General features: G+C 39.6%; 9 protein-coding genes and 1 long non-coding RNA gene across 17 annotated transcripts in view; 5 read left to right on the top strand and 5 right to left on the bottom strand.

Moving 5' to 3' along the window:
- Positions 1-12,330, top strand: part of LOC147134820 (histone acetyltransferase KAT7-like) — a 17,822-nt gene extending 5,492 nt beyond the window's left edge. For 3 of the 5 annotated variants that reach the window (XM_086055078.1, XM_086055079.1, XM_086055081.1), the window contains 11 exons: positions 56-138; positions 1,571-1,657; positions 3,380-3,478; positions 3,563-3,673; positions 6,248-6,439; positions 6,863-6,952; positions 7,443-7,583; positions 7,908-8,001; positions 8,096-8,242; positions 8,995-9,101; positions 9,588-12,330. In XM_086055078.1, the coding sequence (XP_085911204.1) occupies positions 56-138; positions 1,571-1,657; positions 3,380-3,478; positions 3,563-3,673; positions 6,248-6,439; positions 6,863-6,952; positions 7,443-7,583; positions 7,908-8,001; positions 8,096-8,242; positions 8,995-9,101; positions 9,588-9,686 (1,250 nt within the window). In that variant the 3' untranslated portion in view covers positions 9,687-12,330. Of the gene's footprint in view, positions 1-55; positions 139-1,570; positions 1,658-3,379; positions 3,479-3,562; positions 3,674-3,789; positions 3,838-6,247; positions 6,440-6,862; positions 6,953-7,442; positions 7,584-7,907; positions 8,002-8,095; positions 8,243-8,994; positions 9,102-9,587 lie in introns of all 5 variants that reach the window. The other 2 variants (XM_086055083.1, XM_086055080.1) reach the window with 2 other exon arrangements.
- Positions 12,331-14,177: 1,847 nt separating this feature from the next.
- tac4 (tachykinin precursor 4) lies at positions 14,178-16,133 on the bottom strand. The gene is made up of 5 exons (XM_086056127.1): positions 15,950-16,133; positions 14,954-15,050; positions 14,764-14,796; positions 14,633-14,686; positions 14,178-14,478 (listed from the first exon to the last, which is right to left on the bottom strand). Exons 1-5 carry the CDS (start codon positions 16,070-16,072, stop codon positions 14,447-14,449), a joined length of 339 nt encoding a protein of 112 aa, XP_085912253.1. The 5' UTR covers positions 16,073-16,133; the 3' UTR covers positions 14,178-14,446.
- Positions 16,134-24,863: 8,730 nt separating this feature from the next.
- Positions 24,864-29,054, bottom strand: LOC147134822 (growth hormone secretagogue receptor type 1-like). The gene is made up of 6 exons (XM_086056169.1): positions 28,919-29,054; positions 27,802-27,977; positions 26,450-26,811; positions 25,998-26,395; positions 24,955-25,094; positions 24,864-24,884 (listed from the first exon to the last, which is right to left on the bottom strand). The coding sequence occupies exons 1-6, from the start codon at positions 29,052-29,054 to the stop codon at positions 24,864-24,866; spliced, it is 1,233 nt and encodes a 410-aa protein (XP_085912295.1).
- Positions 29,055-31,585: 2,531 nt separating this feature from the next.
- On the top strand, positions 31,586-35,836 carry eci1 (enoyl-CoA delta isomerase 1). The gene is made up of 7 exons (XM_086056414.1): positions 31,586-31,730; positions 32,328-32,453; positions 33,028-33,155; positions 33,506-33,652; positions 33,765-33,886; positions 33,980-34,158; positions 35,080-35,836. The coding sequence occupies exons 1-7, from the start codon at positions 31,688-31,690 to the stop codon at positions 35,244-35,246; spliced, it is 912 nt and encodes a 303-aa protein (XP_085912540.1). The 5' UTR covers positions 31,586-31,687; the 3' UTR covers positions 35,247-35,836.
- A 207-nt stretch (positions 35,837-36,043) lies between these two features.
- dnase1 (deoxyribonuclease I) lies at positions 36,044-42,710 on the bottom strand. Its single transcript, XM_086056415.1, has 9 exons — positions 42,654-42,710; positions 41,006-41,144; positions 40,560-40,648; positions 40,347-40,433; positions 39,033-39,148; positions 37,846-37,958; positions 37,608-37,762; positions 36,540-36,633; positions 36,044-36,208 (listed from the first exon to the last, which is right to left on the bottom strand). Exons 2-9 carry the CDS (start codon positions 41,141-41,143, stop codon positions 36,158-36,160), a joined length of 843 nt encoding a protein of 280 aa, XP_085912541.1. The 5' UTR covers position 41,144; positions 42,654-42,710; the 3' UTR covers positions 36,044-36,157.
- A 1,424-nt stretch (positions 42,711-44,134) lies between these two features.
- On the top strand, positions 44,135-49,468 carry naa60 (N-alpha-acetyltransferase 60, NatF catalytic subunit). The gene is made up of 7 exons (XM_086056763.1): positions 44,135-44,319; positions 45,064-45,179; positions 45,304-45,433; positions 46,299-46,395; positions 46,566-46,800; positions 46,965-47,134; positions 47,211-49,468. The coding sequence occupies exons 2-6, from the start codon at positions 45,070-45,072 to the stop codon at positions 47,119-47,121; spliced, it is 729 nt and encodes a 242-aa protein (XP_085912889.1). The 5' UTR covers positions 44,135-44,319; positions 45,064-45,069; the 3' UTR covers positions 47,122-47,134; positions 47,211-49,468.
- Positions 49,469-50,446: 978 nt separating this feature from the next.
- On the top strand, positions 50,447-65,041 carry carhsp1 (calcium regulated heat stable protein 1). The gene is made up of 5 exons (XM_086056520.1): positions 50,447-50,656; positions 61,621-61,736; positions 61,902-62,010; positions 63,097-63,219; positions 64,313-65,041. Exons 2-5 carry the CDS (start codon positions 61,667-61,669, stop codon positions 64,473-64,475), a joined length of 465 nt encoding a protein of 154 aa, XP_085912646.1. The 5' UTR covers positions 50,447-50,656; positions 61,621-61,666; the 3' UTR covers positions 64,476-65,041.
- A 1,438-nt stretch (positions 65,042-66,479) lies between these two features.
- LOC147134827 (neurabin-2-like) lies at positions 66,480-102,422 on the top strand. Of its 4 annotated transcripts, XM_086055418.1 has the most exons (16): positions 66,480-66,645; positions 75,667-76,050; positions 76,148-76,356; positions 77,388-77,762; positions 79,923-80,239; positions 80,327-80,585; positions 86,544-86,676; positions 88,689-88,809; positions 89,597-89,701; positions 89,941-90,076; positions 93,071-93,214; positions 94,545-94,598; positions 94,714-94,845; positions 95,650-95,747; positions 95,849-95,945; positions 98,095-102,422. In XM_086055418.1, exons 2-16 carry the CDS (start codon positions 75,744-75,746, stop codon positions 98,146-98,148), a joined length of 2,541 nt encoding a protein of 846 aa, XP_085911544.1. In that variant the 5' UTR covers positions 66,480-66,645; positions 75,667-75,743; the 3' UTR covers positions 98,149-102,422. The 4 variants fall into 4 exon arrangements, with proteins under 4 accessions (XP_085911544.1, XP_085911542.1, XP_085911545.1 ...); XM_086055416.1 differs by having other exon boundaries at positions 79,923-80,585; XM_086055417.1 differs by lacking the exon at positions 66,480-66,645 and adding an exon at positions 66,721-66,841 and having other exon boundaries at positions 79,923-80,585.
- On the bottom strand, positions 84,299-85,222 carry LOC147134828 (uncharacterized). The gene is made up of 2 exons (XR_015090107.1): positions 85,157-85,222; positions 84,299-84,819 (listed from the first exon to the last, which is right to left on the bottom strand). It is a non-coding gene; the product is annotated as an uncharacterized LOC147134828 (long non-coding RNA).
- An 802-nt stretch (positions 102,423-103,224) lies between the features above and the next one.
- On the bottom strand, positions 103,225-121,069 carry LOC147134829 (phosphoribosyl pyrophosphate synthase-associated protein 2). The gene is made up of 11 exons (XM_086056064.1): positions 120,904-121,069; positions 114,491-114,651; positions 111,202-111,254; positions 110,742-110,808; positions 110,451-110,623; positions 108,261-108,376; positions 106,443-106,498; positions 105,946-106,094; positions 105,161-105,231; positions 104,939-105,085; positions 103,225-104,840 (listed from the first exon to the last, which is right to left on the bottom strand). Exons 2-11 carry the CDS (start codon positions 114,571-114,573, stop codon positions 104,682-104,684), a joined length of 1,074 nt encoding a protein of 357 aa, XP_085912190.1. The 5' UTR covers positions 114,574-114,651; positions 120,904-121,069; the 3' UTR covers positions 103,225-104,681.
- Positions 121,070-121,896: the final 827 nt, after the last annotated feature.

A 121,896-nucleotide genomic window follows, 5' to 3' on the forward strand; every position in this document is an offset into this window, starting at 1 on the left:
GTGCTCCTGTGCAACAATGACAAGGTCTTTTACCTCTTCCTTTGAACTTGCGTAGGCCACCTGACAGGGAGACACGAGAGACACTTCTCCATATCTGGGTGTCCTCTATATCACAACCTATCAGCTGATGAATGCAAGGTACACGTGCACACATGCAGATGTATTACCAAGAGAGTGAAGCTCTGCTGGTGCAAAGGTCACTTTGCTACATTTTTCTGACAACTGGCTAAGTCACAGTAAGCTTTTTTCCCTCCACCAGACAGCATGTTGTCTTGTCGAATTATGTCACTTTTCCACTGCATAGCCACATATCACCTGTTTCGCTCGGCTCATCGCTACTCACCGGTTTGGCTTGGCCACTTCAAAATAAGAACACTGGAAACTGCCAAAACAAAAACAATGCCACACTTACCACACCAGTTGGAATGAGACAAACAATGTAGGCTAACAAGGGTCCCCTGTATTTATTTCTTAGCACCTGGCTGTTGGCCACAGTATGGAGGCATTTTATGGCATAATATTGCTAAGTAAACTAGCCGAAAAAATTTGGTACATTGTCATGGTCTATGTATGAGATCAACACAGGGCTCTCGTAAAACACAGCGCAACATGAATCAAACAAATGTGTTAAATATGACACATTCAACTGCTGGTCATACAAACGCACATATGACAAGGATTCATGTCCTTATAACTGTAATACACTCAACCTTTGTGGTTCAAACGGATAGGGTCATAACGAGAACATTACATTGAACACGGACGTCTCACATTGGGTGAGACATGAGGTGCATTCAAATACAGTTGGACATTTCAAACTCAAACATAAAAAAAACTCCCTCAATTCAGTCAACGTTAATAGCTACAAATATTTAAATAATGTGGGCTTTCAATGAATCCCTAAAAGCTGACATAACAAGAAGAAAGAATACGTTGGTCACCCCAGTGCAATCAGTGCAAAAAGTTAGTTTAGAACTCTGCAGTATCCAGTAGGCATGGATCATTTGGCACATACTGTATGCTTTTACATTTTATTGACTTTTAGAGTCTGTTGAGTCTTGTTTTTTGCAAAATGACCACATTAAAGCCCATAACTTCCTTTTTTACCACTTCCCCATGGTGAGTAAATGAAGCCCATGCTGAAAGGAGCTCCCCCAAAAAAGGAAATTGCAAAGCTCTTTTGAATGCTAATGGAAGAAGACTCTTGATTATGACAACTGCTTTACGACATGCAAACAATTTCAGAGCTCCCACTGGTTCTGCGCAAGTAGTATTTGTATGCACTTTATTATACTGCTACTATTGTGCAGGTGGTAGCTGGTCCATGCCATGTGAAAATGCGCAGACTGTCGCATTGCGTTAAAAGGGTTACAGATCATCGCTATTGGTAACCATATAGCTGTGATTAGTCAAACCAACCAGCCACTGGCGAGCATGTCAACTGTGGAGGAAAAACTGAGAGGACCCAACAGGGTCACATTGAAATTGTCAGGTTGCAATGTCTTTCTGAACACAGAAGGGGGATAGTGCTAGGTTTTGTGCTGCAGGGCTGACTGTCACTTGTTGTCAGGGCAAGGTGTCAACTCGAGAGAAACAGGCCGATGAAAGGACGCTGTCTAACCGTCATGATGAGAATAGACATTCCACGAGAAACCAGGTAAGGTGTTGTTTAAAAGTAATCTACTGATTCGTCGGTCACATTCATTTTTAGGTCTGATATGTTTTTATGCTGGAATGTGATGTGATATGAGCAAGCATTAAATAATCATGAAGTCCTAAAGTCAAATTTAATAAAGGCTGGAGATAATATGGAGCGTTAGGTTATTGTGTATTCCGCTGGACACTCTACCCAGAAGCAGCTGCTCATACTCCCAACATCAGAAGCCTTATAAAATCTGTAGTTGAACTTTTTCAATTTTTTTCCTTCCTGAGGCAAGAGCAGACATTAACTGTTGTCCTGTCAGGCACATTACTACGTTGAGCAGTGATAAACTAATGAACTGAGCTACTCACCTCATTAGATATTTAAGGAAGTAGACTTTCATTTTGTGGTGTAGTATAGAGATGACAAGCGTATGTTTTCTGGTTAAATCACCGCTAAGAAAGTGTGTAATCATTGTTTTGTTTTTCCTGATTTCCCTTCGCAGTCAAAGTACATTGGTTAATACACATCAACAGAGGTGAACCTTGTTTTTACATTTGTAACCATTAAGGACTTAGAAGTGTTTGGACAGCATATGATGATTTTTAGCCTAGACTTTTAATCACACTTGTGAGTGAATTACACATATGTGTAATGTAATATTTCTGACTGCCAGGCAATTGCAAAATGAAGGTAACCTGTCATTCAAAACAAAGCATGTTAATTTTTACAAGCAATGCTTAGGTGAGCAATGCAATTTACTTGGATGCCACTATTTTGCACACAGCCTGAAGTCACAGTTTGTTTTAAAACATGAACAATCATAAAATTAAAACATAGTGCAACATAAATCACACAAATGTGTTAAATATGACACATTCAACTGCTAGTTATACAAACACACATATGCTAAGGATTAATGTCCTTATAACTTCATTGATTAAATGTATTGCACCCAGCAATGCAGTCTGGGAACCCAAAAGTAATTTTTTGAACAATGTATTGATAGTTGAACCCCACTATTTGTGGGGAAAAGGGACTATGCCAATCCGTGAATAATGAAAATCCATGAATGACTGATGCACATTAAAATGCATTTAAGGGATTTTTAAAAATGTATTTTATGCATTGTATTTTTTTAATGATTCAGTCAATTAATCGGTAATCAGTATTTTTTTCCTGCCAAAAATGGCAGCCGAAAAAAAAATCTGCATGATTGGGCCGTAGATCTGAGCATCCTGGACAAGTTAATACCTGAGGCCCTATTTTGGTAGGCTAATGCCCGTGCGCTCGGTGTAAAATGGATGTAACTTCACTTTTTTCTATGGACTAATTCAGTGTGTTGGTGAATTTGGTAGACGCGCTAAGCCTCACTAGGCGTTTCTGCCTCGCCCCCCAGCGCATCTGAAAATTTGGTCACAAAAAGTAAACAACATTTTAGACTTCTTAAAAGCAGGTTTATTTTGCAGCGCAGATAGTCTGACGTGATTGTAGTGTATTTAATCGAGGCGGATGTGTGTGGCGCACGTCACCGGATTTCATTCATAAATACGACACCAGCGTGGAACATTCCCTCTGAATCATTGTAGAAATCAATTCCTTGAACGAATTATAATCATTATCATCTTGAAAATATTTGAATAGCGCCACATCACCCGTCACTATTGCGGGTGTGTGCGTGGTGTTGGGGAGGGCGAGGGCATCCTCAGCGCCCGCTCACCGTCAGTGATGTGTCAGACCCCAACAGAACGTCAGCTGCGCTACAAGGAGAAGGTGACTGACCTGAGAAAGAAGAGGAACTCTGGCCTCAATAAGGAGGATAAGGACAAGTACAAGGTTTGTGCATGAGAAATGTGTCCTAGCCCATTTGAACAATCATGCACGTTTTTTGGTCATCCTAATGCCTGCCCTAATGGCTAGGATCATCGTCAGAGCCACGGGATGAGTCGGGAGCCCCTGCTGGAGAACATCACCAGCGACTATGACCTGGACTTGTTCAGGAAAGCGCAGGCACGTGCCTCGGAGGACCTTGTAAGAGAGAAAACTCATCATCACCCTCCTCTTTCACTCCTCTCTTTGTGTTTGTTATTTGCTTCCCCCTCCTCGTCCGCCCCTTCCTGCCTTCTTCCTCTTCTTCTCTCTTCCAGTCCGCACACCCTCCTCTGCAGCCTCAGGAGGAGTCTGAAATATACTTGGTAGATGGAACAATCCCTTTCAGTTATTCTGTGTCTGTTGTTTCTCCCTCTGTTCTGTTCCATCGAGAGCCATTCAGAAGTCACGTTATTTTGTTTTGACCCCTATTTCCGAAGGCAAACAGACATTAAATATGAATGTCTCAATTGGGGCCTCAGTGGACACCTTCTAGTGGCCTTCTAGTATTGCGTCATTATGATAATAGCTTTAATTAGCTTTTCATTCATGTTGCGTAATCAAATCCAGAACATAAAACTCGGTTCACCACACATACAGTATGTTATTAAAAATGATTACAAATATTGTAGCACACCTTGGATCTTGTTTGCCTCCATATAATTGATCTTTTTCTGGCATTTTCTTGTGATTAATGATTAATTACAGCGGTAAGAAGACTGAAGTGCACAATGTTTCATGATAAAGCAGTTCATACATTTCTATTAGCAAACCAAGCACTGAGTAGACCAGGAGTCGTCAACCTTACTGAACATGAGAAACATTTCTTGGGTACTGATTACGTAATGTGAAGGGCTTCCAGTTTGATCCACACTTCTGAAACAACTCCTGTAAAATTATGTGAATAACACTACATTTTGGGGAAAAAAAAAAAAAAACAGATCTCAAATCAGTGGGTGGGATGGGATGGCATATTATACAAGGGCACCTATCCTGAATGTTTTCCATCCCTCCCTGCTGCAAGGATCGTTATCAGACTGCTGAAGAGCTTGCTAATGAGTTGATCATTTGAATCAGGTGTGTTGCAGCTGGGACAGGTGGAAGACATGCAGGATAGGTGCCCTCGAGGACCGGTCCTTATTTACACTTTATTGGTACTGTATGTTTTGAAACTTGCCCTGCGACTGGCTGGCGACCAGTTCGGGGTGTAGTCTGCCTTCGCCCATTGACGGCTGGGATAGGCTCCAGCAACTCCCCGCGACCCTATATAGGATAAGCGGTTTGGAAGATGACATGACATGACATGTTTTGAAACTTTTTTTCATTCATATTATTCACTTTGATAATAAAGGATATCAGAAAATCAGGGGGCCACAATTATACACAAGTACAAAGAAAAAACTGCTTGTAATAGTGATTTTTGGGGGGCGTATTATACACGGGTGCGAGCTATTCATGGGATTGTATGGTAATTTGCAGAGGTGGGCAATTTACAAAAAAATTGAGGTCCGTTTATCGCCTTCTGTTTACAGCCGGAGTCCTCTTCCGCCGTCCGTTTATCCGCCATTTTGTCCGGCCGGACCAAATAATAATCGCCTATAGGCCGGTCCGTCAATCATTTTAAATGGGCTTCCGTTAGCGTTTCCGACTACCAACTTCGACCAACTAACACTAGCGCCCACCCGCTCCCGTGAGCGAGATTTTAAACCAACGACTCAACGCAGCATGGAAGCCTCACCGTGGCTAGACTGAATGCGTCTCCTTTTAGGACCTTTATGGACCTTTGAGGACCTTGACCGCGGCTAACGGGAAACGGGAGCCTCGCCGCGGCCATTGAAGCCTCGCATAGGCGGAGAAAATGGGATTCCAACTATGCTTAGTCAGATTATTGTTTATCGCCTACAAAATGGGTGTCCGTCATAGGCGTATAGATGGACCGGTCCGTCACATAGGTGGAATCTCCAGCTCTGGTAATTTGTTCAAATGACCTATAATTGTATGCTGATATTAATCTTTGAAAACACTGATCATATGAATTATTTCTCATAATAATTATCAGCAATGATTTGACAAGGAAGGAAACATAAATATCAATATGCAACACTTCATAACTATAAATCACTACAAGTGTTTAGATTTTCAAATCATCACTTCTACAACTTTCCTAGGAAATTACAATGGCCCATCACTGGCGAGCTATTTTTAGAGCAGGCCCGCGGGCTACTCAAAGTTTTTGGGGCCACCACCATGTTGGTAACAACTGAAATAAACCCTTGAAATTTTTGTATATTTGTTTACCTGTGCTCCAGTCTTCCTCCCCTCACCCAAACACTTGTATTTTGTTAATATAGCTAATTGAAAATATGAAAGAAAAGTCCATATTTTATGATTTGAGTTCTATTCTGTAATGTATTCTTTTCCTGCTAGAGGGCATCTATTAGGTTTCCCGACATTTGTTTGCGAATTTCTGCTTGTCTCATCTTGACTAGACAATTCCAGCAGGAAGCATTTTAAAGTACAGTACATATTTTAAAACTGTACTCATCTACATCATTCCTCATTGTATTGCTGGGTGTTATTTATGCCTGAACCTTTCTCATCTTCCCTGACTAACAGAGTTCTTTTCCATTATCCCTTTTCTTATTCCTCTTTTGTCACGGCAACCCCGTTCTCTCCTCTTATCATTTCCTTTCACTACCCATCTTCATCATCACCCTCTTACCCTGGTCATTACAGGAGAAGCTTCGCCTGGCTGGCCAGGTGTCGGAGGGGAGCAACATGATTAAAATCATTGTGTTCGGACGCTACGAACTGGACACGTGGTACCACTCACCGTACCCGGAGGAATACGCCCGCCTTGGGAGGCTGTACATGTGTGAATTCTGCCTTAAGTATATGAAGAGCCAGACCATTTTGCGCAGACATATGGTAAGACTGTTTTTATCTGGTTTTTGGATCGACCTCATTTCGTACGTCTTATATTTAGAATTTGTTGTGAACATCATGGCCACTAGAAAGCAGCTTTTTGAATGGTAAACTGAATCGTGGAATTTCTCACACCGGCATAATATGACGATCTTGAGACATAATTCTCAATCGGAAATTGAGCTACCACCCCCCCTATCTGATACTTGGAGTCCCGTGCAAATGGATATAGCTCTTCAATGCAAGCTTGATGTCATCGAAACCAATCAGTATTCAGTATATACACATGAATGGGTTATTGCCTGCTCATCATCACAGGACCAATTTATTATTTCATTTCTAGATTTGGCAGACCTTGGTTATAAATTCGTTTTAGTGTGAAAGACGACAGACTAGACTAGTGATTGTCTGTCATTTTCACATTAGGCCAAATGTGTTTGGAAGCATCCTCCAGGTGATGAAATCTACCGTAAAGGCAACATTTCAGTTTTTGAGGTCGATGGCAAGAAGAACAAGGTAAGAAAGCCTCACACAGCCTTTCAAATGTTCTACCCAACACGTCCAGGAAACGAATCTTGAAAACTTTACCATTATATATTTATATAAAATAAAGAAATATGACAGTTGAGACATAACAACTACCAGTAATTAGGACTCAGTGAAAAATGCTTACCAAATTTATTACACCACCAACAGCATTGGCAATTACCAAATTGATGTTTTTAAGTTTCTGGAGTACATATATAAAAGCTTTCAATGCTCAAATGGAATTATTGTAAACATGACTTTTAAAAATGTTTAGCTTTTCATAAACCATGAAAAAGGCTTGTTCTAATGATGATGATGATAAATAGTAGTAGTAGTTACGAATTTATCAAAATGTTCAACGACATGTAAAAATATTTTCAAAACATTCTTCATTTGCATAATACAATCTTAATCTTAATCATGAATTCTTCGTTTCGGTGAGAAAATAGATTTTATAATAGCACTGTTCTTCCGGCAGATTTTCTGTCAGAACCTGTGTCTGCTGGCCAAACTCTTTCTAGACCACAAGACTTTGTATTATGATGTTGAACCTTTCCTCTTCTACGTGATGACTGAGGTTGACAACACAGGGTGCCATCTAGTAGGATATTTCTCCAAGGTAAAGTCATTTCCTTTCAACAATTTGGGTTTAATTTAAGTTTGGGTGGGGAGTGTATTTTCTTTGCTCCGGAACTCCACTATAGTTAGCTATCATTTATCCTACAGTAAATAAATATCAACTCTTGTTCATGTGCATTAAATATTCCAAAGCTAACCAAGCCACTAAATCTACAAACCAAAGCTAACCCCTCACACAAGAGGAGTCAAAAGTTGGTGAGCCTGGGCTCGGAGACATCAATCTCTCGTTTTAAAATCCAGCGCACTTTTTATCCCACTGTTTCGTATTGTTGCTACATTTCTGTGTATATCTGTCTTTGTATAGGAAAAAAACTCTTTCCTCAATTACAATGTATCCTGCATCCTCACCATGCCACAGTACATGAGGCAAGGCTACGGCAAGATGCTTATAGACTTCAGTAAGTGGAAACACTTGTTTTGTGTGTGTGCATGTGTAGGATTATCTAAACTACAATAACGCACGTTACGCTGTCTTCATATTTGTCCTTTCAGGTTACTTGTTGTCAAAGGTGGAGGAGAAAGTGGGCTCACCAGAGCGACCGCTATCCGACCTGGGTCTTATCAGCTATCGCAGTTACTGGAAGGAGGTGCTGCTGCGCTACCTGAATAACTTCCAGGGGAAAGAGATCTCCATTAAAGGTCAGAACTGGATTGCGTTTTCCAAACCAAAAAAAGCATGGGTTAATTTCGGGGGTGTGCAAAGTCGGTCCTCAAGGGCCGCTGTCCTGCCTGTTTTTGGAATATAATCTCCCGTCATGTGATTGTATCACCAGAAAAGTGTCACATCAGCCATCATATTTCTTTTGAGACCTTCAAACCTTTTCAGGGCAACTATTTGATTGTTTGGGAGTTCGGCTGCATTTTCTTGCCAAGGTGATTTCACTTTGGATCCTTGGATGCTGGGCCTCGTCTACACACATCGCACGACATTTTAGATCGACACAATTTGGCTACGTGCCTTTGTTCAAGGCCTTCCCTTTTTGTGTAGTGTCCGTCGGGAATGTTAGTGCTACTGGTGTGGAGCGCTGTAGCTGATGATAAAAATGGCCTTTTGAATTTTCTACTTCCTATTTCCGGCTTACATTTGCGCTGGTTAGATGGATGGATGCTTTCTTTATTGAGGCTTCCCGCTTTAGTCAAATGCATGGCACGCTCTCTGCCTTCAACTGTTCGCTGTAGAAAGGTTATGCGTCAGTTTCTGCCCCGAACTAATTTCACGCTTACCGGCATCATCTGTAATAATGTGGGGCACAACAAACCACCGTATGGCTCAGAAACTACACTCAGTGACTCCAAGTCGCAAATTTGGACCTCACACTCATCGTAGGGTTGTCTGAATGCAAACATTGCATCACATGCTCACCCTTAATGTTTTGTCGTATTACTGTCAGAGATCAGCCAGGAGACAGCGGTGAACCCAGTGGACATTGTCAGCACGCTGCAGTCCCTCCAGATGCTCAAATATTGGAAGGGGAAACACTTGGTTTTAAAACGACAGGTAGGATTGATCACTCTGGTTAAATATGTTATGGCTCACTTTTTTGTGTGTTTGGTCATGTGACATTCACAAGTTGAGCCCTGATTGGTCATTACCTGAGCCCAGACCAACTGTGATGTCGTTTTTAGTCGACAGCAAGTGGCAAAATGGATGAAAACGAGTGGATTTTGCTGCTTAATTCATATTCCACAAATGCAATATTAATCGGAATATCGTGTTCAGACTAATGGGGCCACATTTTTGCAAAGAAAATGTTTGACTTGTCCTCTTTTAATTAGACCTTACAAACCTAGCCAGGCCACCCTCCTGTACATGCGTGCTATAGATTTATTTTTTGTTCCACATGTCTCATGCTGCAAGGCAGTTTGGGACCAAGCGGTTCCCACTGCCTCCAAATTTTTTTCAGTCTAATTCAGTGTGAAAATTGACTAAATACGAAAATAAATACGAAATACTAACAGCCCCACCCCCTCTCCTCTGTTGTAGGACCTTCTTGATGACTGGAAAGCCAAGGAGCGCAAACGTGGTAACGGCAAGACCATCGACCCCACAGCCTTGAAGTGGACGCCGCCTAAAGGAACGTAGAGGAACATTTTTTTTCCACACTCCCACTGAAAAAAGCAGTCACATCCTCTTCAGCACACTGGCAAGCACACACACAATATATTCTCACCCGACTTGTTAGTTGAAAAACGCTTGCAGCGTCTTTTTACAAAGTCAGATACTGTTCCGGCTCTTGACTCACTCCTAATCACAACAAACAATATATTCGTTGCCTCTTCGGCTTATGTTTATTTTTGTACCATATTAAGGTCTCTGGTGTTTTCCTGATTGAATGATTGTCAGCCTAAATAAGAACGTATGAGAAAATGTAGCAGGCATTAATGTCAGATGTACGAAGAATCACTGCTTATGTGTCAACCTGTTACATGTAATTCCCTGACTTCTCTGGCATGCAACATAACATGCTATTGATGAGCGCTTCTCCAAAACACTGTAAATCTATTTTATATTATATATTGGATGGTTTTGATTTGATGACCCCATTTCGAACATGTTCAACAGAGTAGTACACAATGAATGGCATGGCAAGATTGATCCTTTTCTTTTTCGGGGTATTCTTTGGTTTTGGAAAATAGTGCTTCAGTTACACTGTTGTCAAGACAGCACAAAGCAGGTAGAAATAGATAATGTTGTCAATAGCAGTAACCATAAGCTGAAATCAGCCTGACTGAGCTCTGACCGGAAAATACTTGAAAACAATTGCTGAGAGAAAATTCTGCATTTTATGGGTCTTGTTTGAAAAGACTTTCATGAAAATTGGCCAGATTTATGTTAAAAAGAAAGAAAGAATGAATATGCAGGAGCTATTAAAGTAAATAAAATACTCCCCTTTGCTCTGGAATTGTGTAACAAATGAATGCATGCCAGGTTTTTAAACCAATCACACCTATTAGCTATAGCTGCCATTGGCCTTATTTGGACTTTTGTACGTCTTTAATTTAAGAAGGGACCTGCCTTGATTTGTTTATGTTCCTCTATGTCATCAACAGGTTATATGGGAGGTTTTAATTTTTCCCCCTCAACGTTCTCAATATTTAATCATTTTCTACCTCTTAGGTTACACCACTGTATAACTGTTGGAATATTCCACGTTAACCTTTAATCCTGTTTGTTACTGTGTGAAAATACCTTGTTAAGCATTATTTTATTCGACTTCTTGAAGGAAAAAGTGTTATTTATGTTTTAAGAATGTGTGAAGTGTAGAATAACATAGTAAGAGGATTCTTCCATGTGAATAGAAATATTTATGTAAATATATGTTTAGATTGGGAATTTCTTGAAAGCTACTGTAGGAAAAGTCATTTACATTTGTAGTCATTTTCCTGTAAAACTGGATTTACACTGCAAGTCCAAGTGCCGTATTCCAAAAGAAAGCCTTATCCATTTTTTTTCCCATACATGAATTTTGAGTAAAACGCTCACTTTAACAGGGTATACTGTATTTGATATATGTGTTTACGCTGCACTGTTATGGATAGATGTAAGTCACGTATTTGGATTTTTATCCACAATCAAAAGGGGCCTGATTCCGATCTGAAGATTACATGTTGTTTTTTTTCTATGTATACTGCCATGACGCATATTGTGCCACTCAAGAGCAAAAAAGCGCAACCTCAGTGTAAATCCAGCCTGAAGAGTAGACTTCAATATGTGTCAATATGACACAAATTCAAAGCCTTTTACTGTTCATACAGAGATGGGAGTACAACAACTGTTCTTTTCGACGCTTGTTCAGTAAACATTTTGGGTTTTGATTTGGCTGACACTGCACACAGACTGGCTTTTGGATGAACGTACAGTATATGTTGGGTCATTTTGGAAGGCGTTTTTATTAACACAACCTCCAGATTGCAGTTAGCAGATTATCCTAGTTAGCCTGTTTTAGTTTAGCAAAAGACTTGTTGACGTTCTGGGCTTCTTTGCAAACCTCCTTAGAAATTAATGCTGTAGGGATTTAGCCCGAGGTTAACTAGCAAAATGTTGTACTAATGACACCCACACAAAAAAGTCTAACCTTTTTGCATCATTTACTCAATGATTGTTTCCAATGCTATTGCTAAACTATGTTAACGTTTAGTGGTACCTTCCATTGTCTTAAAATTCTGTATTGCGTCTTCAAATCTTTTTATTTACCGGTATGTTTATTTTTTTTTATTTTTTTATTTTTTAACACCAACAAGCATGTGATGTTGTCACTTATCATGTGCCGTGTGTTTTTCTACAAACATCCTGACTATTAACAAGTGTAAGGCTGAAATGCGTTTATTGGAAAATGCATTTATCAAGAAACTTGACGTTTGACGAACACAACCGGAGTAGTAGGGAAATTTTGTTTTGTTTTATTTTTATTTAGAATTTATTAAAAATGTACCTGTTGGTGGTTTCTGTGCCTCTCAGTTAGAAACAATGAGCATCATTGGTATTGCAGATATGGACCAACAGCTTCGGAAACTCTTTTGCTTTGGGCATTAACAAATCTTGAGTGTACTTTTCCATACAGCACCAGCGATATAATCCCAAATCTCAAAGCACCTTGCTCCGTATTTATAGTAACACAATGCAGCAGCAGTGAGACATAGTTTAGCATCGAATATGTAGCTCTGTTATGCTTTTGTGTTAGCTTCCGCCTTTTGCTTCCTCTTCAATAAACACCTAATGAGGTTTCTATGGCTTGATGTTTGTATTCATTTTCAGGCTACCATGGCAACAATCTCAATACAAGTGCAGATATGACAGAATATTTAATGCAGCTATTATATTTTTCAAAGTGGCTATTGAAAGTAAGTGCACTTTAGAAATTAATGCAAGTTAATGCCACTTGAATTCTAAGTTACGGAACGCTGGTCAACAAATTTGAACAACGCTTCCGAGATGCAGGTAAACTTTTCTAGATTAATTTTTTTGCATTGATTCTGAATCTGACTTGTTTTTTTCTCTAGAAAATCAGGTTTTCATAATATACTGTAATATGTAATACAGTAATATATCTAGTAATATATTTTAATTAAGGATTAGGTCCAGCAACAGTTTTTGTGTTTTTTGTTTTTTTTCTGAAGCGTCACAACTACAAATTACAACAAATTACAACGCATGGTAAAATTAGTATTGCGCAAGCTGTTACACATCAAATTTTTTTTTAAAAATGAAAATGTCTCAAAAACCTGATGTGCTAGAAAAAGTAAAGACTTTTTTTTTTAAATCAGTGTCAAAAATGTTCAGGGACACGTAAAGCCATCTCTGAATGAAATTTGCTGTTGACCAGTATATTTTTGTATAGCTTGGTAGATGAATGCAGTACAAACAGCAAGTATTCACATCGCTTCACTCTACACATTTTTGTACATTTTTTCCCTTAGTCCAAACTGGAATGAATAATATTTTTTTCCTCGAAATGTATACACACAACACCCCATGATGACAAGGTGAAACGTTTTTTTTTAATGTTTGTAATTGTATTGAAGAAAAACTAAGTATTCCAATTACCGAATCCACTCCTTTGATATCTTGGTTGTCGGATTAAGGTCGTTATCATGCTGTAAAATGAACCGTCACTCCAGTCTGAGGTCGAGAGTACTGTAGAGCAAGAATTTTGTTAAGGCTGTTTCTGCATTGCTGCTTTCATCCTTATCTCAATCCTTACTCTAGTCTCACATCCTGCCGCTGAAAAACATCCCCATAGCATGATGTTGCCACCGGCATTCTTCACTGCACGGTATCGCCCTGGTTTCATATCTGGTATTCACGGCATGGAATTCAATCTTCGTCTCATCAGACCCAAGAATTTTGTCTCTCTTGGTCTGAGAATCTTTCATGTCCCTTTTGGTAAACTCCAGGCAGGTTGTCAGGTGCCTTTTACTAAGGAATAGCTTGCATCTAGCCACCCTGTTTGTCTGACTACAGCCAGCTCTAGCAAGAGATGTGGGTGGTTCCAATCTTCTTCAATTTATGGAAAATGGAGACCGTTGTGCTCTTTGGGACCTTCCAAGCAGCAGAGATCTTTCTACCCTCCATCAGATCTTTACAAAGGGACATGCCTATGTGTCAGAGGTCTACTGCGAAGTCATTTAATCTCATGCTTGGTTTGCACGCCAACATGCACCGTCAAGTGTGGAGCATTATATAAGCAATTGTGTGCCTTTCCAAATCATGTTAGCAACTTAATTTAGCGTAGGTGGACTCCAAGCTGTAGAATAGTATCAAAGATGATCAGCGGAAATAGGATACACCTGAACTCAATTTTGAGCTTCATCGTAAAGGATGCGAATACGTACGTTATTTCCTGTACATGTGATGTCTTTGTTTTTTTTCATTTGTAATACATTTAAATATATAATATCATAGGGTGCTGCGTTTATAATTTTGAGGGGGGAAATGAATTTAGTCAATTTTGGGATAATGAAACAGCAAAATTTGGAAAAGGTGAAACTATTTTCTGGATGTTCTGTATGGATCAATTTCCAAGGTCTTGATGGACCAGCACCATTTTAAAAACAAGAACACAGAATAAAGACATTTTTAACAAATAACCTTTAATTAAGATGGAATGAAAACAATGCAATCATGTACAATATTATGGTTAAAGATCAAATCAATGCAGTGTACCACAAGTCATTTATCTTGTTAACACAATGTCCTGCTGATAGACAGCTTACAGTAGGTTCACTGAGACACTAATGGCAATGATACATTACAGAATTGAAACAAAAACCGGTGTCTCTGAATTGAATGTGTTACATACATACACACACACACATACACACTGTATCTCCTCGTTTGCATCTTTAATATGAGTATGATTTCCACTCTTGCATGTCTGGGAAAACACAACAGGAATAAACTGATACTTGTTGTTTTTAATATCAATAGCAGCAGATAATAAGGTAACAACAAATACATCAACAATAACAGGAAAAAAACACACAAGATTTGCAGTTAAAAAACTTAACGGAGAATTCAAATATTTTTACCTTCATCTAAACTTCTTCTCCCCATGAGTCCTACAAACATCTCCCCTTTATTTCCTGGTTAAGAGAAAGAAAGCAATAGTTAGAAGAAAAGCATGAATAGTAAAGAAGATATCGATGAATAATACTATTACTTTTCCTCTCCAGACTCATCGGTTGTGACGCCTCTGGAAGATAGGAAGCATGAAAATAAGAACAGCATAGTGTAAAAGTTGGCTACAGTAAAACAATACACCTAAAAGACACTCAATGTAATCCCCTGGAAGCACAGTTATCCTTTTTTTTTTAACTTTGATTATATTATGTACTTTTATGTTTATTTACCCAAGCTCCTTCCCATCAGGCCATGGAACTGTTGTGCTTTAGAGCGTTTGATGAGGTCTGCCAGACGGATGGTTATCCCCCTTTCTAGTGGGTAGTCCTACACGCATTCACGTGCACATACACACAGTCGGCAATGGATCAATTTATATTTGATTGTGCTGACCAAAGTAGAAGTGAACCTAATACAGTTGCACTGTATATAGAGATAACAGTGGAGCTGTCTAGTTTTGAACTTGGGTAACAATGTGTAGATTGTTAAAGGATTTCAAAAAAGGATTGAAAATTCCTCTAAAGCCAAGTAAATGATCACTGGATTGCAGTGTACACAATGGATCTAAGGGATGAAAAAAGTGTAAAAAGAAAAACCAAACTGTAACATAGTGTGTCTAAGCGCACAATTGTTGCATTACTTCAGTACAGCACTTCATTATAATTAAGATATATTGTATGTCCTATCAAAACATTGTGTAGTAATCGTGTCTACCTGTATTATATTATGCCAACAAACACCTTTTTGGTAATTTGAAGTGTTTGCATTTAAAGGTAAGTGTTTGTTAATTATCCTTCTATGACAGCCATTGATGCCTTATTTTGGAATGTTGGGAGTTTATGACTATTCATTAATTTACAAACGAAAATGATCACTATGGCATCTCATTTATCTGAATGATAATAAATCTATTTATCATCTAATTGTCATTAAACCTAAACAATAACGTAATTCAATTATTTGCTACATGTGTTATTAGTTATATATCAAATTTGGTCTAAATGACAGTAGAATGATCAAATGTACATTCATGGAATGTCAGTGATTTTTATTATTTAAAAAAAAGAAATGCTTGGCTTTCTTGGGCAAATAATAGACCAACAATATAGAGCTATGGACATATGTCCCTATTAATTGAAAATGACATGCAGTGTTGGTAAATGTATCAAAGTAACCAAAAAAATGAAATAAGAACTAGGAATAAAAAAGTTACTGTAAAATGTTACCTGCCAGTTTTCCAGGGTCCACAGCTCTCTTCCATCCTCCCGGCTAGTGAGCGGACTTCCCAGTGGGCAAAGAGATTGTGTCAGCACGACCAACATCACAGTCGCAAACTTTCGAGCATCCATGCTCACTTTAAGGCGCTGGTGGAAAACTCGAGGTAAAAGGGGCCCGAATTATAAGCAAAAAGGTGCTTTTCATGTAAGTTGATCCAGAAGGAGGTTGCACCTTTATAAAGCATTTCTTGCTCCTCCCCACCTCCCTTACCTCACTGAGAGGAATGAATCCTGCTTCTGTTTTTTTTTTTCTGTCTTCTTTGTGTGTCTGTGTGTGTGCGTTTGCATGTGTGTATGTGTGTATGTGTGTGTGTGTGTGTGTGTGTGTGAGTCACTTTACCTACCACCTCTTATGGTCTGATTGACTGCTGATGCTAGCATGACAGGCAACTTTTTAATTCTACCCAATTTTATAGCCATAACCAATAAAATCATAGGATTTATGGAACTATGGAGTAACTATATATATATTTTCTTTAATTAGATGACTGACCTGTTTTCTGAACCTGAGCCGTGATTGGTCGTTACCTGAGCCCTGAGCAGTTGTGATGTAATTTTCAGTCGACAGAAGTGACAAAATGGCTAAAATGGCTAAAAACGGGTGGATTTTGCTGCTTAACTCATATTCCACAAACACAATATTAATCAGAATACCGTGTTCCAACCAGTGGGCCTGCTGGGAACTTATTCTTGAAAAAAAATATGTTTGGGTTAATTTCCTTCTTTAAAGAGATGTTCCAAGTGCTGTCCCACTCAGAAATAAATTAAAGTACAGTGTATTTCCATGCTTTGTGTTTAGATTTATTTTTAGTGCATCTGTATTGTAAATCACCATCTACAATAAATCATCGAATTATTTTATTCCATGTTTTTGACATTTTTTGCCATTGAGTTGATTAAACTTCATTACCAACCACTCGGCAGAGCAACTAATCTCTACAGCTGCTTTCTTCCACGTGTATTGGAATCCAGATGGATTTACCACTTGAAGCAAGGTGAAGATTTTCAAAACCCCGATAGAAAAAAAAAATGTTGCCCGCAAACAACACCGGTGCAAGGTGCAAGGTGCAATGCAATGGGACTGATGAATTCCTGCTTTGTTTGTGCCTGATGTGTGCAGCGATAGGGAGGATTTCGACACTAACATATTCTTGGAACAGCTTCTGACAAGACATCACAAGCCCCTCATCTGTATCTCCAAGCGACAACTAGTGCCAGCATTTTAGAGGTCATTTTCAGTCTTATTGCGCATAAACTTGTGAAGGGGTTCTGTTTCATGCAAATGCAGAATACATTATTTGTTACCATTCGCAGCTGCTCAGTGTGGCAAACGTTCGCTCTCTAGTCCCTTTTTTGCTTTTAATGATGAGCAATAAATCTAGCAACGTGGCATTATTGAAGACTTCTGGATGCTCCGAGACTCCGAGAAGGAGATGTTCACCTCTCTGCGTCCAGATTGCACATGATTCTTGCACTGGCAAATTTTTACCTAAACATTTTGAGCAACTTCCTTCTCAGAAACGGGCGGACAAAAAAAGATTTTCTCTGCTGTTTCATTTAACACGTGATGGTGGCAAGGCACTTGAAAGACCTAAAGCAACTATTTGTATGGAATTAAATCGTTAATTTTCCTTATTATGTCCCCTTGAACTTAACCTGACCTAACCATATTATGTTTGATTTATACCACACATACATATGCACACATGCTCACACACGCGCCTCTATATGTGCGTCACTGCGCATCTAAGAAGCTCTGCTTCTACGTTAGGCATAACAATAACAGTAGAGAAGCATTTGTCATCAGCTTGTCTATTGTTAAATTTACTGTGGATTTCATATATGTTTCATATTGTTCTGTATTTGTATGTCATTTAAATGTGCCGAAAATACTTTGTGAACATGGAGATGTTCACAAAGTCTTTTCGGCACATTGCACTGCTCACACACTATGGATGGTCAACATGATGCTGAGCAGTGATACGCTTCACTGAGTAAGAACAGCAAGTCCATTACCTCTGCTGTGTTTAGTCATTGTACCGAGATGATCGAGCAACATACGCGGACAAATGACATGAAAAGGAATATTCATGTTGATAAGTGATGTCAGATGCATGTCTATAAAACACATACGGTGTGAAGATATATGTAATGACTTTCTTAAATAATGAAAGAACACATCCCACACGTCTTGTAACTAGCATAAAAAAATATACGGTTAATAATTAAAGGAAGAATGGGATCATTTCATTCATTTTCATTTCAACATTCTACATCACTTTGTCCAAATTCTACCAGATTTAAGTGTGTCTATGGTTAAACAAACAGCCTCACCTCTCAACCAAACTTTTAGGTTTTGTAGTTTGTCTGTACAAACTGGATGCCATTCATCCATTTTGTTTATTATAACCAAACATGCATTTGGAATGGTACAGAAGACCATTTTCCCATCATATCTTTTTGCTAATTGCTTGATGTGTTCTTTTCATGCTTCCAATCTTCCATTTTTACAGTATCTCTTGAGAGATAATTCTTCGACGATCATGAAACTTAGACCAAGAGTGTGCATTCATCATCTCAGTATAGATGATCGAGCTAAAAGACAAAGGAAAGTGCGCTTAGAAGAAAATCCTGACCAGGTTTTTGGGGGGCTCTTGTACAGTCATTATTTTAATCTACAATACTTTGTTTTTTATGTAAAAATCACTATTCATGCCTGTGGGATACATTAGTTTTCTATTTTATTTTCAAAGCGTAGACGACAACATTGAGTAGTACTTCATCACCAAACCTCATTTACACTCGTCAATAAGGCGTGTGGATCCATAATGCACTGGAACGAAAGAATGAGAATTCGACGAATAAATAAAGGCATCTTTTGCTCTTCAGTGCACCTTTTGGGGACTGTAGTGATTATAATCATGAGTAAGCTACCTATAATGGAATTCAGACTAACTCAATAGCATACATGTCATCACCAATACAGTTTGTTTTTAACTTAAAGAGGGAGTCAACCCAAAAATGTTCTTTACATGTCCTATGCAGCCCCAGTAGTCTAAACTTGATATTCTGATGAATATTTTGTTTGTGGAATATGAAATAAGCAGAAAAACCCACCTTTTTTTAGCCATCTCAGCGGGCGGCCATTTGTGAGTTGCTGTCGACTGAAAATGACATTACCGTTGCTCAGGGCTCAGGTAACAACCAATCACGGGTCAGCTTCAGAAAACAGGTTAACTGTGATTGGTTGTTACCTGAACCCTGAGCAACGGTGATGTCATTTTCAGTCAACAGCATTGACAAAATGGCCGCCCACTGTGATGGCTAAAAATGGTTAGATTTTGCTTATTAACTCATATTCCACAAACACAATTGTAATCAAAATGCGTTTGGACTAGCAGGGCTGCATACAACATATTATTGTAAAGAACATTTTTGGGTTGAATTCCTCTTTCAGTGTTAACATGATCTAATGACAGACTGTTCACACAAAGCCGTAACATATTTGTTGTTTTCCAGCACTGTTGTAGCAATAAACCAAAAAGCCACAACATTTGCTCGCATGCTATGAAACGTCTCCCTACTGATACAACACTATGTGTTTATTATTTGCGTATGGATATGTCTGTGTGGACCACCGCAGCTTTTAATGCAAGCTACTGTATACCATATTAAATTGGATTCCATGCACATTAAGAGACATCCGTCCAGGTGATTAATGATGCCAGCGAGCAAGACCGGATGCTTTCTTGCACTTAAATTAATTAAAATCACTCAATCATTTGCTGCACGAGACTTTTGTTCTTGCTGAAGCTTTTGTGCACGTGGTATCGCGAGGGCAGAGTGATATAGTGATGTTGGTACTGCACTTGAGTGTGTGAGTCTCATGAGGGATATCTGTGTCAGGCGCTTCAAACATTGTAAGGCCATTAAACAAAATAGGCACTGTCACCGTGAGGCTGTTCAAAAATAGAATTATAATAATATAACAATAGTATATTATGATAGTGTCTGAAAACAGGTGGATGAATTTCTTGCGTATGTAAAGTTCCAAGAATTAGCCCGCGAAGTCCATGCAGGTCTTAAGTCAAAAGAGATTTTGGTTTCACTTTTTTTTTTTTTTTTTTGGCATTCTTTCAATATTGAAAAACAACAGCAGAAGGAACACTAAACCTACTGTTAATTCACCCTGAAGATATGTTGGTTTTTAATTACTTGCTTACTTTACTTACTTGATTTATTTGTATTTATTTACTCTATTCAACTAACGTGTGAATGCATTTACCGGTTATTTTTGTTTACTTGGGTGTTCACCCGGACCTGGTGAACTCTAACAGAAAAAATGAGGTGACGTACTAACCCAAAGTCAGCTGGAAAAGGCTCCTGCTCACCTCTGACCCTAATGAGGACAAACCGGATTGAAAATGGATGGTCCATCTTCGGAAATCTGGATTAAGACATTCTCTCTTGATTTAAAATGAATAAAACCTTTCTCCTGTAGCTTTGATCTGTGTTTCCTTAATCCTTTCTTCATCTGTGATCTTATTGGCACAGTAATTGGGCAGCATCTAAATGCAATAGCCCCCCATTGTCCTTACTGTTCCATAATTAATGCTCATTGGCATTCTCCCTCTCACTGACGAGGCTGCCATGGTGTGCAATTCTCAGCAACTTGCTTGGGGACACAATGAAATCTTCTGTGCATTCTTCCGGAAGGAGAAGAAAGAATGGAATGGTTTCTGGTGATTTGTGCCTCTATGCAGTGTCTTTAAAACATGTGTGCCCACACGTGAGGTATATATAATGTATCGTGTGTATCCAAAGTGCACCCAGGTGATGCTAGATTAATAGAGTTCTTAATTCTATTGAAATACTGTCTTGCTAAATGGTGTTCAGGTCCACTGAAATGCAACAACATTTTATTGAATTTGTATCAGTAGGCCAGAAGCCCATCGCTGATTTCCCCACTGTATCGTGCGCTGTGAAGTGCTGCTTTGTTTTTGCTAATTGCTTGAGCGCCATTATTATGCGATGTTATACGCAACTGGAGAGAGTGCGGAGAATAAATGAAAATGCATATTTCTTCTCAAGTTCTCACAGTTAGTGTAGAGCACCGGGATAGAGCCATCTGATGCACGCATGGATAGCATTTAAGATGAAAGTGGTACCAAATTAGGGTTCCCGGGGCAAATGTTGTGCCGCGAGGAGTACAATTAATTGTATATTAAACATCACAGGCTATTAATTGAATTTAAGTGATTAAATCTTTAAATCTTTATTAGTACATTAGTGTAGTGTGTACCCTCAGTCACAGAAATTATAAAGATAACAACCTACACTTATTAATTAGTCTGAATACTAAGGATGGGAATCAAAAAGTATTTAATTTTCGCGGAATCTTTTGTCTGCTTGCCTGTTGATTCCACTTATCAATCCCTCTTACTAACAAAAGAGTCATGACGTCACCGGTTTACATACATACATACATACATACATACATACATACATACATACATACATACATACATACATACATATGGTTAATGTGTAACCCTTTTTGGGCACTACTGGATGTATGGTAACAAGTAACGACATTGTAGATTACACTGAGATACATAACAACAGTGTATATTCCTTGAAAACGGGTTATATTTTTTCCACTGGATATTTGTGTTTTATTGTAATTTGTATAATGATGTAATAATTTTTCAAAATGAAATCTTTGTTTTATTTAAAAAATGGACGAAAATAGCAATCAATTGCATGTAATTTTAACAAAAAATACTGTATCGAGATTTTGTTTTCGGGATATAAAATAACCTATATTGGGATATAAAATGATAGACACATCGCACAGAACTATGCATAAACAGCTGTATTATCATATCATACAGTATATAATGATAATGACATCAATGATATCGCATTTGTATTATTCCATGCCTCACCCAATGAGAATCAATAAGGGCTCAGATCGATAAGCAGTGTGGAATGGAATTGGAATCCCTAAATTCTTAGGATTTCCCATCCCAAGTAAATATATCATCACCACCACCCGAAAAAAGCCTTTAGTAAAATGTGTTTTCTGAGCGGATATTATCTTTCTTATAATGTTGCCTTTTTAGTTGTACCAAGTATTGTCTCTTAATTGCGCTGTAGTATTCGGAGATTGTTGAGATAAAATTACCTATAAATAAAATTGCCGGAAAGTAACCCAAGTAAGCACTTTTTTGTTTTAGCCATGCCTAAAAAATCCGGACAACTGAAATGGGGGGAAAAGAGTTTCCTAACAGTTCGGTACCACACCCAGTCTGCATGTATCCTCATTACTTTACAGCGACTTTAATTGAAGCTGTGACAATACTATTACTTAACTATTAATAAACACGTTCCAATTTACGTAAACCAAAAAGCTATTTTCAACAGCGTCTATTTTTGCTTGTATGAATACTTTGACCACGGCGTCATCTTGCGGTGTCAAGCGTCAGTTACACCACTCATGTTTGTTGTATTTATTGATTTTACAGTACCAAAACGAAACCATATAAATATTTAGAATTTAAATATTCACATGCAGCCAGTAGTCAGCAAAAGTGAAGTATGATGTGTAAGGTGTGTGTTTTAGCGACAATGCTGGCATTCAATAAAAAATGTATTAATCACATTTACGTGGCACAAAACAAATGGGAAAAAATAAATATAACATACATTGTACCAACAAATAACAAGGAATATGGGAACTCAACATGTAGAAAGCAGTTTGAGCTTTTGTTAAATATCTTTGATATCCATCTTAAGGTCCATGTAAGGACTAACACACTGAAAAAAATGAAATAAAACAAAATAAAATCATCTGAATACAGATAGATTTTTTTAAGCAGACTATACATCTACTTTAAAAATGTATCTGGATACAGATGATTTTATTTTGTGCAACCATGCAAGTGCACTTGACAAAATAAAATTGAGTAAATTCAACCATCATTTTTTTTCAGTGTATTCTCAGTCTAGTAAACTACTTAGATTTCTACTAGTGATCTAGAAGTAATAGCAGCACACCAATGTCAACAAGTGTGCAGTTTTAGTAATATGTAGTTGTCCTACTAGTACGCTTCAGTTGTACGTGTACAGACTTTCTATAGTGGGGGGGAAAAAAGTCACTAATAAGGCATAGTCATTCTACTAGTGTGCTGAAATTGTCTTACTAGTGAGGACGAAGGACGTATGCATAAATGCTTAAAAGCCTTTCCATGTAAGCAGACTCAGAACCAATCCAAAAGGTTGAACTTGATTGGTTGTCACACAACAGAGAGGGCAGGGCTAATGATATTTTGATTTGGTTTGACCTTTAGTTGATGTTTTTAATAAGGTAATATTAGGCGCTATAATCCGTTGTGCGTATTTACCTATAAATGTGTGTGTGTGCGTGTGGGTGTGGGTCCGCTTACAATGCAAAAGGCAAAACAAAATATAATAGCAATATATAAAGCATTTGGAGTGTTTATATGGCACTTAAAGGATTTACTTTGAATCTTCATTAATTTATTCAGCCACAGAACCTATACATGAATGTGGAACATTCAATGCAAAGACAATTGGGGAAAAAAACAATATAGTATGTTATTTTAATAACAGCAACATAAAAAAACAAGTGAGATACTGTACCTGACAGCTTCTGTGTAATAAAATGATGTATTGTATTACATCATGTGACAGCCAACTATAAAGCTGAATGATTTCACTACTCTCCCGAGAAGTCACTCTCAATTTTATAGATTCATATTGTTGCTCTCGAACAAGACATCAACTACTAATGGCAGGAAGAGCCCGGTGTACAAATCCAATCCAATCAATTGTCCTTTAGCCTGAGGCTGCTCTGTTTTCCAAACTTCAGGAAAACCATTTTGAAGCCGTCAACACAAGAACAATGCCATTATTATGGCAGGGAGAATCAAATAAAGAAATTCATCCGGGTGTGGGAAATACAATACAATAAGCAGCAAATCATGTGTGGACATGAAGCGGACCATGTGTCAAATTTGTACATCGAGTACACACACCACATTTAGCACTCTTTAAAAACATCAACACATGCATGATATTTACATACAAGAATTGTGGCAGACATAAAAATGGAGAAATGAAAATCATCAGTTTAAAAAACGTTTCACTGCAGTTCAAAATGAGTCTGCTGCAGTAATTTGGGTCTGGAGGGGAAAAAAGTCATTTATTTCTTAGTCATTGGCTTTATGGATTTGATTAATTCTACATACAAACTGCACTTTAGCAATCTGAGTTTTGTTATTGTTGTTTATGATGGACTGTAAAGTTTCCAAAATATTAAAATAAAAAGTAAAAATATGTCAAATATGATAATAATATATAATGCCAAAATGCGAACAGCATGAAGAAAGGAACTGTTTAAAAAGCAGTTATTATTAAACCAGTAAATGTATTGGTTGATTCAAGGATCAAGAATACAAGCGTTTTATGTTTATCCTGACATCTCATCCAAAAATTGAATATCCATATGTGTGAAGTTTATTTCAAGTAGAAAGCAGGGACATTTTTCAACATGGAGGGCATCAATTAATGTCTTACAAATTCCAAGTTGTGCGCTGTGTCTCAAGTGTCTGCAAATGTTGGTCCTGTCTTTGTGAGTGTGTGTGTATGAGGCTGTATACGGCGTGTCTATATCTGGATGACATAACGTTGTACAGTAAAGGATTGACAGCAGCACTGAGGTAGTAGAGCACAGAGGAGCCCAGGTTCAAATACTGCGACAGATAATATAGAAAATACAAATGCGTGTCAGTGTGTGTGCCATTAATGAAGTGTGTGTCATTGCTTTGGCCTGTTGGTGTCACAGCATGCAAACTGGATCCTGTCATGGAAGATGCGTGGTTACGTGTCTGGTTGGTTGTGCTCTGCAGGGTGTTAGTAGTTGTGTTTACATGTGCACAACTGGGTTTGTTGTTGATAGATTCATCAGTGTTGACAGTCTGTTGGTCACCAGTGCCCAGAGAGAAAACGAATATCGTCCGATCAACATGGAAGGGCAGCCAGCACAGGACAAACGCCATTACGATCACTCCTGAGAGGACAAAAGAGGCAGTGAACGAAGACAACACAGCATAGCAATCATTATTTTTTCAGAGAAACACAGAAATGTATTAGGAAACATGGTCATTAGAGCTGTAAGGGGATTGGGATGGAGCCCTGCAATCAGCGAGTACGGTAATTGGCAGAATTATTGGCTCGAAAAAGTTTACAATTGCCTATAAATCCTACTAGATGGTGGTAAAGCACTACCTTTGTCTAAATTGAGCTCCTCAAGTCACTTCAATGTAGTTCCTCGGCACCAAGATTCCACAAGATGGTGACAAAGCACTACCTTTTTCTAAATGAGGCTTCCTCTCAACCCACTTCAGCAGATGTCCTTGGCATCTTGAGTCCACAAGTTGTTGACAGGGAAACCAACATGCCCAAAAATGGTGCCATAGCAAATACACGTCCACACATTTTATACTGTAATTTGCCGATTTACCTGCTTATTAATATTTTTCAAGAATATGTTCGATGCAGGCTCACCAGTTGAAACACGACATTCTGATTAATATTGTGTTTGTGGAATATGAGTTAAGCGGCAAAATCCACCCATTTTTAGCCATCTCTGGGGGTGGCCAGTCTGTCACTTCTGTCGACTGAAAATGACATCACAGTTGCTCAGGGTTCAGATAACAACCAATCATGGCCCAGCTTCAGATTGGTCATTGAGCACTCACACTGGAATCTGTCTGAAAACAATGTTATTGAAATCTTTAATTTGACATGGGCTTTGGTATGAGCACAAAAATAGCAAATAAGTGGGTGTGGAAAATTGGTGAAAAGGTGATTCAACGAATTGCAAATATGTGGGGCAATGCTATATACAAACAAAACTTGGCCCACATAGGGAGACTTATGAGCTAGTTGAGCAAGTGTGACTTTTCCTCACCGAGCATTTTGACTGTGTGCCGATGACTTTGGTCTCTGCGGCTGCTCTGAGGACGTAGCCAAAGTGTCCTTCCAATCATACCGTAGACCACCGCAAGGATGCAGACCGGTACCAGGAAGTACAGATTGGATAGAATCATCATGGCTGACAGCAGGCCAGAGGAAATGGCGTATTGTGTGCAACGGCACTCTTTTCTGTCAGTCCCGTGTCGAGCAACACTTGCCTCCCCTCCCCCTCCTTCGTCTTCTTTCATCTTGTTTTGCTGACTTCCATAAACTTGCTTGACGTCCTCTCGTTTTTCGTTTTTTATTTTACCTCCGTGTTTATTGTTCTGCTCGCCTATTGCTTCCATTCCTTCTTCTTTCTCATCAAGCAATTTCCACTCTCTGGCTCTATCACTCTGCCTCGTTTTTTCTCCCCATTTTGGCTCATCCACTTCTCCCTCAAATGACGATGACACACGTCTTCCTTCATCCAATGTAAAGCCAACTGGTTCTCCAACCTCGCCCACCCACCTTGCATTCTCCCTCCAACCACTGACCCTGAGATCTTCTTGTCCGACTTCCTCAACCCCAACCATCACCAACACAGGTGCTGCACTGACTGCTGCACCCAACCACAGGCAGCCAATGAGAGTCCTGGTTCTGCGGCGTGTTACCAACGTCTTTGCTACAATTGGCCAGCAGACTGCCACATATCTCTCCAGTGAGAGGAAGGTGATGTGCAGGATGGTGCAGAAGGTGCAACACTCAGAGAGAAACATGGTCATCTTACAGGCAAGGTCTCCTAAGGGCCAGGGTCTGGGCCTCCATAGCTGTGAGAGAAAGTGACACGGTCACTGTTTTTCCCAAATTGCCACCCACGCCCCCCCCAAAAAACATGCTCACAATAAAACGTTTTTTTTTTCCCTTTGTATCCTTTCAGGGCTGCATGATACACATTTTCTATGAATTAAACATGTCCAATTTTAGATATGTTAAATATGTTAAAATGTCTTTAACACCCCAAAAGAATGTTTCTGAACTTTACTGATCATTTACACACCCATGCAAATATAATTAGATGACATTCCAGAGCAAAAGGGCCAAACACATGATGATGAGACAAAATCTGGATGTAATGTTATGAGTTTCCTTTGTTTCATAGACAGTTTACACTCATTTACCAATCAAGGCGAACAAGTTACTCCAGAAATCATGTATGTGTTAACATGCTGAGTGATAGTCACCGTTGCTATCATTTGTCTTGTGCATCATAAAATAATCACTCTGATATCTCTTCACATGTTTGCATGTGTGTCGGTTCTTTGTGTGATATGTTAAGACTAGAGATTTTACTGTAATTAGTTTGAAACTTTTTTTTAAGAAGGTGTTTCAGTAAAAAAAAAAAAAAAAAAAATCCACACCGGCATACAGTACATAGTAGTAAAATCATCATTGACAAAACACATTTTCCAAATTAACTAATTCACTGCCAGACATTTTCAGACCCTCTTTTACTCTAACATTTGAAATTCAAAAAAATATATGTATAAATAAATTCCTGGGATTGAATGACTGGACTGTGAAATGACGAATAAATATGTCAATGGCAGTGAATGAGTTAAATGGTTATTAGCTTCAAATGAACTGTTGTTTAAGATCATAAAGACAAAAACGAAGATTCCTCCAGCACATGGTCAGGCTTTAATGGACTTTCAGGCCAATGTTTTGCATTTGATTGCCTGATGTATGTCTATTTTAACAGTGCAGCTGCTTTCAGGAAAGGAAAACATGTTTAGCTTACATACATGAAGAAGAAGTACCTTATAGAGATCCAGCGGTAGCAGCAGGAGTATCATCAGATCACTGACAGCCATGCTACTCAGGTACAAGTAAGTAGAACTTCTCATGTGTGGACGTAGCCAAACCACTAGAATTGTTAGGACATTTCCTAGGAGACCAAGGAGCAGCACGGGAATGTAGATGATAGTCACGCCCACTATAAATGAAAAGAGAGGCCTCTTTGGGTCAGTTATTTTGGTTCTTATTGTACAGATGGATTCAGACGGTCATGGCCCCTGACTCAGGAGCCCTTCACAATGTTGGATATTTGCAGTCCTGGTTTCCATTGAGCTATTCTCGTATTAGAAAAAAAAAAAAACAGCTAAAAATAAAACACTTTTTTTACACACTCATGACACATCACATCTGTAACTTGTTATCTCACCTTATGTCTTCCAGGGAGGTTTTAATTTTCACATTGGTTGTGCAGCCTACTGGCAGGGATGAGAGATTCCACCTGTGCTCTTGATTGCATTCAACTACTCGAACCAAGAACTGTCTCACTATTTCCGTCTGCGTAGAGTGGCTTTTCATAGAATTTTTTCCTGGCCCACCACGTAATTTTCTGTAGTCCGTGAAGGCAAATCATGTGACTTCATGTTTCTTGCTAAAATGCCAAAATTTGCTAATTGCCTTCATTTTTATTAACACTAACATATTTGGCTACAAATCCCACTTATAAAGTACATTGAAAAATAGTTGACCAAAGAATTGTTTTCTGGCTTTTGATTTCAAAGCTAATTATTCATCAGTTTTTTGTTATACATGACAATAAAAGGTGATCGTATATTGATTTATATGGGCTCACAGTCATAATGCCCCCTGAGAGAAACCATATCAATGATGTGGCCCGCAACAAAAATGACTTTGACACACCTGGCGTAGGTTGATGATAGATTACGGCATGTTCTGACTTGCGTACAAATTTGTGTTTCAGAACTCGGATCACCTGATAAACATTACTTTAACAATATTTTATGGCTGTAGTTTGCACTGATATACCATACAACTGCATCATAATAAAATATGTTTACAATATTTCCAAATAACTTGGACATAATTCCTATGTTTGATTTTTTTACTGGTACAAATACAAACCTAGCTCCGTGAATCCAAACATAGGTTGATTCCAATTGCAATCTTGGTTGGAACAGTCCTCCAGAAAGCCTGATGCAAGGCCACAGCTATCATCTTCGCAGCCACTGCCCATGTCCTCCAACTCCATTAGATCCATTATTTCACAGGGTGATCTTTCAAAGAAAAACAACACAGAGAAAGCAGCAGGGCGTACGTTGATGGATTTCCCGCTCAATCAAATTCAGTGTATGTTGAGGATGGAGAGGTTTTTTTTTGTGTTTTTTTTTAAGTCATGTAACTGACTTTATATATTCTAACACTTCCACTTGAATGAAACAATACTTGATACAAAAATATAGCTAATGTTGTGCAAATGTACATGTCAAAATTATCTTAAAGAGTAAAAAGAAATTCAGAATAGTGAATTGAATAAATAACATGACATTTTACGTACGGATCATATTCTGTAGGAAGGACATCTAATCAGGATATCTAATCTGACCATGGTCAAACTCTGGAAATCATAATTTTAATGAGTTGTTGTTATTGTTGTTTTAATCAGACCCAGCTATTATTAGCATCACCACAACATTATTTGGAACTACCACGCAGTAAAGCTATATACTTTAAAGAAATATTAAATTGCACTTAAAAAGCAATTATAACACAAACAAAGCTCTCGGTCAAATGTGATACTTACTGGTGAAGAGAAGCCTCTGTGTGTGGCACACCTCCAAAGACACACTCGAGCTCTGGCTGTCACTTAGACACCTACAGAATGATCTGCCCACTCTCACACACTCTCATCTTTAATGTTCCAGTATCTGCTGATGTTGTACACACTAGAATAGGATGGATCGATATTAGAATATTGATACTCCAATACCACCTTTCCGATATTGGAATCGATATCCAGGATAACATATCAATGTTTTAATTTCTGTTCTATCTCTGCATGACAAACATGGTGGACATTTTCAGGACAGTGGCTTATTTTATCATGTGTAATCTGATTTGGACCTAAAAGTAACACTCAGTACACCTTTTACAATACCGGATTCAGATGCCGAGGGAGGGGAGCAATTATTCGTCAGTGCACCCAGGGCATAGGACAGCATACTTCTTAACCATATGTATGACAAAAATGCAATTTTAAATTGGGACAAAATATGTGCATATGTTCTTTTTTAAACAAATGGACAGAAGTGTAGTTGAATATATTCTAATGCACACATGCATATAAAAGATCCACTCCACAAATACGTAGGCTTTGAGGCAAACAAAAAATAGCTTCAGCCATCCGTCACAACAGCCACTTGTGCAATTAAGCCACCATATGCGTTTTTAACTCTATTAAGTGTTGAAACATATCCATGTTTTTGGCGGACACAAATTTAGTAACTCCTCATGCGCTCCAAACGAGCTGTCATTGATTCTTGTGGAAAAAATGCTTTTTGTGTACTTTTGAGTTAGTGTTGTAGAGGCAATTTACAGTAGGTTGAAATCTTACATGACTGATATCTGGTCTACAGGCAATCGAGGCAGACAGGTTTATGTTTAAATTCAGCGAACATGTACATAATCTTCTTCCTATTTTACCCAAAGACACTATTTTCTTGACCTGGTCCTGACTTTTTGCCAGACCCACTCTTCTTCTCTGATAAAGGAGTACAGTACACAATGCCTGCCATCTAGTGGTGAATACTGTTATCACAACTTAAAACTGCTGCAGTACAATAAACATTTTAATTTGAAAAATGTATCGATGGCCACACCGAGAGTGTGCTAGGGCCGCATCTAGCCCACGGGCTGCCAGATGCCCTTCCCCGAGTTACAGTGAAAAAAAACCAAACACATTTATGCATTTCTCCTGTTTCTACTTTCTAAACATTTTGTATTACTAATTTCAATGTGTATGAGTGATTACATTGTATACAATATAGTATATTTTATCAACATAATTGTCAATATTTACATCCGTGATGCCGGCCTCTGTTTTACTTTTTTAGTGCAGTATTGCCCATCACTAACATGCATGCAGAATCCTGAAACAACCTTAGACCAGCATAATTTTTTGTTTGTTTGAAAATAAATCAATTAGTCCTGTTTATTCTTACTGTATGAGCCGTGAGGAACCTCCATTCAACAATGGATAGCTATTTAAATATGTATTACTAGCAGGAGAGCAGAGAATTCTATCATTCACAGTGGAAAAGAAACAATATTTTGTTTAGTATCAGTGTCATTGTTGTCGGCCACTAACACTACTCAGAATCGCTTGAATAGTTACATAGAATAACAAAATTATATGAGTCAAGAATTTTATAATTATGCTATATTATATTATGTACCTTAGTTCCATAAAAACACATGAACGCAAATCTTTTATTTACATAAAGATTATCATTCTGCCAATTTACCTGCCAATTTGAGAAAACTTGATAAAAGGCAAAATGTTTTATTCTTATAATGGGGGCCCTCGTTTTATGACTTAGAGTAATTTGAACAGGGTGTTGTCTGTCACTAACCTACACTAAGCTAGCTCTTAATTACAGTAAACATTTGCGAGAAAAAACTTTTTAGGCCACATCTAAAATAATCAATTGAAAAATAAGAACACATGACGTCACCGGTCGTAACTTCGAAACGTCTTTTCGACGGTGCTGACTCGCTTATTCCACGGTGGCATGAACCCGGAAGCTGTAATTACACACACTGGCCACTGTAGATTCAAAGCGCTGAATATTCATTGTCAAGCAGCAGGCAGCAGCTGCACGCGCACAAAAAAAAATGGCGTTGAGAACAGCTTTGAGGAATAAGTGTGCTTTATCAGGTATGTTTTGCATATAGTTTTACTATGCAGGCAACACATTGCATTTTAGTCATCAAATGAAGAATGCCTTAACGTTTAAACTGCTTTTGGTCTGGTAGTGGTGTTATCTGTTGCACAGAATGTGGAGCAAGGGTCACAGAGGGTCTTGTCCTCTGTCAAACGATAGCCTCAACATTATTATCGGTAAACTCCTTACATAATATAATGTACGTTTGTATTTTACTTCTGGTAGGCCCTGTGCATTGTGTCGCTTACACATTTTTCATCAGATGTATTTACAAGTATCTCCTTAATGCTAGTGTTTCGCTGCAATGTTGTCACTGGTGAAGTACAATAAAAGCAATTCAATATGTGTTGATCTTCTGTCATAGCTCGTTTCATTTCCCCCCTGTATGTACTGCACATTGACAAACGCCCTGCACAAGTCAGAGACAAGTTCTGAATATTCTTAACTAAACAAAGCTAAGGTCTCCTCACTTCCTATGGCTTGATTTTATTAAGGAAAGGGGTGCTTGGGCATTCAACAGCAGCTGAGCTGAAGAGATTTCTGTTTGTTTTTTGTTTTTTTGTGTTTAATGTTTCTGCATGTGTATCCAGGCCTTCTTTCCCAGCTGTGCTCCAGCAGCAGTCATGGCAGAGTGTGTGCATCTACCGTGCTTGCTGCACAGCAGAGGAGCAACTCCACATCGTCTAAAATTTCAGTGCATTTGGACCAGAATACAGGTGAATTGCGAGACTGCTTCAAGTGTGACTCAGGTCATGGTGAACTTTATTTGGGGTGTTTATGACTTTGCCAGTAATGCTCAGAATAACTCCAAACACAGCCATTAATGTCTAAACCGCTGGCAACAAGTGAGTAAACAACTAAGTGAAAATGTCCAATGGTGCTACTTGAGAATGAAATTGTCACTTGAACCATATGTGTATAAATCCAACTTTAGAATGGTGACCACTAGTTGAGGTGTGATATTTGTTAGTGAACTGGTTTTCAAAATGAGATACAATTTGTTAATAATAAAGTCAAACAAGGTTCTGATTTTGGTATTAACACATCAGGTTCCTATTCAAACATCAGCAGGATTAGTTGAGAATTAGAATACCTTTGTCCCGAGGGTTGAGCGGTTATGGGGGGAAAAAAAAGTGGTGTTCTGATCAGGGTTTTATGCTGCCGCTTTTTCTCAGATTGTAATGTTTTTGTGGTCATGAGAAGATTAATTGCCAATCTCTAGTTGTCTCTCTGCCTTTTTTTCTATGACTGACTTTCTTTTTTTGTATTTGTATCTGATGTTGTCTGTAGGTGTGGCTGTGATGCGTTTGAAGAGTCCGCCGGTCAATAGCCTCAGTTTGGACTTCCTCACAGAGTTTTGCATTAGCTTGGAGAAGCTTGAGATGGACAAGAGCTGCCGAGGCCTCATCCTCACCTCTGTACAAAACTCCTTTGAACTTTTTTATTTATTTTATTATTTTTAAACACTCTAGGCCAAATTCACAAAAAATGAACTCCAGCTACTGATGGCACCTTCAATTGCACTTCATTTGCTCCGTCTTAATGTCCTATTCACAAAGGATATTACGCTAATGACATACCAGCGCAATCATGCCCACAAAGTTTGAGAGCTGAGTGCAGTTTGTCCCTTTTTTATTTGTCAGCGCATTTAGTGAAGCATTTCACCATCTGCGCGTGCTTTGTGAATTACATGCTGTTTGCTCAATTTTTACCAGTTAGCGCTACACAATACTTTTGTGAATTTGGCCCCTTTGTTTTCGTGTTCTAGAGTCTGCCCAAGGTGTTCTCAGCAGGGCTGGACATCTTGGAGATGTATGGCAAGAGTCCAGAAAGCTGTGGGGAATTTTGGAAAGCTGTTCAGGAGATGTGGCTGAAAATGTACAGCTCCAACATGGTCACCATAGCTGCAATCAATGTATGTGTCGTTTTGAAGCAAAAGACGTTTTCTATCATCACAACCAATACTAAGACATTGACTAAAGCGAGGGGGGAAAAAAAGGTAACTGTAGTTTTCCCTCCTTCCACAGGGCTCCAGTCCTGCCGGTGGCTGCCTAATGTCTTTGACTTGTGACTATAGAATAATGGTGGACAACCCACGATATAGCATCGGCCTGAATGAGACTCAGCTCGGCATAGTAGCACCTTTTTGGTAATAATTCACCTCATGGGAACACAAATGTGGTAGCAATGTTAATGCTCATAAAAGCTCCACTTACCAGTTTATTCCCTGTGCTGCTCACAGGTTTAAGGACACCATGGCTAATACAGTGGGCCACCGGAACACGGAGATGGCCCTGGCTCTGGGGCTGCTTTACAGCCCAACAGAGGCTCTGAAGATAGGACTGGTGGACCAGATAGTACCAGAAGATCAGCTCATGACCACAGCTGAGCAGAAAATGGCCAAGTGGTTGGCTATTCCAGGTGTGTAATAGTGGAAGGAGCACAGGCCAGTATATTTGGCTATTGTCAGTGCTCTCGTCCGTGTTCAATTTTTTTATAGCTTGGGCCCGGCATCATTGGTCATGCACTGTATGTGAATCCCCATTCATCACAGGGATACAGTAAAAATATGCGCTACAAGACCACATGATAAGCTTCCCCACCCCCCTATTTTTTTTTTAAATAGTTTAACATCCATCCATCCATTATCTATACCGCTTATCCTCACAAGGGTCGCGGGGAGTGCTGGAGCCTATCCCAGCAGTCTTCGGGCAGTAGGCGGGGACACCCTGAATCGGTTGCCAGCCAATCGCAGGGCACACAGAGACAAACAAACATTCACACTCACAATCACACCTAGGGGCAATTTAGAGTGTTCAATTAACCTGCCACGCATGTTTTTGGAATGTGGGAGGAAACTGGAGAAAACCCACGCAGGCACGGGGAGAACATGCAAACTCCACACAGGGAGGCCCCGGGATCGAACCCACGACCTCTGAACTGTGAGGCGGACGTAAATAGTTTAACATTCCAACATATTTTAAACACATTTTTACTTATTAAAAAAAATTGAAGTATTATATTCAGGCGTGAAAAGGAGTAAGCCAGCCATGCTATTCGGAATTTTAAAAACCAGAATAAGGGCATATTTGAGTTATGGCTCGCGTTATATGCCTTTTAAAAGCTCGAATACTACCAATATTCGGATTTTAAAAGGATTATTGACTGTATGTAAAGTCTTTGTAAATGTTACTTGAAACTCTGGTTTATACTAATTACATATTTTTTGCACTTTGCTGGATTGAATTGTTGTGCTACGGGATATTTTTAATGGTAGTCAAGCTAAATAATGCCATTAGAACCTTTTCAGAGTCCCGAGCAAAAGCATTTTTTGTTTCACAGCTCACGCCAGACAGATTACCAAATCCATGATGAGGAAGCCGACCATCGACAAGCTGACATCCAAAAGAGAGGCTGATGTCCAAAACTTTGTGAGTTTCATCACCAAAGATGCCATCCAGAATTCACTCCGTATGTATCTTGAGATGCTCAAAAAGAGGAAGGTTTAATGAGGTTATGTAGGAAGTGAAGGCCAGTGATCAGAAGTAATTCCACACAGACTTGACTAGACTTGTCTTTGTCCAGTATTGCCACTTCAGGTTCGGCACGGCTTCACAGCATCAAGGGAATTTACTTCTTTTGCTAAGGAGGACATGTCAGCATATCTAAGGCCAGTTCAGATGTCCATGTAATATAATATTGTGACTTAGTTAAATTTGCTTAATAAAATGAACAAAACTAGCTCACCTCACACCTCAGGAGGTCAGATTATTGTAACATCACCTTCAGAGGCTCATCTTTGAAGTGCCCGACCTAGCTCATACCTTGGTTCATTTCTTCTTTTTTCCCTCTATTTTGTTTTATCTGGTTTGTTCCTGGAACATAGATTTAATAAGAGTTAACATAGTTAAAATCCACTTTTTTTTCTTCTTTTTGGGGGGGATGTTGCAGCCTTAAAGTGTAATGTACTTTAATGCCACTGTTGTACAGTGATCCACATGTATTAGTAGCCTGACAAAATATCAAATAACACAAAAGCAATCAATATGTGACACGGTTTGAGCACTCTTGAAATAAATTGATCATTCTACAAACTGCACTAACATGTGCTGTCCTGGCTCGACCACTATTATCAAATAAAGTAGGTGATTAAGGATTGGCATCAGTATATTTCAAATTGGCACCAGTATATTTCAAATGTTGATAATACCAAGACTAAATCGTGTTTGAGTGTTCAGTTCACCAAATGTCTATGTAAAACATCTAAATAGTTATATGTCAAGTTACAAAAGACAGACACAGTTACTGTATTTAGCAGGGATTTAATTAATATTTTATATTAATATTTGTTGAATTCCAGTGAATGCTCAGATTGGGCATGGGGGGGAATTCAGTAGTCTATCTTCAGGCAGTCATGGGCTCAAACAAGCAGCTTCACCTCCACAGGGAAATGGTCACTGACAGCCAATGCCTGAGAAAGTAGAAAATATATACTTAGAATTTTTTTCAACATAATTTACTCAGTCTATACAACAATTGTGATATTGTTCGGAAAAGATTAGAACCTGCATTGTACTACTGTTTTAATTTGGAGAAAGTTTGCATTACTGTATTTAAGTGAATTCAGACGGAATCACGTGCATCCAAATACCATAACACTAAGTTGTAAAGGTATGTTTTCCTCATGGCCGTGTTGTTCTTTCACTCCGCTCGCCAATAATTGAAGGTGTTCAGTGGACCACTGCATGAAATTGCTCACATTTTTGCAACGTGCTAATGTTCACTCCACAAACATTTTTTACCATACTGAAGCTGAGATTCAGATCCACCATGAAGTCATACACCTCAGCGCTGTTGTCCACTACTCCTTTCTTCATGTCATGAGTCACCACAATCCTAAAAACACATCAAGGTGGATACTGTGAAGGGTCCGTTTGCATTCCATTAGAATCCCTTTATACAAAGTCTGTATAAAATGTTGCACTTTGGATGTTATTAAAAATAATAATAATTCAATTTTTATATTGATAAATATTCATTTATAAATATGCCCATTGTGCAAAAAATATTTAAATAGCTTGTATACAAATGGATTTTTCTGGAGGGCCTGCCCACCCTCAAGTGTGAAATTACACAACCAAGAAAATCTTCAGTTGAGCTGTCCTGGCTCGACCACTCGACACCAAATGTGTCTGTTCGGAAGCTTGATAGCATCGTCCCAATTCCTCTGATTTACAGTGGATATGAAAAGTCTACACACCCCTGTTCAAATGACAGGTTCTTGTGATGATAAATGAGACGAGTGTGTTAATCATTACAAAACATTTGTGACCTATAAACTGACTGAACCATTGAACAAAGTGAAAACATTTTAGAGAGAGGAAGTTTTAAAAAACTGCGATAGCGATTGAACAAGTGTGCGCACACTCTTACAACAGGGGTCGGAGTTCTCTAAAAAATTAACTAATCACATTAAAACTCATGATAAATGGGAGTAAGTACACACCTGCTACAATTTTCGATGAAGATCGTCTTATGAATGAGACTGGGCTGTACCCTCATAACAAGCTAATTTCAGCAAGATAAAAACAGGCTGTGTAAAGTATGCAGTAATTGTTGAGCATTGAGGTATTTTGATGTAAGGATAAGAGATATGGGAACTGTTTTAAGTTGTCAAAAAAAAGGCACTCCTTTAAATTCAACCACCCATCAGTTTAATAAATCGCTTATCCCAGCTGACTTTGAGTGAGAGGCGGATTACACCACCCTGGACTGGTGTTGCCACCCCATGTCAAAAAATAATCATTCTCAGATGGTTTTACTATGTTGTGTATTTTGCTTGTGCCTACACAGAATTTGTGTGTATCTACCTGTCATATGCACAATCGGTGTGTGACACTGTGGTGTCAGCCTCATTAGGGATCAACCAATGGAAGTTCTTGTCCGTAAAGAGGCGGATCTGTGGCCACTCGGAGCCTGTGACATAGCTGCAATCTGTGTTGAAGTCACCGAGAAGAATGATGTCCTGCAGGTCCAATGTATGGGTGTCACTCATCCAGGTTTAAACAGTGTAACAATATTTTTCTTACTCGGTAAAGTCATATTCACATTGGTGTTCCATCTGGTGCGGACATCGACCACCACATCGTACAGCTCGTCAACTTCCTGCAAGGCGAAGTCTGGCGATGTGTGTTGCGGGATCAGAACAAAGTTCCTCACAGCTAGATGGCGATCAGGAAAGGACAAGATAAGAACGTAAATGACATTTTTATTTCAAAGTATGTTATAGTGTGGAGAATCAATTGTTCATATGGAGCACAGTGTTCCAAAGAATGAATCCACAATTTGCTTTGTTGATCTTTTTCACAGCAGTCATTTGAACATAAACAGTAAAAATTGGACGGATGCACTTTAACAGTACTCAACGAATCACTTCGCAACAAGCAGCTGTTTGGCAGAGTGAAAAAATGTTCCAAAAAAGACTTTAAAGTTTACTATCAAACTAAACCCAAATAATTCCATGTAAAAAAAACCCCACATAACTTTGCCTTAGATTCCCCCAGCCTAACCAATCGTGAGAAATACCATTGTCGGGCTAACAAGTAGCACGTATGTGGCAGCGTTATAACACCTTACGCAACGTATGTCTGAACACAGACGGTGCGGCAACACATGTAAACAGGCAATATGACAATACTCAACAGGCACATAGTCAATTCTCTGCACAAAACGACTGATAACACTGCAGTGCCAGTACCCTTATATAGTAATGTTTACTGTATATGATATCGTATTAATCATTGGTAATTGGTGTAAATACATAGTACATAGATTATTGTAGTTTCAAAAGAGATTAGTCACATGACTAAAAGCTGTTTCATCTAATTGTTAGCTGATCGCCAATGACAACAGCATTCGGATCATTGCAAATGATGAACCTTCAAAACACTGGTCAAATTTTTACTAAATCGTTTAATAAGCAATGCAAGTAAACTTTTCTAGATTTTTCTTTTTTGCACTGATTCCAAATCTGCACTCGTTGTTTTCTATAGCACTTCAGGCTTTCATTATAATATCCATCCATTATAATATAATATAATATAATATGATATAAAGTCCCCTCAACCAAAACATAGTAAATGACCTTGCCGAAAATTCTGATGTGTTAGAATAAAAGTAAAGACACTTTTGAAATCACAGTCAAAAATATGTTTTGGGACACAAAGACATCTAATTAAAATTTGCTGTTGACCATATAATTTTGCTGTCACTTAATGATCCCTTCAAGTGCCTACCAGTGTCATTTGAGGAGAACCTGACGACAAAGGGCTCCCTTATGAAGGTGTCGGTGCCACAGGGCTCACAACCGTCATCATAAGTGTAGCTTTTGTCCACTGACACTGTCTCCTCCCTGGTAGGAAAGCATAACACAGGGTGGCAACAGGCTGCCGATGTACTGCATTTCCTGATATATGTCCTCTTAAATCTTTCACATTTTTAATTTGTTCTCATCCTGACACTTCTGTATTGGATATGAATAATGGATTATTGAAATCAGTGTGCAGCATGTTGAGTTTTATGTCTGGTTATGTGCACTGTATCCCAAAATTTAAAAAAGGATAAGGAGTATAAAGCAATGCTATCTGCATCATTGACATTAAGTTCATATTAGTGACGCTATTAATAAATAAATACATGACATTTTTAATAGGTGGGTCGGTGTATTTCAAATTGAAATGATGGCTGTATTTCCGTGTGTCTAGCGTTCCATAATTAATCAGACTTTATGCTGAGCTCACTTTTGGTTAAAATAGCAACACATGCATTTAAGATACTGGTAAATCAAAATGTTGCTTTCTAATAATGTTTAATTGTTGTGATGAGTTTTGACTGACTGCTGGTAAGATGTGGATTTAATAATGTTTTTACTGTAGTTGTAGTTTTCATTGTTGTACCAACTTGAATTATAATGAGTCATATATATGGATGGATGATAATTTATTATCACAGTACATAAGGTCAGAATGATACATACTTTATATAAAGGAACAGGATTCTTTGTCACTGCAATTACTTTTGTGTGTTGGGTGTGTGTGTACCAACATTATAGCAAACAAAAAAAAAATTAAAATTGAAAAAAACATTTCTGTTAATGAAATAAAGACAAGGGTGTCTTTAAAAAAAAAACTAAATGAAATTATATTTTACATTTCTAAAACTACTGTAACTACAATTATAGCAAAAAATGTCTTTCATTTTCATCTTTGTCAATTAATTTCATACATTAGCTTTTGGGATTTATTTTAAATGTATGTATTTTAGTGTGACTGTAAGTCTGTACAGAAGAAAGGTTGAACAATTGTAGTTTACGTTATTATACAATATTTAGTGACTTATTTCATTTTACACTCCGCAAATACTCCATACATTAAGAAAAAAATAAAACAAAGACTAAATCTGATAAAAAACTACACTAAAACAAAGCAATAAAAAATGCTCTAAAAGCTCATTAAAACTAACTGTATTTCAAAACAACAACAGTCAAAACGAATTATTGTATTTATTTATTATGTAATGAAGAATCCCAAACTCTTAACGCTGGTGTGTACCTGTATAGAAAGAGATACCGTTCCTTGTAGGAACTACGACCCAAAGGCTCACTGACAATGTGCTTGTACCTAAATTGTGGAGTACCTCTGAAAAAGAAAAAAAACACAGTATGAATTAGTGAGCATTTCTTACGTTCCTTGATACTGTTCTTCTGTTGATATTATATAATCTCTATAAAACAATACTACATAATCTTTCATATTTATCCTAACCTGTTGACATGCTGCATGAGTTTTTTGGTGGCTGAGAGGTCATTGTCTCGGACCTCCTGGATTAGAATGATGTCATAGCGATGGACGATCTGCAACAGCAACACAAAATGCATCGTTAACGTGTGCAATATGCAATAAAATTTCATAGATTTTCCACATCCTGTTAATGTATCTGACTATGCCTGTCAATCAATAAACAAGTTCTGGCAGGGTACTATTTTCAAAATGTTCTTGCTCATTGCTTGTTGTCTCCACATGCTGACTAAAAAAATACTCTAGGCCATTTTGTTCCATTTTAACAGTAAACACTTTTTAACATTTTTTTAAAAACGTTTTTTCTGTTCTCTACTCACGATACGTTAATTAGACAGCAAAAATACATTCAGGCCTTTCACACAGTACTAAGTACAAGTTATATATTTCGAGGTGTAATGAGAGTATCTGACCTTGCTGATGATGTTCATCAAGGTTGTGTTGGAGGCTTTCTTGTCCCCAAAAGACTTGATGTTGAACGCTCCCAACAGCAAAGCTGTGGACAGATGCAGCAGGGACAAAAACAGACCCAAACTGTACACTAGACGCATCCTGGGGGGTCATACAGAGGTTGGGTGCGTGATAAGAAAATACACATTCAAAACCTTGACTGACAGAAGTCGTAGATTTAAATTTAGTAATGCGTTGTAAAAGAAAGGAAATGACTGACTGAAGCTTAAAGGAAGGTTTTGTGCTTTATACAGGGTGAACAATTACACTTACAGGCTAACTCAGGTTAGACCAAAGTTACCTTGAAAGTGTGGTCAAAGGTTTTCCAGCTTGTACACTGGAAGGACTTACTCAGAAATGTATTATACGGACATTCTTCATCAATTAATCCATTTTTTCCCAACCTTTATTGAGCTTATTAAGACACACCACCAAACACGAATGTCACAAAAAGTGGGCGCACAGATTAGTTATGAAATTTCTGCCATCTAGTGGAAGAGAATGTAATTGTTTTGCCGGTCACTATAGACTGACATAGATCGTTGAGCAAAACCACATTATAGTAAATAAATAATTATTTTTTTAAATGAATTTAATAGTTGATTCTGCCAGTACACACAATACACATACTATTACAATCAGCTGCATACAAAGTGATGTACATAATGCAGTTAAAATACATTAATTACAAAAAACAGTAAACACAACTAAAATTTTGCAATTTCTGGAGAAAATGCATGTGAAGGCTGAAATACTGAATGAAAAAAATGTTGAAACGTGTAATGATTTTGAATGATGTGTAATGACATTGAAAAATATGGGATGATTTGAAATGATATTGAATGTAATGACTGTTTTTTGAATGTGCCATTGGGAATGAAAGAAGATTTTTTGTGTGTGTGGTTGCAGACACTTTGGCATGTTGAAAATAATTTCCTTTCCAAGGTAAATTGAATCAGTGGAACATTAAAACACTAAAACAATGCCGAGTCTCATGCGGAGTCAAAAGCCAAAAAATAAAAATGTGTTTTGAAATGAGTTTTCAAGATGGACAGAGAGGAGGTTTGCCTACTGAGAGGTCATTCCAAATGAGATGGACCGGCTCGATTACCTCTGAGCCTCTGCTTAGTCCTCGGTATTTCCAGTAACATCTGGTCCTCTGACCTGAGTCACCGAGCAGGTATAGGTGGAGGAGCTCAGAGAGGTAAGGTGGGGTGAAAGATTTAAAAACAAAAAAAAACGAATCTAAAATGAACTCTGAAATGTACAGGGAGACAGTGAAGAGAGAATTGGAGTTATGTGCTACCTCCTACAAGCTCCAGTAAGGAGGCGAGCAACAGCATTTTGGACTGGCTGACTCCAAAATGAAGTGCATTTCATGAAGTAAATAAAGTGCATTACAGTAATGCATCCGAGATGTAACAAAGGTATGGATTATTGTTTCTAAGTGCTGTTGTGAAAGGAGAGGTTTTGGTTTAGTCAGCTGCCAATTTTGTTATAGTGTAAATATATTTACAATACCCACAAAGAAGCAAAATGACTTTTAAGCATTGCTATATCCTATTAACGATGAAATAAAAGTTTTTATCATGCTGAGCACGCAGTAGCTACCTGATCCTTTTAGCCAGTGTGTTGATGAGAAGGCCTTTATCAGCGTGGATCCTCGAAGGTGCCACTGGAACTTCTGAACGAAATCACTGATTGTGTTTGTCTTTATTTAACCACAGGTGCATGTGACTACATAGTGCTGGCCAGGAGCGAAGATAGGCGGGGTATTTTGGATAGGGTTCAGGGTGATACCCATATTGGAAGCCATCACATGGCATTGGAGGATGTCCACAGCAAATGGCTTGTTTGTTTTTAATTTATGAAAAAAATAACATAAATACTATCTTAAAATCAATACACATTCACGTAAAAGATAACCAGTACTGTCAAATTAATTATTAGCGTCCCAACTATAAAATAGCTTGAGAGAACTTTGCTTGATAAACACAATTTATTTTCTAATGACCTTTGTGTGACTGTCACTGTGTTATCACACAGATCCAAAAAGAAAATGTATTTCCTCTTCCTTTAATACATTTTAAATGCTATTTTTTTAAATTAGTGACAGGCCAAGCACTGGGAAACCAACAGATGCCATAAATCCTAGATAAGAAGGTTTATTTAAGTCCTGTCTTGTTTTGAGCCAAGGACTTGGAACCAGAGGGTAATGGTTTGAATTCTGCTGCAAACAAAAAAAAAAATTAAAAAGTGTCAAATAGTTGTTGGAGAGATGCTTGTCTGCTTCTTGACTACCATCAAGGTGCCCTTGAGCAAAGCACATACAACGTCGTATAAGGCCCTCTTGTGCTATAATTGCACGGCTGCAGCTAAAATAACTATATGTTGTTCATGTTAGTTGTCTTGTCACTGTTTGATAACATTCAACTATTCCCTACTGTATATACAGTAGCGGATGGATGGAGTATTGCATTACCATTCATATGCCTTTCTTGCTCTGCATTTTGTATTTTCTTTGGACTTTACTAAGCTGCATTTTCGTTGTCTGGGTACTTGTACACAGTGGTTCGATTTAAACAGACAATTGTGAAAAAAATACTTAAATATGAAACAGTTACACATGTGAATTTAATGTTTTTGATATAATCAAATTAAGATCACCTGTAACCCAAAAGCCAGCTTTTTGTGAGCATATAACCCAGTGGACATCCGATGTCAATTCAACATCAATGTGACATCAATTGAATTATTTTTAAGTCATACTGATGTTGAATTAACATGAGATGCCCAACGGGAAGAGCTGTATGGGGGGGAAAATACTTCACAAAAAAGATCTAAAGTCCTAAAGATGCAATGAACGTTCCAATTACATTAAACAAAAAAATTTATATTTCATTTTTAAAAAAAAGAGAGAAACACTAATGTTTAAAACATTAATTATGAAAAAGAGTGTGTTGTACTGTGATGATGGTAGCGATACATAGAGTGGCCAGTTGATGGCAGTACCAAAAAGTTGCCGTCACGAAAAAAAAAAAGAAAGACGTTTAAGTGACGTCATTTGCGTAGCAGCCGTAAACAGGAAAAAAACATCCGGTCGCAAGCTTTGACCACGTTAGCTTAGTTTAGCATCGGTCTCACATCGATGACAGTAATGAGAATCAAGAGTGGACATGTGTTTGGTCATGTTGTATCCAAAGTAGGGATCCACCCGGTTTATAACCAAACAATATAAACCTCCTTGACTTTCTTTCGGTGTGAGGGTTGAAATAAGGTAGGAATACGTTAGCCTATAGCCAAAAGATTAGCTTAGACGTCCTTAGCTGACGTGAAGCAGCGGCAAGCTGTGGTTCTCTCTCTGATAATTTTAACATGTTTTATTATTATCAATATTATTGAAATGGTCAAATCTGTGTTACTGTCTTAAGCTGTGCGGTGAAATTATTTTAATCAAATGGTGAAATCGGTGTTACTACCCTAAGCTGCATGGTCAAGTTGTGCAGGCATTTTTACCAAGGTGTGCAGTATAAATAAATTCGTGAGTTTGCAAACCTATATGACGAAAATTACACTGAGAAGCTCGAAGTTCTGACATTCTGCACTCTAGATTTTTTTTTTTAAGTTCTCTATTTGACTTCTATTTCTAATCACCACCATTCTCCTTGCGTGCCACATAAATTTTGGACTTCCTGACATTGTTCTTGCAGTCAATTGCTTTTTTCCTGTTCTATTGCAGACCAACTTGAGGATTTAGATGTTTTATCTTTGGTTTTGTACTTGGTAATCGATTATATATTGCTGCTTCCTCATGTTGATCGTAAGTGTTGTGTATTTTAGATTTTATTGGACTGAACGCAATATCAGTAATTGGAGAGCAAATGCATGATCCTTAATTATTTGAAGGTATCTTGTGGTGGCATTGGCATCCCTATTTTGTCTCATTCATCAACAGATAACTGGAATAACGTTGACGAAGACTCATTTAGTCTCCCCATTTTTTCTCTTTTTCCCCTTCCAGGTGTGAATGAGTGACGTGGTGCCTCCCACAGCTCTGAGTGAAGTCCAGCTACGGTTCCTGTGCCACGATGACATAGACAACGTGAAACTGCTCTGTGGTGACTGGTTTCCAATCGAGTAAGTCATTTTATGGACAGAACATTTATATTTAATGAACCCATTTAAATGTTTCATGTTCGCATCTTGAAGGTTTTTGGGCTTGCTCGCTAAATAACAACTTGTTTTGACCTGTGACCCCCAGGTACCCAGACTCGTGGTACCAGGACATCACCTCCAACAAGAAGTTTTTCTCTCTCGCTGCCACCTTCAGAGGAGGCATTGTGGGAATGATTGTGGCTGAGATCAAAGGTCGGACCAAAGTACATAAAGAGGTAAGATGTTTTTTTCTCGTTGCAGAGGTTAGGGGGAAAAAAGTATCATCCAAAGCAGTTTGTTCACCTTGGCACAGATCAGACTGGTAAATTCTGCCCATGCAACCACCGTTTCAGTACGGAATGGAGATAGTTCTGTCAGATACTTAAATAATGCGGGATCATAGCGTACCAGGCAGTGTGTAGTTTGCCAATTAATCAAATTAGCCTTTCGGGCGGTTTGACCCCATATACAGTCAATGCAGTCAATGCACAAGACAAGAAACCAAGTTCCTGAGTCGTTTCAGTTTAGGAACTCATTGAACAGTTTATTCGAATGAAGCCTGCATGTGACTATTTTTTCTACTTTGATTATATTCTGAACCATGCAATGTTTTTTAGGTGGCATGTTATTTATTTGACTTTTTGCATAATTAAGTATTTTGAGACTGCTGATTCTTTTGATCTGTTAAAAACTGTGTTACTAAAAGCTGTTTTTTCAATTATCTTTGTGACTGAGTAATTGTTGTATTGTGCTAGCAACGGTTTTGTATTTCTTCATGCTTTTGAAAATATATATAGATTTTTGTCAAAATTACGGCAGTGGCTGTTTTTTTTCAGATAATATTGCATAATAAATAGCATTCACCATAAATAAATGGAAAAATATACAGATATTCCATGTGATCGGTATCGGCCGATCTTACTCATGCATCATCGGTATCGGTGTCATAAAACCTGATCGGAACATCCCTACTTTTGATACTTCAAATTGACAGACAACGACAGATAATTGTAAAGAAAGACCAATGTGACACTGTACACCAAATATTACAGTCATTTTTACGCAGATGTCATTTTGTTTTATATTCATTGTGTGTGTCAGGATGGAGATGTTCTTGCATCCAGTTTCCCTGTGGACACACAGGTAGCCTACATCCTCAGCCTGGGAGTGGTTAAAGAGTTCAGGAAACATGGCATAGGTATTGTTGACTTGACTGAAAGCACTAACAAGAATGCAAAACATTATCTGACATTTGTTACCAGAACCCCCAGACCCCAAACCACCACAAAATCTTAATGTGAATCTAAATCCAAAGTGTTCTTAATTTTTGATACTGATTGTTCTTTCTCTGCCTGTGTCTCCTTTCAGGCTCCTTACTGCTGGACAGTCTGAAGGAGCACATTTCGACAACAGCCCAGGACCACTGTAAGGCAATTTATCTGCATGTTCTCACCACCAACAACACTGCCATACACTTCTACGAGAACAGGGACTTCAAGCAACACCACTACCTGCCCTACTACTACTCCATACGTGGTGTCCTGAAAGATGGATTCACATATGTACTCTACATCAACGGGGGTCATCCTCCTTGGACAATATTATATCCTTTTTTTTTTTTGTCCTTTAAACAGGTTCTTGTGGTTGTTTGTAGAGCATGTTGATTTGAGGCAATTTGAGTTATTGAAATTTAAGATAATAGTTGCTTGATTACCCATTTTCTTAATCATATTGCTCCATATATTTTTCTTTAACCTAGTGTTCCACTGATTATATCCAGCACATTGGTTCTACCCTAGCCAACCTGAGCCCCTGCTCCATCCCGCAGAGGTTGTATCGACAGGCCCAGTCTCTGCTGCGATCTCTGCTACCATGGTCCAACATCGCCTCCAAGACTGGGATACAGTACAGCCGAACAATGTGACTCAACATTGCAGGTTTGTATCACGTTACACATTACTGCTATAGTTATTTTCTTTTCTGTTTCTGATGTTTTCTATCCCCCGCCCCCAGGAGCCCCAAGTGTTCTGTTTCTCATCAGTCTTCCCTAATGCAGTTCTACATTCACACCCTCGGCATGCTGTGTAGGACACAGATTCTGGGTTCAACTTGATTGAAAGTTTGACACGCAAGATCTGGGTCTGTGGTTCTTGTGCACGCTGCTGAACAAGGTGATTGCAGTGCATTGTTACCAAATGTGCAATGTTGTTTTTGCACTGACAGCACAGAGCAATGGCGGGGGAGATGTTTGCCATCAGTTAATCCAACCCGTCGCTACTATTCCATTCCATGATTGCGATAGTAGTGTGTGTTTAGTCTATTATACCAAAACTGAGCGGTATCAGACCTATCTCTGAAACCAGGTGACAGAGAGGTCTTTGTTTTGGTGTGGAAGGGATTTTTCACGCACTGTGCATTGGAACAGAGTCCAGTGGTTCAAACCTGACCTATATTTCTGTCCCGCTTCATCCAATTCATTCACATTCACATCCTACTATTGGTATATTATATATACTAAGGTAATAGATTTCATCTCCAGTCTAATGTACAGTGTGTCTTATATTGCTGCTGCCCGTTTTTAAATAAGCACCCTTTCTCTTTTTGACTGGATAGAATGTGAGTCCATATCAAATTGTGACATAGGGACCCAAGAAAAAAATCGCATTGGACTGTGAATCTAGCAATGCTTTTTAAGGCTTGTAGTATAGGATAGAGAGCGTAATTTATTGGGAACAATGAAACACAAAGCAGATTGGCAATTATTTTAGTATCACTGATGTGTTAAATGACGTTCCCTTTTGAAAACTGATGAAAAATGATTTTCTTTGTGCAATAACTAAATGTACTGTAACGTATTTGTGACATCAGCACCGGCACAGACGGACAAATTTGAGCTTATTACTACAGTTGGAACACGCTGCAACACAATGTTTACAGGCATTTTGCATTAAGCAGTACCGTTTTAAAAGTCTTACGTGGCAATTGAGTTGTCTTTAATAACTACCCATGTAGTGTAATCCGTACAAGAAGGGCACAGTTGCGCACATCCTTATTTTAAAGGTTTTAAAATAACTGGATGCAGTCTGTCGCTTCCCTGTCTGTGAAGTTGCTGCTAATGTCAATGAATGACCACTCGTTTGTCATATTTGAAATTATGATTCAGATTTCATTTTAACATCTACTTGATATAAATTGTATGCAGTAAGTAATGCTCCCAAAATAGAAATATTTGTTACGTGTTTGCAGAGCTGGGCACTTGACCCTTTTTTGCCCGTCCGGCCACGACCCTCCACCCTTGACCTGGGTACCCTTCCGGCCATATTCATAAACATTGTCGGCCTCCGCCCTGTTCCAAACCCCCGCAACCCCCCCCCCCCCCACACACACACACACACACACAAAAGGAAAAAAAACGTGCATGTTGCCCCCGCGGGAGAGATGGTAACGGAAGAGGTTTATTTAAAGACAATTAGCTGGCTAACTTACTATTCAAACCCGCTGTGGACACGCTTCAAACGTGCCACTTACTCACCCAGCTGCGTGTACTTACTTCCATTGCGAGCCCTGGGGTTGGTTTTGTCGTATTGTATAATTATTTGGGTCCTACAGACCACAAGTCTGCAAGCATTCAACAAGTTACTTATTTTACACATTTCCCCTCCTTCACACTTCCGCAGCCTTCAAAATAAAAGCATGCCAGCAAACCACTGCACAGCAGTTTTGCTACGCCGTATTTCCGGAAGTAGGAAAGTGCATGATGTGCCATACTTGAGTGCTGCGCGCAGCTTGAATATACTCCCGGATACAAGTTGTTTTGAAAGAAGCCTAAAAAGAAGCCTTTCACCGAGTAGGCTGAGATGAAATTTGGCATGCTTAGTCCAGCCATTTTTTAAAATTTGTCACCCCCGACCCCTCCGCGCCAAAAATGGGCATCCGGCTGGGCCGGCCGGAGGGTCCGACCGGTCCGGCCCAGGGACAGACTGCCCAGCTCTGAGTGTTTGTGTGCGTGAGTGTGTATGTTTGCGTGCGTGCGTGTGTATGTTTTTCTCGGTCATGAATAAGCACGTATAAAAGTGCCAAATGTTGGTCTAAATACATTCGGCGAGACCGTTTTTTTTTTTTTTTGTTACACAGTAGTTTCTCCACTTTGAATGCGTTTTGTCACACATTATATGTAACAGTGATTGTGTGTGTTATTCAAAGGTGTGAATTTCAAAAGAGCATTTCAGACAGTTTGTATGCAATAAAATTTCTTTGGATTGTAACAACTATTTTACTTGTTTGTGTTTAATGTCTTTTAATGCCACTGACTAGGGCATCACTCACTCAACCTTTTAGTTAGTACTGAAGATAATGACTCCTTAATGATAAACATCCACCTATTTTTTACACTCCTTGTCTTCATTACGATATTGAGTGAGCTTGAGTCTAGCCCAGCTCACTTTGAGCAAGAGGCTCAAGAGGGTACAACCTGAATGCTCACCAGCCAATTAAAAGGCACATAAAGTAATAACCACCCATGCTGATGCTCACATCCACATCTTTGGATGATTTAGGGTCTTTGGTTAACCTATCATGCATGTTTTTGTAATTTGGGAGGAAGCCATATTTTCTGCAGAATCCCCTGTACCCTGAGTTTAATAACGCTAACCACTCTTCTACTGTGCTGCTTAAATTTTAAACACTTATTTCCACTTCATGCCACTAACTAAAAGGGTGTTTTAGCTCTTGAACTGCTCCAGCATTTCCACCCAAAATTTCTAATTGTTATTTAACAGAACTTGACAAAGGCACATCCTGATTAAATAAAGGTTGACAGCATTCAAATGTTTGATGTGAAGACTGTTATAATAATTTCTGCTGAGAAGTCTCTAGCGTTTTTAATAGTCTTGACTCTGTCCCTTAAGACAATGACAGTATTATGTACAATGCCATTTAAAATGGAGATGCTGTCTTGAATTCCAGAAAATCTTCATTTTCATTCCCCAGCAGCCAATCCTCTTTCGTGACATCTTGTGATGGAATCTTAATGTCGGGCTTGCACTGTATTTTCCAGATTTTTTTAGCGACTTTATCCATTCACAGCTTTGCACTTTAACGTCACACTTTTACGTTCGCAACCGAGTGTCGTACACACGTTTTCATTGCCGCTAGAGGCCAGTGTTGTGGTTTTAAACTAAGCCGGTGCATTTGTTTTGGACTTTTTGTGAAGGACTGCTTGTAGCTGTCCTTACGGTAACGTGTTATTGGCTGACGTCACTGTCTAAGCAGCCCCGCCCATTTAGTGAAAGAGTGAGAGGGGCTGTCAGTGCTGCTGGAAGTTCCTGGATGAATCCAACCTCTCATCCAACCTAAGCAGAACTAACAGAACCTGCTTGACACAACTTCACCAAAACACAGTAGAGTACCTGCTTTTCTTTGGCTGTTGAACGTTCTTCAGTGCCAACTGAAAGGAGACGGTGAGTGCATGGCACCATGCGACACAATCGTTTACTTTCAAAACACTTTTTTTTCCATCGAAATTTTAAGGAACCGCTACTTGTTTTTCCACGACGTTTTCCTGCAGCGTTGTTTACTTGTGCGTATAATAACCTTCGTGATGGCCATAAATTGTTTCTCGAAAACACACCACTCCCTCTGAGTTAATGAAGTGCTGCAAGGTGAGCCGGTCTGTAAGATGTTGACAACAATCCACTAGCAGCAATGTCGCCTTCGTGTGCGTCCGTGTGTGCGTGTGTGCTTGGTATTTTATATGTTGCGGGTATCCAGCTGTTGGAACTTGCCCTTGTCAAATGCAAAGGGAACTCATGTTTTTTTAAACACATTAAAAAAAAATCATTTATAACTACACCAGCAATTCCATTAGGTACCTGTACAATCGAACAAAATCCGACGAACACGGCCACTTTACAAACACATCGAAATTTAAAGGTATGTTTCCCAATCTTAATTTAGCCATGGCACATATTCGAGAAAAAAAAATCTCCAAATTCACACCTCCAAACAAAAATGTCAAATAGTGAATAAGCAGCTGGCTAGTTGTGTATTTTCTTCCATGTAGCGAAAGAGCAATTACAAAGTACTTGGTCTGCCTGTCACTACGTCACTGGCATTGGTAGATGAACAAAGATACATTGGGTCACATATCTTCACAGTATCGAATTGTGACTTACCCGTATCATCCCACCCCTACTGGTATGTACCTTTTAAATTTGTGATTCCCAAGGGCTAAAGGGGGTTTTGATTGATACATAGGGGGGCTGAGAAAATATTTTATTAATCCATTTTAGAAAATCAAATAAAATGCCGGCGGGGCTTGGCTGTGGCTACACAGATTTCTGACAGGTGACAGGTAATTACCAAATTTCAACTAATTGGTCAGAAAACGAATTACAGTATTTACTACTTCTAAAAATACTAAACCTGTCTTGCAGTCTTGTGTCACATCCTGCTAAAAGGCACCGGTACTCATTAAGAAAATGAAATGAACTTTAACTTAAAATCTGGTCATGACTGTGGGCTTAACTGTAGGTATGCTTATTGTTTTGTGTTTTGTGGAGAAAGGGAACATGTGGGTAGGCACATCTGGGGTAAATGCGATGCAGCCAGGGTTGTGTGTTTTCAAACAGATGAGCAGAGCTGCGGGGGGAACCTAGTTGAAGCATGTTGTTGTTTGAAACATAAAACAGCAGATGATGGGGTGGGCAAGGTCGTGTGTGTTTATGGGTTTATCATGACTGTGAAAATCACGCGGGGGACTACACCAGGTTGAAGTGCACTAACCGGCCAAATGGCTCGAGGTTGTAATCAAACACCTGCCTATTGAATATGTGGCATTCTTTTCTGTTTTACGCCCTCTGTGCAACACTTGTTTTTTTGCATTACAGATCAAGCAACTAAACAAATCAATTATCACGTTACTCTTACACTGCACAGCACTTCTCCGTATTTCTTAGCTCAGTTGTAAATATTTGTTTTGAGAATAAGCTGCACTGTCATGTCTCATGCTATACATCTATTGTTCTCCAAGCTTTAACGAGACAGTCAGCCAAACTCCCGTTGATGAACAAGGAAGGATGAGCCTTTATCTTTCAAATGTTGACAACAGTGAATTTGACTAAAAACTATAACAGAAAAGAGACGAAAAGAAAGACGCCATGACAACATATTACCTGCGATTACGATCTAATTTTAGCAACTGCGCTATTGTCCGACCAGCTTTTCCCGCCACTGCCGATTTCCTATTTTACCCGCAATCATCCGCAAATATAATTGAACATCATGCATAGAAGACATTAACTCACGATTGCGCGAAACTCAAAGTCATTGCCTTCTGAAGGGACCAAATGAATTGATGAAGGCACCAGAACACGGTGAGCAATTAGCAAACACGCTGTCAATTTTCACATTCCATATGCTACTTCCTGTTTCTGTTACGCCACAGGCTTATGTTTTCTACTTTGAAAGAGGCAATGAAATAAAGGTTCTACCAGTAACTGACATCAAATAAAACAACAACACACTAAATATCATTTACCTCAAAGGTGCATAAACGATCATGGCCACGACCATAGAGTTGGTGAGGCAAGGCAACCTCGACCAAATATTGGCAGTTTATAAGCACATACCTCAGGTTGGAAAATACTTTTGGTGCATTACCATGAGTGGCCATGCACAACCGCCCAAAGAAAGTATAAAAAGAAATATAAGAAGTATAGTCATGGCAACTAAGGTGTGACATACTGCTAGTTTAGTTGCGGCTTCCTGATACCACAACAAGGATTTACAGTACCAAAAGGCGCAATAACAGACCAGGATTCTACCTTGGGCCACAATGTGATGCACAATTTTAATTACGATCTGTGTTTACTGACGTACACTTGGCTCAGGCACTCCTTTTTTGGGGCACTTTGAATAACCAACCACTTTGGACAACACTGTGATTTTCCGAACAGTTGGAGTGAAGCAGTGCACGCTCAGAGTGTTTTTTGTTTTTTTTTCCAAAGGCATCCATGATTAAGGAACAGGGGATTTTAAATGTGAGTCTGAGTTCTACGGTTCTTGGTCTCGGTTTTTGAAAAATATATTTCCCCCAAAAATGCGACTTCCACTCAAGAGCAACTTGTGTATGTTTTTATTTTTTTCATTCTCATGATGCATTTTTTGACTGGGGCGACCTGGAAAATATGGTATTTGTCGTTTATAAGAAGCTAACTAGTTGGCTAGTGCTAATCTGTGTATCTAATGAAACTCTGCTTACCTTTTGTCTTTGACACGATAACAAGATGAGTGTTAATAATGGTTATTTTGTATGACACGGTTTTTGAACGGTGCAGTCCAGGCGGTCAGATTCCAGCTATCACTAGGAAGTGACTGATCATGTCAGCGGTTTTTATGTAAATTTGCTTCACTGATATATAGCAGAGGGATGGAAGTGTAGACGCTCACAGACGCATTTTCAGAAATAGGCAGATGGCAAAATGTTTACTTGGTTGATTCATTTCATGCTTGGTTCGGTTGGCAGGCACACCAGAGACCCAACTACTGTATTCAAACAATTACCGCAAAAAGGAAATTTTCCATGATATGTGCCCTTTAAACTGTAAAGTTTAAAGAGAGGTTTCTGCACAGGTCCACCAGACAGTATTAGAGACCACGACAATTACAAGTAGGTCATCAGGATGAAAACAGAAACATCCTCCTTCTTTCAAACCAGTGTTCCATCACTTTCAAAACATCACTTTGAGGTTTTGGAATTGACGGAAAGGTATTAGCCTACTATAATTTCTATTGCTTTGCATGTTAAGTCTAAAATATATTAAGGAGGAGAAAGTATCCTTCAACTGCATAAATCGAATTTTCTCCAGTGGTCATTTTATTTTAGTGCATTTTTATCATTGTATTCCAATTTGATTGGACCCGTTTTCACAGCATCGCATGAGTTCTCAGCTTTGTCGTTTCACTTTTATGACAGAAAATGCCCTTTTTGTGTTACGCTTTCTGCATATCATGTTAAGATCATGTTTGTCAAGCCATTGTAATGCCGCGCCAAATGCTGTAGCCATCTTTTGTCATGTGTATATAAAGTTGCACTGTAGCCTATAAAATGTTGTTGGTGCAAGTAAAAATGATATGATGATTTGCACAGCACTGATAAAGCAATCAGTGCTTTTTCCTTCTAATTATATGAATTGATTTGACTGGTCGTTACATTTTTGCATTCAGAACCTGTAGTGGTGTGAAACGCAGAGTAACCCATATTACAACACTGCAATATTTTGCTGGCAGTAACATCCTAATAAAGCAGCTATGCTAGCTACATAATTGATGTGCTGGGGGGGAAAAGCATCTAAAATATGCCACCAAAGCTATGCGACTGTAGAAGGGAAAACTTGTTGAAACAGTACACATTTTCTTTCGCACAAGTAGCATGCAGACTAATTTTCCAATCTAGTAAAGCCACTCAACTTTTTCTACGTTTGGATCATTGTGCTCTTTTCTGTTCAACTTTCTATGAAAAAGGTTAATCAATGCATTTAGTTGAAACTCAACAAAAACAACAGCTGTGAGATATATTTAGTTTTAGAAATGTACGTTTTTGATTTGTATTTATTTATTTGGATTTTTTTCACTTGGATGTCTGACAGTCACTGTCAGATGAAAAATGATTGTGACATTTATACTTTGTAGCACTTCTAATTTCAGCAGTTGATTTTGAGCTTTATTTGAAGGAAAAACATGCGTTTTTAATCATTTCAAACAGTTCCCTGGTGTCATATGTCGCTTTCTTCAAAATACCCCGACGTTCAAGTGCTGTATTACAGCGAGTCAGTTTTCCAGTATACGCCTTCAGCTCAGTCATTATAATCAATACGAACAGATGTGCCATTGTCCAGCGTGACTTTTCTTCAATCTTGAATATTAACATTTATTGTAGCTCATTTTCAACTGTTGGGCTGGTAATTACGTCATCGCAACATGCGATGATGCAACTTGATATAGTCTGGTAGAATTCGACGATACATAGGGAACAAGTTGTGAATTTCAGTTTACATTCACTGAGGTGATGTGGCGCTGACGCATGTTGAGGATGAATCATCCTGTTGCAGGATCAGGACCCTCTTTTGCAGTTGCGTCAACACATCCCATTTGGCCTTCTACATGCATACGCACACCCACACATGCTTTCAAGCCCACAAAGAGCACAATATAATGGGCTGCTTGTGTTTGAGGTTCATGCTCTCTGCCTTAGCGACTCAGCACTGGCTGTATAGTGGCTGTGAATTAGCTTCTGTCACATGCCAATGCATTCAGGTCCTCAAATACCTGCCTGAAGCTCATCACAACCTTTGTGCGCTTCATGTTATGCAATAAGGTCCGGCAACCAGTCCTATCCCCTGACCTAAGATGACCTCACCAGAAAAAGTTGATCTTTGCCTATAGCATTAAGACTGGCTGGTTGAATTCCTTTTGTGAGCCTGCATATTCAAAAAATGTTTGACTGTACGACATCACTTATTTGTCACTCGAAATAGTGATACTTACTTTGCTAGATCAATATTTGTCCCACACTTTAGATGAATCCCCACAGACTCTGAAATACACCTTGACCATTATTTAAATTGTGTTCCATACCGGATGCGGTCAGCTCGGTTTGATGTTGCTTGGCTTGTTAGTTGACTTTTATTCAGTGGCTTTTACCTTGAGGCATGCAGCGCCACGTTATGTAATAAATGTTCACTCCATGATGCTTCCACTGCCATGCTGCACTGTTGGTGATCTTTTGGTGATGATGAGTAGTGTGTGTGTGTGTGAGAACAGGGGGGTGTAGACTTTTTATATCCTAGTTTGTACTATTAGTAGAGACAAAATTGCCCTGGGCGGCCGTTTTGTCTTCTGTCGACTGAAAATGACATCACAACTGCTCACAACGACCAATCGCGGCTGACCTGTTTTCTGAATCTGAGCCGCGATTGGTCATCGTGAGCAGTTGTGATGTCATTTTCAGTCGACAGAAGACAAAATGGCCGCCCCCAGAGATGGCTAAAAACGAGTGGATTAACACTTATTCCACAAACGCAATATTTATCAGAATACCCTGTTTCAACTAGTGGGCTTGCATAGAACATATTGCATTGACTTCCACTTTAAGAATGATAAATATCCTGCCCTCAAAAAACAAAAACAAAAAACAAATCAAGAAGGGGTCAAATCCGTTGTTTTTTTTTTTTTCATGGCAATGTGAGCTCATGTCTGTATGCGTGAATCGACCTAACAATTTGCAGTTCCTTTGCTCACCCTGATGATGACTATGGCACAACCACAGAGCTTTTGTGGTCTCGGATCCGTGTAAGGCAGGATGGGAGGCGACAGGACTTCCTGCCACACAAAGAGGATGGTCACATTCAAACAATTCAAGGATCTCACCTTGGAGCAAGAAAATGAATCCTATTGTCTCTGTGGATTCAGAGTGTTCGTAGAGTTAGAAATGTAGTACATTTTGAAGACACGCTCAAAGAACATAGAAACAAACTTTGCAACAGTGTATTTTGTACATTTTACAAGGCCATATTCGTTTGCAATGCTTCATGCATCTTAACTCTTTTGAGTTGGTGTAAGCTAGTGCCATTTCCAAAATGTATGACATTTATACACTGTATTATTTATGTGTATTACATAATTGGCTACGACTACTATCAGCCAACTTTCCGTTGAACATTTGTGTATGGGCAGCTGAATGTTCAATTGGTAGAGTGGATCATCCAGTGACCAAATCCTGGTTCTGGCTGTCCGCTGTCGAAGTGTCCTTGGGCAAGACGCTGAATTCTAATTTGCTCCCAGCTCCTGGCAGCAGCTTCCCATTGGTGTATGAATGTGTTGCCGAATGGGTGAATGTGAGCTTCTGTTATGCGATTTGGGGAAAAAAAAAAAAAAAAAAGAAACATATACTTATTTGTGTGGTCTTCTTTCTTCTTTAAGCAGACTGTTTATTCTTGTGATTTAGATTTAAGATCAGACCACATTTTATGACCAATTTATGCATAAGTTAAGAAATTTTGAAGGGTTAACATCATTTTTCCTCCCACTTTATCAGTAGTCTTTACACTTTAAAATATTGGTTTCCTGTAAACACAAAATTGATTTGATTGTGGGTCAAATCAACGTGAAGATCAGCAGATTGCTGAATTTGGTAAATTGCTCATCCTTCCTGTTTCGTCTGCGTGTGTGTGTGTGTGTGTGTGTGTGTGTGTGTCTTCATTCACCCCATTGGGCTGGTATTTGCTGTATCAGCAGAGTCTCTGGTTAAGACTAGCAGTGAATAATTTTGGAAAATTCCACAAGGCTCAGGTGTGTGTGTGCGTGCGTGCGTGCGTGTGGATATGCGCGCGTGCGTGCGTGCATACATGCGTATGATATTTAAAGTACATGAACACTGAGTGGAAATTGTGTTAGGTTGTGTTTGATTTGATTGTGTGGTGATAATCAGCTACCAGGAAACATGTTTTTTCTTCCTTTTCATCTTCAGCGTTTGGTTTTCTATACACATTCTACGTATGTTACTACAAGTCAAGTTAAAAAAAAATACAGAAAAAAAAATGTACACCTAAAAAAGTATTTTAAGGTTGTCATTGTGGTGGTACTAGAATCAAATATTTTTTGAAGTGGTAATAGTCGGTAGGGCTGTTCCATTTTGCCTAACAAGAAAATCCCGATGATTTTCTCTTAAACCCGATTTTACGATTAAGATTACGATTTCTTTGTAAAATAAAAAATAATGAAAAATGAAGTATTTTGAATGTCTTTTATTTAAACTTAGTTTTTCTTTCTTTGAACTTAAAATGCCAGTCAATTTAACTTAATACACACAGAACAATCCATTGGGATTAACAGCATTTTACTTCCACAATAGATTTCAGATCTGTTCTTAATTAAACAAATAATGAAAGAAGAAAGTGCATATACCATCTGAAACGAAATCATCAACATGAGAGAAGGTAGACAGTCAAGTCTGTAAACCAAACAGTCTGTCAGCAAGTCATTTTGCCAACCAGCCAGTGACTAGCCTTTCACATTTCTCCCTGGTCTTACTTAACCCTTTCATGCACAGTGGTCACTGCAGTGGACAGCTATTTAAAAGTTGCTTTCGCCTATATTAATTAATCTAAATGTTAAAAAAATATTTTTAACCCTTTCATGCATTAATTACGATTTGATGTAATTATTTACAATATAAATATATTTTTTAGATTACTAAATATAGCCGAAAGCAACTTTTAAATAGCTGTCCACTGTAGTGACCACTGTGCATGAAAGGGTTAAACATAATTAGTGCAAAACTGTCACTCAATAATACAATGCACAGTCAAGCTTAAGTACGGATGTATAGTTCAGTTCTTGTACCATCGAGATTGTGTCTTTTAGGCATTTTTAAAGCTTCATTAGTTTTGACTATACGCTTTCGACAGTTAATGTTACTTAAAGCAGAAGTCAACCCAAACAGATTTTATTCAAGAATATGTTCTATGCAAGCCCACTAGTTGAAAAAAAGGCATTCTGATAAATATTGCGTTTGTGGAATAAGCGTTATAATGCACCCGTTTTCAGCCATTTTCGGCCATTTTGTCACTTCTGTCGACTGAAAATGATATCACAACTGCTCGGGTAACGAACAACCACGGCTCAGCTTCAGAAAACACGTGAACTGTGATTGGTCGTTACCCGAGCCCCGAGCAGTTGTGATGTCATTTTCAGTCGACAGTAGTGACAAAATGGCCGCCCCCTGTGATAGCTAAAAAGGGGTGCATTTTGCTGCTTAACTCATACTGCACTAACGCAATATTAATCAGAATGCTGTGTTTCAACTAGTGGGCCTGCTGGGAACATATTCTTGAAAAAAAATATATTTGGGTTGATTTCCTGTTGACTTGCACCACCATGAAGGTCATTTAGCAAACCAAATGGTAATGAAGGAGACTTAACGTACATTAGATCGCATTATGCCGCATTCTCTGCTCCTTCTAAACGCCTTTCCTTGCTATTGTCAAGTCCTCCATATCTTTTCCACGTGTTTGATTGTGTGTCATCAGTGGTAAATTGACAACACTGTCGCTGTTTGGTCCAGGGAAGCTGAAATCTCATTAACGTCATGTCAATTGAGTTAGGAGGGCCGCTGGCCTCTGTGCTCGCTTGTTTCTGTTCTTTGAAACTGCAAGATGTGTTCAGTCTATAACCGTAAATGTGAGTACCGGTAGAGGTGTGATGTTAGATGAGTTATTTTGTCATGCCACGGATTATTTTACAACAGTTCAGTCCTGCGGGTATCTTCATTTGTCTCTTCATGTTATGCCTTCATATTCAATGCCCACTTCTTTGAGTCTGCCTTTTATAAAAATAATCCCAGTTTTGTTTGAAACCGTCACAGAGGTGTTCATTTAACATTTCCATCCATCCATTATCTGTATCGCTTCTCCTCACAAGGGTCGCGGGGCGTGCTGGAGCCTATCCCAGCTGTCTTTGGGCAGTAGGCGGGGGACACCCTGAACTGGTTGCCAGCCAATCGCAGGGCACACAGAGAAAAACATCCGCACTCACAATCACACCTAGGGGCAATTTAGAGTATCCAATCAACTTACCATGCATGTTTTTGGAATGTGGGAGGAAACCGGAGTGCCCGGAGAAAACCCACACAGGCACGGGGAGAACATGCAAACTCCACACAGGGAGGCCGGAGCCGGGATCGAACCCACGACCTCTGAACTGTGACGCGGACGTGCTAACCAGTCGACCACCGTGCCGCCCATTTAACATTTTATCCATTTATTTCACTGAACAAGCAAAACAAAACATTCTCCAGCATGCTTCGTGAAGTCTTCCCTGCCTTTTTGGTTCAGTGTTGGCTTATAAGGCGTTCTCGTGGGCTGCTCTTGTTTCTGTCATCTTCAGATGGTCTGTGTAGGGTGTGTTCTTTGCCGTCTGTCTCCTTCCAATCTTCAACCCTCCCCCTTTTGGCCTCCTCAAGACACTATCTTGTGAGTCCAGACTGAGCCTTGAAATGTCTCTGCTGTGGCGCCCAAGTGATTTGAGGGTGATTGGAGTGTGCTTTGACTTTGAGGAAAAATGATATCAAAGATGTAAATGCTTGTAGTGTGAATGCTCTATTAAAGCGGAAGTCAACTCAAGCATAATTTTTTCAAGAATATGTTCCCAGCAGGCCCACTTGTTGAAATACAGCATTCTGATTAATTTTGCGTTTGTGCAACATAAGTTAAGTAGCAAAATGCACTCGTTTTTAGCCATCTCTGGGGGTGGCCATTTTGTCTTCTGTCGACTGAAAATGACATCACAACTGCTTACAACGACCAATCACAGCTGACCTGTTCTCTGAATCTGAGCCGCGATTGGTCGTTGTGAGCAGTTGTGATGTCATTTTCAGTCGACAGAAGACAAAATGGCCGCCGCCAGAGATGGCTAAAAACGAGTGGATTAACACTTATTCCACAAACGCAATATTTATCAGAATGCCCTGTTTCAACTAGTGGGCTTGCTTAAACATATTCTTGAAAAAAATATGTTTGCGTTGACTTCCGCTTTAAAGCTTAAAATGTTCTTTTTGAGATCGACTTGCAATGTGTGTGATTGTAGGGCAGCCTTCATGGATTGTCACAGCTAAAAGTTGTAATTCTTCCTTTCTTTCAAACTCACACAATGCAACCCCTGAGGTTGAACACAAGGTTTGTCTAGCGTATAAAACCACTACAACTTTGTCTTGTGACAGATGTAGCATTTACAGTGTATGCTTTTTAGCATTCTTAACTGTCACTTAAGTGTAAAAATAAGTCATTTTGCCAAGCTTGATGCAAAATGGCAAGGTCAAGGTTTTGATGCTGACTTGCATTGCACCCCACTGGATGGACTATCCCTAGCTTTGCACGATTGCCTGCTCTGAGTTTTGTGTTTTCGACACTAGTGGTAGATACAGGTCTTCCACTATGTGGTTTGTCAAGAACAGACCCTGTTTTGAGGAACCTGTCAGAGATTGTACTACGCACGCAATGGAGCGGTGTGATGGCCATAAAGCTTCTAAAACAGTCAGGGACAGAAAATTGTCATTAAATAAAATTAATATGCAACAGAAGTGAGGATGATTTGGGAGTTTCTCATATGGCCCCTTTGGAAAATTACTTGCCCACGCCTGATTTAGCGAAGGTTCAAACTCCACCCCTCCGAACTGGGGTTGAATAAATGTTGATTCTCCACTGTAATACTGAAATATGATCGCTCTGTCATAATTGCCCAAGTTGTTCTTCAGGTATGAGGTAGCATTTGAGAGGCCAAGCACAAACATGACGTGCGTTAACCAAAGCTAAATATTTAGTGTTACTACCCTGAGGTTGAATATCTTTTTGTCTTGTCCTCCACTTAGGATATTTAAATTCCTTTTAAGTGCCTACCCATTTTCGCCCACCACCATGTCCATTCAGGAACGATCAACCACCCCGCCGTTGAACTCTGGAGGATCACCAACCACTGTGTCGAAAGGTATAACTATGTGCTATGGACTATGGATTTGTTGAAATGAAACTCCATTTTGTCTTTGTGTATTCTGTTTGGAGTAGTTTTAGGACGGCATCGCCAGCAAGCTGCTTTGTGTCAGCGGTGTATTGTATTTTGAGGTAACGTTTGTTTATTTTTTCATCCAATCAGAGTCGCTGAGGCCTCCAGCGTGCAAACACAGAGATCGCTCACCTTCGCCCATACGGAGTTTCAATATTCCCAGCCCCATGCCCACTCGCAGGAACAGGACCTGCTCAGCGTAAGAGCACACACACACACACGCACACACACATCATTATCATTTGCCTGGTTTATAGTAAAGCCCAAAAATTGAATCCAAGCCCCCCTGAAATTTAAGAGATTAGAGAATCGCCCCTGTCGACCGATATGGATTTTTAAAATTTGGCAGAATAAAGATAACCAATGAATTGCCAGAGTTATTAAAAAAGATATAAAATTAATAAAATAACTTTTTGGGTCTCATAATGTTTACTCCAATAAAGAAATTAATTATAGGTTGAACATTTAACTGTTTTAAAAGACTTTGTCCTGACACAACAGAGAGAGAAATTAAACAAAATTGGCCAATATTTTGGGCTTTTTTTTTTTTTTTGAGGGTGGGTTAGTTGATATGTTTGAATGTCATTATCTTTGTCTTGCAATGTGTTAAGGTGTAAAAAATGAATACATAAAAATGAAATAAGAATAAATCGGCTCATTTTTGCCTATTTTAAAAGACTTAATATTGTCCCAATTAAATTGGCCGGCCGAGTAACTCATTCACTGCCAGACATTTTCAGACCCTCTTTAACCCTAAAGTTTGAAAAAAAATAGAGAAAAATATAAATAAATTCCTGAGATTGAATGGCTGGACTGTGAAAAGACAAATAAATATGTCCTTGGCAGTGAATGAGTTAATTGGTCGGGCCCTAGTTCATAACCTTACTGGAAAAACAAACATTCTAGTGCCAAATGTTTCCTCTGTCCTAGTCTGCTATTGAGCAATGAAAAAAAAAACAATTACTGGACTGACCATGTATTTTTTTCCTAATCTAAAACAGGAAACCAAATGAACAAAAGTTGTACCGGTAATTTAATTGTGCCTTTTGGTTTTCCTATCATGTGACTTTAAATGGTTTTCAGAATTGCATCACAAGGCCCACCAACCAAACCGAATGTCTTGTGACTGGAACAATCAGTAGTGGAAAGTTATCAAGTACAAAAATGTTTTAATTAGATTTTTCAGGTATCTGTACTTTACTTGAGTGTTTATTTTTCTGATGTATTTTCTTGTGCTGACATGGTTGGACGTTTTTCATCATTTCCCTCCCTCATTTCTATACAGGACAGCTCGTGCATCAGAGGGTCCGGTGTTTTCTGGTGTGTGCAAATGTTTTTCCCGCTCCAAAGGTCATGGCTTCATCAAACCTGCTGATGGGGGCAGCGATATCTTTGTCCACATCTCAGAGTAAGCTAATGTTTGTGCCCTCATTTTGACTCACTTTCAACAAAAAAACGTCCATTTGTGATATTTCAGGTCCATCAGTTTTTCATAATAATGATAATAATATAATATAATATTTGATATTTTGTAATATTTATGAATTGAGGGTTAGCTTCAGCAGCAGGTAATATTTTTTTCCAAAACGTCTTAGCTAGAAATTTCAACGCATGGTAAAATCCGTATTGCGCAAGATTTTATAGGTCAAACGTAAAAACAAAAACAATCTCAGAAACCCTAACCCTGATGTGCTGGAAAAAAGTAAAGACATTTTTAAATCAGCATCAAAAACACATTTAGGGACACACATTAAATTTTGCTGTTGTCTATTTATACCAATTTTTAACCTCTTAATTTATTTGTAAAATGTTAGAGACACTACACATGCCATGTGTTGACTTAATGTTCTTATAGTGTTTTTGGTGTACTCGAGACGACCAACACCACACACATATCGATGTCTCCATTGACACTGTCATTCCCCAGTCCAAAAGCCTGTCGTACTAATAAGATTGGTGTCACGGAGCAATCAGAAATAATAGTAGAAGCAAAAAAAAAAAATGGGTTACCTGTTTACTTTTCTGTTCATCATTTTTGTTTTGGTGAATGACATTGTTCAAACAGTCAATACAACCAGCGGTTTCTTTCTCTGTATCCGGCAGCTTTAGGTTGCCTCCTAATGGACTTTGATTGCTTTTCACGTCACAGTCACGGAGTCCTTGTATTGAAAGACCTCTGTGTTGACACCACGCCCAAAAGGAGGTGCAATTGGAAATATCGAACAGGTGTAACTTTTGTGATAGTTGACCTACACAGTCAAAATCCCTCTTAACACTTTGCACATCGTAAGGTAATTGGTGAGGATAATCTTTTACAGACATCCCAGAATTGAGCCTTTGCTGACTTTAATCAGAAGGTGGAAATCAGGCTCCAATCTGATATGTGTGTACCAGGCTTAATATTGCATCAGGCGCAGCGGCCAAAATGTCTAGATTTTTCATATCCTGCTAAGGACAAGTTACAGTTTGATAAATTGTGTGCAAATTGTAATGTGTTTCAGCATTGAGGGCGAGTACGTGCCAGTGGAAGGCGACGAGGTGATATACAAGGTGTGTGCCATCCCTCCAAAATTTGAGAAGGTCCAAGCGGTCGAGGTGACCATCACCCACCTTAAGCCAGGAACCAAACACGAGACGTGGACTGGAAACGTCGTCAGCGGCTGAATGCTTGAATGCTGCATTGCGCTGCATAGCAAGTACTGGATGATGGGGTTGATAGGCTAAAGCACACGATTAGTGTAAATTAAATTAAAAGGGAATCATTGCTATCTTCCCTTTGAAAGGTCCTCTTTTGCCCTCTGGAAAATGGATGTCTGTATTGTACTTTGAAACAAAAACATAGTTTTGACAGGTGTATGAATAGAGTTATGGTGGTCATGCTTATCACACAGAAGGCTTAAAGTATTTGTCACACATTTTTGACACTGTGGAAGTTTGACCTTCTTTGAAGTTGTGCTTCATTATTTGAGAATATGTACCGTATTTCACTTACAGTTTACCAACTCCCTAAGCTTCATTAAAGTCACAATGGAAATTTTGTGGCCACTATTAATTCATATTGGAATTTCTGGCCCAGTGCCATAATTTTTTTCCCCTCTTTTTTTTTAAAATCAAGTCAACACTGTGCCTACTTCTGCCATCAGAATTTAAACTTCTTGTGCCTATGATACATTGTCTGTAATTGATCATATGTTGTTGGATATATTGAGTCTATTAAAGAGTTGTCAGCATCTAAGTGAGCTTTGCCTATTTAATAATTAAACGCTGAGGTACACCGCAATATTGTATGTTTCAGCCTACAAAGTCGAACCAAACGTTCAGAGGGCGACTTAGAAGTGGAATAGCCAGTCATCACAATTGTACCTAGCCTTTTTTTTGTGATTCCACCACAGAAGGGTACCGGTGATCAAAAACAGGAAGTGATGGTAAAGCATAGAACCGGATCTGAAACTTTTTGTGAAAGAAGAAAACTTAGGGCTGCTCAGTGCAATAGGAGCAATTAAAACGACTCAATCTGTGACATACGCAAAGAAAACCTCCCAAGCACACGTGAAAAGGAGGCTACAGCTGCAATGATCACTAGAGAAACTCTGCAAGCATGTATTTGTTTTCTATAACCAACAATTTTGAGTATCAGTCACTTCAACTGTACATCCTAACGAAGCAGCCATAAAGCTAAGATACCAAAGTACATATGTGCTTATAATTTTGAATTAAGATTCAAACCTGGATCTGCAGGCAACCACAATTTCACTTTGCTAGCGTACATTCACTTCAATAAATCACAATCAAAATGATCTTTTTTGGCCAAGAATGTTTATTAACATACAAGGAATCTGTTTCAAGTAGTTTGAGTCTGAGCCACGCTAATGTTACAGTAAACAGGCCACACATGAGGAAAAATATATACTTTTAGGTTAGGGTAAGAACACAAAAGTGCAAAGTCATTGAGCAATATAAGGGTACCAGTAGTGCGGCAATACTGGTACCGGCACATTGAATTGTGCAAATGATGCAGAGTCATCAAGCATTTATAAAGGTACACTTTAATATAGCTGTAAATTCAAACGACACTTTATCCTCTGCCTTTAAAGCAGACATTTTTTACGTCAGTGTATCGTAATGCGTGGATTTGCTGCCATCGTGTGTCCATATTTAGTTAGCACTGTTACGGAGCAGTAGTTGCATTTTCCTTCTTCAATCAAGTATTTCCATCCACATGTAAACCTCATAAAAATATGTTAGATAACATTGCTAACCATTTGACTTTGCCGCTCTGCATTGAACAATGCAATAATGTGACTCCACTTCGCTGTTGCCGTTCTCTCAATCTGCATTTTTTGTATATTTTCGCCACCAGAGGTCACCAAACCTTAGTAAGCATTTAAATACAGTGGACAGTTCATGTCGGGCTTTGCTGGTTCCTGTCGATGAAATCTATGTGCACACTAAATTGCAAACTTTACAAAGTAATGGTTTAGTTTGACACAATTTCTACTGATGAGAAATTATATTATTTGGAGTTGACCACCAGAGGAGGAATTAGCGAGGGTATACAGGAAAAAGAAAAGTATTGTATGGTCGAGTGTAAAGGAATGGAATACTGTACAGTATAATACGCGTCGAGGATGAGGATAAGAAGAGAGAAAAGGGCGAGATGAGCGCGGGATGGAGGTAAACAGAAGATGGGAGGGGGAGGAAGAGGAGGAGAAGGAGGAGCAGAAATCAGGCACTCGGTCTGTTTAGCCAGCAGGAGGACGCAGCAGCAGCCACGGCAACAGCAGCACAAGACAGACAATGGACTGCAATCTACCCAACAGAACCGGATATTAAGGTATGGCTAACAGAGCAAGGCTTGTCAGACGGTTTCAATGTTCGTCGTTGTGTGATTTGTTCCTCTCGCGAGGTAGGAAGGAAGGAAGCGACGCGGCTCCGCAGACACCCAGCGGGGCCTGGCTCTCCTAAGCCCGCCTCCAGGTCCTAAACCGGTGCCGGTGACACGTTATTACACGGCCACTGTTTCGGACACGGTGCGTGGATGTGTAACATGCACAAATAACCTGCAGCTGCTTTTTCTTCGGCACACCGAGCTCTTTTGTTCCTTTTTGCATCAAATTTTAGGATGCGCTAGTCTTTATTTACTCCTCGATTGTGGCTGCATTAAACAATAAATGCGGCAGAGGCGCATTTTGATAGACCAAAACCACAATAAAAATGCATTTGGGTGCACTATTGGGCGTTATTTCAAACGCCGAATTGTACGACAGTGGGGTACCTCTCAGTAGCCGAGTGGTAGCCAACATGTTTTCAGCGAAAAGCAAAGCCTGAAGTGAATAGTGTGTATTTCTATGGAAGTTCGCAGTGAGCGGCGTCCATGCCAACACGGCCAGACGCTCATGGTGTGTATGCCAGAGTGAAGCTCTTTTACACAAGGCCATCGGGGCCTGAGTTTCCTCCACTTGTGCAGGGATTGCGAATAGATGGAGGCATTGTGTTGCCATAATGTGTCCTCTGTCAACTGCTGTGTGTGCTCGCAGTCATAGTCATGCCTGTACAGGCAGCATATTAAAAAATAGAACAGGAAGGAGCATCTGCTGCACCAGAGGCTGTCCAGTGTCCACATTGCTATTGAACGCGTTTGCTTTCGTCGCTTTACAGTGTGTTAACGTATAGGCTGACAATCACCTATTATAACTCTCACTCTTAATTATACACATTTTGGCAACTGTAGAGATGGCAAAAGTACTCATAGACTTAACTAGAAGTATAGGCTACTCGTGATGTTATTGTTGTTGATGCGACTTTCGGCTTGTCCCATCAGGCATCGTAAAAACAAAACAAACAAAAAAACAACTCAGGTAAAAGCATAACTGATTCAACTGTTGTCCTTAAGTAAAATAAAAAAAATAAATAAAAAAAAAAAGATTGAAACGTAAAAATGTAAAATTGAAAATGAACTGTTTCTCATTTTGATAACTTGACGCAATTAAAAATCTCTTATCATGCTCATACTGGGCACAAAAAGTTCTGAAAGGATAATTATTGACTGAACTGACAAAAGCAAGAGCAAATTAAAAACAAGTTAGACAACCTAACAAAACTGCTATTAATGATAATGGAAAAATACACTTTACTGGAATGTGTTATGTCTAATTACACAGAATCTCTCAGAGAAAGGTTGTGGTTTCTAGGTTGGTAAAAGACCACGCATTTGCCACAAATCATTCTTGTAGGCAACAACATAAAAACCAGAGCTGGGCAGTCCGTTCCTGGGCCGGACCGGTCCGACCCTCCGGCCCGGCCGGATGCCCATTTTTGGGGCGGGGGTGGGGGCTGACAAATTAAAAAAAGGGCTGGACTAAGCATGGCCGGAAGTGGATTTTAGTCCGGCCCACAAATCGGCCCTCATGCGTGTGACGTGCTCGCGAGGCGGCCAAATTTAATCTCAGCCTACTCAGTGAAAGGCTTCTTTTTAGGCTTCTTTCTACTTCCGCATCGGCGCGAACTGCCGCATTGATTCACATGACCGACGCATTGTGCTGTTGGCGACATGTCTGCAACACATGCCACGCACACATCAGGAATTGGGTGGAGGGTCAAGGGTGGAGGGTCGCTGCAAAAAAGGGTCAAGTGTCCAGCTCTGATAAAAACAATCACTTAATAAAGGCCATGGGCAATATCTTGCTTGTCAGAATCTGTTGTTTCAATGTCATTGATGCTCCCTGGTTCATGTCCCTCTCTGTCACTTGCTGGCCTTGTTTTGTTTTTTTTTCTGATTTACAAGACCCCAAAATCTGAATCAACCAAGAGCTCAACATGTCTTTTTTATGTTACAGAGGTTGAAAAATACATAGCTGTCCTATTTTTTAAAAAGTAAGAAAAACAAAGTACAGATGTTTTAAATGAAAATTCTTCAAAACTTCAAAAATCTAAGTAAGCGCAGTACCAAGTGTTTGCGCTCTGTAACTTCTCACCACTGACACACATTAAGACTCCAGAGCAGCCAAATTGCTCTTGTAGGACGAGACAATGTTACTTTCACTGTCTCTACCCAAACATTTAAAATCTCCAAGTGTGTCATTTAGAAAAACATAGGCTTAGAAGTTAGTGTGTAGTAAGCCCTATTTTTGAAGCACTTATGTGAAGACCACTGGTGCAATGCTGTGTTTTTTTTTTACAGTGGAACTTCAAACAATATCAATACAAAATAAGAAGTATCAATACAAACCAAGAAGACAGGTGAGCCGTGATTGGTCAATACCTGAGCCCTGAGCAACTTTGATGTAATTTTCAGTCAACAGAAAGTGACAAAATGGTCACCCCGAGAGGGATAAAAAACGGTGGATTTGGTACCACACAAAGTCAAAATTTTGGGGTTGACTTCCCCTTTAAGCCTCTGTGGCTATCCTCAAGATATTATTAGCCATTATTCTTTCAGCTAGATACTATCCCGTTACATTTTTGTGTAAGTTGACATTTCATTCATCCATTTTTGGTACAACTCACCCTCACTCGGGGTGCAGGTGAGCCAGAGGGCGCAAACTCGATACAGGAAGGCTGGAGTCCAGATTTGAGCTCCCAACCTCAGAACTGTGATTGAATTGCAAAAAAAAAGAAAAATCTGTGTTTGCCAATGTTAGGGCTGCAACAGTTATTCGAATAACTCAAGTAATTTGATTACCAGACTTGGCATTCCGTCAGTACCGACAGAAGGTCCATCGTTCTGTCACTGACGGACTCTCGTTTTGCTAGCAGACTAACAACTGACGGAAGTGGAAACACATACATCACTGTCATTTATGGACTTTTAAGATTGATATTGTGGCAGCCATGACACGCTCTTCTTCACAATTCCACCCTTGGGATTGGAGGTGCTGGTAAGCGATGTCTGACTGCCATCCCGTGGTTTTCACTGGTATTACATTTTTCAATGGCAAAGCACCAGTAAACGTTTTTATTTTCAGAAATTAACTGAGGGCCACTCTGAGTGTGGGCGAGGGCCACATGCGGCCCGCTGCCCACAAGTTGCCTATCACTGCTTAAATGCCTAATGAGCTGGCGTTTAAATACAACAAGATAATATTAAATCTTGGATTTTAAGGCGTATTTTTCCACAGGGTATTATTGCTTGAACTCCAAATTGTATTTTTGCGGTGTTCTACTTTGGACGTTTCACTATTTGAGTGCAGAGGAATGAATCTGAAAGTTCTTTTTTTTTGCTTTTTTTTTTGGTGAGCGGTGTGGGGAATAACATTCACTCACAATAGATTGAAATAATTATGGAGAAGTGGACTGGCGCTACTCTGTGTGACTTTCAGTACAAAATTGTGCAACAGAGAGACATGTAGATGAATCATTGGTTGTTATTTTTATTGTTGAGAGCTACTCTGCTCATCCATCATGAAATATACAGCATGGTGTTGATGCAGCTTACCCGCTGTGTTGAAGTTGACCAATTGACAGAATATTACCTCAAACCAAAATGCAGTCTTGGCTGATGCCAGCTCTTTTCTGTGTTTGCGCGCATCTGTTTACGCTAAAGTTCACATGATCTCTGTACGAGAAGCCACTGGTTTGTCAAGACAGGATCATAAGATGTGCTTTGATTGCAACGTGTCCATGTGTGAATATCTTTAGTCTGTAGGTTGTAAGTGTTGCCATTGATAAGCACGTCATGCTGAGTTTTAGCCACTTCCTCTTAATTCTGTGTTAGAACACATTAAAAGTGAACCATTCTATCCTTTATCTAATAATCATAGTGTGATTCTTGCTGCAAACAATGGCACACATTTCTTCACTTTGGCCTTGACTCACTATCACATTTTGTACATTTCCCCAATTGAAACAGATATATTAAGCGAGTAATGGAAATGTTAGTTTAGTTTTACTATAAGTGTTCACAATTCTTGGCTAATGACGAATTCAGTATGCCTTTCTCTGAAAATGTCTGTAAGCTAGCCACTCTGAATTGTGCAATGTTTTTTTAGTGACCATGTCACAATTCATCTAATTTGCATAATAACTGCCCCCACAGTTTCTCCAGCCATGATGCAGCAGCTAGGCAGGGCTGAACTGAAACACAAAGCCAAAAGGAAAGAGCTGCTTTAAGTTTTGTTTGATGCTCAGATTAGCCTTGGCTAGCAGCATTAGCTTCTGTTAGGTGGCACATTCTGTACTCGATTGCTCATAGAAGTTGACATAGTGGCGGTTGGGGTGTATTTGTATTTGGCGATGCATGCACCACATGTGCAGAGCAGCACACTAATTGACAAAGTGTATGAAGTGTAGGGCTTGGACGATACACTTTTGTCCCAACCCGATACGGATCCTGATACTTGGGTTGCGATCCGATACGTATTGCGATACTTAAATATTATAAAAATATATATGAAAAAAATCTGAGGCATGTGTTTCCAAAGTTTTAACCTAAGTGCCATTTGACATTCATTTAAGTGTCACGATTGAAAAGTGCATAAACTCTTCCAGTAACTGTTCCTAATAGACAGGAGTGCAATAAATAAAACTCCATTCACAAAGCTCAACTTTAAGGACCTCAAATGTTCCAAAAGTATGTTATAGAACATGCACATAACGTATCGATACTTCATAAACGTATCGATACTTGGTATCGGCATAAAAAGTATCACGATACATCGCGATACGATCTTTTTTCCCAGCCCTAATGAAGTGTAGTGTATTGCGCGGTGATGGATTCAGGTTGTACCCTGCTTCTTGCAGTCAGCTAGATAGGCTTCAGCTGACCTGGGACCCCTAATGAGAAGCAGTACAGAAAATGGACGGTTGAACGGGGTGCAGACAATGAAGTGCATTGTTTTTATTGTTTTTATGGGTGTTTTTTTGCTCACACTGAGCTCCGCTTCCGTAACTGGAAGTAACTTGCCTCTTTAACTACCCTAGCTCTTACCTTGGTTGTCATGGAAATGAAAACAGTAGCCTACTACTTGGCATAGGGTGAACAGTCGCTCATTCTCATGACACAGGATCACCCCCTCATATCAGACTCAGCAAAATGATAAATAACAGAGTAAAGTATGCTTTCAATTTTTATCGCCAGGCTATTGTGACGAAAGCCTGTCATATACAGTACATGTTTGTCAAGACACCTGGGAAGTGTTTTGAATTGGGGGCAAAATCACAATGTCCCCTTTAAAGGGAATGTTCTCCAGATGTAGAAAATGACTCAGTCAGTTAGGTTAAAAATAAAGATAATTACTACTTTTGGGGGAAACATACGATCCCATGTTTTTATCTAGTTTATGATCCAAGTATTTTCCATTGTATGTATTTAATCACTGGATTTTAATAATTTAGGCTTTTGTTGTGGCATTGCCCGTCAGTCTTATTGGGAATATTCATCCATGGTATTTACATCCATTTTAAACCCTCAATTTAGGATGACAGTTTGTCACCATATGGATTTGATATATCTCAACCAATGAGAAACTCAACTGTAGAAGGTATTTTTTCCACTGTATGAAAGTTTATAAAAGCTCTGTTCCTGATTGTAGCTGATTATGGACCACACAAAACTAAACAAATCTTATACTTTATTTTGACTGTGCTTGTCATCAGTAATTTTGTAGATGGAACTCCCCGTGTTGGATTCCTCCTGAAATAATTCCTAAGAGGCTTTTACATTCCGCCTTGAAATTTTACATGTACAATGAACCCCCACTATTCGTGGGAGATTGTTCTTCAGAGTCCTTCCGTTTATAATTGTGTCGTCCTAAAAGTGTCTTATAATTGCATATAAATGCCACAAGATAGCAGAAAAGCACTTCAAATGGAGAGGATCATAAAGCACCAACACTGAGCATTAGTATGTACGCAATCATGAACCAATGTAAAATACACGGTGCATTTAGTAGTTTAATTATTCAACATAAACAAACCACCTTCACATGAGGCTCATCAGTGGTATTAGCAGAGATGGGCGCTTTATCCTATTTTGCCAGTCCGTCCTCCGTCCGCGACCAGGGATCCTTGCCTCATCATCCCTCCGTCTTGATTAAAAAATAATAACCGTCCTCCGACCCCGTCCGTCCTCATAATTTTAAAGAGCTTGCTTCCTAACATTCTGTCAGTCCCCCAAGTCCCAATTTAAATGAATGGAATCTGAAAATGCCAAAAAAGGACCCATGCAATATAAAGCATATCTGAAGGCTCAGTGTTGAAGGCCCCTCTTCAACGATTGGAATTTAATTGGTGGAACATTCAGAAATTACAGTGGGTGGCGTTGCACCAAGTGGGAGAATGTGATAGCCTGTTTAGCTTGTCCTCACAGCCCACATTTCATGCTTTAACTCATGATTGTAATCATACAGCTTTTTTTCTTTCTTCAATAGAAGTATTAGCATTGTTGCTCAGCACGTTACGTTATATTATATTATGTTCGACTCAGCTCCCTTTCACCACGATGGACCGATAGAGTCCGCATGTCTGCAGACGCTGCACTGATTGGCCTGTCGCTCTCCCTGCCCTCACTCTTGAACAAGACCCCAAGAACCTAGAACTCCTCCAGTTGAGGCAGGATCTCATCTTTGACCCGGAGAGAGAATTCTACCATTTTCCAACCCAGGGCCATGGTCTCAGATTTGAAGGTGCTGATTTTCATCCCAACCGATTCACTCGGCTGCGAACCGCTCCAGTGAGAGTTGGAGATCGCGGCATGCAAAAGCCAACAGTATCACATCATCTGCAAAAAGCAAAGATGCAATACTGAGGCCATCAAACCGGACCCCCTTAACACCTCAGCTGCACCTAGAAATTCAGTCCATAAAGGTTATGAACAGAATTGGTGATAAAGCACAGCCTTAGCAGAGTCCAACCCCTAGTGGAATTGGATCCGGCTCACGGCTGGCAATGCAAACCAAATTCTGATATCGGTGCTACAGGAACTGAACAGCCCGTATCTGAGTTCTTGCGATACAATAACTATACATCACAAAAACTATAATAACAATAACTATACATCACAAAAATAATTAATTCATTTTACTTAATTGTAAGTATGTACAACTAAGGAAATAAAATCCAGTTTAAAATAAATATTTTTATTCACAATAAATATTCAGCGACCTAAATGCGCCGGTGCGTCATGACAGGTATGGTGGTCACGTTATATGCAACTAGGAAATGGAGGCCAGAGAGGGCCCCCAGCAATGGAAAACTGAGTCCAACATTTTTATTCATGATAAGGGGTCTGTGAGCTGTGCTTTGTCTGGTCCTTCACCTAGGGACCTGTTTGCCATGGGTGACCCTGCCAGGGGCATAAAGCCCCAGACAACGTAGCTCAGGGGTGTCAAACTCATTTTTGTCGCGGGCCACATAATTGTTATGGTATCCCACGGAGGGCCGTTATGACTGTGATCCCATAGAAATGCATGATTGCCTTATATTATCACATATACAAAACATATTGATGGATAAATAGTTTTGAAATCAGAAGTTTGTTCAACTCTTCAATTTATTTTAAAGTAGGGATTGGTAACAAATGTTTGCAATATCTCATATGTAGTGTTAAAAGTGAAGACAATTTGAAAGAAACATGTCAAGTCAACACAGATGATTTGCCTTTGCGGGCCACATAAAATGATGTCGCGGGGCCGGATCTGGCCCCCGGACCTTGAGTTTGACACCTGTGACTTAGCTATTTGGATCATTGGGACACACAAACCCCTCCACCACGGTATAAGGTGACTGCTCACGCAGGGGTTTTTATGCTGATCTAAATTCAGCATAATTGGATAATTTTACATAAAATGAATATAACTATACCGTAACCATATTTTTTTTACACATCTGCTAATAAAGCTAACTGCTACATGCTAACTGACCAATATTACCCACTTTGGAAATGTATCAGTCGTTTTGACTATTCATCATATCGTCGCTGTCCTGTGAAAAACACTTTTTTATTTTATTTTTTTTATTTTTACGTGAATGGGGTTCCTGCGATACAGACAATCGTATTAATGTGAACATTTTCCAAAATTTCAAAATTGGACATATGTGTTTTTCTCAGGTCAGCGATGATATATAGGGTGGCATATAGGAATTTTGGTAACCACAGCAAACTGGGAAATTTTATTTGTATTGCAGGCATCTTCTAAATATGCACATAAGTATTTAAAACTAAGATTTAATTCTGCATTAAGTGGAAATATAATACACTTAACATAATATTAACCTGCTCTGATTAGATTGAAAAACAAATTCACAAACAATATTTGGTAGGGATGCCTACCTGATCAGGGCAGATAATCGTTCCTTGCATTGAAACATTTGTTTAAATTGGGGATGAGATTTAATTCGATTATTTTTAAATATTTGTAGAATATAATTTTTTAAAGAATTTCAAGTTTTTAGAATTTACCTCATGTATTTGTCACTAAAATTTCACCCAATGTTGTTTTTCACGTTCCCCTATTTTACACACTCCTTTTAATCAAGGATTTATTTGGTTTGATCTTTTTATGACATCATCAATGTATTAGTATTGAGAGCGATATGATTTTTTTTAATGTTCATGATTTTGTTGACAGCATTGCTGGGTTAGTCACCAAAATTTAAAGGGATAACATTTAACAGTGATTTGTATTCTTATGTATAACTATGAACAATTGAAACATTTTGAAAATTGTTTAATTTTTTTTTTTTTTGTCTGTGTGTTTGATGATAATAACCTAGACCATTGAAAATATAGCCTATTAGTGGTGGTAACAAACATTTGAAAACAATGAAATCTGAAATAATGAAATGATGGTAACCTACAGTTATGGAATAGATATACACTGCTATTACTTCAAGTTTCTCTTCTCTTTTCGTCTCACAGCTCATGTTCAACAGACATGCTGCCACCCTCATCTCCATTAACCTGCTGCTCACCGGGGGACATTTAAATTATCAAACATGATGAAGACAGAACCTGCCTCAGCCACGGCGGACAATGAGGCCCCCGCCGGGAACAGCGGGGGGAGTGGGAGCTCCAACATGCGGAGCGCCTCACCACATCGAAATGCATACGAGGCAGGTCTGGCGGCGTTGAAGAAAGCCACCGATCACCTCAATGGAGGCTACGACCCCGCCTCTAAGCCAGCACCCCTACCCCGGCCAAACGGGAGGGGTCGTAGATATGGATCAAACGTTCACCGCATCAAGAATATGTTCATGCAGATGCAGTCACCAGGAGATGAGGAAGATGGTGCCAAAGTGATTGGTAAATAATAATAGTGTTATGCACATAGCGACACTAAAACACTCTTTTTATTCACTATTCGAACAAGATCTGTAGTTAAAAATCCTCTCATTGGCAGGAAATGAGCCGGCAGTCAAACTTTCCCTGCCAAGGGCATCGAGCCTCAACGAGAACGTCGACCACAGTGCCCTGCTCAAACTAGGGGGCACAGTTTCACAGAGGGTCAATCGTTTTGACACCAAAACAGATGGAGAAGGTGCGAGCTCCTCCTCAGGTTTGTCCAAACTCCAGGAAACCAGGAGGATGTTTGAACAACGGACGCTACAGGTCAGAAATGGCATCATTCTATCTATTGTTTCCACTGATTTGACTGTATGGATCACTGCTGGAGTCAGCACATTATTAACCACCTGTTTGCTGCAGACCTCACTATTAGAATGCAGTGATTTTGTACAGGTGTCGGTAGTTTAGTGGTTTAAACAACTAGCACAGGTGGCATGAAATTAATTGTTACTTGAGTCACTCTTCACAATCCCATTCACCTATGCAGTCCAGGTATATGTTACGATAGGGTTAGGGTAGCAACGTACTTTGTGTTCCTGCATGGACTCCAGCAAATGTCTTTCTGCTTTTGACATGCTGTGCCACCCACGTGTTTGTCGATTTTGAAGAGAATGAGAATGATTAGCTGCAAATCAAATTGACTGTGTTCATGCCCACAATGGCGCAAACCGCCATCTAAAGCATGTTGCGAAAATACCAATATTCAGTGTAGGCCACCTCTGTGTACAGTTAGACTGCGGTTCGAGCCAGACTTGTACTGGGCACAAATATAGAGCCCTCAAGTAGACTTTTGGGGCTCTAATTTTGGCTGACTGGTAGACCTTGTGCTCGGCGTAAAAACAAGCGTTACTTCATTTTCGTGCCGGCTTAAGTCTAGGCAACCGTGTTTGGGGCCGTGTTGCGCTTCAGCTTCAGAAAACAGGCGAGCCGTGATTGGTCGTTACCTGAGCATTGAGCAAGTGTGATGTTATTTTCAGTCTCCAAAAGTGACAGAATGGCTGACCCCTGAATGGCTAAAAACGAGTGAATTTTGCTGCTTATGTCGTATTTCACAAACGCAATATTAATCAGAATGCCTTGTTTCAAGTAATGGGCCTGCATAGAACATATTCTTGAAAAATGTTTGGGTTGACTTTCGCTTTAAGTGAAGATTCAAACCCCATTAATATAAGTAAGGAATACGATTCAAAACTCTTCCAAATGTGAATTGCCTATGTGTCAGCCCTGTGATTGACTGGTCCATGGTGTAGCCTGAACAGGGTAAGAGTAACATTTAAGGGTTTGTTTTCCTTCAGGAGAAACAAGCTGCTACCAACAGGATTTTGCTGAAGAAGGAGCGAGCTTCTGGTTTCCAGGACAGCCGCCTGGACGTTGTGGCACGCTTTAATGGCTCTACCGAGGCTTTGGACCGCTTAGATGACCCCCCTATTCCTGATCCTATTCCCGATCCTATTCCCGATCCTATTCCCGATCCTGCTCCCATTCCTGCCGCTGCCGCTGCAGCTGCTTTCGGGCCTACTGAGGCTGTCAGTCCCACCGTGAGCCAACTCAGTGCTGTGTTTGAGAAGGCTGATATACAAAACAATCTCTACCTCCCCAACCGTCGGTCAAGACCTGCCCCAGCACCAAAGCCAAAACTTCCAGTCAACTCAGGGCCTGCTGGCAGCCAGGTAAGAAGATGTGTTTGTCTTCAAGGGATCATTTGTAAGGGGATTATTTTAGCCTAAAAAAGATAGATTCACGTCTTTTCTCATTAAACCACTTCTTTTACTCAAATGGTGACTTGAATGCCAAGTGCCAAAGGCTGCACTTAAGGATTTACAGTTGATTACTTTCGCTCTTGTAGTTCTTCACCTGTTAATTTTTGATCATCCTGAGTTAGATCCCCATTTGCCTTCATAACCATCTTAATGCAGTTATTATAGATTCATCAAGATTCTTCCTTCAAGATTTGGTCCATTAATATGAGTGCATTGGTTTGTGCTGGTTTTTGTTGGCCACGCCTCTCTTGTTACCACATTCCAAAGGTACTCTACTGATTTTCGTGGTGCCACTTGTGTAGAATATGCTCGTGAAACTGGTCTGAAATCAGCAGATCTGACATTGTCCTGCTACTGTATGAAGTAGTATGTAGAAACACTACAGCAAAGCAAGATGGATTCATACAATAATGTTGACTAAGCCAAATTCAGACCATCTGAGTGTCAAAACAGACATTGTTTACCAATATTTGATTGTTTAAGAATAAGAATAAGAATAAGAATAAGAATGCCTTTATTGATCCCACAGTGGGGAAATTTTCATTGTTACAGTAGCAAAGATATAGGTCACACAGGGGCGGCGGCATAATGTGGCCATTAATGTATAACATTGACGGCAAACATTTAGAATCAAACCTATGTAGATATACGCAGTAACATGTGTATATACACATGTGTATACACACCAACCTACATCTACATAAAAAATATGAGGAACACTCATTTCGGCCTGTACATAGTACAGAGGAAAAAATACTCTAAGTGACAGTGCTGCAGTGCTGTAGTGAAATGTAAGGAACAGCATTGGATAAAAATAAAACTAGACTAACAGTAGTGGGGAATGTTGAGTATTGCACGGTATTACAGTAGTGGGGAATATTGGGTATTGCACGATACGAGCTCAGGTGCAGGACTGCACAATTGCACTAATGACCGCCAGTTTGTAGAGACTACACAATGTTCTTGTTAAAGAGTCTGACAGCAGCAGGCAAGAAGGAACGGCGGAATCTCTCCTTTGCACAGCGAGGGTGTAACAGTCTGTCACTGAAGGTGCTGTGGAGTGCTGTTAGGGTGCCCTGGAGGGGGTGGTCCGGGTTGCCCAGCATTGATGACAGCTTGGCCAACATCCTCCTGTCCCCCACCGAGTCCACAGAGTCCAGGGAGCAGCCCAGGACAGAGCCGGCCCTCTTGACCAGTTTGTCCAGCCGCTTCTTGTCCCGGGCCGAGACGCCGCCTGCCCAGGTGACCGCTCCCTGGAAGATGACCGATGCAACCACCGAGTCATAAAAGTTCCTGAGGAGTGTCCCCTGAACCCCAAAAGACCTCAGTCTCCTGAGGAGGAAGAGTCTGCTCTGACTCTTCCTATAGAGAGCGTTTACATTTAGTGAGCTTGTAGCCTCGGTTTCGTTTTGTTTGGCAAGACAATTGAAATAGTGTGTTTTTTTTCGCAGCTGTAGCCGTGATTGGTCATTAACTGAGTCCTGAACAACTGTGATGTCATTTTCAGGCAACAGAAGTGACAAAATGGCTGCCCCCTCAGATGGCTAATAACGGGTGGATTTTGCTGCATAACTTGTATTTCTCAAACACAATATTAACCAGAAAGCCATATTTAGACTAATGAAGGTGCACAGAACATATTATTGCAAAGAATTTTGGGGGGTTTACTTCCACTTTAAGTAACCTTTTAGTATTCTTGACTGTCATTCAAATATAAATAATAGTTAAATTGCGTGTAATATTAAATAATACCAGATCCCTCTTTCAGGGCTTGTGAATTTTGCTCTAGGTATTTCATCATTGACGCTGACGTATGCTCTTTAGCTATGCTGTACTTAGCAACCAGGACAGAAGCACATATAGAGCTCTGCGTATTACAAAGAGTAAGGTGTACCTTACAAGATAGCTGGCAAGTGTATTTTAGCCACTTGTGCTACCCATTTTTTAATCATAGATGGATGTTGAAACAAGTTTTGTAATTATGGCTTTTTAGTACCATATTGACATCTTTTGGTATGAAATTTGAAGCATGTTAAACGATTATATAATTTGTCTCACTCATTTTTTAAGATGAAAGCGTCTCCTCCAACTAATGAGGACGAGGAGGTAACAGGAACTGTCAACGAGGAGGCAGAGGTTGACGGGACGGACTCGCTCCCGCAGTGCGACATCGGCGGCGAGGGGGTCAGCGAGGATGAGAGATTTAGACATTCAGGAGATCAGCACTCTGACGACACTTCATCTTCCCATGCGGAGGACAAAGCAGAGTCGGAATCCCAGCTGGCGTTGACAGAAGACAGGGGCTCTAGTACCGTGGCTGCATCTGGCGCGGAGCCTGTGACTGCGGAACAGGATTGTTGCAGGGGGGATATTGAGGCTGGAGCCAGGTTGGTTCAAGCCGATGTCCACGCTTCCCTTGAAAATGGGGAAAAAGAGCCACCGGCTTTTGAAGTTACAGAAGCTGACTCTGACAGAAGGGGCGATGAAGAGGAGAATGACGAGGATGGCTCGAGGAAGGAGGATTACTCCGAAGGGGATCTGGTGGACGTGAGTGCATACAGCGGCCTTGGCGAGGACGACTCCGGGGGGAGCCAGCTGGACGATGATGACGAGGAGGAAGAGGAGGAAGCGTACCATCCAGAAAGCAGCTGCACAGAAATTGAGGGTCTTCCTGAGGAGGAGGAACCCGTAGGAGCCAATCGAAAGATTCGATTCAGCACTGAGCCCATCAAGGTGAGTTTGCAGTTGCTGAGTCAATCAGCATCACGCTTACCGTACTCTGTGCCATTCATTCCGCTAAGTTAGTGCAGTCAAATTACTGATTGTAAGAGGTAATTGATCCCGGCCGGGGCTTGCTTGTTTGATTCAGAAATAATGCTAAAAATATATATTTTTAAATGTTATTATAAAATAAATATAAATATTAAATATATATAAAAATATAAAATATTTTTTCCCCTTTTTGCAATCCGTGCCACGATAGTGCGGTTGTAACTGTCCACTAATATAACTAACACAATATCATGCACGTCATTCTTCATGTTAACTAACCAAATAAAACACACAGTGCATCACCATTTTCCTGTAAAATGAAATGTCATCTGAGATATGGAAGTGATTTTTTTGACAGATAGCATTTAACATGTAAAATCCAAATATTGTTACCAACGGGGATACATTCAGATGTGCTCCAAAAAATGTAATACAATCCAGTCATGGGAATGGGGTGAAACAATTAAAATGAAATAGATGAAGAAGTGGATTTCGTAAAGGCGCTCATTAAGTGTGTGTGTGTGTGTCCGGAGTAAATTCACGCATTGACGTGCTTGGTCCTATGTCATACATGTACTCATCAAATTTGACGTGCTGCAACTCAGCAGTCATCTGATTCAGTGTGTTGCGACATCGTACTTCCTCATTGAAAATGGCTACATGGAATTAGGGGATTAGCTTCACATAAGAATAAACATGTTGTCTCTGTAAAGTTCAAAATGGCACGCGTTATTTTTAGAGTTACTGGATGGCATGATTTGATAGATCACTTTTGCTGCTGGCCATGTCCTCATACATCTGATTACAGGAGGTGATGATCACAAGGAAGAGAGTGACGCATGTGTTTTTAAGTCATGTGAAGAAGGAATTATTTTCATTTGTTGGACCTAGAAACGTCTATTCACTGACCACTTCACTGAGGTTGCATCATTGCGTCTTGAGGTCGCTGAGGTTACAGTGTAGCTGGTCAAAGTAGTTGATGGGCAGTCGCCTTTTGCAGGGACGTATTTAAGAGAAACAGACAATATGGCTGTTATAGTAATGTAATGACAGGTTGAGAGACATGTTTTTACGTGCTTGTGACATGTTTTAGACTGCTCCTTTAACTTGATCTATGCAACCGCATGTCCTTATGATCTTTTTTTTCTCACTGCCTCCTTTCTTCAGCCTCTTCCACAGTGCAGTATTTGTGTAGAAGCCCATGTGAGTCATTGTATTGCTAATTGGCCATGTCTGACCACTGCTAAAACGAGTTGCAGGTATCTCACATCCCACAAGACCAAATTAATGAAAGTGTTATTCTAGCGTGATCAGTAGTCTTTGTAGGAGCTATTAAAAAAAATTATATTTTGCTTCCAGCTTCTTTCATGATTTTTGTAGAAACGTGAACCCCCTTCCATTGAGGGGATTATTTCTCGCACCAGCCCGTGACAGGTGAACGTCTGCGATATAGAGAGACCATACTCTCTCACTCACACAGTTCTCCAAATAAAAAGCACATCTTGCTTGCTCCAAGCTGTATGTCTGTCACTCCTTTGAGATAAAGTTTACTGTAAAACTGACATAAAACAAAAGAGATGTAAACAATGTATATTTAAATACCAAAATGTTTAACCAAATAATAATGAAATGTCATAATGCTAACATAATGGAAAACACTAGAGACAAGCTATCGGAATTAGCATTGATGCTACAGTAATTAACAATCTTCAACAATTGCTACTTTAACAAGAAAATATTGTCTGGAAACAACAGACACACTATAAATGCAGTTAAGATGGCGACCTGCCTCTTCGCTGCCTCTTCTTTATGTTCCGTTAAAACTTCTAATAGACCACTGGCCAACATGATGCGGCCTGTATATTGTAAAAATCCATAAAAACGATTGTTTAAAAATCCACAACACAGCAGGGGGCTCAAAAGATGAAACACAAAATATTGCGGATTCACTGTACTACATATTTGTTGGAATTTCAAGTTGTATTGTGGTCATTGACCTACACATTACAGGCGGCACAACTCATTGTTCGGCTCCATCGACATTATAATTATTATTATTATAATTATTATTATTATTATTATTATTATTATTATTATTTTCTTCCCTTCTTTTATAAATAGAAAGCATAACAAAGTATTTCATGACAAATTATGTAGCTAAAGGTATCTCCTGAATGTAGGTGTAGTTAATATTCTTAGGAGGCATGTTTTTAGCTGCTGGCTAAATTTATTTTAATCTGTGACTGAAGTGTTCAAAGTTTGTCTATTAGTAAGTTTTGGCCTTTAGGCATTTGTTGTTTTGGCAGTGTTGTGTTCAATTTGACAGTTTTTATTTCTGTGCACACCCAATTTACCTATCCAAAACATCATTTGTCCCCTCAAGAAAATGTAGTATCATTTCTTATTCGTATTTTGAGTGATTATCACCAACTTGAATCACAATGGCCACAAAATAGAGGCTGTGTGATTCCCCAGAAGCCGTAACGCTTCCCTGCTCGTCGCCTCAACTCTATCACGCTTGTGTTTACGTGTGTTGAATGGTGAACAAGGTTACCCCTGTGAGTGTGAGAAAAACAGTTGGAATGTGGCTGAGTGTGTTTGTTTTGAATCGAAAAACACACATACATGTACGCCCGCAAGATCTTGGGCTAAAAACAGTTACAATTCTTAATCGAGAGAGGTCAAAATATCCAAAAGAAAGCCTGTTGTTTGTGGAGTTCTTGTCAATGGAACAAGTCCCTTTTTTTCCGTAGGCCTCATGCCTGGAAAATAACAGGCAAAGTGTCAGACATAACCATACTCATGACCATACTGTACTTGTTAGGGCAAGTTGATTTTCCATTATTATCTTGCTACTGTACATACTGTACATATGAGATTTGGTAGTTGTGTTACTTTTTTGCAAGGTTTTTTTTTTTTAAAGTTCTGCTTGTTATTTGTTGACATTTCTGTCACCATGGAAAGTTTGTGACTTCATGAGTGTATCTGGGAGGGCAGGGCACATGCTGAGGCCTCATTATGCATGCACACACACGCACCCGCTTAGACATGCGCACGCACACACACAGACAGACACACACATTCACAGCGCTATAAAGTTACTCAACAGGAAGGAAATGTGACAACAGGAAGCAGTTTAACAATCCTGCTCTCGAACCCCGTTTGCGTCGGTTTGTGTAAGTGTGTTTGTGTGTACGTTGTGTGTGTCAGATGCAATGTAATGAATTATGTATTTCACATAAAATCGCTTTGGCTGTGTCTGTCACAAACAAACATATTAGCATATCTCTCAGGGAGAGAGCGAGGGAGAACAAGTCAATGCTATTGCCAAAATCACGCCAGGCAAGCCTGGGGTTGCCACAGAAACCGAGCCATGTGATCAGAGATGGTCATCGGGGAGACAGATGCTTCTGGCCTTTTAGAGAGACGGGGGGGGGAGGAGCATAGTTAATAATGGCACAAAGAATGATTAAGTTAGTTCATGAAGGAAATATGTGAGCGCTTGTTAAGAACTGGGAAGAAATCATATTTCTTTGTTTTTCTCCCACGCTACAGTTCGAGATGGTCATTTATTTATTTTAAGTCACTGGCCGATAGTGCTAACACAACATGTGAGATATTTGGACTGTAGGTCATTTGGTGATCTTTTTACAAGTCAATGTACCAGCCAAACATTTTGAAGTTTTATGATTTATTCAGGGGTTTTTTTTCCCAAATTGTTATCATTTATTTTATTTATATTATACAAGAACTCGAGATCAAATCCTCAAGTGGAATATACAACAATACTGATATTTATTTGTTAGTATTTTTATCTTGTTCAATACTATGGAACTTGATTGTTTGATTTTATACAGTACTGCTTGTTCACATGTACAATGATATTGATGGCATTCTATTTTATTCTAGTCACATTTGACAACTGTATTGCTCATATTGTAAAATGCAAGTTCTGTTGCACTTCCCTCTTGCGCCTCTGCCCACTCTGCATCCCGCCCACACGTCTGTTTTGAAGTTGACCTCGTGTGCTTTTGAGTTCTGCCGGTTCTTTTTATCATTCATTGTTCAACCTGAATTCCTGTCATGTCTGGTCATGTGTGCTCTCACTTGGGCTCTTCTTTGTGATCCTGTGACAGTTTGCGTCACAGCTGGCACTCGTGGGAGGATTTCATACCCTTCTTTTACTTGCTCCAACCTGCCAAGACAATATTATATAAAACTCTGATCAGGTTATTCATTGACCGATAAAGATGTTTTTAGTCATAAAACAGAATGACGAACTGCTGTTCCTTCACTAAAAATATGCATCTTGGCTTTGTTCACTCTGTTTGATACTCTGATCCAGGCCAATATTTTAATTACATTTAAAAAAAGTTATACATTTGGTCCAATTTTTCTAGATTTCTCTTTGAACACAACTTGAACTGTCATCATAATAGCTTACAGAGACTCCTGTCTGACCTCATCTGTCAATCTTTCAACACCATAATAACCAAAAAGCATCTTAGAGCAAGTCGTCAATGCAGCCCCACCTTATTGAAGTCTTCTGCCACTTCAGCAGCACACCTCATCACTGTCTTACTGTTCCCAGAAGTGCCTTGAACTAGTCTAACTACTACTTCTCTGCTACTCTAAATTTCCCCCTACAGTACCAACGCGCCTCCCTTGGCATCCTGTCATACATACGCAGTTCATTCTGACCTTGCCTGTACTTCCCCTTCACCATTCCCAGGGCAAATGTGGCATCTGCGGCCTTTCTTGGCATGAAACCCATGCTGTTGCTCCGCTTCTTGTCTTAACCCGGCCTAACTAACTTTTCATCAAGTTTTTATTGTAGACCACTCCTCAGGCTTATTCTCTAAGATTCTGTCAAGCAGTCTTGTGAAAATCCTTCGACACTTCCATAGCTCCACCAGCATGCCATCAGGACCAACGGCCTTTCCACTCTTCATCCTCCTTAGAGCTTTCCTCACGTCATCGTTTCTAATCTGGCATACATCGTGTTTCAAAGTTTCCAAAGCTTCTTCTCCCTTTTGGAAATTGTGATCACCATTCTCTTTGCAAAACCCACCATTATCTGTCCCTTACAAATTCCTTTTCTTTACCTCTGTTCCTTTCACCGGGCCCATTGAGGTCTGCTCCAATCCCCGCCGTTGCCCTGGAGGAATACTCTCTTTAACCTCATCCACTTTACTCCAGAACTTCTCTCTCTCTCCTCCGACTCACATTCCTCTTATAGGGCATAAGTATTTACAACTTGAAAGCTCTCCATTTATAGCTTCACAATCATCACCCTGTCCAATTCAAATGTGTGTGAGTTCTTTGTCTTTTCCTTGTAATTTCAACCCTGCTTCATGTTTTTGCTCCATGCAGCATTCATACTTGAGAATGAGCAATTCGGTTGCAAGAGGATCAAGGTTCTGCTTTTTTTTGGTGCACACCAAAGCAAACCAAACCAAACCAAAGTTATTTTTTACCCAGCCAAATGTGTGAACACAGTAATCACTGATCTTTATTCAGTTTTTATACCCACTTATTAATCTTCTTGTTACTGCTCAAAGATTATGAATAGATTATAGATTAATTTATATACAGTATTTGTTTAAAACAATATTTTAAAATGGTATATCAATACAGTTCTCATAGTATTACCCTCATTCATGTATTAAGGTGTATATAGAGTCACTGATGGTGTGGTGATTCTCTTGCCTGACTTGTGTACAGGCAGGATGGGTTCAACACAGACTACATTCACACTGCCCGTATCTATATAGTATATGTGCATTGTGATTGACTGGTAACCAGTCAACGCCTTTCGCACCAAGTTAGCCTTGATCGGCTTCAGACCACATGACGCTGAGCAAGATAAGCGGTATAGAAATGGATGGATACGTGTTTTATGATATGTTTGCCCTGTAGGTATTCACCACCTACGGTAACGAGGACTATGATCGGCGTAATGACGATGTGGACCCGATGGCAGCGTCGGCCGAGTATGAGCTAGAGAAGCGAGTTGAGAAGCTGGATCTGTTTCCCGTTGAGCTGGAGAAAGGTGAACACCCACACGCACACGCTCATAAACATGCACGTCTACAATGCGTGAGTCACTCAGACAAGCCTCTTGACTAAGTACGCACACACGACCAGCCACAACATTGTGACCACTTGCACAATATGACATTAGAAACAGCATTCATTACAATGCAGTGCAATTCTATACCATTGCAAACTACAACAACAAAAATAAACACGTTTCGTTTCATTCATTTTTATTGTTTATTTGAAAGGGACCAGAGCTGGGCATCTTCTATCCGTCTATAACTTCTGGGTGGTATTTCCGGCCGACCCAAGTGGTCCCTCGTCGGCGTTAGCCAATTGCCGTCGAGAACATAATTCTCATGTAGACGGGAACTCATAGACGGACTAAAGTATGTAGACGAATGCCTGCAAATGCGCATTAATGAACACTGGCACAATACCTGCGTAAATGTGCCGAAGTTAGCAATAGCTAATTTACCTTTGTATTCCCTTGGCAGGTAACATAAAAAAAGACAAGACATATCAACGAAACATCCTTCAATAATTCACACTTTCACAATAAATCAACAGTCTAAAGTGCCTCTGTGCAAGTACGAAAGTCGAAGATGTGTTGGTCCTCTCCAGCCATTGGAGACGGGACAAAAGGAACTATCGGAGTGTTAAAAAAAAAAATTTGTTCAAACACATAAAATGCATGCAAACATGTGTATGACGCCACTAGCAAGAGTCCAGCATGTAAAACAGTAATCAGTGTGTGAGATGTTGCTAAGTTAATACCTGTCTGGCAGCAGCAATCATATTATATAATCTTTGTAGAGGCAGACTATTTTATGCATTTGGTCCCTGCACTCAGTAACTGACAAGGCGCTGCTGTTAGTGGACACACATGCATACATCTGTTGGCTAAAAACTCTGTTATCCCATTAGGAGATTAAAGTCAGTGAAGATTAGCCTAATTAGGGGTGTAATTCTGGAGGTGATGGAATTGAACTAGCAACCACCCCAGGCACCCCACACTGGTTTCTAAAGGCAATTTAAAGACCATTTCAAACCAATAAATACAGCTGAGGAGGTACATTGTCTACATTCTTACATTATTGTCTTAAAGGGGAAGTCAACATATTTTTTTCCAGAATATGTTCCCAGCAAGCCCACTAGTTGAAACATGGCATTGCATTGTGATTAATATTGTGTTTGTGCAATATGAGTTAAAGCGGAAGTCAACCCAAACATATTTTTTTCAAGAATATGTTCCCAGCAGGCCCACTAGTTGAAACATTGCATTCCGATTAATTTTGCGTTTGTGGAATATAAATTAAGCAGCAAAACGACCAATCGCGGCTGACCTGTTTTCTGAATCTGAGCCGTGATTGGTCGTTGTGAGCAGTTGTGATGTCATTTTCAGTCGACAGAAGACAAAATGGCCGCCCCCAGAGATGGCTATAAACGAGTGCATTTTGCTGCCTAATTTATATTCCACTAACGCAAAATTAATCAGAATGCCGTGTTTCAACTAGTGGGCCTGATGGGAACATATTCTTGAAAAAAAATGTTTGGGTTGACTTCCCTTTAAAGCAGCAAAATCCACCCTTTTTTAGCCATCTCTGGGGGCGGCCATTTTGTCACTTCTGTCAACTGAAAATGACATCACACATTCTCATTGCTCAGGTAACGACCAATCATGGCTCAGCTTCAGAAAACAGGTAAGATGTGAGTGGTTGTTACCTAGCCCTGAGACACTGATGTCATTTTCAGTCGACAGAAGTGACAAAATGGCCGCCCCCAGAGATGGCTAATAACGGGTAGATTAACTCATATTCCACAAACGCAATATTTATCAGAATGCCTTGTTTCAACTAGTGGGACTGCACAGACCATATTCTTGAAAAAAATATTCTTGGGTTGACTTTCCCTTTAAACTCATTCTGGCTTCTTTCCGATTGAATCAATAAAATATCTTCTCGTATATTTCCATTTAAATGATATAATATTGACACTCTGTGTGTGTGTGTGTGTGTCATTCAGACAGTGACGGTCTGGGAATCAGTATCATAGGAATGGGTGCAGGAGCTGATATGGGTCTGGAGAAACTGGGCATCTTCGTCAAGACGGTCACTGAGGGTGGAGCTGCACAGCGAGATGGCAGGTAAAGGTTTGGTTCAATGAGAACGTCACTTGGAGGATCTCAATCACCTGTGTGACCACCTGAGTGGTTCAACTGGGTGAATGACGCCTAATTATTTACATTTGTTTTGAAGTAAAAGAAAGTGTGAAACCATTTTAGTTATAACTTCTAGTTTGTGCTACTTAGATGTGAATTGATTTAGGAGGTGAACGAACGAGGGCATGCTTGTTTTTTCGCTCGTCTCACCAGAGGCTAAAAGCTTAATTGTGTTTCCTCTAAAAGGTTTCTTTGTTCCTTCGGAGTTTATAGATCCTCTAAATGTCACACGATATTTGCTGCAGAGCTGTTATCAGGATCGCTGCTTTATGTCAACTAACTTTACTCAAAACGTTCACTTCTGTTGCCTTAATTAAGTTTTAAATCACTTAGGATGAGATGATCACTGCATGGATTTTTCTCATGACCAGTCATATTCACCTTCACTTGGAGGCACGTTATCTAATGCAGCCAATATTGATTTTTAGACAATGTTTTATCGACAAAGGGCCAAGGTAGGAATGTATTACTTACAGTCTTACAAGAGCATAGTGGGTGTTAGTGGATTGGCCTCAGAAAAGGGTTAGGGTTATGCAATATATTATTTTATAGTTTTTCTTTTCATGTAAATGGGCTTTTTGTGTTTTGCAGCCAGGTGTTATGTTCACAAATGACTGTGATGTTTTTGCAATTGTAAAATCCACATGCATTCTAGTGTTGTTGTTTTTTATACATACTGTACGGTGTGTTCTGCCTTGATTTGAATTTTTAGGATCCAAGTGAACGATCTGATCGTCGAGGTTGACGGGACCAGCCTGGTTGGTGTGACTCAGAGCTTTGCTGCCTCTGTCCTACGCAATACATCAGGCACCGTCAAGTATGCAACGCAATTGCTTTATTGGCCTGTACATGTCTGTCACGCTTAAACGTTCCTGTATGTACATGTCCTATATTTTTTTATTGTAGATACTTTTTTTCTCTGGTATTTGTGATTTTAATCACCTCTGTGATAGTTGATGCATGTTTTGATATGTTTTTTTGTTGTTGTTCTTTGTAACTTGCGAGTTTATAAAAGGGTTTATCGAAAAGGCAATCTTTAAGACATATCATTTTCAGGTTTGTGATTGGTCGGGAGAAGCCTGGGGAGCAGAGCGAAGTGGCTCAGCTGATCCAACAAACTCTGGAACAGGAGAGATGGCAGCGAGAGATGATGGAGCAGCGATACAAGCAGTACATGGACGATGATGAGGAGGTAAGGCGAAATGATAACCTTGTGTACACTGAAAAATAATGTAACACATAATCATAACAAACGCTGGAAATGGAAGAAAATGCGGAATCCGTCACCTGTTAGCAGCTGTAAAATCTTACAGTCTTCTGCAAATATATTGAAGATGTTGGCGTGTGTCTGTGGAAAGAAAATTTGTGATAAAATTCACTTATGGCAGAATGGTGTTTGATGAGCTTGAGGTTTAAGTACTATGTGGGTTTCTCACAGTATTCTTAAACATAGTTCATCATCCCCACCTTGTGGTCAGAGAGTGGAATTTTCACTTGTGGTACATAAAATGTATATTAATAGTAATACATCAGAATTACCATAAGGAGGGGGCGTGTTCAGCAGCCTCCTACTTTTTTACTTTTTTTTTATTAATGACTATAAAAACTGCAAATCTGTGGGGTGGCAGCTGCCACCCCCACCGAATGCCTTGCCATCCCAGTTTGCTTCCCTTACTGTCGGCAGTTAATCTATCAATAATAAATTCCTAAATTCTAAATACGACTTTCAGTGTTAATGATATCATTCATATAATTGTTTTAATTCTAAGTTTACAATTCATTCCCATACCAAGCCCCTCTTTAAAGCAGAAGTCAACCCAAACATAATTTTTTAAAGAATATGTTCTATGACAAAATGGCCGCCCCCTGAGATGACTAAAACCGGGTGGGTTTTGCTGCTTAACTTCACTTAATTTCATATTAATCATATTGCCTTGTTTCAACTAGTGGGCCTGCATAGAACATATTCTTGAAAAAAAGATGTCAAGGTTGACTGCCTTTAAAGAGGAAAAAAATAGGTTACATCCTACTGTTCGACTGTTGACTTTGCATCCAAATCAATATATTTGTTATGAACACATGAAACATTTTATTGGTCTATTCTTCCAGATTACAAAGAATTCCAGCTGTTGAGTAGCGCTGGATGTCACCGCAGCTTCTCAACACTGAAGCTTGTAAAATACCACCTGTGGTCAACAATGTTCAGTGGACGCTTATGACATTTAACTTTCTCAGCATTGAGACCAAGCGTGCAAAGACATAGATGTTTTTGTTAAATGGTTTGCTGGCCACTGTAATAATAATAAAATGGCTTGAGGATCTTTGTGAGTGAGTTTATCTGATAAATGTTGATAAATTGTAGACTGTGTGAAAGACTGTGACTAAATGTAGACAGTCAGGTATTTCAAATAAAAACCTGAACATTTTAAATGTTTAGGATTGTTCTTGCAGAGACTAAAAAGACCGGATTAGTGTTCAACATTAAGATATGTTTTTCATGTGGCATGCATAAAATTTGATAGGGAATGCTTCAACTGAAATCCGACCTTGAAATGTGTGTGTATGGGGAGAGCAGAGTGAGAACCTCTGCTCCCCAACTGAACGTCTTGCCACCTCACGTAAAACTTTCTAGGACCGCCACTGATTACAGGTATGGATTTCACAAAATTCTTCCAAGGCTGTTCCCGTTTTGGTGAGAATCAGCACATTGATGAGAGCAACGCTAACCCTCAAATGAGACATAAAGTAAATGACATCTATCATTGATGAGAGCAATGCTAACCCTCCGATGAGACATAAAGTAACTGACAGCTATCAGCCTGGAAAGGGTTGCAAAGTCATTCCCAAAGCTTGAGGACTCCAGCGCATCACGGTGGGAGCCATTATCCACATATTGAGAAAGCATGGAACAGTGGTGAACCATTGCAGGAGTGGTCAATCTACAGAAATTACCCCCAGGGCACAACGACGACTTATTATTGAGGTCACTTAGGAACCCTGGACAATGTTGAGAGAACTGCTGGCCATGACTCAACAATGAGGAAGAGACTGAGTAAAATTGACATCCATGGCAGAGTTAAAGGCTGAGATGGGAAATTCAGGTCCAGGAAGTAAAAACCCTGCCCCAGTTTGGCTTGAGCCACAGGTGTTTTTACTCAACTGGCAGGTAAACGAGCTCCCTGACTAGAAGCACTTGTGGCAAAAGCCAAACTGTCGCAGGGTTTTTACTTTCTGGACCTGGATTTCCCATCTCTGGTTACAGTGCGAAAACCACTGCTGACTAAAAAGAACATTAATTTTGTAAAACACGTCTGAATGATTCTCAACACTTTTGAGAGAATATTCTATGGACTGAGAAAACAAAAGTTGAACTTTTTGGAAGGCATGTGTCTCGTAACTGGCATAAATGTAATGGAATCTCAGAAGCAGCGATGGCAAATCCAGGTCCAGAAAGTAAAAACCCTGCCACGGTTTGACTGACAGTTTGCCACAGGTGCTTCTACTCAACCGTTGATTAGACGCACCTGTGGCTCAAGCCAAACTGTGGCAGGGGTTTTTACTTTCTGGACCTGAATTTCCCATCTCTGCTCAGAAGAACACCATCCCAACAGTGGTTGTGATACTGTGATGGTCTTAGGTTGCTTTGCTACTTCAGGACCTGGATGACTTGCTTTGATTGATGTAACCCAGAATTCTATCCCTCCCCAGAAAATCCTGAGGGGGACAAGTCAACTTCTAAATGGCTTAAAAAATTAACATGCAAGATTTTTTCTCCCGTAATACGGAAAACCTTAATTTAAAAACTGCATTTGAAGTTTACTTGTGTTGGCTTTGACTAATATTTACATTTGTTTGATGATGGGAAACATTTAAATGTGACAAACATGCAAAAACACACCACTATAAGTGAAAAAAATCCCACCAAATCTAATTGGACTTGAATCAAATGTAGATCCAAAAGTACTGATAGAGGAGTTTTCCATCCTTGCATTGGGGCCAAGTGTTGCAGCGACCGACCAGATCCAACCAGCAATGAAAATAGGTTGCTCTGTGTGGCAATCGTATTGGTGACACCTGCCTTAATGTACCTCACTGCTATAATCTGTATGAGATGACGTGACAGACCTTAAAAGATTTACTACAGGTATTGTAATTTATAACCTTGCTCCTTGTTGATGTCTTATAGACAGGTGAATATGCGACAGATGAGGATGAGGAGATGAGTCCCATGTTTCCAAATTCCATCGAGGTTTTCGACCTGGCCGAGCACCAAGAATCGTTGTCTCCTGTCGAGCTGGACCCTGAGAAGTTGACTCACAAATTCAAGGAGGTACAATGACTTTATGTCTTTGCATCCCGAGTGTCATTCATAACATAAATGGCATTGTGAAACCCTGTTTACAGTGAGGAAACTTTCCACACATATGTACACAGTATGTGAAAATCTTGAGATATTGTGAGACCATAGAAAAAAATGTTCCTTGTTGGTTTACACCTCCCACTTGCTTCAAGATGTTAATTTGTCACTCATACTTGAAGTTGACTAAGAGTCACACATTAAACAGAAGACAATAAAACAGCGTATATTTAAACACCAAAATGTTCAACCATAATATATCATTTTGTCTTATGAAAGTTTGTTATCTTACCGGTAACTCTAATTTGGAAATGAGAATAGATGATAGATCATAAAAAAAAATACTCACAATCCATCTGCTCTTTAAGAACAACAAATATTACTGGAGCTAAGTTGGAAAGCTTCTCTTTGTCTCTAATTCTTGCTCTTGATTAAGATGCATCTCTTTCAATAGACCTCAGGTGCTGCCCGGCATGTTGCGACACAACCAGAGACGTGCAGTCAGGGGAGGCAGGAGAGTGAAGAAGAGTAAAACATAAACAGATAATGATTAAAGAAATTTATTTTCAATTTTAGTTCTCTGGTCTGTGATTTATATTGATTTTTTTTCATTGTATTTTATTGTGAAAATTGCTGAATTTGCGTATTTGCCTTTTGAAATACATGGGAAGAGAGTAGTCAGCGCACTCTAAAATATTGTTCCAAATGAAAGCCAATTATGCAAGATGTACTTTGTATATCACCTGAGAAGTCCATCAAATCTGGACTACAAATCGAAAAGGAAGACAGATGATGGAGATTAACCTGAGCCTGGATGAGAGGCGAAACGTCTTCAAAGACAGCCAGTTGCGATTGATTCAGTGTCCAGAGAACACAATAACCTGGATGAGTGAGACTATGCGCAGGCTGGAGATTAAAGATCTACTTCAAACATCAGGTCAGGAAGAAAATACTCGTTTACCAGTTTTTAATGTCAGTCTGCTAATTGAATGGAAAATACACCACTCTGTTTGGCTCATACTGTAAATTTGTAAATCTAAATCTAATCTCACCAGCCATGAGCCCCACCGGACTGGGCACAAACTGAAGGCGCTCTAACTTTGGTATGGTGGAAATGAAAAATAAATTAATAATACAAAGGATTCATATTTCTGAAATGTTCGTATCATGAATAAAAGTAGTAAGTGATGCATTATAGTGGGGGGCATTTAGATCAAGTACGGTATGTGTTGTTTACTTTTCGAAACTAAATCACATAAAGAGCCTGTTTACACTCATATCCTACCTCTCCGTCTACTTTCAGCTTCAAATCAAACATGCAGTAACCCAAGCTGAGATCCAGTTGCTGAAGAGGAAGGTGAGAGCCTATTAAAAATCTTACAAAGAAGAAGCAATGCCCGTGTTTTGCACGGCAGACATGTACACCAATATAGCTTCATTTGCTGGCTCAGCTGTGACAAACTTCCCCACAGTTGGCTCACGCAGAGCAGGATAAATTGCGTTGGCGAATGGAGCGTGCTCAGCTGGAACAAAGCATCCGGGACAGTAAAGAGAGGATGGAGAAACTGGAGGGTTATTGGATGGAGGCCCAGTCGCTGTGTAAGGTAATTCATTAGGGAATAACGACACTTAAAAGATAAACGTGGGCAAAATTGTTACCCCACTGTTAACTCATTCACTGCCGGACATTTTCAGATGCTCTTTTACCCTAACGTTAGAAAAAAAATGGAAAAAAATATAAAGAAGTTCCTGGGATTGAATGGCTGGACTGTGAAAAGACAAATAAATACGTCAATGGCAGTAAATGTGTTAATTGAAGAAAAATCCACAGCGGTCGTATGAATAAATTGAATCTGACAAAAATAATAAGAAATAAACTTTTAAATAAATAACCAATGAAAATCAGACATTGCTTTTGAATTGTGGTACAATAGATTAAAAAGAAAATTAACTCTTGAAAAAATGCCTGGACAAAAATGGTGGTACCCTTAGATACGAATGAAAATAATTTGACCGTAGGGACTTGTTCAACCAATGTCCTCTAATTAGCATCACAGGTGTCATCAAACTTGTAATGAGTCGACCTGCCCATTTAAATTTTGACAAGTAGTCACAGCGCTGTTTGGTAACATGGTGGGTACCACACTTAAACACGGACCAGAGTAAGCAAAAGGGCGAGCTATCCCAGGAGATTAGAATGAAAATTATAGACAAGCACGTTAAAGGTAAATGCTATACGACCATTAATTCCGGGGGAAAATTTGTGAAAAATTGGAGAAGAACCAAAGCCCAGCCCAGCCGTATTTGTTTGTTTTCAAACAATAGGCACAGTTTTGAGTTTTATGATTATTCTATATTTCAGCTGTCTCCGATTTACTACGTGTGCGACTGTGTTTATTTTTTTTTAGGCGGTGGACGAACACTTGAAGGAAACCCAGGCTCAATACCAAACCTTAGAGAGGAAGTACAGCAAAGCCAAGAGAATGATCAAAGAATATCAGCAGAAGTAAGGGTGGAAGGACAAACCTAACGCGCTTACGGAATGCCAAGACAATATCTTGTTGATGTGTGTGTGTGTGTGTGTGTCTGTTTGTACGTGCCTTGTAGGGAGCTTGAGTACCTGAAAAAGGAGGCAGCTCAGCGTCAGGCGGAAGAAGACAACGAGGCCTCACACAAAGAGGAGGCCGACAACTTGCAGGAAAAGGTAGATCAAGCCGATTGGATTTGTTTTATGGATATTAATTGAGTGTAGTAACACTTGGAAAACACGTGGCAAACTTCACTATTTCACAATCAGCCGTTCTGTGTTCAAATCTTGTGATTGGTTGGTGTCTGTGCACTTGGTGGGTGAACTGCGCCGCTCGCCCAAAGTCAGCTGGGATAGACACATCACACCTGCGTAGCCATGACCCTAAACAGAAAATGGATGGCGTCTGTACCATTTCTTTTGTATTTATTTATTTGGTATACATATTTGCACATGGGCAGCAAAACAATATAATAACATAACCAGTAACATGGGTTTAACATGGATAAGATCTCACCGCTTTGGCTCACGGCTCAGCTTCAGAAAACAGGTCAGCCGTGATTGGTCGTTACCTGAGCCCTGAGCATTTTCAGTCGACAGAAGTGACAAAATGGCCGCCCCCAGAGATGCCTAAAAATGTGTGAATTTTGCTGCTTAAGTTATATTCCACAAACGCAATATTTATCAGAATGCCTTGTTTCAACTACTAAGCGTGCATAGAACATATTGAAAAAAGTATGTTTGAGTTGACTTCCACTTTAAGATGTCAGTCAACATGGGTGAAATATATCATTAGCGCTAAGTGCTCAAACTGTCATTGAACTCCTTCCCCATCGGGTGGCGCAACAACGCAAGAGTACGTCGTTTAAAACATGAGAACAATATGAAAGATGGTCGGTGCCATATATTGTGGTTCTGTACGACCATGCACACTGTATCTAGTTTGATACAAACCTGCATTCTGCTGGTATTTTAGGATGCAATCCTTTCTGACCAGTATGGTGGAGTAAACATCCATCCATCCATTTCTACAGCGCTTTTCCTCATTGGGATCGCTTAGTAGCGGTCCCATCTGACTTTAGGCAAGACGCATCTTGCACTGGTCTCCAACGACAAGCACAAGCCCCATAGAAAATGGATGGATGAAGAAACTACTCTGATTTGTTTCTACCTTGTGTTCGGTATGACACTGACTTCTTGGTTGATGATCAAGTCCAGTCATGCTCTTATCATAGGACAGGCTTGAAAATCAGTGGCTGGCTGAATAATCCATGTTTATGCTCTTAAAGCGTGGGGTGCGGGGTGCGTATGTCACGCAGTGATGTGCGTATGTCACGCATACTTGCGATATCGTGTGCACATTGCTTTTCAAAGCAGGCCAAGTGTGGTAAACCGCTGAGTTGTGACAACTGTATTGTTTCAGAAAAAAATGTCCCTGAACAAGAGCTAAATTAACTTTAGAAGATTATTGGACAGTGCAGTGCGGATTGAAGTGGTGCCTCACAGTCTCGCTACCCGTTACATGGTTTGAATCTTGGATGCGTGTAGTTTTCATGCGTCATTGAAGACTGAAATTGTCCATAAGCGAATAGGTTGACTTCCTCTTTAAAGTTGAAATCAACCCAAACACATTTTTTTCAAGAATATGTTCCCAGCAGGCCCACTATTTGAAACACGGCATTCTGATTAATGTTGCGTTTGTGCAATATGAGTTAAGCGGCAAAATCCACCCCTTTTTAGCCATCTCAGGGGGCGGCCATTTTGTCATTTTTGTCGACTGAAAATGACATGACAACTACCCACGGCTCAGGCAACGACCAATCATAGCTCGCCTGTTCTCTAAAGCTGAGCCGTGATTGGTCGTTATCTGAGCCCTGGCCGCCCCCAGAGATGGCTAAAAACCAGAAGATTAACTCTTATTAAACAAATGCAATATTTATCAGAATGCCTCGTTTCAACTAGTGGGCTTGCATAGAACATATTCTTGAAAAAATATGTTTGGGTTGATTTCCCTTTTAAATGTGTTTAAATGTGAAAAAAAAAAGAAAACTACTAGCAAAAGTCTGAAAAACCAAAACATTGATCGGCTAGCAATAATAGGTAAAAAAGAAAAGTAGCAAGCAGAATGTAGCTGTTTTTTTTTTTTTTTTTTTTGGTAACAAAATACTCAAGTTGGAGTTTTTCCAATTGAGTTGTCCAGATTATTCATTAACTAGTAGTGAGAAAAGATTGAAATATTTCTCTTGGTCTCATAGAGTGGTGTCATGCTTGCGCAATCTGTGGGTTGTTCCACTGTGTTCACATTCACATGATGTCGTTTCCACAGATTACAGACCTGGAGATCCAAGTGGATGCTCTGAAACCCCCCAACCCCTCCTAGACTGCTCACAGCTCCGCTTCCTTTCCGTGACGGGAGGACGCGGCGCTCTGCCTTCACACTGACGGACTGTTGTTCGGTCGATCACTCACGGGAGCGGGAAGCAGACGGAGCCTGACAAAGTGGAATGCAGAAAAAGAAAAGGAGGATCACCGGGAGAAGAGAGACCTCTGTTTTGGAATTTATGGCCTATCAACAATCCCACAATGCACTTTGTGTGACACCCACAATCTTCCTTGTGTGTCTTCCTGGCAACTGTCTCGGCAATCAACAAGGAAACCCTACTCGGCCTCCCTGTGCTTGATTTCTAGATGATTTATTTTTGTTCTCCCTGGCGTGAAAAGTGTCCTACGGGGAGGATGATAAAGAAGCAGGCTCGTCACAAAGTGCTTTACAGAGTGACAGAGGACGTCTCACGGAGGACTGTCGCTGTGCTTCTTCTCAACTACACAGGTGGTTGCGATGCTTCGCGCACTGGAACTACCGTAGGCAGAATATGCACGGAGAACAAAAGTGATGCGAGTTGAACCCAACAATTCTGCCCCGTTAGTTAGCATTGAAAGAAAAGTCAAAGAAGCCTACAAGCCCATCTCGTGCTCAACTGAATTTTCAGTCTTATTTCTCCATATGCGAAGGAATTAGGTTTGCATTTGGAGTGTGAAAGCGTGGTGACATCCTGTTTGTAAATATTCGTAACGTCTATTTAAGTGTTAAATTAAGCAATGACTTGTGGTGGATACTGAAATAAAAAACACACGCACCCTTGGTGAGGTTTCTGTGACATAGGCTAACGGATCACATCAGAAATGTAACTGATAGAGAAAAACTTGTCTGTAAAATAGAACCATGTGGTTGCACCGTTGCCTAATTTGCATAAAGATGCATGTTAGGCTAGCCGCACACTCTAAATTGTCCATAGGTGTGAATGTGTGTGAATTTGTCTATATGTAACCTGCGATTGGCTGGCAACCAGTCCACGGTATGCCACGCCTCTTGCCGACAGTCAGCTAGGATAGGCTCCACCCACCCTGTGACCCTAATGAACGGGCAACTTCTACATTTGACATATATGATATATTAATGGGACTCTTTTCAAATTTGACAGGCTTTCCCGATCTAGAAAAGGCAATTATTTATTATGACCTCACATAAACCTGCCATTTATCAGGGAGGTGTCGACTTTGTTCGTATCCACCAGGTTTGTTATGAGCAGGCACGTGCACAAAGCAGCAGGTGCTCAGGCCCAAAAAAGGGCACCCATTGCCAAAATTATTTGTACAATTGAGAAAATAACAGTATTATATGTATTTAATTTACGTATATATTTCTGTTAACACTATCGACACAGTATATATATGTGTATATATATATTACATATATATATATGTATATGTATATGTGTGTACACACATTTTAAAGAGGGGGGATTAAGAGAGGAATTAAAAAAATATATATTGATGGAATGAAGAAAAAATGAGCTGCAGAAGAAAAGGGCATTTTTTTTCCATCCAGGGCAAAAGGGCAGGTGCTTGAGCTCTATTTAGTGGCTGTGTGTGCACGTGCCTGGTTATGAGGAAGGCAAGTGTAAAGCTGACATGTTGCTGTATTCAGTGGTCCAGATTGAAGTCTGTTTTAATTCTTTTTTTGGGGGAGAGGAAATCAAGATTCAATAGGCAAACAGGGTGTGAGTAGTCTAATATGTGCTTAGAGATTATAACTTATGTGTTGATGTTTTAGCCATGTGTTTACATGCACATCTGTAGCCTCTTGATTTGGGATCACAAATTTGTTTATATCTTCCATTGGATGCAGGGGGGGGGGGGGTCTTGGGGGTCAAGAAACATATAGGAGTTTTAGTTCATTTTATTTAAACAGAGCTACTGAAATACAAACAGTCATTATATACTTTATAAATAAATTAAAACCCCCAAAAGTTCAGACTGAAAATGTAGTCTTTAGGTATTAATATTGGAGACGTCCCATTTCTTAATTAAATACACAGCTTTAAATATTTTACTCTACAAAGCATTCTTTCCTGACTTCAAGTAATTTCATTAAAGCAAATATTTGACGAATTGGAACAATTATTGGGCATAGTCTTATCTGTGCTTATTTTTGTTAATGTTTAAAAAAAAAAAAAAAACTTGAGTGCTGACTAAGGTCCCCAAATTCTGTGTATGTGCATTTATTCCATTAATGGACATATGTATGGACATATGACATATTAATATGACATATCACAGGACTATGTAGAATTGTATAGAAATACATGTTAACTGGAAATTTGCACAATTTGCAGGTTACTTAAAATATAGTTGGGGGGGGGGGAGTTTTTTTTTTTTTTTTGCAATGCTGTGATTTGACCACTGAATTGGGTATACATAGTATTTAGCTCACATTTTAAAGTTCAGAGTGGACATACTTCCTGGAGATGACCTAATTTTCAAATGTAGGCTACTGAATCACAGCATACTGACTTAACTGATATCATCATAACTGATGATAGTATTAGTTATTAACAATCCTAATAAGTAAGATAGTGATTTGGGTAGCAAAATATAACACAGGACAAGTATAGTGACAGTATTATTTAAAAAAAAAAAAAGATATAAACTCATGTTAGCCATTCCACAAGCCAGCATTTAAAGTTTATTCTGAGTTGTTGACAATTAGAAAGTGCTTTTAGATTATATCAGACAATTCAATAACTTAATCCATTCATTAGTGTGAGCTGGCGCCTATCCCAGCTGACTTTGCTCAGCGTTAGATATTTTTCAGTGTTTCAAACGAGTCGTCCCACAGACTTGGAGTCATTTGCAGAAAGCGGGTCTTGAGTCAAGACCATGTTATCATCCAGACATCTATTTTGTTTTCAAATGCTCAGACTACTATAAAAATTGTGTTAGCAGTGTTGTCATTTACAGTATTGTGACTGAACACTTAAACCCCTGGATGAACGTTTGTAGCAGATGACATTCTGGTTTATGGGATTTGTAGTGTTTAGTGCTACCAAGTGCGAGTTTATTACTATCCATTGTTCCAAAAGTGCTGGGATTAGCAGTAAACGCATCATGTTGTAGCTAATTTTGTCTGCCCCAGATGGCAGATGGCTTCCTCTTCCATATTTTTTGGGGGTTGATTGTGTATTTAGAAAACATGTTTAATTGAAGCACAGCTGGAGCCTCGTGCGTGCTCACACTGTGCACAAATACAATTTATTTCTTGTACGGATGCTGATATCCTGCACTGGTAACATCATTGATCTGTTAAGTGTCTGTTTTGTTTGATTTTTAATTTTTTTTTTTTTTTGAAGATCTTTCGCTGCACTTATGCTTCTTAACTGGATTTTAGGTTGTCACTCTCTTTAGCGAGGTTTGCAGTTGATTTGCCTTGTTAGCTCCTTTTGCCTTTAAAGTTTTTGCATAGCTTTAATGTATGGAAAGCCATTTGAGCATTTTATTCAATCTCCTATTTCTAACATGAAGGTCCATAATACTGCTGCGCTCTTTGTCCTCATAAGACAATGGACCTTAAAATGGATATCAAAGACATGGAATTAATGCTCAACTCCTTTCCATATTAACATATTCTCACAACTCTCCCACATCTGCTCAGTGTTTATGAAAAGCAAAACAAGGCATGTTTACAGCTAAAACGGACACTGGCTTATGTAGATCACACTTCAATTCCATTTGATTGTAGTCAGACCGATGTCTTCCTTCATAACGCCCAAACACGAATGCATTCAAATGTTTACCCTCTAATAAAGTACAGTATTTCACTCACTGAATGGATCTGTAGGAGCAGCTGAATGTGTGAAGTGCCTTGCTTAAAGGGTTAAGAACGACGACAGTATTGGAAGTTGAACACCGCGGTCCAGACGGTGTTTGGTTCATATTATGTGTCAATACTCAGGGTGGAAATAAAACTGGAAAGTGTCCTGGAATCACTACTAACACTATTGATATCCACATTTGCATTGGTCCAATAGAGCAGATGGAAACAAGGTTTTAATGTTGTGTCATTTACCCAAACCTCCCCCTTTTTTTTTTTTTTTTTTTTTTTTTTTTATGTGCTTGGCTTCGAACAAAGTGATGGAATAAGAGATGTGCCATGGAATTTGCTGAATGAAAGGTAGTTAGGAGTTGGTGCCAAACAGTGTGAGTGGGACAATCCTTACCTCTCCGCCTGGGTCCGTTTGTCAGTGGATGTCACCATGTTTGTCTGAACCAACACCTGTTTATCAGCATTTCAATAAACATGTTGAAGTACAACAACATAGGCAATTGATTCTTTTACCATTTACATCGTTGAGCATGAATGTGAATCAAGTGGGCAACGGTTTATGCTGTTTATGAATGAACAGAGTACATTTTACAAACAATATGTGCACTTTTATCCATGTACATATGTATTACACATATAATACACATATATTTATTAGGGCTGTCAAAGTTAAAGTGTTGACTATGAGATTCATTTTAATTTTATAACGCATTAAAACAATGAACTCTTTTTTTTTTTAGGTTTTATTAAGGCAGCTGACCTCTGCTCACTTTGCAGCCAAACTTAGAGAGTCACTGTCACAGAGTTGTACGTCTTTGGTGTGTCTTTCAAGAGTTGTATTTTACAGGAAAAGAATCGTATTCAAGGATCGAAGAAAGCTATTAGAACAGTCTTTGAATCAAAATATACATTTCATTTTTTTCATATTAATTCCAAGATTTTGCTCAAGTAAACATCAGCTCCGAAGCTTCTTAAAAAAAAATGTAATTGAAAAATGACTAATCTCGATCAATTATGGAAAATTTTGCTATTAGTTAAAAAAAAATGTAATTGTTTGACAGCACTAAATGAAGTCTACCCACTAACAAAAATGAACCAGATTACCTTTTCAAATGTCCAGCATTGTGATTTTGACTTGAATGTGATTAATCATTCAGCCCAAGTGCCTATAATATGCAAACATGCCCTGTTTACGGGCATTGACAAAGATTGACATGGTACGTGTATGTAACTGGACTGACACAAGCTCTCACTCAGTGCATATGAACATATTGAAAGAAAAAAGACACAAGGGAGTTTTTATTTTCCTGTTTATTCAGTTAGTGCTGAAAATAAATACAAAACATTTTTGGACCACATCTGGAAAAGTGCCAAAGACCTGCTTCAGTCAATTTGTTTGCTAGAAAAACAGTGTTAGCTTCCTAGCTTTGTATTTCTGTGTTAAGGATGAACGCCATGAGTGTCTTCTATCATGATGATGTCGGATCAATTGCGCTTCATCAGACTACTAAACTTTTACACTGGCGGAGGAACGGCATGTGACTTTTTAGGAAGGACAAATTGACATCCACGTTGTCCCAGGACTTTGAACAGCTTTGTGGCATTGGAGATAAACACAAGGAGGTATTGAGTGGATAATGGCACAAAGTGTTAAATGGATACACTCACACATTACTTCGGAGGCATCAGAAGACATTACAAAAGGTATTTGTTAATTCCAGTTCATATTCAACAAGTAGCAGATTTGACCCCAGTTGTAACTATGGCAACAAACACACACACAAAAAAACCAACTAATTCCATCTAGCTGAAAGGACTCATCAGTAGCATAATACATCAGCCCAAAAACAAAAAAACAAACACAAACTGACCAAAAGACATCCAATTAAAAGCAGCAGGACGCTTCTCATTCCACAAAGCAAGACTAGTTGAAAACCTGATTTATTACCAGATCTGTCCTGAATGACTTGACTGTCTGGCGAAGGACTGTATTTGTATTTGTGTGTGTTGCAAGTGTCCCGCCCAAAGGCACTGGCATGCGTTTGGTACAATCTTTCTTTGAGGACATTCATCACTAACATTTATCCTGAAGACAAGTCGCTCATTTACCAGAAACCTTTACTAGAAATGAGACACTGAGTGCTCACTTTGACCCGAGCTGACTGACGCATCTTCGAGTGGATATCATTAAAAAAAAAAAAAGCTATATGCTAATATTGCTATAACCCTTGAAACACTGAAGATTTGAGGATGATTTGAACTGTGATAAATAAACTTGCTCTGACAATTTAAAAAAATAAAATAAAAAGTTGTAATACGCTGCTATGTGGGAACTATAAATACTACAAACAACGCGAAGAAAGAAGACTAACGCTAACGATTGGCATCGAGTGGAAACACAGGAGTGAGACTGCTAAGAGAACAGTGATTTTACTTGAGACAAGAGTGACGGTAGTGCATTGAGGACATGGAATCAGTCCCTGTTCGGATACTGGAAGAAAAGCACTACTTTGCGAAAGTGTGTATCAGTCATCTCGACTACGCTCAAGATTTCGGGACATTCGGGTGAAGGCCCAAATTCCCTAATTATGTGAGTAGCGCATGTTGCTTCTTCAGTAATGTAAAAAATACATAGAGGACATCAGTGTATGGGCGTGTTTTTATTGTGTGTGTGTGTGTCTATCTACAGTGCACGCTTTGAGGTCTGACAAGGCAAATGGCATGTAACAGTGTGCGCGTGTACAGACGGTTCAGTCGTCCACTCCTATGTTACGGAAAAGATAGGACATGGACTCTCCGTTGTGGATGCGTCGGATGGCCTCCGACAGGATCATGCTGATGTCCACCGTCTTGATTTTGGGACACTGGAGTTTCTGCAGTTCGTGAGGGATCGTGTTGGTCACCACCACCTTTGGGGAAAACAAAGGTCAGGAAGGGAAAGGGGGGGGGGGGGGGGAGGGGAGAAGCACGGAGAGAAGCGGTGGGTGGCCGGCACCGACGAGCGCACCTCGTCGATGGCGGACTCCTCGATGAATCTGGGCGCGTCGCACGAGAGGATGCCGTGCGTTGCCATGATGAAGATCTTGTAGGCTCCCCGTTCCTTCAGCGTCTCTGCCGCCGCGACAAAACTGTCAACGTCGTCGATGATGTCATCCTGCGGAAGGAGCAGCTAAGTCAGACTGCTTTTTCCCGGCCATATCATCCGAAGAATGATTTCTTCCTTTCTTACCACTATGATGGCGATGCGGCCGCCTACATCTCCGACCACGGTGATGGGGGGCTTCTCCTTGGGAATCAACACTGGAAGTTACATGGTAAGAATGAGGGACTTCATTTGTACCAATTCCATTAAATAGTACCTTGGACGGGGGCTTTTTTTTTAATTTTTTTTTTTTTTTTAACTCAACTGCAGAGTATCAGGGCTCTAATCTGGCCTACCATACATTTACATGTTTTTATTTCTAAAATTGGTTAATTGAAATGTATTTATTCATTTATATATAATTAAAAAAATCAGCTTACTTGATTTATTTTAAATGATGAAATAAAGCAGTATAATCCACAGGTTTACAAATGCACTGAACAATTTTGTTGTTGTTGAATCAATTATAATTAATTCTTAATTATACCATTAATGACCATTATTCATTGTCTTCCCGCCCACCAAACCTCTCTCCATTTATTATGGCGCATCTGCAGAATGGGATGTGGTGGCACCCTGATGGCTGCCAAGCCTGCTTTCCACAGGAGGGCTGTAATGTTCCTCTGCGACACTCACCCACTCCACCTCCACGTGCTCGTCTGTGTGTCGTGTATTAATGTATGCCTGTTTGTTGATTATTTTGTCTTTTCAAATCCATATTGCGCTCTGCTAAGTGCAGTGTGAAAAGGACTTTAGAGCAACAACGAAAACTCAATTTTGTCCCATGAACCATACGGTGTGAATCCCCAAGAATTGAAGAATGCAAAAATATGATAATTTAAGAACAACGGGTAAATGTTTGGGGTTGTTACATGGTATCTCCATGCTTGGATGTATGGCTCCAGCGGTCTTGACGGTGGGTGGCGATTGTCGGCCGTCAACCTGATCGGACTCGGCATCCTGAGCTTCGCCATGGATCACCGCGATCCCGAGACGCAAGCGCTCGGCAAACGACTGGGCCCTGCGTGCCGAGAAAACACAAACGCCTTTTGTTTTGCTGGTTGCGCAAAGATGGGGCAGTAGAAAATCAAGAAAAACTGACTAAGTTAAGAGCATTGAAATGTTGGATTTTGCCAACTTCTTGTCCAAATGAGTCACACACACACACACAAATGGAACAGTGACAGTATTCACTTTCGTTAGATTGCTGCCAACAGATTTTAACTGTAATAACTACACTGTTTGAAAAGCGTTTGTCCTTCACTGTTGGGTGGATTGAGAATCCAATTAGCCAACCACCAAATAAAAATGACAGTACAGAAACATAGATGGATGTTTACTATGTACAGTTCAGAAGAGATGAACCAACCTTTTGGCAGAAGCTGGTGATTTGGCCACAATCACAGCATTCCTGTAGTCGGGGATCTGGAGGGCCAAAGAACATGGAGAACTAAAATACCTATTTGCTATGAATGTTAGGCTTGCAATTATTATTATTTTTTTGTGTTCAAATAATTACATTTACGTGTTTAAAAGGAAAGTGGGTTTTAATCATTTTAAAAGGTATTTCAAGTGTGTAAGAGGGGTAAAACGATAAAAATTGTCTCGCTCAAGGTCGCAGAATTTCACCGCGAGTGGGAACACATCACAGGCAAAATCAGAGGTTCATTGTATTTTAAATTAACATTTGTTTTACAAAATATGTGGTTGGTTATTTCTAATTAACGCAGTTATAACAATCAAAATTAATAAAATTGAAAATTGAAATAAAAATGTAAAAAAATAAAACATTGAAAAAAGAGAATCATTGAACTATATTTAATATAATATTTTTACATACGCTTTTAAAATTTTACATTGATCATTAGCAAATTTTAAATCAAAGATGGCTTTGTGTGTTCCTAAACATATTTTGGACGCTGATTTTAAAAATGTCTGAGAGTTTCATTTTTATTTTATTTTTTTTAAGTTTGACCTATAAAAGCAATACGGATTTTACCATGCATTTCAGTTTATAGCTACAATGTTTCAAAAATAAATTCCAGCTGTTGCTGAACCTAACCCTTTATTCATAAATATTACAGATTAAATTATTTTTATTATGTCAGGGTTCCCACTCTTTTCTTGAAATTATTTTCCAGGACTTTCTCATTTTTCCAAGTGAATTTATCACAAATTCCACCAATAAATTCCACCACCAAACTTTGGGGAAATGTTATTTTCTACAGTTGTGCGTTACATTTTGTACTTTGCGCCACATTGATTCAAATACCATACCAAATTGGCTCACAAAAACGAACGGCTCGCTCACAGCTGTGAATCGATTCTCATCAAAAAGAACAACTTGTTGCTGTCAGATAACGGGGCAAGTACGAAATGCTGAGTGAAAGGTGGCCCAAGACTACCTGTCGCTATCTCGAAGCCGTCGTCATGGCTGCTAACGGGTCGACAGCAACCAGAGATGCATTTCATCTCAGAGCGCACAGCAAAAAGTGACGACATGCCAATTTACAGCTCTCAGAGGATACAGAGGGCGAAAAAGCTCACACTTGATATACAGCAACAATCTTGAACTGGACGTCCCTAGTTTTGGTGCTTTTTTTAGAGTAAATAAATCCTTACTTGGGTCTGAAAAGTCTGAAAATGTGTATTTATTTATTCATTTGGATATAGCCCTTGAGATGATCCATTTCATTTTAGAGGGGGTACAATCTAGCAACAAAGTCATATGGAAACAATGGGCAGAAGAACTGCTCCAAGGGAATATGCAATTTGATTGGTCGGTAACCTCACACGGGGCGCTTTTCCGGCTACAAGCCGAGATGAAACAGAAAAGTGCAACAGCGCAATGTTGCCTATTGAAGGCAGGTGTTCCGCCCGTTTGCATTCACCCACAAGGCGAAGAGAAGCAGAGGGAGGAAAAATGATTTTCCAGGCCACTTTGTGATTTCCATGACTGGAAAATTGGTCAATCATCTCTCTGCATTATTGTTATTATGACGGGGGATGATGAAAACCTGATGTGCTAGAGAAAAATACAAGTTAGCTGGTATAATGGATGACGTTTACTCTGTTCAAGCAGGTTTTCTTCACAAAAATCATTGACAAGGGCAGGAAGTGGCCAGGAGGCGTAGCATCATTAAAACATACAGTACGGTGAAATCAGATTTGGTAATGAGAGTTTTACCTCTTCTTGGATATACTGCAACAAGAAAGGCGATGCTCTCAGGTTGTCTACTGGGATGTTGAAAAAGCCTTGAATCTCCTTCTGATGAAGGTCCATGGTGATCAGGTGTGTGAGACCTCCACAACACGAGTAATAATGCCAGTGTTACTGTTGTAGTGGCAACATTTGGCCACATGGTTACAATCAATGTTCACTCTAAACTGTGCATGTGAGCAATTGCACACTGCTCTTACCCTCTCAGTGCAAAGCAAATGTATGCAGCACATAAAAAAAATTAAAAACAAAATAAATCAAACCTAAGATGCATTGACATTTTGCATTTTCATATTAGCCTAATACAAAGAAATTGAGAATTTTACTTTGAACATGTGGTTGACGGAGCGGGAAGAAAAATGCATTAAAAAAAAAAATTAAAAAAAGAATGGTGAAAGTGTGGCAGCATTTCAGACTGAAATGCACACCACGTTGTGTAATCATTGTCACACGGACCATGCTCCCCCCCGAAGACACCCACTCTGTTACTTTTACCTAGTCTCGGATTCTACACGTGGCTTGTTTACAGTGATATTAATGCTGATACAACATTATCCCTGAAATTGAGAAAATTCCCATATTTACTGGGCTATGTAAAGTCCTTAAAATCCTTTTTGAGGATTATAATCTACCAAGTGAAGCATCTCAACACTTTTACAGAAATGATCAATAACATTATGCAGCCTTTAATATAGTTTAGCTTTTACACAATTTTTATACTCACATACTGTTGATGAAAAGCGTCACTTATGTCACTCTTCACTTCATACATCTTGTATAATAAACTAGCAAATGAAGCCATCATTTATGACAAAAAAAATATGACTCCAAAAAATCCCATTTTCTTATGATTTCTTACAATATTTTTGCGAGGATCGTCCTTCGGTCATCTACGTGCCGACTGAAGACTTCACGTCACTTTTCGTGGCTTTCAGAATCGGATTGTGGTGAAAAGTTATTCGGAGTAAAACACGCTTTATTCAGAAATACTTCATGTTAGAAATCTCACATTTTATTATTAGTAATTGCTGGCATTTGATAAATTCATTGCGTTTCGATGTAGTGCTGAGATGTCCCACACTATGAGCAGGCATTGAACACTCCTCGACGCGAAGTGTTGATAGCGAGGGACGTGGTTTCTTTTCCTTTTCCTCCGACACAGCTAGCTTGTAGTTTGTTCGTGCCAGCAAACTCAGTAGTTGCAGATTTCCCGTGTTTCACAACGTTTGCTGTTGTGTGTAAATGTTAAAAGGTGAGTTTAATAATTTAGGTTCGTGTCAGGTAACTGCTGTACATAATGTGTGAATGTGTATTGTATGTATTGTTTGGCTGTTTCATTGCTTAATACGGTGAACTGTAATATTTAGGCATATTGTCAACTAATGGATGTGCATTGGATGATGTTGCTAGGTTATTCTTTGTCTGTGTTGTTGCAGACCACAAGAAATAGACGTGTCAAGTGTTCTCTGATAGGAGCACCCACATTCATACCTTGCCACTCTAAAACAGAGTCAGCTGGAGACATCATACCAATCATATGATCCTCTCCGTTTTACTTCACATTATGTACAGTTCACACAATCTTGCAGCCCAAGTCAACCAGAAAATTGTTTCCAGTTTGGCAGGAGGAACGCAAACGTTCCGTTGATCTTGTTTCACAAGACGGGCAGCGGCTTCTCGGGTCATAAGCGGAAGTGACATACGAGCTGCCTCGCAAAAGTAGCAGTGATGTACTTTATCTTATTTTTTATTTAGTAACTCCGAACATACAAACCCAACAGCCAGGCAAACGTAGAGGCAAAGAAATATATTACAGAAATATAAAGCGTGACATCATCAGCAGGCGCGAAGGACCCGATCCAATCTGGACATTTAAAAAAATGTAAATGAACATTCTATCAGTCCGGCCCTCGGCTTGTCGCAAATTTTTTTTATTTGGCCCTCCGTCCATTTGACTTTGACACCCCTGGTTTAAAACATCTGCCTCACAGTCAAATGAGAATTAGAAGGAATATTGGCTACACCAGAATTAAAGTTCTGCCTTTCATTCGAATGCATTCTTTCACAGCTGCACTGTCGGTGCACACCTAACACTGTGTTAAAATCACTTGCACTTACTTCTCCACTCAACTTGTAAGTGCAGTATATTCTACTCACCTGCTTTACACATCATGGAGGCGATAAGCTTGGAGACGATGGAGCCCCTCTTTCTCATCTTACACTGTTTACTGTAAGGGAAGTAGGGGAGGACGCCTGTGATGGTTTTTGCACAAGATGTCCTGCATGCATACACCAAGATCAGCATCTCCATAATGGTTGTGTTCACATCTCTGGTCAGCCGAGGGTTGAAGACAGAAGAGGAAATAGAACGAAAATAGAAGGTTTAAAATAAGGAAGACGTGACTCGGGGGAAAAATTGCTGAAATGAAGTTAGGAGCTCATTCCTACTTGGACACGGTCTGAATGACAAAGACATCCTTCCCTCGCACGGACTCTTGGATTTGTACACGTGTTTCTATGGGAACAAGAGAGGACATGGGAAGAAGATATCAGCGAGGCCTCTAAATGCCTTCAATGAGTAGGCGGTGTCTCCCACACAGACACACAACCGCTTTGTGTGAAAATGCAGATGTTTGTGCTCGAAAAATGTGCCATCAAGACAAAGTTTAGAGCAAACATTCCCAGAGTCATACTACTCACACATTGATTATACAAAGTGTTACATTTTGCTTACTCCATGACTTCAACAAAGTCACTCGTACAAGATCTTTGTCAGCATATTTTATAGCAGTTGACAATTTTACATTTCTTTAAAAACAACCACTCAGATTTATTCTACATTATGCCATTAACGTAGTGTAATATGTAATGTGAGGAGGGAGCTTTTCCCCTTGAGACATTAGTTTACCTCGGTTGGCTTCCTGGTACACCTGCACCTTGCCAAGCTCCACCCCTAATCGCCTGAGAGAGAATAAACAGAGTTAAGTTGTTCAATTATGGGGCAGAAAGCAAGATACGTCAGGCCTCTAAATCATTAGTGAATGTTAGCAGTGTGATGTACAATCTAAAGCGGTAAAAAAAAAAAAAAGTATACACTCTAAAGTTGCAACAAAAACGAGACATGCATTTTTTTGCAAACGGTTCCTAGATGCCTTCATAAAAGGCGCTTGCCTTGGCTTGGCTATTTCCGTCAAAATACACACAGCATACGTAACGTCCACATTTTGGGGATGTGCTTCTACCTGATACAAATGTGACACTACTAACCCCCTCTAATTGCTGGGCCAATGGCACTTTTACGCACTCCCGTGAGCCGCCATAACGCTTTGCTTGAATTTTGACCCAGCATCCATTTTCACTTCATTAACCAGCCATCGAATTACACTTTCCAATTAGCGCAAGCGGACACATCGCCAAACACAAAATACTCCCTTGTCCCCATGTTGACAGCTTAGCTGAACATTCAAGCATCTGCTGCCTATCAGAAGCTCATGATGATAATATTGTTTGCTAACACTTATCTGTGATCGCGGTGCAGTTCAGCTTACTTTTGGGCTTTGGCCTAATAGTGCTTCCATGCAGCATGGCAGCAGGACTCTGGCCGTCACATGGTGGTTCAAATTTCAGAGCAGCTTGTTCGCAGGCATATTTCCAGAAATAACTGACTTTAATTATCACACTCGATGCATTCCCTTTAAGAATATGTCTAATTGCTGAAGGTTTATCCTTTAGCTGGAAATGACAAGAAAGAGGCAAAAGACAGAGTGTTCTAGATTATTGGCTAATGAACATTCCAGTCCAGGTGATCATGAACATTTGAGGCATACTGTATATGCTCTGCTACCCCGAAAAAAAAAAAAAGAAGAAAAAAATAGCAGGCGACGGTGCTTGAGAAACTAGTTGTAACTTGCCTGCCAGAAAGCCCACCTCTGCAACTCACAGTGGAACAAGCCGAGCAAGTGGCACAAGGTGTAGGCAAAATATTACGTCCAATAATATTATGACCAACAGCTGACAATTGTGTGCTAAAAATTACAGCATTTGAATGTACTGCTAAAAGCGTGTGGAAATATTTTCCCCAAAATGAGAACAGTCCATTGCAAAATATGCAAATCTATCCTGGAAAAACTAACAACAAGTGAAATAGAAATTTTACTTTACTTTATTTTTGTCAGGCTACAATGTGGAGTCTTACAACAAACATAAGAGCTCGATGAAGAGGAACAACCACAGAGCTCCCATTAATTACAACAACCACAGTCAGTAATGATGAGTGGCATTTTTATTGGCTTTATTTGCTTCTATGCTGGTCTTTCAAAAAACATCTTCAAATGAAATCAGTCCGTAGCACAAAAAAATGTTTGGGACCGCAAATACAGCAACATTCCACCCTGTTTTACCATAAACCTTACATTGGATGGATAATAGAAAGTTTTCAAGAAATGTAGTCTTCATATCTGCTGGTAGTAAAATATATATTTTATGATGATCTCAGCACACATTTAACCTTCATTGTTTTGTGGTCAAATGTTATAGGTCACCTCTAAAAAAAACACTGATACTTAGCTAGCCATCTAGCTATTCTGAAATGCATTGTGCAGGTCCTAGTTTTATAATAAAGATGGAGTAAAAGTTATGCATGAAAACATACATGTATGATTATCATCAGCGGATAATAATAATAATCAGTCCACCACAACTATTGACCTGTGGACATCAGGGCAGAGGAGCAAAAATATTGACAAGGGAGGGACCCTTAACTTGAAAGGTGAGTCTTAAAGATTAGATATAGACCGATATGTTCTTTTTCAAGGCCGATACCGTTTATTAGGAGTCAAGGAGACCGATAACCGATATTTGGAGCCGATATTCATTTTCACTAAAAAGTAAAATATTGGCGTCAAAATAAAAATGAAAAAAACCTCTGAACTTTGTTTAATCATCTTTGAGCATACGTTTATTAAACAATTTTTCAGATTTGCATAATGTTGATTTAAAAAAAACAAAACTTTTATAAATGTTTGCCAATGTGGCCATCTTTGTAGTAAAATTCTAACAAAAAAGGGATCGCTTAGAAAGTTCACAGAAAATGTAAATAAATACGTCCTTGAAGTTAGCACGTTTTAAATTGATTTATTATTGGCCATCCGATTTTTAAAAAAGGCTGATACCGATATTTGTCAAAATACTGAATATCGGCGCCGATAATCGGTCTATCGCTATTAAAGATTTTACAAAATAAATCCAACCGTGACAGGAGACAGTCTTGGAATTTTACAGAACTCAATTTGGATACAAAGGAGCAAAAATTTCAGGCAAGGTGCATCATAAACTCTATTTTACTTTCGCAGAGTGATGATTAGAAAGTGGACTATCTTAACATTACTTTAATATTTAATTAAGGTAATTCAGTGATATTTTTCTTCAACGGTTAAAAGAAAAATACTTTTTCAGAGTCTTTTGCCACTTCCTTGTGACATTTCCAGAAAGAAGCCACCCATCCAACAAACACAAATCTGTTTTAACTCGAAATTAGGCCCTGGTACAAATGAATGTAATTTCAAGCCACTCGTCATGGGAAAACCTGACTAGTGAGCCTGCAGTCTGTACATCTTGGGTTAAATGTCAACACAAAACGAGTACTGTAAATTTCGGTATATCAATGCCTCAAGAGCCAAGTCAAACACAAAAGTTGTTCTATAAACATTCACACTCGCAGACTGCGACGTCCTTGAGAGTGACGTTTATTATAGTGAGTGTGGGAAGAGTTGCAGCTTTGGGAATATTTTTGATAATAAAAGCTAAAAGATGTCAAAACTAACCTTTCATAACAGCTTCAAAGAACGTTAATTTGGGATAGAATGTTGCTGTCTGACAGCCGTCTGCAGGAAACAACGGTTACAGTATACATTTTGCTGAATCATCACTGTGTTTGTGAAGGCTTGCCACACCTGCAAGTGGTACTGGTCATGCTGCACTGTCAACATTGCATGCGCTGACCCGACCATAAGCAGTAATTGAGGTGCATTGTTTACAGGAAGCATCAATGAAACGCGCTGTTCTGTACTGTACAAGAAGCTACATTCTCTCTATTTCCGAGACAAATGGAGGCGACAGATGACAATGACGTTTTGTTGCATGACTCTGCTCCACTTGCCTCTCCAATTGCGAGTGTGTGAAAACTGTCATGTACTCACTCTGCAATCCTCTTGCCCAACTCGCGGCTGGACGGGTGCGAGTTGGCGGTGAAGATAACCAGGCCGCCCTTGGTGTGGTTCATGTCGCTAGGGCTTCGGCCGCTACTCTCCACACACTCAGGCAGAGGATCCCTAGGCACCCACGCTGCGCTGAGCCCTTCCTACATGACACAAGGCGGAGCAAATACTTAGTTGCTGTTAAACAAACGAGTCATGTCAACTCTGGCTCATCTCTTGCAGCTCTGACAAAAGTCTACAACCTGAAGGGCTGTGATGCAAACTTTATTGACACATTTCAGTGTACCAGTACATCTTTTTTCAGGTCAAGTTTGAGTACTTAAATTTAAAGTACCCGCCCAATGTGCCATTATGCCTTGCAACTGAGATGAAAATGTTTTTTTTTTTTATTTCAAAGATTATTTTTGTTATTTATTATTGTTCAAGGTGGTCGACTGGTTAGCACGTCCGCCTCACAGTTCGGAGGTCGTATCCCGGCTCCGACCTCCCTGTGTGGAGTTTGCATGTTCCCCCGTGCCTGCGTGGGTTTTCTCCGGGCATTCCGGATTCCTCCCACATTCCAAAAACATGCATGGTAAGTTGATTGGACTCTCTAAATTGCCCCTAGGTGGGATTGTGAGTGCGGTTGTTCGTTTGTCTCTGTGTCCCCCGCCTACTGGCTGAAGCCGGCTGAGATAGGCTCCAGCACGCCCGCGATCCTTGTGGGGATAACCGGTAGATGTGGTCCATATACATCGTCATCGATATCATCGTCTATCTTGCTTTCACGATGTGTAATTTGACATTATCGAGCATTAATACTGCCTCGAAAAGCATAACGAGTCAGTCGACGGCCGCAAAGTATGAGGAAATGCTGAAACCCTCATTCGGCAAATCAGGTTGCAATGACGGCAGATGAGCAGAAGGTGATAAGCATCCGACGAATCAGCGGGCAGGACCCAGTCACGTGATTCTGTCCGCAATTCAGCCGCTCTGTTTCAAGTATGGAGGAGTGTCCAGCGGGGAATAATAGCAAGGCGCAAGTCCACGTCGTCAGTAGTCTGTAAATGGTTTGGGGTTGACAAGACTGACGTCGGTGGGAATAACATTGTTAGATGTGCCAAAACGGTCACCGGGAAGAGCAATTCCGTTCCACCACGGGCCATATGGATTACGAGGAAAACTTGGCGACCGCGCAAGCACGCTAAACAAAAGCTTAAACACACACACACTCAGAAAACAGTTGCCGAGTTGAACCAACAAATATAAACGCACGCACTCACGCACATACACACTCAATATTTTAGCGAGCAAGTCAAACGTGACAGCCTGGATGTTTGGTTAACATTCAGTTTACGCGCTTTTAGTCCGCATCATTCATAACTATCCTGTATTCTCGAGGCATGTTGCGCAAACTACGGCGGTTTATTAGTCTGACGCCAGGATACACCCAAACATGAATAAAGTCACAAGTCTACATATCACAGCCATGAATGAGTCGGAAAATGTTTTGTTATTCAACGTAATTCTGAATACGGTGGCCAATGTATGAGAATGGGTGTTGTCATGACGTCTTTTTTCTCTCTCTCGCTGGGTGACACTTCGTCGCATAAATTTTTTCTCATTCTGATTGTTCTCGTAGTTGGCAGTGGTACACCAGCACTTACTGCAGCTCAAAATGTCACATCATTAGGGAATAACAGCAGAGACATTTAAATGACATAAATCAAATGTAAGTCTATACATAATTTTTTGTTCTTTATTGTTAAATATTGTCATAGAAAACATCATTGTTTTGCAGGAGCTGTATTTGGCAATTTAAAAGAGATGTTCCAAAACGCTGTCCATCCACAATTGGTCTGTGAAGCAAGTGCAGACTTAAAATATTCTTTTGGAGAATATCGTCAAATTATCGTTAGAGTTTTTTGAAAAAAAATAGAGATTTTTTTTTTTTTTTGCCCATATCGCCCACCTCTAATAAGCGGTATAGATAATGGATGGGATTATTGTTCAAAAACCTCTTGAACATGGCATATCGACACTGTCCTCTGAAAAACACTTAGGTCCATTTTTTTTCTGTTTAATTTTTACGTGAATGGAGTTTCCGCATTAGACACCCCATTGACATGATTTTTTTTTAAATGACAAAGTTGGACATACGTGTTTTTCACAGGACAGCGACGATACCTCTCACTTAAAACATAACACATTTACAGCATGGGTGTCAAACTCATTTTTTGTCGGGGGCCACATCGTAGTTATGGTGTCCCTCGGAGGGCCGTTATGACTGAACGCATAAAAATGTATGATCGCTTTATATGATGGCATACGCACAACAAATTGATAGTTAGTTTTGAAATTAGAAGGCGGTAAGTAACAATTTTCCTTCGCGGCTCACACAAAATGAGGTTGGGGGCCGGATCTGGCCCCCGGGCCTTGAGTTTGACATTGGAGACTTTAGAGTATCAACTCGTCTTTGCTATCATTTCATAAGTATTATTCACTATATTATTATAATTCTATTATTGATTGTCTTGTGTTTGACCTTTATTATGAATAGCACTTTGTTACAGCGGCAGCTGTTCTTTAAAGAAGTCAACTCAGAAATGTTCCTTACAATAATATGTTCTACGCGCAGTTGATCAGGGATCAGGTAACGACCAATCACTGCTCAGCATCAGAAAACAGGCGAGTCTGAACAGTGAACACTAACAGAAACTATGTAAAAGGAGTACAAATGTGTATGGTGGATTTAAATATAGGATGCTATGTTACTTCTTTGTGTTAACCACAAAACAAAGCAAGTAAAAAGAAATACAAGATTGATTTGAGAATATCACAATTTAAAACCGACAGGACAACTGTAGTATCACATCATAGCTTTTCTTTACTCGATGCGTTATAGGCAGCGTGTTGCTCTGGGCTAAGTGCTCGATTTGTGAGTGCAGCCTGGCTGGAGCCGAGCAGAGTGTTGTGAACTAACGACGGGGCTCGCAAAACGTGGGGTTTGGCAGCCGCCGCTGCCCGAGTGAGCTAATTATCCATTTTGCAGAGCCTCATTTGTCGTCGCATAAAAGTGTCGTCATCCGTGTCCTAAAAAGTATCACCACACAAGCTGACCGAAAAGGTAACACTTGAACACGACATGATTGAGCTGGCCTGATACAAACGGAGGAAGACTCCACACAGTTTGGTGTTTGCGCACGAGCGCCTCTTGTTTTCACAGGAAACAAGTCTAGACGTGGAATGAAAAGTGAGAAGTGGCTCGGAGGACCCTCGCGTAGTGCCTGAACCACTCAGCACAGCAAACACACCACAGCACTTTTTTTAATAATACAGTACAGTATAATTTACATATTCATAAATTAATAAAATAAATTCATAAAAGTTTGACCACTGAGGTTCCACAATACCTCTATCAATTTTAAGACTTGGTGGAGGAGTGTCAGCGTTCGCTGAAATGTACACACAGCATATAGTGGATAGTATAAAAAGTCTATATAGTACATTTGTGCTCAAAAGCCAGGTTTTTGTGATACAACAGAATAAGGCGAAGATAAACCATTTCAAAACATTTTCCACCATTAATGTGACCTAAGGGCGGCACGGTGGTCGACTGGTTAGCACGTCCGCCTCACAGTTCAGAGGTCGTGGCCTCGATCCCGGCTCCGGCCTCCCTGTGTGGAGTTTGCAGGTTCTCCCCGTGCCTGCGTGGGTTTCCTCCGGGTACTCCGGTTTCCTCCCACATTCCAAAAACATGCATGGTAAGTTGATTGGACAGTCTAAATTGCCCCTAGGTGTGATTGTGAGTGCGGATGTTTGTCTCTGTGTGCCCTGCGATTGGCTGGCAACCAATTCAGGGTGTCCCCCGCCTACTGCCCGAAGACAACTGGGATAGGCTCCAGCACGCCCGCGACCCTTGTGAAGATAAGCGGTATGGATAATGAATGAATGAATGAATAATGTGACCTAAGCTGTACAACTCAATTGACAAAAAAGGACATCTTTTTGAGACAGGAAGTAAAAAAATAGAATAAAAATTGAGACAATGTATTTGCAAAGGTGTGCACGCCCTCATTTAGGGAATGTGACTGTGTTCAGAATTAACCAGTCACATTCAAACTCATTCGGGATCAGCACACACTGGCTACCATTTAAAGTGTCTCTGATGAACCCCAAATAAAGTTCTGATCTTAAAGTATGCTTTTCATATTTTTTTTTCTTTTTATTAGATTTATTATACAGAAATCTTTTGGTCTTATGCAAAGTTTGGCTTATATGAAAGGCAATTTTTAAATTTGTATTTATTTTTTTTTAAATCTAGTAAAATTACTGCTGTTGACTTAACAGTCTTTTTTAGCATTCATTTATCCAGGGATGAATCAACATCTCAGATAATGTGCAAAAATGGAATCAAAATACAGTGGTCAAAAAGCGAAATAATCAAAAGGCCAAACAATTGGATAGCTCGCCAATATGTCTAGAGAACTATGCCTCAAAAGCTGCACTAAAGCTTTGCCTGAAAGATGTCAGCATATTGTGCAAAACTGCAGGGTACCTCAGTGGTGCTCGGGTCACAATCCAAACCAACAGCACACCAACAAGATCCAATCATGTGTCAAGTGTTAGAGTCTATTTCAGTCCCATGCCATGTCGAAGATGAAGGAACTTTGAGCCAGCTGCGAATGTCAGTTGTTAGCAATCGCCGCTAGCTAGCCGGCCACTGACTGACCAGCTGATTTCAGTGGTGTTATTGTTTTGTTGATTTCACATTACAGTTGTGGTTCTTGTGTAGTAATAAGGGGCTTTGGTTAGGAGGCTCGTGTTCAAAATTAATTAGTTAATGTGGACTATCTCCAGCTGATTTAGATGCATCTCTTCAATATGGATTTGGATCTCACTGTGCTTTCTGTACCACGTCATGATATGTCATTTTTCTTTAGAGTCCCGAAGTTCGGTACATTGGGACAGCGCATTTAATATTACTTCCTCCAATTTGTCCATGCCATTTACTGTGCAAGTCCATCAAAAATATTTAGCTGTTAACACTCTGAAATCACTCTGCCAACCTCTCTCCTATTGGATGTGCTGTCTGACATCACAGCAACGCTGCTCCCGAATTTAATTTTTTTTTCAATTGCTGACGGCAAACGCCGACCTTGCCATACAGTCACAGCACATGCACAATGAATAGGTTTGTTGCCATTGGCTACGCTCTGCTAAAAACGCAGTGTGAAGGGGCCTTTACAGTCATTGGTGGGGACATAATAGCAATGGCTGACTAGTCACCTAACTACTTCTCTGGGCAGCTCAAGCTCTAATTTAGTGAGCGGGGGAGGGCGACTCATGTTCGACGCTCAAGTACGGCACGGTTTTAGCCACGCCCCCAAAATCAAGAAACAAAGAAATGGTTAAAAACGGTTAACTCCACAATTAAGAACCACATAGACCTCAGTCTATGCGTGTGTTTTCAGCAATTATATTCAAATAAGTAAAATGTATTTGGAAATAAATTATGTATGATTTCACTTTACAGGGACTACGAGTGAAGCTAAGAAGGTTTTAAGCACAGTGGTAATCTTTGACCAAATCTTCAACACGAAACTAACAGCAATACGTTTGCATTATATTATAAATGCTGGTTTGAAAGTGTTTCTTTAGTACACAAATGTAAAATGGTTGTAAACAATTTAATCAGACGATTGTGCAATGCTGGAGGTAACACAGCAATGTAGTTTTAAAGAAATTACACCCTGCGGCTATTTTTATATTATAACGACGACGAGCGGAGCATGGCAAGCTTGAGCAGACTGATAACACAATCTGACTAACATTCAGGCAATATCCTGTATTTACGGTTGGCGTAACCATATTTCGCATTAATGGGAATAAATGAACATTATCGCGGTTGGTTTCCCAGTACACATGGGACTACTTCCTTAATATATTTTTACACACGCACATAAAAAAAAGAAAACAATAATATATGAGATACTGAATAACAAAGAAACTGTGATGATAACGTGTTGTCTTGTAGCTCTGGTAATGTCTTGTGCTTGTCTCGTGCCAATAAATTACTCATCTTAAGTCATTACCAGAGGCACGCCATTTGCTCCTCGGTGACGCTAAGCTAGCTGCATAGCAACCGCGTTTCACCGTTTACGTTATACGTTTACTTCCTTGTGTAACACCACCGAGATTAACCTATGTAGGTCAAATTTGTTTTAAATACTTAAGTCAGATGAACCTAAACCAAACTTGCAGGGAAGCAACAACGTTGGCAAACGCCAAACATGCGCTAGAAATAATGAAGCCGTCAAAGGTCTTGAACGCACCACATCGATTTGCATTTGTCGTGAGCGGGTCACTGTAGGAACAACGGCGAACATGATACAAAGCACAATTCAACTTCTTACCAGTTTGCGTTGGCTTTAGGTACAGTCTTTTGCGACCAACAAGGTTCGATTGTTCAAGCCCCTCCAGCCCTTTTCAACCTGTCCCCTCCTTATTCCATCTGGTTGTGCCGAACGCTGATCAGTTTGAGAGGACGTACAAGCTCGACCAATCACTATGGAAAAGGCAAGTGCTGAAGATGCATTCAGGTAAACTCGTAAACAAATACTTCACTTAGCATCCCATGACTTGGTCTTTGAGCGAAGCTGATTATTTTGAGAAGGTAATACAGTATATGCAAGCATGACTAAGCCTATGGTTGATGTTTTATGTGGTCATAAATTACTTCAAACCTCTTCAGTTGCTCAAGTCAAAAGATGTGTGTGCTGCCTATATGGCCACTTGAGGGCAGTGTGCTTCAATGAATACCTCACGCAGTCCTTTCTGACATTTTATCGGAAAAAATCATGCATTCAAAATGTTTAGAACATGAGTCGAATAAGATCATCGTCTGCTGTGATAGAGCTGTAGCATGTTACATTATGATACATTTTCCTTTGCTCCCATGCTGTATATCAGTCCTAGGCAAAGTACGGCCCGGCCACCACAGTCTCTGACCGGCCCTCTCAAAGTCAAGTAAAACGTAAAATATGTAGAGCTTTTATTTTTAAAGTTGTGTTTTTTATGTGCACACATTTGGACGGTCGTACAAGCGAGGTAGCGAGCAAAAGCTATAACTTGTGTCCAAAGTGTTGCCAACATAGCAACATTTTTGCTATATTTAGCGACTTTTTCTAAAAAAAAAAAGTGACGAGCACGAATGACAATCAATGGTCCTAATGTTAACAGCATTGTTATTTTCAGCATGATGGAGGGAAGAGGTCCAAGAAGATATGGCCTGATAATACTGTTCACAACAGTCCGTATTGGGTGTATTATAAGTTATCACTCATTCACAATCAATACACGTCACTGTCAGTAATATTATACTTCCCACTTAACTATGTATTTAGAAT

The sequence above is a fragment of the Filicampus tigris genome, chromosome 16 (genome assembly GCF_054856515.1).
Source record: "Filicampus tigris isolate MCC_2025a chromosome 16, RoL_Ftig_1.0, whole genome shotgun sequence".
In the NCBI taxonomy this organism is placed as follows: Eukaryota; Metazoa; Chordata; class Actinopteri; order Syngnathiformes; family Syngnathidae; genus Filicampus; species Filicampus tigris.

Excerpts from the sequence above, each read along its gene's own strand:
- LOC147134822 (XM_086056169.1), bottom strand. The coding sequence starts at position 29,054 with ATGGATCTAATGGAGTTGGAGGACATGGGCAGTGGCTGCGAAGATGAT. Across the intron at positions 25,095-25,997 it reads GCACACAGTCAAAATGCTCG|GAGTGATCGTAATGGCGTTT; the intron begins GTGAGGAAAAGT and ends TTGTCCTCTCAG. Across the intron at positions 24,885-24,954 it reads ACAAACCCAGTTGTGCACAT|GATCCAGTTTGCATGCTGTG; the intron begins GTAAACACAACT and ends CTTCCATGACAG.
- LOC147134827 (XM_086055416.1), top strand. The coding sequence starts at position 75,744 with ATGATGAAGACAGAACCTGCCTCAGCCACGGCGGACAATGAGGCCCCC. Across the intron at positions 77,763-79,922 it reads CAGGGCCTGCTGGCAGCCAG|ATGAAAGCGTCTCCTCCAAC; the intron begins GTAAGAAGATGT and ends TCATTTTTTAAG. Across the intron at positions 94,599-94,713 it reads TCCAGTTGCTGAAGAGGAAG|TTGGCTCACGCAGAGCAGGA; the intron begins GTGAGAGCCTAT and ends ACTTCCCCACAG.
- dnase1 (XM_086056415.1), bottom strand. The coding sequence starts at position 41,143 with ATGCGTCTAGTGTACAGTTTGGGTCTGTTTTTGTCCCTGCTGCATCTG. Across the intron at positions 40,649-41,005 it reads TGATGAACATCATCAGCAAG|ATCGTCCATCGCTATGACAT; the intron begins GTCAGATACTCT and ends TTGCTGTTGCAG. Across the intron at positions 36,209-36,539 it reads TGAATCTCAGCTTCAGTATG|GCATTGGCTGTCAGTGACCA; the intron begins GTAAAAAATGTT and ends CTACTTTCTCAG.
- carhsp1 (XM_086056520.1), top strand. The coding sequence starts at position 61,667 with ATGTCCATTCAGGAACGATCAACCACCCCGCCGTTGAACTCTGGAGGA. Across the intron at positions 61,737-61,901 it reads ACCAACCACTGTGTCGAAAG|AGTCGCTGAGGCCTCCAGCG; the intron begins GTATAACTATGT and ends TCATCCAATCAG. Across the intron at positions 62,011-63,096 it reads AGGAACAGGACCTGCTCAGC|GACAGCTCGTGCATCAGAGG; the intron begins GTAAGAGCACAC and ends ATTTCTATACAG.
- eci1 (XM_086056414.1), top strand. The coding sequence starts at position 31,688 with ATGGCGTTGAGAACAGCTTTGAGGAATAAGTGTGCTTTATCAG. Across the intron at positions 32,454-33,027 it reads GCATTTGGACCAGAATACAG|GTGTGGCTGTGATGCGTTTG; the intron begins GTGAATTGCGAG and ends TGTTGTCTGTAG. Across the intron at positions 33,156-33,505 it reads GAGGCCTCATCCTCACCTCT|AGTCTGCCCAAGGTGTTCTC; the intron begins GTACAAAACTCC and ends TTCGTGTTCTAG.
- tac4 (XM_086056127.1), bottom strand. The coding sequence starts at position 16,072 with ATGGATGCTCGAAAGTTTGCGACTGTGATGTTGGTCGTGCTGACACAA. Across the intron at positions 15,051-15,949 it reads GGACCCTGGAAAACTGGCAG|GACTACCCACTAGAAAGGGG; the intron begins GTAACATTTTAC and ends GAATGCGTGTAG. Across the intron at positions 14,687-14,763 it reads GATGAGTCTGGAGAGGAAAA|GAAATAAAGGGGAGATGTTT; the intron begins GTAATAGTATTA and ends TCTCTTAACCAG.
- LOC147134829 (XM_086056064.1), bottom strand. The coding sequence starts at position 114,573 with ATGAACCACACCAAGGGCGGCCTGGTTATCTTCACCGCCAACTCGCAC. Across the intron at positions 106,499-108,260 it reads TGCAGTATATCCAAGAAGAG|ATCCCCGACTACAGGAATGC; the intron begins GTAAAACTCTCA and ends TTGGCCCTCCAG. Across the intron at positions 106,095-106,442 it reads TCACCAGCTTCTGCCAAAAG|GGCCCAGTCGTTTGCCGAGC; the intron begins GTTGGTTCATCT and ends CTCGGCACGCAG.
- naa60 (XM_086056763.1), top strand. The coding sequence starts at position 45,070 with ATGAGTGACGTGGTGCCTCCCACAGCTCTGAGTGAAGTCCAGCTACGG. Across the intron at positions 45,180-45,303 it reads GGTGACTGGTTTCCAATCGA|GTACCCAGACTCGTGGTACC; the intron begins GTAAGTCATTTT and ends TGTGACCCCCAG. Across the intron at positions 46,801-46,964 it reads CATCCTCCTTGGACAATATT|TGATTATATCCAGCACATTG; the intron begins ATATCCTTTTTT and ends CTAGTGTTCCAC.